At 40.9% G+C, this 144,179-nt stretch overlaps 1 protein-coding gene across 1 annotated transcript; it reads left to right on the top strand.

Annotated features, from left to right (window-relative positions):
• The first annotated feature begins 36,809 nt into the window (after nt 1–36,809).
• mfsd2b (MFSD2 lysolipid transporter B, sphingolipid) lies at nt 36,810–120,243 on the top strand. Its single transcript, XM_069888100.1, is given in 14 exon segments — nt 36,810–36,911; nt 42,008–42,133; nt 49,133–49,257; nt 64,098–64,221; nt 67,065–67,143; nt 77,250–77,443; nt 86,945–87,035; nt 103,554–103,675; nt 105,283–105,366; nt 106,281–106,364; nt 109,072–109,184; nt 113,036–113,179; nt 113,806–113,982; nt 120,189–120,243. Coding segments are annotated over 14 exon segments (1,620 nt in total).
• Nucleotides 120,244–144,179: the final 23,936 nt, after the last annotated feature.

Raw genomic sequence — 144,179 nt, 5'->3', positions numbered from 1 at the left:
TTATGTACTGTGAATGTGTGCGCCCTGCTGTCCAGAGAAATGCTGTTTTGGCAGCGTTTTACACAGCCAAGTCATAATAAACTTGAACTTGAAAGGCCTCCTCTGATAAATACTGAAATGGATGCTAACTTAAGTGGATTGATGAGAAGATGTAACTCATTCAAAGAAGGGATCGATAAAGGATGCAATGAAGAAAGCAATGTCTGCTGAAATTGTTCACAACTCCATTTGAATTTTCAAGAAAAAGGAAAAGCAAGGCAGGGAGAGTGAGATGGAGACTGATATGTTCCTACACAAACTCCAATTGGAGTGATAGAAATGAAAAGAACATATTCACTTTGAGGCTTTGGAACAGTTAACCCTTCAGAGATTTTAAAACTTGCTATAGACAGTCCCAATAAATACTCAACCAAACATCTTGAGCATAGGAGTGCTGTGTGCATGGTGGTCCGGAGAAACACTTTATGGTAAACCACTGTTGCATGTAATTGGTCAGGCACACCTATTGGCCGATTGTACCTGTGGTCCCTCCCCACAAGCTTCTGTATAAAGGTGGATGTTCCACAGCCCCCTCCTCAGTGCAGGTCAATTGGACGTATGGATGTGCCTTTGTTCTTTAGTGAATAAAAACCAATTGGTTTCTCAACAACAGTCTTTCGAGTAATTGATGGTGCATCAATTTCACCCCTTGTTTTTAAAAAGAATCCAGCAGGGTGAAGTGGAACTTACTATAAATTCAGTCTTTCAGGTCTGGTTGTTCTCTTGCACCATCGTAGTACTGGTTACGGTGCAGCGGTGGGGTCCTGGACAGTCTCTGATGTCTGTACATACTCATCAGTGTTGTGCTAGTGATTAGATGCCAATGAGTCCAGTGTATCCTCCCTCGGGGCAGAAGCAGGGTACCAGGGGTCAGGTGCATCGTGTGCGTTTAACAGTGAGAGGAGTGTGGAGTGATCAGCAGTGGTCTCCAGGGCTGCTGAGGGAGCCAAGTCCCTGAGAGAGAAAGTGTCTTCGTGTCCGTCAGGGTACGCCATATAGGCATATTGGGGGTTGGCATGAAGGAGGTGAACCCTTTCAACCAAGGGGTCAGACTTATGGTTCCTCACATGCTTCCAGAGTAGGATGGGCCCTGGGGACATCAGCCACGCCAGTAGTGTGGCCCCTGTCGCAGACTTCCTAGGGAAGAAAAATGTCCATTCATGCGGTGTGGCATTTATGGCAGTATATAGCAGGGACCTGATAGAGTGAAGCACCTCCGGGAGACCCTTCGACCGCGTTTAGGATTGCCTTCCAAACCGTAGAATTCTCCCTCTCCATTTGCTTGTTACCCCAAGGGTTGTAACTAGTGGTCCTGCTGTGGCCATGCCCCTGGCCGACGGGTACTGGCGCAGCTCATCACTCATAAAGGAGGGCTTCCAGTCACTGGATATAACTGGGCATTGATGACTGTGGCAGCAGTCATAACTGAACAGGACATGGCAAATGGGAAACCGGAGTATTCATCAATGATGTTAATAAAATACACATTGCAGTCTGAGGAGGGCAGGGGTCCTCTAAAATCGACACTGAGTCGCTCAAAGAGGCGAGTGGCTTTAATTAATTGTGCCCTGCCTGGCTGGTAGAAGTGTGACTTGCACTCAGCGCAGACCTGGCAGTTCTTTGTTATGGCCCGATCTCGTCAATGGAGTACGGCAGGTTACGTGCTTTGACAAAATGAAAAAAACCTGGTAACTGGGATGACAGAGATTGATGTGGAGATTTTGCAGCTGATTGATCTGCGCTGGCACAGGTCCTGTGGAATAGGGCGTCTGGCAGCTCATTAAGTTTCCGTGGCCAGTACAAGATATCGTAATTGTAGGTGGACAGTTTAATCCTCCACCTCCAGTATATTGTCATTTTTGATTTTACCCCACTGCTGATTGTTAAATATGAATGCAACTGCACATTGATCAGTCAGCAGTGTGAATCTTTTACTGACCAGGTAATGGTGCCAGTGCTGCTCAACTGAGGAATATATAGAATCTCGAGGCCTTGTAGGGTAAGTGAAAAAAATACAGCTGACCTGCCTGGTTAAGGGTGGCTACCAGGGTGAAGTTTGATGCATCGCTTTCCAAGTGAAGTGGGGTGGATTCGTCCACAGCATGCATTGTGGCCTTGGCGATATCTGTCTTAATGTGATTGAAGGCTGCACAAGCCTCCAATACCAGGGGGAAGGATGTTGATTTGATGAGGGGGAGGGACTTCCCCACATAATTTGGGAAAGAACCTAAGACACCTCTTCAAGACCTTGAGGCTGTGTGGAAAGGGAAGCTCCAGGAGCGGCCGCAAGCGGTCAGGTTCTGGGCCGATGACTCCATTCTCCATGACACAGCCAAGGATGGCCAGACAGTTATGTGAAAAACATGCACTTGGCCTTGTATGTAACATTAAGGAGCTCGGCTGTTTCGAGAAATTTCTGGAGATTGGCCTCAGGTGGTGGTCATTGAGGTGCGGGAAAATGGCCCACAATTGATCCAATTGTATTGATTCACAATGCAGTCCATCTCCTGCTGGAAGACTGAAATGCCATTTGTGAAATCAAAGGGAACCCACAGGAAGTGGTAGATACGGCCATCCGTCTTGAGCACCGTATACTGGCGGTCCTCTGGGTGGATAGGGAGTTGGTGTTATGCTGACCTGATACTGGGCAATTTGGTTGACCATGTTGGTGATGCGTGGAAGGGGGTATGCATCCAATTGTGTGAATCTGTTGATGGATTGACTGTAGTCCATGACCATCCTATTCTTTTTCCCCATTCCGTACTAACATTACCTGCGCTCTCCAGGAACTGGTGCTGGCTTCAATAATCCCCTTCTTGAGTAAGTGTTGTGCCTTGCCTGGATGAAGGCTCTGTACTGCCTACTTTTAGCAACAGTTGGGAGTGAGGTTGGCAAATAGTGATGGGGGGGGGGTGATTTTTAACTGTGGAGAGCCTGCAGGTCATGCATAATGAGTGGTTTGGTTTCTGGCCATGTACGATGGGGATTGCAGAGGTCCATTCAAAAATTATCAGTTATACACAGTGAGGGATGTATTGGGCCCATCAAACTCCATCGTCGTGGTTTTAAGGTGACACTGAAAATCCAGTCCCAATAGCACAGAGCTGCAGCATTACCATCTGTCTGAAATCTTTATATTCAGTACCCTCGCACTGTTAAAGTCACTATGCAGAAACCTCAGACGTCTGCTATGTGCACCTTGGATGCCAAAAAAACCTTCTGGTTCACCTGCAATACTGTAAGGGAAAGGTGCCATACTGTTCCTGGGTGTATAAAACTCTCTGTGCTTCCATTACTGAATAAGCAATTTGTCTCATGGCCATTTACCTGAATGTCCATCATCAACCTGGCAAGTTGATGTGGGCTGTCCTGGTTGAGTATTATGAAGGCCAGTGTCAGGTCACTGCCCTTTCTTGCTGTGGAAGACGGTGTCCAAGATAGCGGCCCACACACAATGCTGCTGGATCCAGAAGATGGTGCCCAAGATGACATCCTTCCCGGCCCATACGAGGCTCTGCTGGGTCCCCAAGATGGCGGCCCCCATGAATCGCACCTGCTGCTGCTGGGCCCTGGTGATGGCGGTGTCCAGGATGGCAGACCTCAAGATCTACACGTGGTGCTGCTAGGAAGAGGTTTTGACTTGCATACTTTGCATAATCGCCCTTCTTCCCGCAGCTGGAGCAGATTGAATCCTTTGCTGGGCAGCGTTTCCTCAGATGGTTTCCCAGGCCGCAGAGGTAGCACTATGCTTCATGGGTGTGGTCGGGTCACCATTGGAGCCGGACAAAAATGATAGGAGGAGATCACTGAGCACTACTGCCATGGTTAAGTCATTAGCGGACCGAAAAAATGGCTCCATGTCCCAAGATGACAGCACACAAGTAACCACAATGTAACTGCATTGCCGATCAAGTAGTCCTCTGTGTTCTGAAGAGCCATCTCCAGCATACCTACCACTTCGACTGCTGTCCACCCACTGAGGTCCCCTTGCTCCAAGAGTCTCTGTTGGATGTAGTTCAACATGATCCCTGTGATGTAGGGTGACCCAGGAGTGCAGCACTTGTAGTTTATCGGTCTCTGATTGCACAATGGTAGAGAAGGCCTACAGGAATGCTTCAAAACAGCGCAGTCAGAGCTCAGAGTTGGTGGATGCCTCAGGCGATTGAAGGTTGATTTCCAGCTTTTCTGGCTTCAGGATCTGCTCCATTGCTTAAAAAAATTAAATGAATAAAATTGGTGCACCATCAATTACTCAAAAGACTGTTGTTGAGAAACCAATAGGCTTTTATTTAGTTAAGAACAAAGGCACATCCATACTGTTCTATTGTCCTGCACTGAGGAGGGGGCTGTGAGGAGGGATCACGGGTACAATCGGCCAATAAGTGTGCCTGATCAGACAATTATATGCAACAGTGGTTTCCCACACACTTTTCATCTGATTTTATATGTATAATCAGATGATAATAAACCTCCAACTTCCTCCTTGTTTAATCTGTATCAGATATAAAAGATTACAGGGCATTACCATTTCCATTATTTTGTTACCTTTTTAAGGTAAATGATTATCAAATCATTAGATTTCTCTTTTTTTTCTTTTTAACTTGCCATGATTCTTTTTGTTCCTTTCAGAATTTCTCAGAATGTAACTGCCTTTTCCTTTTGATTTATCTTTTTGAGAAAGATTAGCATCAAGGTTATGAAATAATAATTTAAACAGTTAATTCTGCAGATGCTGTGATTGTGGAGCACAACACATGCATGCTGGAGAAACTCAGCAGTCATGCAACATGTCAAGTTTATTGTCATCTGACTGTACAAGTACAACCCAATGAAACAGCATTCTCCGGTCCTTGGTGCAAAACAAGCAGACGTACAACCAGACATGACATATGCATAAAGACAAACAATACATATACAGGACAAGTATTTTATCTATAAAAATAAATATTGTATCATGAATATGACAGTCTTGGATGGTTAGTATGAGCACTTTAGTCAATCAGGATTCTCACTGACCGTGGGAAGAAGTGTTCCTCTGCTTAGTGGCACTGATTCTGATACTGCTGTATCTTTTCCCCGAATGGAGCAGCTGAAAGATGCTGTGTGCAGGTGGAAGGGGTCTTTGTTGACTTTGCGTCCTCATCAGGGAATGATCCCGGTAGGTCACGTCGATGGGGAGAGGGAAACTCTAATGATCTTCTCTGTTACTCTTATGGTCTTGTCGATTGTCCTACAATCCATTTCTCTGCAGCAACCATGCCACACTGTGATGCAGCCAGCCAAGATGCTCTCGATAGAGCTCCTATCGAAGATTGACATAATGGTGGCCGGTAGACTTGACCGCTTGTCTTTTCGGAATTGAAGTCACTGTTGCGCCTTCCTGACAAGTGAGGAGATATTGAGTGACCAATATAGTTCAATTGTTAAGTGAACTCCAAGGTACTTGGTGCCCTCTGCACTCTACTACTGAGTTGTCAATGTGTAGTGGTTGTTCATGGCCCTCCTGAAGTCCACAATTATCTCCTTTTTGTCCATATTGAGGCAGGTTGATACACTCACCATTTCATGAGATCTTCCACCTCTTCTCTGTAGTGCGGCTCATCATTGCTGCTAATAAGGCCAACTACTGTTATATCAGCTGCAAACTTGGATCACACTGTTGGAGCTGGATCTGGCGATGCAGTCGTGGGTCAATAGTGTGAACAAGAGCAGGCTGAACACACAGCCCTGAGGTGCATAACGGTGCTTGATAGGAAGTCCAAGATCCAGTTATGCAGAAGGGTGTTGAATCCATTGAGCACAGCTTCTCCACAAGCCTCTAGGGAATGATCATATTAAACACTGAGCTGAAGTCAATGAACAGCAACCTGGTGTATGAGGCATCATTCTCTAAGTGGATCAGGATGGAGTGAAGGGACAAAGCTATAGCATCATCTGTGGAATGATTTTTTTCTCTATTGGCAAATTGAAATGGGTCCAGTATCTCTGGGAGGTGTACTTTGATGCATTCTATCACCAGACTCTCAAAGGATTTCATAATGGTGGAGGTCAGTGCTGCAGGGCAATAGTCATTGAGATCTATTATTGTTGCCCACTTGGGTACCGGGATGATGGTAGCTGTCTTGAACCTTGCAGGAATGATGGACTGCTGCAGTGTGGTGTTGTTGTCCATGAATATGTCAGTCAATTGGATTGTGCAGTACTTCAGTACCTGACCAGGTATGTGGTCTGTTCCCACAACCTTGTGTAAATTCACCTGGGATAGGGTTCTCCTCACCTCAGTTGTGGCTATGCAGGGTCCCGTTCATGAGGGGGACAGGGAGCTTTCTTTGGTGTCATCCTGTTCTCATCAAACTGTGCATAGAATATGTTCGGTCTGTCCAGAATAGAGGCCTCATTGTCCTTAACTTGCAAGGTTGACTTGTAATCTGTTATAGTCTTGATCCACATGCACCACAGGGTCGCACAGTTGTCTGTTGGTCTTCTGTGCATAACCTTGCTTTGTCTTCCATCTATAGGAAGTAAAGGGTAACCAACATTTTAAGCCTGAGCCCTTCATCAAAATATGACCAAAAAGCAGACAGGCCCTTGAATAAAAAGGTGGGAGGGCTGAAGAGAAAGAGATGGGGAGGAGTACAAGCTAAGAAGTCATTGGTTGATAAGGGTGAGAAGGTAGAAGAGAAAAAATCTTGTGATGGAGGAGGGGTAGCTTTCTGAATGTGTCCTGTTTCTCCAATTAGATGATGTAAAAGTTAAAACCTTTTTTTGATTCATAGATAATTTTGTACCTTTCTCTTTAAGGGAACCTTTGTGGTAGTGTTACCATAGTGAGTGACTATGATGTAATATGTCATAATATCCACCCAGCCTAAGGGCTTGCTCTTTTTATACAAGATGTGAAAGAAGCATGAATACGAGAAATTTCTCTTAAAAATTTTGTATCTTTATATACATTTTGCATCTCTATATATCTTTGTATCTTTATACAGTAAATGCTGTTATGAAAGTTGTAGCGAAGCAATGCAAAAAGTTTATCTGTTCTATCAACAAATTAAAACTACATAAAGAAACAGCCACAGAATTTGATTTATTGGATCAACGATATCTAAATTTGGGATATCACAGCTCATGTTTTGGAAGATGATACTTTGAAATTAGAATATATTAGAATAAGGAAGGTGTTGTCTATAGATGAGGCTACAACCAAAGCATCAGATGCAGTAGATAAACTGATTTGGGTTAGTCAACATGGTAGGTCATGTTTAACCAATCTTGTAGAATTTTTCAAGAAGGTACCAGAAAAGTTGACAAAGGAAAGGCTGTGGATGTTGTCTACATTGACTTTAGTAAGGCCTTTGACAAGGTCCCACATGTGTAGTTAGTCAGGAAGGTTCAGACACTAGGTATTCGTGGTGAAGTAGTAAACTGCATATGAATATGGCTGGACGGAAGAAATCAGAGAGTAGAAGAGGATGATTGGTTCTCAGCCTGTGCCTCAGGGATCAGTGATGGGACCATTATTGTTTGTCATTTATATCAATGATCTGCATGATAATGTGATAAATTGGATCAACAGGTTTGCAGATGACACTAAGATTGGAGGTGTTGTGGACTGGGAAGAATGTTTTCAAAGCTTGCAGAGGAATCTGAACCAGTTGGAAAAATAGGCTGAATAATGGCAGATAGAATTTAATGCAGAAAAGTGTGAGGTCTTGCATTTTGGAAGGACAAACCAAGAAAGGACATACACGGTAAATGGTCAGTAGAACAGAAGGATTTGGAATACAGAGTGACAAGTAGATAGGGTTGTAAAGAGCTTTTGGCATGTTGGCCTTCATAAATCAAAGTACTGAGTAAAAGAGTTGAGATGTTAAAGTTGTACAAGATATTGTTGAGGCCAAATTTGGCGTATTGTGTGCAGTTTTGGTCACCTAAGCACAGGAAATATATCAATAGTAAAGAGTGCAGAGAAGATTTACTAGGATGTTGCCTGGACTTCAGGAACTAAATTTTAACATTTAAGAAGAATTTGGATATGTTCATGGATGGGAGAGATATGAAGGCCAAGAACAGGGTGTAGGTCAGTGAGACTAGGCAAAAAAAAAATGGTTTGGCACAGACTAGAAAGGCTGAAGGGTCCTGTTTCTGTTCTGCAATGTTTTATGGTTCTATAACCCCTGAAGATTCACATGAGAAGTGTTGCTTCACTTGGAAAGTTTGTTTGGGGCCCAGAAAGGTGCTCCAAATGTGCCACATGTCAATTTGTAGGGGTCATCTTCATTTGATGCTCCCTTTGTGGTCTCCTCTACATTGGAGAGACTGGATGCAGACTGGGAGATCATTTTCTTGAGCATCTTCACTTTGCTGCAATAACTGGAACCCCCTCGTGGCTGACCATTTTCATTCCACACACCATTGCCAAACCGACATGTCTATCCATGGACTCATCCACTGCGTAACCAAGGATATCTGCAATTTTGTGGAGGTACAATTTATATTCCATCTGGGCACTCTTTATCCAAATGGCATTAGCATGGACTTCCTCCTGTTTCCATCAAACCTCTCCCTATCTTCTATCCCTTTTCCTCCAGCTCCCCAAGCTATTCCCTCTCCATTCAGAGAGTTACCCACTACCCCATCACCTCAGCATTTTTCTCTTCTTCTCCCCCACCCATATCCACCTATTAGCCTCTACTCCTCCCCCTGGCCATTGCTACCACCTCTCCATATGCCTTGACGAGAGGCTCAGACCCAAAAATTTGGATATCCTTTACTTCCCGTAGATGCTCCATGACCTGCTGAGATTCTCCAGTACTTTGGTGTAAAATGATAACAATTTTGCATTTATTTACAACAAATTGTTCAATACTCTTTGAAAAATCAAATTAATCAAAAATTAGAAGCAAGTTATGGGAAAAAAGCAAGATATTCAATCTACCTTGCCTCCAGCAATTATTAAAAAAAAACAATGACAGTATCTCACTTAATTGCTCTTTCATCATAGCCCTGCTGTTTTTTTTTCCCCCATTCTGGTTTTTATCCAATTCCCTATGAATGTTATAATGGAAGCAGGATCTCATCATTTCAGGCACAGCATTCTAGTGCAGGTTAAATGTCTATAAATATTTTTTCTGTAATTTGAAGTTTGGGGACACCAATACCCGTGAGTGTAAAGCCCCCCCACCTCCCAAAGTTTGTGGATGCAGCCCAGGACATCACAGAAAAAACACTTCCCACCATCAAGAAAATCTATGGGGAACACTGCCATTGGAGAGCAGCAGCAATCATCAAGGATCTGCACCACCCAGCACATACTCTATTCTCACTCTACCATGAGGAAAGAGGTATCAGTGCCACAAGACTCTTACCACCAGGTTCAGGAACAGCTGCTACCCATCCACTATCAGATACCTGAACAACAAACTTAATTAGGGACTCATTTAAGGGCTCTTACTTTTTTTCCCCCTCTCTGTATTGCACAGTCAGTTTGTTTACAATTCTTTATTTGTCCACATATGTGCATTGAGTACATTTTTTGCATTGCCAATAAGTGGTAAGTCTGCCATGCCTGCAGGAAAAAAGGAATCTCAAGGTTGAATGTGATGTCATGTAAGTAATCTGACAATAAATCTAAAATTGAAATCGAATCAGTCTCTCAGATCTGATTTCTCATATTACCAATTCTATATTCTGGACCTGTCAAAAATCACCATAAATTTGAGACCTTAACAATCTCTGCTCCACAGAGTGCCACCACAGTGGTTTATCTTTCATTGAGCTAAAATTCTATTAAATCTTCTCTGCAAGTTCTAAACCTTTGATTTGAAGGATAACAAGTATGTTGTCTCTTTGTACCTTCATCTCCAATGAGAGCATTGGAATTACCAAACCTGTAGATGGAACTGGAAAGGTTTTTCACTGTCTTTTAATTGTCTTGGAGAGACTTTATGATCATTGTTAGATGTATGGTGAAGTTACATCCACAATAGCAAAAATCAAGGGGGGTGCAGGGGCATGGACTTGGAAATAAAGAATGCTTATTCACATGGGCAAGCATAAAGGAAATTCAGGCATGTAATAGCAACACAATTACTAGTAACAGATCAGGAGATTTGGAGAAAATAATAAAAGCAAATAAGGAGAGGTATGTGGAAAAAACACGAGGTTTTGAGTTGCATTGATAAAATTACTGGCTAACAAACAAAATACATCATATTTAAACTATTAAAGTTTGGCATGCTCACTTCTTTAAAGGTATTAAAGATTTGGGGAAGATACAAGAAAGAGTGTCCTATTAAGTCTGCTTGATCTTCATTTTCAATTATGTCAAGTTTAGGGATCATTATTTTGTTGCCATTGACTGAATTCTACATTTCGAAGGTTTTGAATATTTAATGGCTTTGAATATTTCCTTTGGGGGTAGTCATCCCTTGTGCTTTTTCAGAGGTTAGTGATGTGTGTGGTTTCATTATTGATGGGTTGGGGTCATCTTGACTCATCTACTTATCTTTCCAGTTGAATTTCTGCATGTGATAAAAGACGATGGATAGAAATGGATCAAATATAAATGCTGACTGCATTTTGTTCACAAATATGACCCCTTATTCTGCTCATATTTTACTTTTAGTTTTAATGGAGCAATCCTTTGGATCACTCAGCATTGTTGGGAAAGAGAAAATGAAACTTAATGGATCATACCACATGGAAGTTGATCTGTTAGAATGGTTTTCTCTATAATTCACAATAATTCACTTCAATTTTAATGGGAAATTTAAGACGGTGCAAGTTTAGAATGAAATGCATGCAGATGTAGGGAGAGGAGGTGGGGAAGGGGTCCTAAATTAATACTTTGTTTCAGTATTTATAAGAGAAAATGACCTGGACCGGGGTGAGGTCGGAAAATAACAGGCTTGTTTTTTGGACAGTGTTGAGATTAAGAAAGAGGAAGTGTTTGATCTTCTCAAAAACACTAAGATTGATGTCCATGGGGGCTGAACGCAATATACCCCAGATTGCTGTGGGAGGTGAGGGAAAAGATAGTTGAGGCATTGCTATGATCTTTGAGTCTTATTTGGCCACAGGGGAGGTGTCGGAGGATTGGAGAATGGCAAATGTGGTTGCCTTGTTTCAAAAAGGTAATTGGAAGAATCCTGGGAATTATAGACCGCTGAGTCTTCCATCCATGGTTAAGCAGATTTTTAAGGATATGATCCATGAGCAATTAGAGAAGTATAGTCTACTTACTCAAGGATAGTCAGCATGGCTTTGTGAAGGGAAGGTCATGCTTCACGAGCCTAATTTAGTTTTTTGAGGAGGTAGCAATGGAAATTGATGAGGGTAGGGGATAGATATGGTCTACATGGATTTTAGTAAGGCAAGGTCCCCCTTGAGAGACTGGTTCAGAAAGTCATGAAGCAAGGGATCCATAGAACCTTGGCAGTGTGAATTTTTTAAAAAAAGTAGATTGCAGAGAGTAGTAGTGCAAGACCTGGAGATCAGTGACTAGTGGAGTTCCAAAGACCCCTGCTCTTTGTGATCTTTATGAATGAGCTGAATGAAGAAGTGGAAGGATGGATCAGTAAGTTTGCAGATGATACGAAAGTTGGAGGAGTTGTGGATGGTGCTGAAGGTTGTTGTAAGTTACGAAAGGATATAGACAGGATATAGAGTTGGGTGGAAAAGTGGCAGATGAAGATCAATCCAGATGAGTACGAGGTGATGCATTTTGGATAGACAAACAAGACTGAGTACAGAGTTAATGGCCGGTTACTTGGGAGTGCAGATGAACAAAGGGAGCTTGGTGTCCAAATCCACACATCCTTCAAGTTTGCCATACAGGTTGATAGGATAGTTAAGAAGGCTTATAGGATGTTGGCTTTCATTTAATAGAGGGATTGAGTTCAAAGGTCATGTTGCAGCTCTACAAATCTCTGGTGAGGCAACACTTAAGAGTGTTGTGTGCAGTTCTAGGCAGCTCATTATAAGAAGGATATGGAAGCTAAGGAGAGGGTGCAGAGAAGATTTACCAGGATGTTGCCTGGATTGGAAAATCAGTCTTATGAGGCAAGGTTAGCAGAGCTGAGATTTTTCCATTTGGAGTATAGAAGAATGAGAGGAGACTTCATTGAGGTCTACAAGATTATGAGAGGTATAGATAGGACAGCCAGTGTCTTTTTCCCAGAGCAGGAATAGCAAAAACCAGAGGATATATGTAAAAAATAAGGGGAAAGAAGTTTTGGGGAGACATCAGGGGTAAGTTTTTTTGCACAGAGTTGTGGGTGCTTAGATTGCCTTGCTAGGGATGGTGCTGAAGGCTAAAACATTAGGGGCATTTTAGAGACTTGTAGACAGGCACGTGGATGGAAGGAATTTAAAGGGTTAAGGGATAGGGAGGGTTTAGTAATTTTTAAGGAATATATGAGTTGGCACAACATCAAGGTCTGAAGGACCTGTACTGAGCTTAGAGTTCTATGTTATTGTCCAGAATACTTTTTGTTAAAGCCTATTGTTTTTATGTTTTTAAATTTTTTACCCAATCAAAAAATAAAACCTGTTTTGGGGAAAAAAAGTCATGTTTTTTTCTCAAATCCCACAGGCAGCTCTCATAACACAAACAGGGCCTAATTTTAATTTTTCCCATTTAAAATTATTAAGATCAATTTTAGATCTATTTTGCAAGTACTAAATATTTGGGAGGATTTTACCTCAGTTCTTTTAGTCTCTCTGAATGACAAAGAGAAATTGGTATACCAAGTTTATGCAAATTGCCTTTAATAATTGAAGCCAGTTACATGAATATATCTGAGTGAAAAATGGATGCATGAAAAAAAAGATTTTAGCAGCAAAAATGCCTGAGTGTAGATTCTTCTTAGGCCACCAGTACAATATAAATCTATTGGCAGTATGACAGATATTGATTAGGCTGTATAATTTTCCTGTTGAATTTGTTTAACTCTCTGTCACCACCTGGTGTGCCATCAGATAATTAGGAATTGGAAGAAGGAGCTCCAATGATGCTACTGAGGAATGTCTGAAACTCTTGCTATTCCCATAGACAGCTGTATGTTGGTTGATCCAGAGTTGGAGATAAAAATAATCTATGCATTTTTTCACCATATTCAAAAGCAAGAAATATAATGTAGCCTGAAGCATTTCAAGAATGAAATTAAATCATTTTTGTATATATTTTTATTTTAAATGTATATTTTTATTGGTAATGAGTTCTTCTTTGGCTTGGCTTCGCGGACGAATATTTATGGAGGAGGTAAATGTCCACGTCAGCTGCAGGCTCGTTTGTGGCTGACAAGTCCGATGCGGGACAGGCAGACACGGTTGCAGCGGTTGCAGGGGAAAATTGGTTGGTTGGGGTTGGGTGTTGGGTTTTTCCTCCTTTGCCATGAGTAAACTGCATAATACTAGCCCCTTTATCATTCATGGAATAATTATATATTTAAGTTGCATTTAATTTCGTGTACAAGGAGCATTATATAAGCAGGCCTTCAGTTCATTTTGTGGGTTGTGTGTTCTACTATGATTGCTCCCAGCTGTGTTTTATTTTTACTTCACCTCTGTCTCTGACTCATCCTGAGGGAGCTAGGATGGTTCCTGAAGAAGATAATTCAAAAAGGAAGCATCGGTGTTCAGTAGTAATTAACTTTACAGGTACTCCGTAGCTTGTGACCTATGTGACTTGCATTCATCCGCACAACTGGTTAAAAAAAATATAAACTTTACAGTTTATGTTGTATTTGACAAACTATAACAGGGGTACAGGTCACATCAGAACCGAAATGTGCGTACTTACCTTGTTAGCCGACATCCCAGGGCTAGGCGTGGCCATTTTGATTTCTGTGTGCAAGTCTTCAGTTGGTGCATGCACATTTCATGTACTGGAGTTTGGTTTGCATGTGCACATGAGCTAAGGACACAAATTCAATATTGGTTAGGGTGCTTAATTTATGAATACTCCAACCGAACTCCGATATACGAACCCACCGTGCATGCTCACAGGAAACAAGATGGCCACGCCCAGACTAACAAGGTAAGTACACAATTCTGACATAGGTCCATTCCGAGATACGACTGATCCTTCAGTCCAAATTTTGGTTGTAAGTCGGGGAGTACATGTACTTCAGAGGTTGACTTTTTTGCTGAATTTCTCAATGTTTTCAATATGCAATGTTATGTTTGGGGCCTCCATAGTAATAAATGACATCCACAGGCTGAAAGCAGGTTGATTCATTACTTTACTAAACTACATACTAAAAATGGAGTACTACAAACTTGCATATATATTTATCAGTTCCCTACATCATCACGTGTATGTGATGGTGTCATATCCAACAATCCAGTTGTGAGCTCAAGAGGAAAGAAAAGATTGTGAAATGTTGGGATGAGAGAAATTTGTTATTAGATCAGCAATAATTATAGTAAAATGATTAATATATGTAATGTTTTGGTTTATTAACCAAACTGAAATCTCACACACACACACACACACACACACACACACACACACACACACACACACACACACACACACACACACACACACAGAGATTTTCTTCAAAATTATATGGATACATTTTGGTTTTACTATGTAGAAATTACAGAACTTTTTACGCATAGTTCCCCCATTTCAGGGCACCATAATATTTGGGTCATAGCAATGGTATGTATATTAAAGTAGTCATGTTTAGTACTTTGTTACATATCCCTTGTTTTTCCAGACTCTGGAAAAACAACCAACTGAAAAACCTCACAAAGATAAGCGTATACAGAGCCGTTGTCATACCCACACTCCTGTTCGGCTCCGAATCATGGGTCCTCTACCGGCACCACCTACGGCTCCTAGAACGCTTCCACCAGCGTTGTCTCCGCTCCATCCTCAACATCCATTGGAGCGCTCACACCCCTAATGTCGAGGTACTCGAGATGGCAGAGGTCGACAGCATCGAGTCCACGCTGCTGAAGATCCAGCTGCGCTGGATGGGTCACGTCTCCAGAATGGAGGACCATCGCCTTCCCAAGATCGTATTATATGGCGAGCTCTCCACTGGCCACCGTGACAGAGGTGCACCAAAGAAAAGGTACAAGGACTGCCTAAAGAAATCTCTTGGTGCCTGCCACATTGACCACCGCCAGTGGGCTGATAACGCCTCAAACCGTGCATCTTGGCGCCTCACAGTTTGGCGGGCAGCAGCCTCCTTTGAAGAAGACCGCAGAGCCCACCTCACTGACAAAAGGCAAAGGAGGAAAAACCCAACACCCAACCCCAACCAACCAATTTTCCCTTGCAACCGCTGCAATCGTGTCTGCCTGTCCCGCATCGGACTGGTCAGCCACAAACGAGCCTGCAGCTTACGTGGACTTTTTACCCCCTCCATAAATCTTCGTCCGCGAAGCCAAGCCAAAGACATATCCCTTGCATCTATTAACTGCCTGAAGTCTGATTCACCAGGTGCTGGGTATCTTCTCTGGTGATGCTTTGCCAGGCCTCTATTCCAGCAATCTTCAGCTCCTGCTTGTTTGGGGGGTGTCCCCTTTAATTTTCTCTCTAGCATATGGAAGGAATGCTCAATTGGATTTAGATTGGGTGACTGTGAGTGCTGCTGTGCGAATGATTCTGTCGCAAAGTCCATGAACTGTACAACAGGCTTTAATTAGCTTTAACTTGTACACCAGTTTTAGCATGTTTGCTGACTCCACGTGTCTGACTGTCCCCCAAAGGGGCTTATTTGAATCTTTATATGTTTGACAGCCGGCAGGTGGGGCCAGCCTCCAAGGTTGCCTACCTGCAGGTACAGAGGATGCTCCCTGTAGTAGGCTGGTAGGTGTGCAGCCAGTGTAGTGGTTGTATCACCACATTCACCCCCTTAAAATGTGGGGAGGGGGGGGGTTTGCAGTGTCCTCTGGACCGGGTAGTATCTACAAGTTCAGGTGGTCCGGCGTACACCTGTGCCTCTGGGAGCATAGCAGGACAGGCTCCTGGTCAATGGTCAGTAGGTGCAGGGCTGCCTCAGAGTCTGCTGGGCCTGGGGTGGCTGGGGCAGCCAGTGGTGCGGGCTGATGTCTGGCAGAGAAAGGGTGTAGGTATGGGGCGGGTCCATGGGGAGCAAGGGCCTCTGGAGAAGCGGAGAGGTGTCAGCTCCCGGGGGATCCTGGATGGACCAGGGGTGCCTGGAGTGAGAGGGCTGGACCCCTGCTGGTGCCAGGTCCCTGGTCGAGACGGTGTCCTCTGATGTAGGTGTAATTGGGTTTGAATGGAGGAGGTGCGCCTGCTCGACCAGGGGTTAGATTTGTGGGTCCTTTTGTGTTTGAGGAGGAGTACTGGTCCCGGAAATGTCAGCCACACTGACAGGGAGACACCAGTCGCCAATTTCCTAGGAAAGGAGAAAAGGTGTTCGTGAGGGGTCTAATTGGTAGTCTTGCACAAGAGCGACCATATGGCAGGGAGGACCTCTTGCCAATAGTTGATAGACCAGCCTTTCAACCTCAGGGCCAGGAGGACTGCCTTCCAGATTACCCCATTTTCACGGTCCACTTCCCCATTGCCCCTGGGGTTGTAGCTAGTTGTACAACTAGCCGCGATGCCTCACACTGTCAGGTACTGGTGCAGATGTTCACTCATGAACCTAGACCCCTGTCACTGTGAATAAATGCCGGGTATTCGAATATGGTAAAGATCTGCACCAGTGTCTTGATAACGGAGGCGGTGGAGGTATCAGGGCAAGGGATTGTGAAAGGAAAACGGGGCTATTTGTCTATGACCAAGAGGAAATAGATATTCTTATTTGTGGAAGGCAGTTGTTTCTTGAAGTCGACACTGAGTTGCTCAAAGGACCGAGTGGCCTTCACTACATGGGCCTGTGGTGGGTGTAAGAAGTGCGGTCTGTACTCTGCACAGACCCTGCAGGACTCAGTCATGGACCAGACTTCTTAGATTGTGAAGGGAAGGTTTCAAGACTTAATGATGTGGTACAGGCGCATGATGCTCGGATGGCTAAGGGTGTCATGTAGTGCCTGAATTGTTCGGACTGCGCACTGGCACAGGTCTGGGACAGGGCATTTGAGGAGTCATTGAGCTTCCCCGGCCTATACTGGATGTCATAGCTGAATGTGGGCAGCTCGATTCTCCACTGCAAGATCTTGTCATTTTTATCTTGCCTCTGTGGGTGGCGCTGAATATGAATGCCACTGCATGTTGGTCAGTGAGAAGGGTGAACCTCTTGCCTGCCAGGTAGTGGCACCAGTGGTGGACTGCTTCCACGATCGCCTTGGCCTCCTTTTCGATGGTGGAGTGTCCAAGTTCTGATCCGTGAGGGTCCTGGAGAAAAAAGCCACGTGTCTGCCCCCTTGATTGAAGGTGGCAGCGAGGGCAACATCCGAGGCCTCGCACTCCACCTGGAGTGGGGCGGTCTTGTCCACGGCATGCATCATGGCATCAGTATTGTCCTGTATAATGTAGGTGAAGGCTGCATGTGCTTCGGCAGAGAGGGGGAAAGTGTTGGCTTGGGCCAGTGAGGCCGAGAAGTGGGGGACCCACTAGGAATAGTGAGAGAAGAGCCCGAGGCACCTGCAGAGGACCTTGAGCATGTGGGGGAGGGGCAGTTCCATTAGGGGGCGCATGTGTTTGTGGTCGGGACTGATGACACCACGTTCCATGATGCACCCCAGGATGGCGTGGCAGGTGATGCTGAACACTCACTTCTCCCTGTTGTAAGTGAGGTTCAGTGCCTCAGCTGTCTGGAGAAATCTCCAGGTTGGCTTCGTGGCCCTGCTGGTTGTGACCATAGATGATGATATTGTCCTGGTATGGGAAGGTTGTTCTTAGATCGTGTCGGTCTACCCTGCGGTCCATCTCCCACTGAAACATGGAGATTCCATTTATGACCCCAAATGGGTCCCAACAGAACTGGTAGAGGTGGCCGTCTGCCTCAAAGGACATGGATGGGAAGCTGATGGTAGGCTGACTTCAGGCCTATTGTGGAGAAAACCCTGTACTGGGCTATCTTGTTGACCATGTCAGTGATGTGGGGCAGTGGGTAGATGTTCAGCTGGGTGTACCGGTTGATGGTCTGGCTCTGGTCAATGACCATCCTCAGTTTGCTGCCCCCTTTTACGACAAGGACCTTGGCTCTATAGGGGCTGGTGCTGGACTTTATAACTCCTTCCGCCAGAAGCCGTCTCACCTCTATCTTGATAAGGTCTTGTCTGCCGCACAGTAATGCCTGCTGTTGGCAGCTATGGGCTTACAGTCTGGAATCAGGTAGTTGAAGAGGGATCAAGGGGGCACCCGTAGGGTGGAGAATCCACAGGTGGTGTAATGGAAGATTTAGACCATTATTGCTTATTTTTGTGATTATTTTAGTTTTGGGTTCTATTTTTCGCTCCTTCTGTACTCGAATGCTTGTAAGGTCTTGTAAGTGACAGACTGGATTCCCATGTCTACTCCATTGAGATACGGCGGATACACGGGGACCCGCGGCCCAACATACAGTTAACAATCCATTGGGGTGGGGGTAATGACCGCCAATATTTGGCCTTGGTCGATACCGGTGTGGAACACTAGGTGATTCCTGGTAACCCCGACCTCTGGACTGAACCGACATTTCGAATAGAGGGGATGGGAGGAGCGATCACCCTGGTGAAGGAAATAAAAGTTTGCGCCATGGTGGTGATGGCCCTTCCCCTGTATGGTTACATGCCCAGGTGGCTGCCACTGACGAGTGTATCCTGGGTATCAATATGTTGTCCGGTACGGCCCTTAATACTAGCCAAGGGGATTTGCATTTGGAATTTGGACTGTTACAAAAAGACTAGTGGATCCTGTGATGGTGCCTCCCCCCACCCCCCCCCCCCCCCCCCCCGAAACCAGTATGCATTCCACAATATCGCCTCCCTGGAGGGCAGGAAGAGATTACTGCCACCATCGATGCTTTGCAAGAAGAAGGGGTAGTGAGGCCCGCAACATTGCCCTTTAATAGCGCTGTTTGGCTGGTCCAGAAGCCAGATGGCTCCTGGAGAATGACAGTTGATTATCATTTTTTGAACAAACATGCCCCACCACTTGCTTCGGCAGTTCCGGACATTGTTACCCTTATTGAAAACATTGCTACTGGGAACTCAGGAACATGGTATGGTGTCATTGATCTCGCTAACGCCTTCTTCAGTATTCTTATAGCTGAGGTCTCACAGGATCAGTTCGCCTTTACCTGGAAGGGGCGCAAGTATACCTTCACCCGCCTCCCTCAGGGCTATGTACACTCTCCCACTATTTGCCACAGCCTAATTGCCCGTGATTTGGAGGCGGTGCCAGTATCGCCTTCTCTCTCAATTCACCATTATATTGATGATGTGATGATCCAAGGGGCCACGGAAGAGATGGTACAGAAAGATATGGAGAGTGTCCAAGATACCCTTAATCAAAGAGGGTGGGCCATTAACCCTGCCAAGGTGCAGGGCCCGTCCCAGACAGTTATTTTCCTTGGGATTCAGTGGCATGCTGGAGAACAGGTGGTTCCCGATAAAGTTCGCAATAAGATCATAGTCTTGGCCACTCCTACTAGTAATAAGGAGACCCAGCATTTCCTAGGGTTATTGGGATACTGGCGATGCCATATTCCACACTTGGCATTGCTTTTACGTCCTCTATATAAGGTTACCCAAAAGAAGACAGACTTTTTATGGGGTAACGATCAGGAAAGGGCATTCCAGTCCACCAAGTAGGCTATTCTTCAGGCCCTGCCCATTTCTCCCCGCATCCCAAATACCCCCTACGAACTACAGGTCTCTGTTACTGATTATGTGGCCTCCTGGAGCCTCTGGCAGAACAAGAGGGCCGCCGAGTCCCGGTGGGATTCTAGTCACAAACCATGCCTGAGGCTGCCACTCGTTATTCTGCTTTTCAACAACAGTTACTGGCTTGTTACTGGGCCCTGCTGGAGACAGAAAGAATGACAGGCAATGCAGATGTTCAGTTTCGACCTGCACTTCCAATAATGAACTGGGTCCTGGCTAATGACGATAATCTAAAGATCAGGCGGGCTCAGCAGTCTTCTATTGTTAAATGGAAGTGGTATATTTAGAATCGCGCGACCAGAGGGCCTGAATGGGTGGGCCACATACACGAACAGGTGGCTGATCTTCTGACTCGTCATGAGGACATTGAACCCGCCTTGCCCCCTCCCCTACCCCCTTCACCAGTTCAGTGGGGTAAACCATATGATTCGCTCACTCCAGCACAAGAGGATGCCTGGTTTACTGATGGTAGCAGCCAGTGGGTGCAAGGAAAACAGAAGTGGAAGGCGGTGGCTTACTATCCCAGGTCGGGAACTCACATATCAGAGGAGGGGGATGGTGGCTCCAGGCAGTATGTTGAGTTGAAGGCGGTCACTTTACCACAAGACCCCCATGATCACCCTCTTCATCTGTTTACCGATTCCTGGGCTGTGGCTAATGGATTAGTGGTATAGATGCCTGATTGGCAAAAGATCGACTGGCTGAGACATGACCGCCCAGTATGGGGCAAACAGTTGTGGCAGCTGTTGTGGGATGCTTCCCACCATCGTGAGAATGGTGTAATGGAGGATTTAGACCATGCTTTTGCTTATGCAAGGCTGAGTATCAGTAACCGTATATCACGTTGACGCCCATACTAATGTAACGACGAACATGGCACAACATAACGCAGTATCAGATCAGCTTGTTTCTATCAGCCGCACCGATACCGTCCCCCTGGCTCAATGGGCACATTAACTGAGTGGCCATTTGGGGGAGAAGGAATCAGCAATGTGGACCCATACAGATGCCTTACCCGTCCATCAGGATGATGTCTGCATGGTGGTGCGTACATGCACAGCATGCCAGCATGTGAAGTCTTGCACTGTTCCTCCTGGTCCGCATGGCCGAATAAGACGGGGACCTCGCTCGGCTGCAGTCTGGCAAATTGATTACATGGACCCCATGCCAGACTTTATGGGTAAACGTTACATCCTAGTAATGGTTGACACCTTTTTGGGCCTGGTTTTTGCTTTTCCCACCAAGATAACTGACCAAGCTATCCAAGGACTAAACCATTTAATTTCTCGTTATGATGTACCAGAGGAAATTCAGTCTGATAATGGCTCGCACTTCTCCGGGAAGGCAATCTATGATTGGGCAATTGACAACAGTATCTTATGGGTCCACCATATTCCATATTACCCGCAGGCTGCCGGGTTAGTTGAACGAATGAACAGCTTACTGAAGGAACAAATTAGTTTATTAATACCACTGGGGACCCTGAAGTGGTGGTGCCATGTGCTGCAGCAGGCAGTTGACAATTTGAATCATTGCCCTTTAAAGGGAGGTACACCTTTCCACCGACTTCACGCTTCTGAACTACAGCCTATTCCAGAGGAAAATCAGTCATTGACTCCCATTTCTGAGCTAGAGAATGCCGGACAAAAGGTATGGGTGGCACTATCAGGTAGTGGCCCTCCTGTAAAAGGGGAAATAGTGACACGTGCCCAGGGTAACACTCGGTGGGTCGCTATTGAGGGATAGGATGGTTTAATTTGTTTAAATACTGAACACTTACGGCATCGTGAGTGACATATGTCAGGCTTCTTTGTTCCAGGTCCTCAGTCTTGCGCTCCTGCTGATCTGGCTTAACAGCTGCTTTGATGCCAGCAATTGGATTTGTAATATCAAGGATGTTCCGAGGGAGGTGCCCATAGGGGACACGGCCCGATGTATCTACTAATATATCTGATATTGTTCAGCATGTTTCAAAATCTGTTTGTGAGCTTCAGCGTCTGAGTATTGTGGCCCAGAAGGATAGTTTGAGCCTTGGTTGGAATCCTTTTTCATGGTTAACTGGTACATTTGGGGGATTGGGCCACAATATTCTCCATTGGTCGCTCACATTATTGCTTATTTTTGTGATTATTGTAGTTTTGGTTTCTCTTTTTCGCTCCTTCTGTACTCGAATGCTTGTAAGGTCTTGTAAGTGACAGACTGCGACCAAGGGGTGGAATGTAATGGAGGATTTAGACCATGCTTTTGCTTATGCAAGGCTGAGTATCAGTAATCTACTTTGAGAATAACGTAAGAATCAGTAGACATAAGCTAAATTCCACCATGGGGCCCAGAGATGCAGTTATGTGACAAAAAGACATCTGGTAGCAAGAGCATTTAATCTTCCTGCTTGTTAGCCAGTTGATGATTTTTGAGATTGATGGGATTGTTGGTCACAGACTGTCAGGCGAGACCTTGACGCAAAGTAAATCATTGTATTCAAAGTGATAAGCTAGAAAGTTGTGGTATTTGATAGAAGCCTAGGCGTTCTCGGTTATCTTTTTTTTGCACAGGGAGTAGGTGCTTGAGTAAGCAATTTTTGGGTAATATAAGCCATGGTCCCGCTGCTGAAGTTTCTGACTCTCTGAGGGTTGGCAACATCTCTTGGCAAGAAGAAGAACTTCTAGAGTCCAACCAACGTCCCGGTCAGGGGAGGTGGAGAAGCTGCTACCGGCGCCCCGACAACCTACTACAAGTGTGCGGTCGTTGCCTCGCTTCGGCAGTTGGGACCAGTCCAGGCATTGATAAGTATAATTGGGAAGGGCTTGCATATTGTAGTTTGAAATCAGCTTTTGAATTTGTAATAAAGATTTGTATAAACTGAAGTGCTCTCGGCATGTGTTTCTGTTTTCTTTCAGTAGCCAAACACTGTAACCAATCTAAAACGAACAAAGTGAGAGGTACAAGTTTACCCAGGACAGGTGGACTGGGGGTGGTCGCTGGACTTTGAACTGTGGATGGTGAGTGCGGGGAGTGGATCACTGAAGGGAAGGGTGAGGCTGTGGAGGTGACACTGGGAGTCTAGTCTCAGCATAACTAGAGCACAGAGCTTGGCATGACCAGGAGCCTGAACCCTTGATGTGTTCCACCCCCCACTCTCAAGTTCACTGAGCAGCAACCTAGTACCTTGATGGAGTGGTCCTGGGCCATGAAGACGATATTGAAGTTCACTGGGTAAACTTTAAGTTTTAGCGTACGGACCACATTCGGGTGCACAAAGCTACCGTTATCAAACAGGCATTTTATTACCTTTCAGTTGAAAGTGATATCCATAATCGAGTGCTCTATTCCATGGGGAATGTCCTCCGTTAGCTTGGTGGATGCTAGAATGGCCTTAGGGTCTGAGTCGCTGTTCTCTGATGGTTGTGGCGAGTAGCAACTAGTGGGTGCCTTTCTGAGCATGGGGTGCAACGAGGGCACGGTTTTGCATGCACGTGTGTTCTGTTGACCATGTCGTCTGGTCGGCGAGCTGGGGTGGACAGGGGTTGGCTGGCCCATGATGGTGGCGCCCAGGCGACAATCATGGCCTTGGCATGGTCGGGCGACCCGACTGGAAGTGACGCTAGAAGTGACATCGTTGGTGTGGGCGGAAGTAGCATCAGTAGTGCAGGCGGAAGTTAGACAATGAAAGATGGTGGCACCTGTGCTGAGCACATGGTGGGAGCGTGGTTGGACTGTCAGGCCAAAAGTGACATCATCGATGCGAGAGGAATGGCACTGCCCAGCATCCACACATGGAGGCATCCAGAGAGTCAGAAAGGGCTCCCGGTTGGTCGTGGAGAGCTGCAGGGCTCCTTGTGGGTTTGGAGAGGCAAATTTTAGTGCAGTGGCCTTTCTTGCCACATTGGCAATCATGTGAGTTCCTCGCAGGGCAGTTTTTTCAGGAGCACCTGTAAGACCCACACCGGGACCTGCAGTACTTACAGCAGCAGCGATCGTCTCTTCCACTTGGGGCCCCTCAGCAACTGCAGTCATCGATGTCGGCCAGGCCAGAGGTTGGGGGAGGCAAGAATCAAAGGCCTCTACATGGTGAGCTGTGGCTTCTAGGAAGCGGACCACCTCCATGATCTTGGTAAGGGAGGCATTATTCTCCTCCAACTGTCTCTGTTGAGTCGCCCTCAACAGCAACTCACGGATGCACGTATCTCAGACGAGTCACGCCACCTCCCCAGCAGTCACCCCAAGGTGTACTAGTTCTCACGGTGTCCCCAGGTCAGCATCTGCCATCTCACCTGGCTGCTGTACCCTGATGCTGAGCAGGTACCAAGCGTAGAGCACGTCCGTCGAACGCTGGTACTTGCCTTCCAGGACAACCATCGCTGGTTCGAAATCTGTGCACTCGGATTGCCTGGAAAATGTGTGGGCCCAGCTTGGTGTGAAGTACCATGAGTCTCTTCTGGTTAGCATTGATGGCCTCAGCCTGTGTATGGATCTCGAAGTATGCTGGAATGTCAGGGTGTTGAGGGTCAATATCCAGCCTCTCGATGACGAAGAACTTCTCCATGGTCCTTGTAATTTTAAGCTAATTAAATTGTGAGCACTGATGTGCAAATGATTCTGACACAAAGTCCACAGACAGTACAACAGACTTTAATTAGCTTAAACTTTGTATGCCAGTCTTAGTATCTTTGCTGGCTCCACATCTGACTGTCCCCCGAAAGGGCTGGCTTGAGTCTTTATACGGGCAGGTGATTGACAGCAGCAGGTGGGGCCAGCCTCCCAGGTTGCCTCCTGGTAGGAGAGTGGCCACTGTAGTGATAGTAGTTGTATCACCACAGTGTCTAGGCCATTCAGGAATTTTCCAGTTTTTACCTTGTCCCAAACAGAGCGAGTGTGTGTGTGTTATATAATCAAAATTATTTGAAATCAATTAGAAATTAAAACTTTTTCTTTACGCACATGATATTCATGCTAGGGTGCATGATGATGAAATAATTACTCACTCGTTTCTATTTCCTGTCTGTAATACTCCAGGTAAACAGTTGGAGGAGCTAGCTCCTAAACTTTTGATCTATAGTTACATAATCAGAAACCGAAATGTCTTGATGCTTCAGAATACTAAAATTATAATGTTCAAATTAAAGTACTTTTTTCACTCCAAAGTCCAAAAGGGCTTCTACCCAACTGTTTAAAATCAAAGAATGTTCAGAAGAAATGTGGACAACAGTGATCAAATTTGCTTGATTACTTAGGTGAATAAATTTTAATAACAGTTTAGTTTAACCATTCCATGCATATGTATTTGCAAACTTTTGTTGTCCCTTTTCTTCATATGTTATATTTTGGATTAGCGTATACAGAGCTGTTTTCATACCCACACTCTTGTTCGGCTCTGAATCATCGGTCCTCTACCGGCATCACCTACGGCTCCTAGGACGCTTCCACCAGCGTTGTCTCCGCTCCATCCTCAACATTCATTGGAGCGACTTCATCCCTAACATCGAAGTACTCGAGATGGCAGAGGCCGACAGCATCATCTAATCCATGCTGCTGATGATCCAAACGTCTCCAGAATGGAGGACCATTGCCTTCCCAAGATCCTGTTATATGGCAAGCTCTCCACTGGCCACCGTGACAGAGGTGCACCAAAGAAGAGATACAAGGACTGCCTAAAGAAATCTCTTGGTGCCTGCCACATTGACCACCGCCAGTGGGCTGATATCGCCTCAAACCGTGCATCTTGGCGCCTCACAGTTTGGCAGGCAGCAACCTCCTTTGAAGAAGACCGCAGAGCCCACCTCACTGACAAAAGACAAAGGAGGAAAAACTCAACCCCAACCAACCAATTTTCCCCTGCAACCGCAGCAACCGTGTCTGCCTGTCCCGCGTCGGACTTGTCAGCCACAAACGAGCCTGCAGATGACGTGGACATTTACCCCTCCATAAATCTTCGTCTGCGAAGCCAAGCCAAAGAAGAGATATTTTGGATTTTAAAAAATTTGTTGTACACTTTAATTTTTAAATACATGGTTATTTTACTGCATAATGTTTGAATTGTATTAATAGTCTGATTGTTTTGCAAATTTTAAGAAATCCTCAAACTAAAGGAACAAAGTAAGCTGTCAGAAGAGATGTTACAGGCACTCCAATTACAATGTTGAAAAGACCTTTGGACAGGTCCATGGATAGAAATGGTTTTGAGGGCTATGGCCCAAATGCAAATAAATGAGACCATTTCAGATAGGCGACTTGGTCAGTATGGGCGAATTGGGCTGAATGATTGTTTCTATTTTGTATAATTCTACAACTCCATGAGGATAGCAAATGGGTCAAATTATATTTGGCTCTAGTAAACAGTTCTGTAAAGACCCGCTGACAGCATTCTCATGGGCCAGCTCAGATCTGACTGATCCCTTTGGATTGAAATAGGCAAGGCCTGGCCCCAGAGGCAGAACAGTGAAATGCTGAGGGTGAGGAATAAATTGTCCTCGGATCCAGCTCCTCAATTTGAGAACCACACAAAATGCTTAATGAACTCAGCAGGTCGATCAGGAGCTGGTGATACACCAACTTCAGGTCAGTCATGGAGAATATCAGATATGGTGCTATCTGGTTAAGCATAATCAGACATGTGGGGAAGGGGGTACGTGTAGAGCTGTGTGCAATTCATTAGACAAAGGAGATGTGGTAGATGTTGTACACTTGGACTTTCAAAATGCCTTTGATAAATTACTGCATATGAGGCAGTTTAACAAGATGAGAACCCATGGAATTACAGAAAAGGTACTAGCATAGCTGGAACTTCGGCTGATTGGCAGGAAACAGAGAGTGAGAATAAAGGGATCCTATTCTAGGTGGCTTCCAGTTACCAGTGGTGTTCTGCAGGAATTAGTGTTGGGGGCCACTTCTTTTTATGTTTTATGCCTAATGATTTTGATTATGGAAAAAATAGGGTTGTGGCTAAGTTTATAGGTAATACATAGATAGGTGGAGGGGCAGGTAGTGAGGAGGAAATGCAAAGGCTGTTGAGAGACTTTAATTGGATAAGAATGGGCAAAGAAGTGACAAATTAAATTCTACAATGTTAGAATCAGAAGCAGGTTAATTGTCATGAACATACGTCATGAAATTTGATGTTTTGCTGTGGCAGGATTGTGCAGAACAATGTGCAAAATTACTATAAATTACAATTCCATAAATACAAGATTTTAAAAAATAAATAACTTATGCAAAAAGACAAAAAGTGAAGTAGACTCCAGATTTATTGTCCATTCACAAATCTGATGGCGGAGGGGGAAGAAGCTGTTTTTGTAACATTGAGTGGGTGTCTTCAGGCCATTCCTGTTGATAGGAGTGAGAAAAGGGCATGACCTGAGTGACCAGGTTCCTTGATGATAGAAGTTGCTTTCTTGAGGCACTGCCTCTTAAAGATGTCCTTAATGGAGTGAAGACCAATACCCATGATGGTGCTGTGTAAGTTTCCAAACCTCTATAGACTCTTCCAGTCTTGTGCATTAGCACCTCCATATCAGTGATGCAATGTCAGAATGCTCTTCACAGTACACCTGTAGAAATTTGCAAGTCTTTTGTGACATACCAAGTCTCTTAAAGTTCCTAACAAAATACAGCCACTGCCTTGCTTTCCTCATAATTGCATCAACATGATGGCCACAGGATAGTTCTTCAGAGATATTGACACCCAGGAATTTGACATTTCTACCCTCTCCTGCTGACCCCTCAATGAGAACTGGTTTGTGTTCTTTTGCTTTCCTCTTTCCAAAGTCCACAATCAATCCCTTACACTAGTATCTTATTGGCGGAGACGTCGCCGCAACTGATCAGTCACGGCAACTCAGAAGACCAAAAAATGGCTTGCGCTCTCACCAAGTCTACGTCCAAGACGTTTCCAGACAATGTGACAACCAATTCTCCCGGAAGTCACACGGACGTCGTGGAGACTAATTTTGTCCACGACTGGGAGACGTCTCAGCGACGCTGCCGCAACGTCTTCTCAGTCTCCTTGGTCTCCAGCAGATCTCAGAGATGTCGTGGAGACTAATTTTGTCCGCGACTGTGAGATGTCGCCGCAACGTCTCCTCAGTCTTCTTGGTCTCCAGCAGGTCTTGTAGACATCATAGAGACGTCTCCCCAGCCGTGGACAAAAATAGTCTCCACGACGTCGTCGAGACCTGCTGGAGACTGTAAAAAGTCTCCAAATAAATCGAGCATGTTTGAATTTCCCATGACTCCCTGGACACCCGGCTAGTCTCTAGGAGACGTTGCGGAGACTTGAGTTGCCACCAGGTCGCCACCTAGTCTCCAGACCAATGAGATAGGCCCTTTAGTTTTGCTGATGTTGAGTGCAAGGTTGTTGTTGTGGCACCAGCTGATCTATCTCAGTCCTGTACGTATCCTCTTTGCCATCTGTGATTCTGCTGACAACTGTGGTGTCATTGGCAGATTTGTTGATGGCAATTGAATTGTGCCTGGCCACACAGTCATGGATGTAGAGAGAGTAGAGAAGTGGTTAAATACTCATCTTTAAGGTGTGCCTGTGTTGATTGTCAGTGAGGAGGAGATGTTGTTACTGATCCGTGCTGACTGTAGTCTTCCAATGAGGAAGTTAGGGATCCACTTGCAGAGAGAGGTAAAGAGACCCAGGTTTTAAAGCTTGCTGATCAATGCTGAGGGGATGATGGTGTTGAAAGCTGAGCGATAATCAATGTAAACCAGCCTGATGTAAACATTGCTGTTGTCTAGGTGATCCAGGGCTGAGTGAAGAGCCTGTGAGATTGCATCTGCTGTGGAGCAATTGTGGCAGTAGGCAAATTGCAATGAGTCCATATCTTTACTGAGGTATGAATTAATTCTGACACTGACCAACCTCTCAAAGCATTTCATCACAGTAGATGTGAGGGCTACTGTGCGATAGTCATCGAGGTATCTCTCTGCTCTTCAATATTCAAGATTCCTTTATCGTTATGTAATAAAATTAGTACAATATTACATGGAATTTGGAATTTGCTTTCATCTGTCATAAGGCAGACAGATTTGCCATCAGCCAAAATTGCTTGAAGCACTTCTCACAGTCAGAGAAAGAGAAGCAAAAAAGAATCTTGGGCACCGGTATGATTTATGCCCCTTTGAAGTAGGTCTGAACCTCTGACTGCAGCAGTGAGAGATTGAAAATGTCCATGAATCAGAATCAGAATTTATTGTCATGAACAAGTCATGAAATTCATTGTTTTGTGGCAACATCACAGTGAAAACATTCCTATAAACCACCTTACAACAATAAATAAAAATAGTGCACGGAAAATCAAAGTAAGGCATTGATCATTCAGGCATCTGATAGCTGCAGGGAAGAAGCTGACTTTAAGTGCTCATCTTTAGGCTCCTGTATCTTTTTCCTGATGGAAGCAGAGTAAAGAGGGCATGGCCTGGGTCATTGGGGTCCTTGAGGATAGAGGCTGTTTTCTTATGACAGCGCTTCTTGTGGGTATCCTTGATGGAGTGGTCTGTGCCTGTGATGCCTCAACTTTTTCTGGTCCTGAGCATTGGCACCTCTGTACCAGACAATGATGTAACCAGCCAGGATTCTCTCCTTGGTACACCTGGAGTTGTTTTTGAGAGTCTTCTATGACATACCGAATCTCCTCAAACTCCTCACAAAATATAGTCACTGGCGAACCTTCTTCGTGATTGCTTAAACAAGGAGGCCCCAGGACAGATCGTAGTAGATGTTGACACCCAGGGAATTTGAAGTTCTTGACCCTCTCCACTACTGACCCCTTGATGTGGGCTGGATTGTGTTCTCCTGACTTCCTCCTGAAGTGTACAATCATCTTGGTAATGCTGAGTGTAAGGTTGTTGACATGACACCACTTAATGAGCTGATCTATCTCCCTCCTGTATGATTCCTCATTGCCATTTGTGATTCTGCTGACAACTGTGGCAAATTTGTAGATAACATTGGAATTGTGTCTGGTCACACAGTCACACAGAGCAATGTGCTAAGCACACATCCTTGATGTACGCCTGTGCTAATAGTCAGTAAGGAGGAGAAGTTTACTGACTGTGGTCTTCCGATGAGGAAGTATAGGATCCATTTGCGGGGGTGAGGGGGGGAGGGCGGGTGGGTGCAGAGACCCAGGGTTTTGATCTTCTTGACCAACACTGAGTGAATAATGGTATTGAAAGCCGACCTGTAGTCGATGAAGAGCAGTCGTATGAGTTGCTGTTTTCGAGGTGATCCAGAGCTGAGAGGAGAGCCAGCGATATTGTATCTGCTGTGGAGCGATTGTGATGATAGGCAAATTGCAGTGGATCTTGTCCTTTGCTTAGGTACATGTTAATTCTGGCCATGACCAACCTCTCAAAACATTTCATTGCAGTAAGTGTTAGTGCTACGGGGCGATAGTTGTTGAGGCAGCTCACACTGCTCTTCTTGGGCACTGGGATGATTGATGCCCTTTTGATGCAGGTGTAAACCTCTGACTGTAGCAATGAGAGGTCAAAAATGTCCATGAACACTCTGGCTAGTTGGTTAGTACAGAATTTCAGTATCCTTCCAGGTACATCGTCAGGGCCTAATGCCTTGCGAGGGTTCACTCTCTGACGTCAGCCTCAGAGACAGGTATCACAACCTTTTCAGGGATTCTAGTAGGCACTGTTGGGTTCTTCTTCTCAAAGCAGGCATAGAAGGTATTCAGCTCATCAGATAATGGAGCATCATAGCCATCTATGGTGTTCACCCTTGCTTTGAGGCTATAATGACCTACATCCCCTGCCATAGCTGGTGTGTATCTGTCTACTATGAACAACTCTATTCGGTTAGCACAGGCTTTCAGTACCCCACCAGTTATGCCATCAGGGCATGATGCCTTGTGAGGGTTCACCCTCTTGAAAGAAGTTCTGATGTTGGCCTCTGAAATAGATATCACAGGGTCACCAGCTTCTGCAGGGATTCTCACTAGTATAGTTGAATTCTCCTTTGAGCATACTGTGAGCATAAAAGGTGTTCAGTTCATCAGGGAGTGAATCATCACAGCGATTTATAATGATAGGTTTTGCCTTGTGAGATGTAATGGCCTGCAAGATTAGGTGATTTACTGGAATCATTGTTTGAAGTGAGCTCGTTGATGACCCCTACCATCCCACATACACATCTTCCAACTACTCTCATCCCACATACAGCATCATCCAACTACTCTCATCCCACATACAGCATCTTCCAACTACTCTCATCCCACATACAGCATCTTCCAACTACTCTCATCCCACATACAACATCTTCCAACTGAGATAGCATATTTGTTTGTGGGTTCAGTAACGTGCTGTTGAAGAAAGCTAACACAAATGCATTCTATGAAGTTTTACAAAGATGAATTAAATATTCTGTTCCTTAGATCTTACATCATTGTTCGCTATCACCCTGATCTCAACCTTAATTGAGAGCACTACCCCACCTCCATTACCTTCCTGTCTAACCTTTTGAATTACTGATACACTTGATATTCAGACCAATCATTCTCAACCTTATTTCGGCAATGAACCCCTCCTCCCCCCTCACTAAGAACTCTGCTCAAAGTTTATGGGCACTCTTTCCTGTGAAGCAGTCATATTTGGGTTTCTTCCGTATTTCTCTCCTATTGACTACATAAACTGAAAATAAATATTTATGTTTTGCAAGATAAAAAGAAAACAAGGCTTTTAAGTTCAAGTTTAGTTATCATCTGATTGTACAAGTACAACCTGATGAAACAGTATTCTCCATTCTTGGTGCAAAACACTGCAAACACACAAGCAATACATATGTACATTATGTACATACAAATATTAAAATAAATATTATTGTTAATAAACAGTAGAGTCACGGATGAGCAGTTCATCAGTTGCACTGCCCGTGGGAAGAACCTGCTTCTCAGCCTGGTGGTTTCTGGTCTTATACTTCTGAATCCCTTTCCTAATGAGAGTAGTTGGAAGATGCTGTATGTGGGATGAGAGTAGTTGGAAGATGCTGTATGTGGGATGAGAGTAGTGCAATGAGGCAGGTAAAATTAATTGTCTTGTTGTAAGGGATCCTTTCGGAAAGAGTGGTCATCGTGTAATAGAATTTCTCATACAAATTGAAGGTGCAGTAGTCAAATCTAAAACCAGGACACTACATCAGGAGTTGGCTTGAATAGATGGGGAAAAGAGGATATGGTGAGACAGTTGAGGAACAGTGGAAGATTTCCAAATAAATTTTTTACAGTGATCAACAAAATTATATTCCAGTTCAAAGCAAGGATGAAAGAGCAAACCTGGGATAACAAAGGAAATAAAGTAAGGCATCAGACTAAAATCTCATGCATGCAATGTCACCAAGACTAGTAGGAAACTGGAAAATTGGGAAAACTTCGAAAAGCAATAAAGAAAGGGAAGGAAGATGATGAAAGTAAACCAGCACTAGGAATGTAAGTGTTATCATATGAGGATCATTTGACATCTCAAGACCTGTTCTTGTTGGAATTTAGAAGAATGAGGGGGGATCTCATTTAAACATTTCAAACGTTGAAAGGCATGGACAGAGTAGATTTAGAAAGGTTGTTTCCTATGGTGGGAGAGTCTAGGACTAGAAGGCACAATTTCAAAATTGAAGGAGGTCCACTTAGAACAAAGATGCGGAAGAACTTCTTCAGCCAGAGGTTGATAAATCTGTGGAATTTGTTGCCACAGGCAATTGTGGAGGCCAGGTCATTGGGTGTATTTAAGGCAGAGATTAATAAGTTCTTGATTGGGGGAGAAGGCCAGGCAGTGGGATGAATGGGAAAAGTGATCAGCTCATGATTAAATGGGGGGGGGGGGGCAGATTTCATGAGTTGAATAGCCTATTTCTCCTCTTATGTCTTATGGACTTGAAATGTAAATGTTTTTGGAATTAGATAAAGTGGAAATTGTTGGCTAAATAATACGTCAGCTCCTTAGAAGATGGAAGGGGGAATGAGTATTGGGTAATGTGGAAATGATTGGGGGTTTAACAACTATCTTCAGAGTGGAAGTAATGTCTAATGTGCCAAAGAGGATGTAATGGGAGTTGAGGACATTAATACAATTGCTATCAGTAAGGAGGTAGTGGGCCTCAAAGTGGAAAAGTCATCTGGTCCTGATAGAATGCATGCTGGGGTACTGAAAGAAATAGTAGAAGTTATAGTCATGGAATTTATGATAATTTATTAAAATTGTCTGACTCTGGACAAGACCTGGCAGATTGGAAGATGTAAATGTCACACAACTGTTTAAAAACAGATGTAGGCCTGTTAGCTTCACACCTGGAGTCGAGAAAATGCTTAAGGTTCTTCTTAAGGAAGAAATAGTGAGACTTCTAGATAGAAGTTGTTCTATCAGGCAGACACAGCATGGATGTTTGACAAATTTACTAGAATTCTTTGAGGATATAATGAGCACAGTGGATAATGGGAAAGAGTGGATGTTGTAAACTTGGATTTCAAAGGCATTAGATAAGGTGACATTTAAAGACTAATATACAAAATAAGGATGCAGGGAGTTGGGGTTAATGCCACATGGATAGAGGACTGGAAGTCAGAGTTAGAATAAATGGGTGTTTCTCTGGTTGGTAATCAGTAAAAATGGAGTGTCACAGGGTTTAGGGTTAGACACAATGTACATTCCCTATTTGGAAGAAGGGATCAAGCGTATCTAAGTTTGCTGATGACAAATTATACAGAGGATGCAGAGAGTCTGTAGAGAGTTATAGGTAGGTTAAGTGAATGGGCAAGGATCTGACAGAGGACTACAATGTTGGCGAATGCAAGGTATCCACTTTGGAAGGTTATTATTTAACTGGTGAAAGACTGCACCATGCTGTTGTGCAGAAGGACTTGGGAGCAGTTATGCATGAATGCAAAAGGTTGGTTTGCAGGTGCAAAGGATAATCAAGAAAGCAAATAGAATATTTGCCTTCATTGTTGGAAAAATTTAATTTAAGACCAGGAATGTGCTGCTAAAGTCTACTGGTGAAGCTACATCTGGAGTACTGCTTACAGTTCTGGTTTCCTTATTTTAGAAAAAAATATACGGTAAACCACCTGGTATCTCGCTCCTTTGGAGATTGGTAGATACCGGATGAGTGAATTTCTGGTTGCTTGTGATTGCGTGTTATCTGATTGGCAAACTAACTATTAGGGGTGCCCATTTTTAATTTTTGTACTTTTTACCTATTTATTTTTCACAATTTTTTTTTAACCAATTGCTTGAGGCTGCTGATTGCTTGAATACTGGATAACAGGGATTTTACTGCACCGACTTTAGAGGCAATGCAGAGGAGATTCACCCAGGTGATTCCAGAGGTGAGGGGCTTGGTCAATGAGGAAAGATCAAGTCATCTAGGACTATACTTGCAGGCATTCAGAAGAATGAGAGAAGATCTTAAACATATAAAATTTGAAAGGAAGAGATGAGATAGGCAGGAAAGTTGTTTCCACTGGTAGGTGAGTCTAGAACTAGGGGAAAAAGTCTAAAGCTTCAGAAGAATAGATTTAAGATGGTGATGAGGAGGAACTGCTTCAAACAGAATTGTAAATCTGTGCAGCAGTTATATATTTATGATGCAGCTAGCTAGATGTTTGTGGAGTCAGGGAATTCTCTCTCTCTTTGGCTGGGCTTCGCGGACGAAGATTTATGGAGGGGTATGTCCACGTCTGCTGCAGGCTCGTTGGTGACTGACAAGTCCAATGCAGGACAGGCAGGCACGGTTGCAGCGGCTGCAAGGGAAAATTGGTTGGTTGGGGTTGGGTGTTGGGTTTTTCCTCCTTTGTCTTTTGTCAGTGAGGTGGGCTCTGTGGTCTTCTTCAAAGGAGGTTGCTGCCTGCCGAACTGTGAGGTGCCAAGATGCACAGTTGGAGGCGAGATCAGCCCACTGGCGGTGGCCAATGTGGCAGGCACCAAGAGATTTCTTTAAGCAGTCCTTATACCTCTTCTTTGGTGCACCTCTGTCTCAATGGCTAGTGGAGAGCTCGCCATAGAACACGATCTTGGGAAGGCGATGGTCCTCCATTCTGCAGACGTGACCCACCCAGCGCAGTTGGGTCTTCAGCAGCATGGATTCGATGCTTGCGGACTCTGCCAGCTTGAGTCCTTCAATGTTGGTGATGAAGTCATTCCAATGAATGTTGAGGATGGAGCGGAGACAGCGCTGATGGAAGAGTTCTAGGAGCCGTAGGTGATGCCGGTAGAGGACCCATGATTCGGAGCCGAACAGGAGCGTGGGTATGACAACGGCTCTGTACATGCTGATCTTTGTGAGTCAGGGAATTAAGAGTTATGGAAAAGGGAGGTAAATGTAGTTAAGACGATGGCTAGATCAGCCTGATGATTTCATCAGATGCAAGGATCGACAACGAGATAGACAACAGACTCGCCAAGGCAAATAACGCCTTTGGAAGACTACACAAAAGAGTCTGGAAAAACAACTAACTGAAAAACCTCACAAAGATAAGTGTATACAGAACCGTTGTCATACCCACACTCCTGTTCGGCTCCGAATCATGGGTCCTCTACCGGCATCACCTACGGCTCCTAGAACGCTTCTACCAGCGTTGTCTCCGCTCCATCCTCAACATTCATTGGAGCGCTTTCATCCCTAACGTCGAAGTACTCGAGATGGCAGAGGTCGACAGCATCGAGTCCACGCTGCTGAAGATCCAGCTGCGCTGGGTGGGTCACGTCTCCAGAATGGAGGACCATCGCCTTCCCAAGATCGTGTTATATGGCGAGCTCTCCACTGGCCACCGTGACAGAGGTGCACCAAAGAAGAGGTACAAGGACTGCCTAAAGAAATCTCTTGGTGCCTGCCACATTAACCACCGCCAGTGAGCTGATCTCGCCTCCAACCGTGCATCTTGGCGCCTCACAGTTTGGCGGGCAGCAACCTCCTTTGAAGAAGACCGCAGAGCCCACCTCACTGACAAAAGGCAAAGGAGGAAAAACCCAACACCCAACCCCAACCAACCAATTTTCCCCTGCAACCGCTGCAACCTTGTCTGCCTGTCCCGCATCGGACTTGTCAGCCACAAACGAGCCTGCAGCTGATGTGAACATTTACCCCCTCCATAAATCTTCGTCCGCGAAGCCAAGCCAAAGAAGAAGAGATCAGCCTGATCTTATTGAATGGTGGAGTAGGCTTAACAGGCCAGATGGTCAACTCCAGCTTCCTTTTCTTCTGTTCCCTTCCCAGATATTGGAATGAGTGCCTGAATTTACTCCCACCAGCTTTTACATTTTCAGCTGGTGTTATTCTGTGGGATTATAGACTTTTTAACTTGTCATTCTGAAATGGCAGTGAGGCTGGGCAGGATAACTTGCAATGGGGTGGAGTCATGAAGAATTATTTGAAGTAGGCATTGATCAACTCTCCATTCTTGCCTATTTTTTTATTCTAATTGTTATGGATTCTTGAGTGTTTGGGCCATAGATAGTCTGGAGACTGCAAAACTATTGCCACATGTTGTGGGCCTCACACTATGTTCTTTAAGATAATACTGCATACCATGCTGCGTCTCTAAAAAAGACGGGCGCAGATGAACTTGGCGGTAGAACATGGTATAGGATGGCCAGACAATCGTCGTGCAATTGAATAACACTACCGGTTTGTATTATAAACTGAAATATGTATTAAAGGTAGACATTTGTCGATGGAGAATTGAAATTATGGCCCGAAAGGCTGCTGTAGGTAGTATGCATTCGAGACGGATATTTTGGGTTCAAAAAGAGAGATTATGTCTAGTGATCGGACAATGTGCGTCGTGCAACAGCGTCGGACCGTCTCTGTCCGATCATTGTGCACTAAAGGCGTGTAATAGGGCAGCGTTTATTAAAAGTGGACAGTTGCCGTGATTTGCAAGTTGCCGGATGCCTGCAGAGTGAGTGGACCAGGTTTGGTGAAGGGGAGCAGTGGTGGGTGTCCACTGCTGGTTGTAGCCTCCGAATTGATGGCCAGCGAAATGATTTGCGGGGAGGAAGAAGCTTCCGACCGTGCAAAACGCGCATTAGTAAAATACATCAGTTGCGAGGGCAGTCCACGATTGGATAAGGTAAGTACTTCTCTCGTTCTGAAAGATCAGCCCCGCGGAGTTGTCTGTAAAATGCCCAGTCAGAATCTCTCCAGGGACTAACATGAAACATTTCAGGAATTGATTGGGCTATCTGCTCATTCCCTGGTTGTTCTGCTTTCGGTCCTTTAATCTTGGCGGCGATTTTAAAGCTTCATATTGCCAAATCAGTTTTTATTCCTTCGATATGCTGGAGGAAGCAGCCAACCCTAGACAAATAAAAGGTTCCTTTCGTGAACGTCAAACACTGGGGGAAATCCGAAAGAGGATAGTTTTGTTAACGCATCAAAGGAGGAGATGTGTTAAGATGTATGTCTCCCCTGAAGAAAGGGGTGAGTGTCCTGTCCACTCTAACTTTAAGCGGGTTCGTAAGGATGGGGTGGGGTTCTCGAAACACTCAGCAGATCGGGAAGAATCCGTGGGAAGAGAAACATTGACCTTCAGGAATTGAGAAAAGAACAGACTGTTTCTGCGGTATTCTAGCAGGCCCCTGCTTTCGTCATGTAAGGTGTGACTTGGTGCGATGGGGTTCCCCCACCTGTGAATATTTAAATAGACAGGGTTACCCCAAACAAGAGTGCAGGCTAAACCTATTGTAACCAGGCACTAGGGTGGGAGAATCAAGTGGAGAGAAAAAGGCACAGATTTGAGGAAGTTCAACAAATTACTTCCATTGGAGAGCTATTGGTAAAATTATTCCCTCCACTTTCCATCTCATCCAACTTTTCTATTGGACCACCTCTGAGTGTGCTTCATCTCATTCCTGACTCTTGCTTCAACCAAGTCTCTTCATCTTAAGGAAATGTTGACCATTCATTTTCACTCGCCGATGCTGCTTAACTTGCTCAATTTCTCCAGCAGATTGCTTGTTGCTCCTTACCCCAGCTTCTGTACCCTCCTTCTGGTTTCCATTCTGACAGCTTCTTTGTTGTAAATTATTAGTTTTGTTTTCAAGTCCCTCCATGTCCCTCTCCTTCTGTGAAAAACCCACAAGCCTAAACACGGTCTATGGTCTCTCCACTCCTCCAGTTGTGGACTCTTACTCACCATAGGTAGCCACAGATGCAGCCAGACTTGCCTCTTTGAAGCTCTACTTTCCTCTCTTTCTTTATGATAAAACTAGATAAAACTGATCACGCCCAAGGTGCATCTTGCAGCAAATTGGCAAAGGTAGCAGAAATTGGCCCTGCTTGTTCAATTTACAACAATATGGTGAATCTTGCTCCCTGGAGTCTGCCAGGTGTCAGTGAAACTTAAGTAAGCCCAGCCTTCAAGCTGTGAGCTACAGAACATGACATCTGCTGCTTGCTTAATGACATACGGCACTAAATCATTCACTGAATACCCACTGAATTGGATGTTATTTTGGGGATTCCTCAGTGTTGCTCTGGAGAACTGAAACTCAGCTCTTGAATTAGGGCAGATGGTGTAGGGTCCGATCATCAGCCATTTAGAGGAGAAGGTTAGAAGGTAAAAAAGGAAGGTCATTTTTGAACAGAGAATCAAAAATGAGTGGGTTGTCTTGGGGCCTCAACTATCTATTCACTGTCTTGGTTAAAGTGACCAAATGTCTTGCATCCAACTTTGCTGATGTTACAGAGAAAGATGGGTTAGCATGTTGTGAGGACAATTTTTTTAAAAAGCTTGCAAAGGCTTATAGGTGGATTAAACAAGTGGACAAAAAAATTGGCAGATGAGTAAAATGAGAATGATGAAAAACATAGGATTACAATCCCCTTTTACACTGTCAACCATCCTAGGAAGTGTGAAAACTTACTGGGCATGCTACACTTGGGACCCTTTCCATGATTTACCTGGTTAATCAGCTACATGGCATTTTAAAGGGGGTCCTGCCTCCAGCAGTGACAATGGGAGAGCAGGTTGTGCTTTCACACCACCAAAAGGTGATTATTGAGTTAACTTGGCTGGGCTCTGACACTTGCCCCCACCAAGTGTCAAAGCCCAGTTGAATTTAACTCTCCCTGCCAGGTTGGGGAGTTTCACACCACATGATTACCGGGATTGGACTTGCTAAATTAGCCGGTTAACCTACATGGAATTGGCTGTGTGAAAGGAGCTAATGTTTTACACTGCCAAGTGATCTGAGGATCCTAGTGCATAAATTACAAATTAATCTGGAAGACCAATGGATATGAAGCATAAAACAGTGAAGTTTTGATTCAACTTTACAGGGAGGCAATGGGAGGACTCCTGAATATACGTGCATCAGAGGCAGTGCAGAGAAGGTCAGTAGATTGAAGGAAAGCCAGACGTATACAATCTAGTGATCATTGAGGGATCAGAGGTGGAGAGTGGGAGCAAATTTAAGTTCTTGTGAGTCACTATTTGAAAAGATCTTTCCTGGACCCAACACACCAAAGGCATTGTAAAGAAAGCATGTGAGCACCTCAACTTCATCAGAAGTTTGATGAGGTTTGGTATCACAACAGAAACCCTGGAAAATTTCTACAGAGGTATGGTGGAAAGTGTGCTGATCAGCTGCATCACAGTCTAGTATGGAAACACCAATATCCCTGAGCATAAAGCCCTCCAAAAGGTAGTGGATACAGCCCAGAACATCACTATTGTGTACATCTACAGGGAGTGCTGCTGTTGGAGAGCAGCAGCAATGATCAGACCCTCACCACTCGACACACACTCTGTTCTCACTGCTGCCATCAGGAAAGAGGTATCGATGCCACAAGACTCGCTCCACCAGGTTCAGAAATAACTGCTACCCTTCCACCATCAGACTCCTCAATGACAAACTCAGAGACTCACTTAAGGACTTGTGCATTTTATTAATTTTCTTTTTGGTCTCTCTCTATTGCACAGTCAGTTTGTTTACATTCATTATCTATTTACAGTTCTTTGTTTACATGTTTTATGCTATGTACCTTTTTTTGCACTACTAGTGGTAATTCTGCAGCGTCCGCAGGATAAAGAAATCTCAGGGCTGTATGTGATGTCATGTCATGTATGTACTCTAACAATAAATCCGAATCAGCAGAAAAGGGAGGATAAGCAAGCTGGGGCATATACTCATTGTTTTGAAGAATGAGGTGATCTTTTTGAAATCTTTAACATTCTGAGAGGTATTGACAGGATCAATAATATCTTCCCATGCCCCATTTGTCTAAATTATGCTCCCTAGTTATCTAGAATTAGGGAGAATAATTTCAGAATAAAATGTCACCAATTTTAGAAAGGTAGATGGAATTCACTACCAGAGAGCTATGGAGTCACATATATATTGAACAGAAATTTCTGCAAAACAGAAACAGTAATACAAAATAACACAACACTTAAAAAAAATGTACCATATGAAATAGTGCAGATACTGGGGACTGGAAAAAATACACTGAAAAATAAAGATTAACAAAACAATTTGTGTATGTCACAAATATGAATTTTGGAAACAAAATTGCAAAATCAATCTATAAGTCTTCTGTAATTTCATTACAGAAAAGAGGGTTGGTGTACATATGTTAAATAATGATTTTACACCAGTACCTGTCATAGAGAAAAAGGATGGCATACAGGATAACCTAAGGAACGTAATTATGAATCAGGGATGTGGACATCAAAATAAATGTAAACAACATTAATGACAATTAAGAAAATAATGGCAATTGTAATGGAATATATATATTTGGGAGATAATTGGTAAAATTAGAGTAGGTTACATACACACATTTTAAAACATCTTATTTGAAATACTGAAGAATTCATATTCAGTGGACTTTACAGAAACTATGGAGAATGCTATGCACATTTCACAAATAGGTGCTAATTGAAATGATGTCATAAAATGAGTAGACCATTGTTTTGGACTGGAGGCACTCTTGCTGTTTGCAAGTATCTACAAAATGCTCACAGAAAGGTCACTCCTGGATTTTGTTTACCTAAAGCAACAGATGGGAGCAGAAGGATAACTCCTGTGGTTTGCTGAAGAAGGTGGGGTTTTTTTGTAGGTGAGAGAGTCATATGGGCTTTCTAGCAGTTGGAAGAAGGAGAGAGGGAGAGACTGAAGAGTCACAGCTGAAGCAAACAGGAAAAGCATGTTGGAACTGAAATAGAAAGCTCCAGAGCAGCAGTTGACTGGAAATGCTATCTGTCTGATGTTTCTCTTGGAATAAGAACAGAAAGGAACTCTGTGTAGCCTGAAAGAAAGAGGTTATCATCTGGAGAACCCTGATGGGGAAAATTTCATCAGCAGGACATTGAGGTGACTAATGGTGGTACCTCAGTTGTGGAAATCCTGGAACAACAAATCCCTCTGTAAACCCTACGAGAACCTTCCTGAGCGGTAAACCTTTCGAGCACCAAAGCCTGGTGAACTTTATACATGTTAAATTCTGTGAACAGTACAAGAATTGCCTGCAACCAGCGAACTTGGAAGAATAGAAATGAAATTGAACTGTGAACCAAAGAACTTTTCTTAAATTTACACACACATTACATAAATGTGCACTAAGCATTAGAAGGGGGTTAAGGTTAGTTAAGTTAATAGAGATCAGTTAAAGTTTGATTCTGGTTTCATGTTTAAAGATAATTAAAAACAATTTTTGTTTAAGTAACTACTTGTCTTGGTGAATGTCTATTGCTGCTGGGTTTTGGGGTCCTTTGGGCTTGTAACACAATAAAGAGTGACAAAACTGCAGGACCACATGATTTCCATTCAAATATTTTGTAGGAAATCGGGGACACCTCTGATGACGACACCTAATTTTACAAGATTCTATCATGAATCTCCGTTTATTTTGGTTAAAAATGCTTCTCTCTTCTTTGAAGAAGATGAGAGATAAAACATAAAACAATAAGCAAATTTTCCATTGAACTAATCACAAGTCCTGAAACCTTTTTGAATGGGGAGAAATGGTTGTGGACAGAAGAGAACTTTAATATCATTTCCTTCTTTATTTAAATGTATTTAATTGTTATTGTGTCTTTAATCATTTTTATCTCCACACAAAATCTTTTTTGAATTGTTTATATTTTATAATAACATGTTTGATCACAATCCAAAATGTGGTTCCAGTGATAATGATAATAAAGAAATTTGTGTGCTGCTTTAGGCCAAAACTTCAAGAAAATTGTCTGTATGTTGCAAATTATGTTTTGCAATTGGAGGCGCTCCATATGAGGTGGTTGGAACTGCCATAGGATTCTTCCTGCAAATTTATCTACTTGATGTAGCACAGGTGCGTATATTTAGAAAATAATTATTAGACATAAATACATTTTATCCTTTTGAGAACTAGTAACTGAAGTCACTGTTGAAAGTTGCCAGCAGTCAGAGTGGGGTTATATTTAGTTCAACAGTTGCACTAGAGAGTTCACCCACTGTCTCTAAATCAGCAGTGTGACCTAAATTGACAATGGTTCACATTGTGACTGAAACCATGGTCACAAAACCTTAGTTTGAATGTACAAATTGATTGGATTTACATGCTTCACAGAGTCAGCGATATACTATTCAATCCAATAACTGTTTCCCATCCTTTTGGAAAGAAAGAAGTCAAACAAATAGCAATATGACTGAGTGATTCCAATTCTGTTGAAACACATGCAGCTGATTTAATGCAAATAAAATGAAACCCCCGGGGAAAATCCACGCAGACGCAGAGTGAAAGTACAAACTCCTTACAGCGTGGGATTTGAACCTCAGTCCCGATTGCTGATGCTGTTGCAATGTTGCATTAACTGTTTCGCCAACTGTGCTGCCCAAAATTCCAGTCATCTGGACTACCAATTTGATTTTAAAAAGTTTTATTACATTCTTTCCACTCCAGTAGATAAGTGGCTCTTAAATTTGTGTTTGTGATTTCTCTTCAACAGTCTTCTTACAACTTCCTGTACTGTTACAACAAATAGATTACTCAATCTATCAACTTGTGTGACCACCAGAGAGTTCCATGGCAATGAAGAGAGAGAGTGAATAGAAAGATGAATGTTTCCCCCTTCTCCTTGCAGTGCCAGACTTCAGGAATAGAGTTGTTTGTTTACTGACCATGCAAATGAATTTCCCGTAATGCCCTCAGGTGATGGAAACTGTACTTCAGATGGCAAAATTAATTAAATTAAGCTTTTGATCTCCACATAAAACTTAGCTATTTTGAAAAATGCAGGTGTGAAACCAACTTTCATCATTAGGGATCAGGAGCATGCAAATAAGGATCTAAAGCTCAGGAGCAGAAGTAGGCTTGGCCCCACATGGCCACCTCCACCAATCTAAATGTCGTTGATTACATTTTGGACTCAACACAAGTTCCCCAAACTCTCCCCACACCTATTGATTCCCTTATAGTTTAATGATCTTCTTTGAATGTATTCAGTGACCATATCTTGCTGGGGTAGAGAATTCCAGAGATTCACGACCCTCAGAAAGGAGAAATTCCTCCTAATTTCCATCTGAAATGGGTCTCCCCCACATTTTAAAACTATGCTTCTTAATACCCCACAAAGAGAAATATTCTCTCACCATCCATCCTGCAACTCCCATTCAGAATCTTTCATATTTCAATAAGGTCACCTTTTATTCTCTAATCTTCTAGGGCCAATCTGTTCAACCTCTTACTAAGTCATTCCTGCCAGCCCATGTCTCAACCCAGTGAATCTTCTTTACATCTGTCCCCAGATCAATGTATACTTCCATAAATATAACAACTAAATCTACACAGTATTTCAAGTGCAAATTATCATTAAGTTATATTAACATTTCTAAACTTTTATACTCCAGGCCTTTTGGAATAAAACAGTGTAATCTTCTCCAACTTGGTTAATGTAAAGTGTTAACTTATTGTGAATGTTGTATGCTTTTAGTAAGCCTAATCCTGGATTGTGAACATAATTGAACTGTTTGCAATTATCAACAGAAATCCTATGATAGAGAGGGAATCATTTAATGTTTGATGAAACATACCACCTGATAATTTCATCACTGTTATTCTAAATTGACCTGCCTTTCACAATAATCCTATTCCTTCTGTTTCAGTGTGGGGGGGGGGGGGGTTTCTGTGCTTTTATAACAATTAATTGACTAGATGTCTACATTTGTCTGCACAATTCCAGTTGTTTAGATGAAGGGCTCAAGCTCAAGACATCGGTTATGTATTTTTACCTTTGCTACATAAAGGACACTATTCGACCTGCTGAGTTTCTCCAACATTTTGTGTTTTTACAGATTTTTGCTATCTTTAATTTTTATCTTAAAAACCTTGGAAACATGCAGTTCTGCTGCAGTGTTTATTGTGTCATCCAGGATCAGTTTGCAGCACTTTAACCTAAAACAGAATGCTGTGAGTTCAAATTCATGTTCCATGAACATGACATATGTGCACCCCAGTGTAATTCAGAAGGATGGCTGCAGAATCAGAAATGTCAACTTTCACGTGAGATGCATCCACTTTAGGTGGATGTAAAAGATTTTGTGATAAAACTTCAAAACTGAGCAGAGAAAATATTCGCAGCATCCTGGCAAATACTTATTCCTCAATTAATCCACAAAAACAGATTTTCTGGGTATTATCACATTGCTATTGTGAACATTACTCTGCATGTTGGCTATATCACACAACAGTCGTTGGCCTCATTAGCAACAACAATGAGTCACACTACAGAGAAGAGGTGGAAAATGTCATGATATGGTACAAGAGTAACAACTTGAGTCTCAAAGTGGACAAGGTGAAGGAGATGATTGTGCACTTCAGGAGGTCCAGGAACTACCATCCTACACTACACATCAACAACTCTGTATTAGAGAGAGTGGAGAGCACCAGGTACCTTGGAGTTCATTTAACGAGTGACTTATTATGGACACTCAACATCTCCTCACTTTTCAGGAAGGCGCAACAGCAACTGTACTTCCTGAGAAGACTGAAGCGGGCAAGGCAACCGGCCACCATTATGTCAACCTTCTAGAGGAGCTCTATTGAGAGCTCTGTGGCCGGTTGCATCATAGTGTGATATGGTTGCTGCAGAGAAATGGATTGGAGATTAATCCACAGGACCATAAGGGTGGCAGAGAGGATCACTGGAGTCTCCCTCTCCCACCCCTTCATCGATGTGATCTACCAAGATTGTTGTCTGAAAAGGGCATGCAAAATCACTGAGGAACCCTTCACACAGCATCTTTCAGCTGCTCCCATCGGGGAAGAGATGCAGGAGTAACAGACGTAGCACAACCAGGCTGAGGAACAGCCTCTTCCCATGAGCAGTGAGAATGATGAACAACGAGGGGAGAGTAGGCAGAAGTGAGCCCCCGGAGCTCCCAGATCTATATGAAGATAAACTATAACAAAAGAATTTAAAGCTAGCCAAAATATTCACGTGGTATGGGAAAATACCAGGATCAGCAATAATGTAGAAAAAGATGAAAACAGAAATGGTAAAGAGCAGGCCTCAAGATCCCAGAGCAACTCAAGTTGCCTTGTGGTGATGAAAATGGCAAGACCACCCCGAAGCCTGCTAGTGAAGGGCTGGAGCAGCCCACCTGACTGGAGAGCCATGGCCAAAGAAGCAGCGCTGCCTTGAAGCATTCTCGGGTCGATGGGAGCCCAGTGAGAGATTCTGGAGAGAGGGAGCGCCCCCCCCCCCCCCCCCCCCACAGCAGGACCTCCTGGTCTGGAGAGTCCATGCTGTGTGCAACTCTTGGGCCACCGATGATACGAGCGACGAGTGTGTGGCGGAGGAGTAGGATCGCCAGGCTGGGAGTGTTGGCACTGTGGGGAGAACAGCGGTTGCGGAGCGGAGGAGTGAGATTTTCAGACCAGGAGAGTTCAAACTATATGCGACTCCCAAGCTATGGACAACGAGAGCAGTAATCGGGAAAAGGAAGAATGGGATAATCGGGCTGGGAGAGTTTGTGCCCATTCTCAAGCCGAGGATGGCAGGTGTGGTGGTCGTGAGGCAAAGGGGCTGGAGCACATTGCTAAAGAGTGAAGTCAGGGCTTGGCGAGAGCAGAGGACCATGGCATTAGGTTAGACGGCGTGTCGAGCTCAAGTGACGAGGTTGAGAAGAGCGATGATGTTGATGGGGGTAGTAGTAACGGTAGCCAAGGAAAACTCCATGAGGCCAGGAGGCCTGAAAGTGACTCACCTGGAGCACAAAGCAGAACGGGGGCTTGGAACTCTCTCTGCAGGATGTAATGGAGGCATTGGGCCTCATGGAAGATGGGTTATTTAAGGCAATGACAATAGAGCCCAGGCAATGGGAAAAAAGATAGGTAAAGTACAAAATTCCCGCTAATGGGGAGAATGAATGAAGCTGAGGACAGAGTGGGTGCTAATGAAGACAAAATAAATAGAATAAAGGAGAAATTGAAAGTCCTGATGAAAGAGGGGGAGCTTATCTGGACCAAGTTTGACAGACACCCTGGAAAACTTTAGCTGTAGAAACAACCTAAAGATAGTGGGGTTAAAAAAGGATATTGAAGGAAGAAATCCAGTTAACTTTTTCCATACCTGGATCCCTGAAATTCTGGGCAGGGATGTGCTGGGTGAAAAAGTAGAGGTAGAGAGGGCCCACCGATTTATTTTTTTTATTCCCCCCTTCCAAAACCAAATCCTGGACAGAGATCCCGCTCAATTTGGTAAAGTTGCTGCGTTATCAAGACAGAGAGATTTTAAAAGTGGTGGCAACTAGAGTGAAAGAAGGAGGGAACCCTCCATTTGGACATAGATGGCTAAATATACTTTCCCATATCCAAAGCATATGATGCAATTCCAAAACAAACAGAACTATCAAAATTCACATTTCATTTATTTTAGCCAACAATCTTGCAGTGAATGTCAATAAGATTTCAATATTACCTTGAAACTCTTTGGCTTGGCTTCGCGGACGAAGATTTATGGAGGGGGTAAAAAGTCCACGTCAGCTGCAGGCTCGTTTGTGGCTGACCAGTCCGATGCGGGACAGGCAGACACGATTGCAGCGGTTGCAAGGGAAAATTGGTTGGTTGGGGTTGGGTGTTGGGTTTTTCCTCCTTTGCCTTTTGTCAGTGAGGTAGGCTCTGCGGTCTTCTTCAAAGGAGGTTGCTGCCCGCCAAACCGTGAGGCGCCAAGATGCACGGTTTGAGGCGTTATCAGCCCACTGGCGGTGGTCAATGTGGCAGGCACCAAGAGATTTCTTTAGGCAGTCCTTGTACCTTTTCTTTGGTGCACCTCTGTCACGGTGGCCAGTGGAGAGCTCGCCATATAATACGATCTTGGGAAGGCGATGGTCCTCCATTCTGGAGACGTGACCCATCCAGCGCAGCTGGATCTTCAGCAGCGTGGACTCGATGCTGTCGACCTCTGCCATCTCGAGTACCTCGACGTTAGGGGTGTGAGCGCTCCAATGGATGTTGAGGATGGAGCGGAGACAACGCTGGTGGAAGCGTTCTAGGAGCCGTAGGTGGTGCCGGTAGAGGACCCATGATTCGGAGCCGAACAGGAGTGTGGGTATGACAACGGCTCTGTATACGCTTATCTTTGTGAGGTTTTTCAGTTGGTTGTTTTTCCAGACTCTTTTGTGTAGTCTTCCAAAGGCGCTATTTGCCTTGGCGAGTCTGTTGTCTATCTCATTGTCGATCCTTGCATCTGATGAAATGGTGCAGCCGAGATAGGTAAACTGGTTGACCGTTTTGAGTTTTGTGTGCCCGATGGAGATGTGGGGGGGCTGGTAGTCATGGTGGGGAGCTGGCTGATGGAGGACCTCAGTTTTCTTCAGGCTGACTTCCAGGCCAAACATTTTGGCAGTTTCCGCAAAGCAGGACGTCAAGCGCTGAAGAGCTGGCTCTGAATGGGCAACTAAAGCGGCATCATCTGCAAAGAGTAGTTCACGGACAAGTTTCTCTTGTGTCTTGGTGTGAGCTTGCAGGCGCCTCAGATTGAAGAGACTGCCATCCGTGCGGTACCGGATGTAAACAGCGTCTTCATTGTTGGGGTCTTTCATGGCTTGGTTCAGCATCATGCTGAAGAAGATTGAAAAGAGGGTTGGTGCGAGAACACAGCCTTGCTTCACGCCATTGTTAATGGAGAAGGGTTCAGAGAGCTCATTGCTGTATCTGACCCGACCTTGTTGGTTTTCGTGCAGTTGGATAATCATGTTGAGGAACTTTGGGGGACATCCGATGCGCTCTAGTATTTGCCAAAGCCCTTTCCTGCTCACGGTGTCGAAGGCTTTGGTGAGGTCAACAAAGGTGATGTAGAGTCCTTTGTTTTGTTCTCTGCACTTTTCTTGGAGCTGTCTGAGGGCAAAGACCATGTCAGTGGTTCCTCTGTTTGCGCGAAAGCCGCACTGTGATTCTGGGAGAATATTCTCAGCGACACTAGGTATTGTTCTATTTAGTAGAATCCTAGCGAAGATTTTGCCTGCAATGGAGAGCAACGTGATTCCCCTGTAGTTTGAGCAGTCTGATTTCTCGCCTTTGTTTTTGTACAGGGTGATGATGGTGGCATCACGAAGATCCTGAGGCAGTTTACCTTGGTCCCAACAAAGCTTGAAAAACTCATGCAGTTTGGCATGCAGAGTTTTGCAAATAAATGAGACAGACTTTTACACATCACATGCATACATAACATGACAAAATATGCATTTATTGTGCTTGTAATTTTCAAATTTGGACCATTAAACATGCTGTTAATGCAAGCAACTAGAATATGCTCATTGCAGTGATGACGTCTAAAAATGACAATGCTTCCATCAAATTAACAGTGCATACTTAAGGTTATGATTTTCTCACTGATTTGGTGATGGTCAACCTAAATCAGCGCAAAGGATATCAATAAACTTGACTGTCTTCACAAATGTCATCATGAAAAATTAGTGCTGCTCTAATGGAACATGGCATTGAAAAACATTGTCAGGCCATAGTTTCCCCACATTTTGGGTCATCTTATTATGAAAAATTTGGGTTCATTTTGTTTAAGCATTGTCTTAGAGAAGCATTATTTTTCAGTTTTCTCACAAATCCCATTCTTGTGGCCTCAGTGACTGCTGAACTACCATGTACAGATTTGTTACATACCAACAACCACTGTTGCCATGGATTCATGTAGGGACATCAGAATAGGAAAGTATGGTCTTTTCAATTATTTAATTTCAAAGCACAGAAGTGAAGACCAAGGACTCACCCTTAACTAGATTCTTTGTTTAGACAGTATTAGATTAAATACTGCATTCTGCTTGTTCTTAAAAGTTTTGATCTTTTTTTTCCCAGATAACTCCATTTTATGCTTCTTTAGTATTATTCATTGGGAGAGCTTGGGATGCTATTACTGATCCAGCTGTTGGATATTTAATCAGTAAAAGCAAATGGACAAAGATTGGAAGATTGATGCCCTGGTGAGTAAGGTGTATAGATATTTTAAACTGGTGTGTACCTAGGATTGTGGTGTTTTTGGATCAAATCCTTGACATTGTGATGTCAAAGATGCAACACGTCTTTTGGGAACTCCAAGAACGAGGACTGCTCACTGTGCTCTACCAGCAACTACCCCTCAGCCTCACCGTCCCCTGTCCCCCCCCCCCCCCCCCGCCTCCAGCCATCAACCTAACCAGTCAGTACATATGACCTATGGGCTCTCCAGCCTCAAAATCACCCCTCCACCACTTTGCCAACCTCACCCCTGACTGTAAACCCATCGCCACAAAAACTAGATGGTACAGTGCTGGGGACGGTGCCTTTATTAGGGCAGAGTGGCAGCGACTATGAATGCTGAGCACAAGTGGTGGTGAGGAATGGGGTGAAAAGTAGAATGGTTATCTGGTGCCTCAGAGGCTCTGGAAACCATTACTGATCATCTGGCACCCCTTTCACCTCTCACCATCCATGATGCACCAGGGCCATAGCAGATTACCCACTCCAATGGATGGCATGCCAGACACGACACCGTGCACCCTCCAAGCCAATGCTGACGACTGCATACAGGTACCCTAGACTGTCGAGGACTCTATCATTGCACCATAGTCATGGCCAGTACTACGACAGTTGCAGTGGCAAATCAGACTGCCTGAGTGACTTAACTTGTGATTGTATCTAATGCACTTCACCCTGATGGACTCTTTATAAAGACAAGACGTGAATGTGATAAACCACTGTCTGTATATTTATCTGTCGGGACCATGCATTGGCTGACTGTACCTGTGGCTCCATCCACAGACTCTGGAATAAAGATGACTGTTCCACAGCCCCCTCCCCAGTTCAGGATGGTCGACCAGCATGGGCAAGCCTCCTTTCTATTGTGAATAAAAGCCTGTCAGTTTTGCATAACTTTTGGAGTTATTATGGTGCATCATATGTAATAAGGGAAATGGAACTAAAGCATGTCTATTTAGGATAGGTAAATAAATATTCACAGTTGCAGTTAGTACAAAAAATACATAGGTGTAATGAACAATCCAAGTAAATTTAATGGCGGGATGGAAGTTGGCAGTGAAATTGATGAAATTTTCAAGTTCTGCATGGGAACAAGAGGCAGAACCAATGCAATTATCTATAGAGTGGAGAAAACATTGTGGAGTAATGCTGAGAAAGGTTGGAGGAGCTGACTGTGTATTCAAACTAAAATCCTGCAACCATGCATCTCTGCACAAGATGGTGGTGTCTGTGCTTGGCAGAGGCTATGAGCAGTGCAGACACCAGAGCAGTGGACCACCGCAGGGCACCAAAAACCCCGCCCCCGTTGAGAAGGAGAACCCTACAGGATGTTAACTATGGCAGTGGACCAGTGAGGTTCTCAGCGGCTGAGGGACCCACATAGGCTCTGGGCGACTTGTGGTTGGGGAACCTGTAGAGCCTGTGGGCTGCTTGAGACTGGCTCTTAAGAACCAGGATTCAGAGCAGGGCAAGAAGAGCTCCCCAAGGGCCTCAGGTGCTGAAGACTTCCTGATCGTATCGGAGGTTTGAACCTGCAGCTTGAGTTGCCAATGGGTCGAACAAGAGTCTGTGAGGCTGCAGGAGCTCTGGAGGTGAATCCACAGACATTCATTGACTCTGAAGGGATTCTCTTTTGCTTCTCTTTCTCTTGCTGTAAGGAGCGCCTGCAACATTGATGACAGCTCTTTGCCTCTCTTACGGCAGGCAGAAGGCAATTTCATGTCATCTTGCATGTTCTATACGATTACATGATAATAAAGGAATCGTGAATCTTCCAGTGATTTCAGATGAAGAATAAAATTAACATTTGACTAGATCTTATAAATTATGATTAACTGAAAGAACTTCAAGCTTTAAATGACAGTGATACAGAAAACTACAATACTTGCTAAGCAACATATTTGTACAGTTGTTTTTGTCGGAACTGAATGATTACTTTAGTTAGAAAAAGATTAAATTCTCTCATAGGAAGTCACATAGTGTGCACATTTTAATGAGCTAAAATATAATTGCCTTGTTCCAAAAGAAATAATTCTGTAATACTTCAATTATTGTCAAAGTTGTAAAAAGCACTGGAACAACACAGTAAAATACCATGATAATTCAAGTAATAAGAGTCAAGAAGGAATGATGAAGTTAGATTTAGATTCTGGCCCAGAATATTCTGATGGGAATAAGCTGCCTTCTATGGCTGATAGATTGCAAGATTTGTGATATCCTGGAGCAAATTTTCTAATAGCAGCTTTTTGGAGGAAGTTTGTTCTCTCCCAGACAACTGCAAAGGTGTAGACACATAGTGTGTCCTGGATAAGTAGTGACCACGGAAATCTTTTGATAGTTTGCTAAGCTAACCCACATTTGAATGTTGGTGAATCTCAGTGATATTGTACATAGTACATAACACTTTACAGCACAGTACAGGCCTTTTAGCCTACAATGTTGTGCCAAATGATATAAACCTACTCAAAAAACTAAGCCTTCCCTACCTCGCAACCATAACCCTCTATTTTTCTTGCATTCATGTTCCTGTCTAAGAATCTTTGAATGTCTCTATTGTACGAACCACCACCACGACCCATGGCAAGGCATTCCAGGCACACACTATTATCTGGCCAAAAAAAACTTACCTTTGACATCTCCCCTAAACATTCCTCCCCTCAATTTGTACAGATGTCCTCTGGTGATTGCTATTCTCACCCCAGGAAGAAGGTGTTGGCTGTTCTCTCTCTCTCTCTCTCTCTCTCTCTCTCTCTCTCTCTCTCTCTCTCTCTATGTCTCTCATAATCTTATAAATCTCTAATCAGTCACCTCTCATACTTCCTCACTACAAAGTGAAAAGCCCCAGGTTTGTTAACCTTGCCTCATAAGACAAGTTCTCCAATCCAGGCAATATCCTGGTAAATCTCCTCTGCACCTTCTCCACAGCTTCCAAATCCTTCCTATAATGAGGCTACCATAACTAAACACAATAATCTAAGTGTAGTCTAACCATAGTTTTATGGAACATTACCTCACGACTCTTGAACTCAACCCCCCTTCTTAACTACCCTATCAACCTACATCGCAACCTTGAGAGATGTATGGATTTGGACCCCAAGGTCCCTCTGTTCCATGCTATTAAGAATCTTGTCATTAATCATGAACTCAGCCTTCAAGTTTGACCTTCCTAAATGCATCACTTCACAGTTACGTGGAATGAACTCTCATCTGTCACTTTTCCACCTGTTTTGCATCCTGTCTCTATCCTGTTGTAATCTACAACACCTCCAGCCTTCAAATCATCTGCAAATTTACTGGCCCATCCTTCTACTACTTTGTTCTTGGTAAACTGTTCAAAAAGAAAGACATTATTAACATTTCTTAAAACAATTCAAATACTGGAGACAATGATGGCAGTTATGAAATTGATTTTAAAAAAAGCAAGTTCCATGAAGATTATTTCTCTTCCTCACAGCCATTTCTCTCCATTGAAATTAATGGAGTCATTGATTTCTCTCAGAATGCTTGGGACTTCACAGATATAGAAAATCCCATACTTTCTGACTATAAGGAGAGAAGTGACCTAGTTCATAATAGAACAACTGGTATTAATCAGGAAAAATTGAATGAATGAAACACATGTAAGAATTTTACATTTTCAGTAAATATCAATCTTCAAAATTATTAGATTGAAGAAATTTCTGAGAAGTTAAGAAAAAAATTGAAAAAAGAAAAAGAAAATTAATTGCAGTCAAGTTTCATTATCCATTGTTAGTGAAATTACCCAATTTTTAATGTAGAGAGATTGGCAGCTGGGGCCAAGGGGTGGGGGTAGTGGGGCCATTTCCAAAATTCACAAAGGAGGACATGGACATGGTTTCCATACATACACACATATACATAGATACACACACACAAAATTATTTTTATAAAATTTAAACTGTATTGCAAAAAAATACAAACACTGTGTGTATATGGTAACTTATGACCATGACCTCCTTTTGAAATGGCCACCCGAGGTGAAGGGGGGTGTTCATATTAATTGCAATCACAAGGGTTAATGGAAGCTATATTCAACAGCTTTCCAGCTTTCCAGCTTTCTTTTTTCAATTTTTTTCTTAACTTCTCAGAAATTTCTTCAATCTAATAATTTTGAAGATTGATATTTACTGAAAATGTAAAATTCTTACATGTGTTTCATTCATTCAATTTTTCCTGATTAATACCAGTTGTTCTATTATGAACTAGGGCACTTCTCTCCTTATAGTCAGAAAGTATGGGATTTTCTATATCTGTGAAGTCACTTCACTGCATTTTAGTTATGAATGATTGACAGATCAAACTACAGAAATTCTTGGCTGAACTGATTTCTGGTCGGAGTTCTAAGGGTGGAATATGCTTGTACCATGTTTCATAATTAGTTACACAATAACAATGGATGCTCCTACCAAGACTGGCTCAAAATTAACTATCTTTTAGGCATAGATTGGCACATTTATAATTCCTCCTCCTCCTCCTTTCTCTATAGTAACGATCCTTGAACTTAAAATAAAACTATACTTAGAAATTTGATTTCTTGGGACAAACTCTTAATATGAAAGTTCCAAATCTATTTATGAATTGGATACTTTGTATTCCATGCACCCAATTGTCAGCTATTTTTTCATGCTTATGATATGCTGGTATGAGATCTTTAGGTAAAATGTGATGGGCCCAACCACCTTCAGCTGCTTCCTCAATAACTTGCTCTCCATTGTGAGATCAAATGCAATAATAATAACTGATTAGTTTTGTGTTCAATTCTACTGTCTGCTTCTCATATTATGAAACCACCTATACTTGCAAGCAGTAAGGATCTTATAACATTCAGGAAAAAGGATGATAAGTGACATTCGTGCCATACAACTGCCAAACAAAGCTATCCACAGCAGGATAAAAATTAACAGCCACCCATGGTATTCAAATGTATCTTCATGATGAAGTCCCATACAATTAACATCATGGGGTGACCATTAACCAATAACAATTGGGCCAGACACATTAATACTGTGTCTATCAAAGTAGATAGAGGCTGAGTAGCACATACTCAATCCCCAAAATATACACTATCAACACATCATTCATCAGGAGATGAATGGAATACTCTCCAGCCCCCACCACTGGTACAAGATGGTGACACATATAATTCCATGTCAATTGAACATGTTCACCTTATTTATATTTCTCAGAATTTCTAGAGTGTTAAAAGAGAAATTAGAAAAGCGTGCAATAAGGGAACAGCTGTCATCATAGGAGACTTTAATTTGCATATAGATTGGACTAGCCAAATTAGTAAAAATACTGAGGAGGAGGAATTCCTTGAATGTTTACGGGACGGTTATCTAGACCAATATGTTGAGGAACCAACTCGGGAGCAGGCCATTTTAGATTGGGTATTATGCAATGATAAGGGGCTAATCAACAATCTTGTTGTATGAGGCCCTTTGGGTAGGAGCGATCACAATATGATCGAATTCTCACTCGACATGGAGAGTGATTAAATTAAAACCGAGACTAAGGTCCTGAATTTAAATAAAGGGAATTATGATGGTATGAGACGGGAGTTAAGTAAGATTGATTGGGTGGTGTTTATGGGGGCGTTGACTGTGGATAGACAATGGAAAGCATTCACAGATCTAATGGAGAAATTGCAAAAATCGTTTATACCGGTTTGGCATAAAAATAAACCAAAAAAGGTGACTCAACCGTGGATAACAAGGGAAATTAGAGACAGCATTAGGTCCAAAGAGAGAGCATATCAATTGGCCAAAAAAAGTACCACAACTGAAGACTGGGAGCAGTTCAAGATGCACCAAAGGAGGACAAAGGGATTAATCAAGAGAGCAAAAATAAATTACGAAAGTAAGCTTGCGGCAAATATAAAAACCGACTGCAAAAGCTTTTATAAATATGTCAAGAGGAAAAGATTGGTGAAATCCAGAGTAGGTCCTTTGCAGTCGGAATCAGGGGAATATATAATGGGGAATAAGGAAATGGCAGACCAATTAAATTCTTACTTTAGTTCTGTTTTTACAAGAGAGGATACAAATAACCTCCCAAGGATGTTGGGAAACATAGAGACTAATGCAAGGGAGGAACTGAAAGAAATCAGTATCTTTAAGGACATGGTCTTGGGGAAATTGATGGGATTGAAGGCAGATAAAACCCAAGGGCCTGATAATCTACATCCTAGGGTATTCAAGGAAGTGGCCATTCAGACAGCAGATGCTTTAAGAATTATTTTCCAGAACTCGATAGACTCAGGATCAGTACCCATGGATTGGAGGGTAGCTAATGTTACCCCACTATTTAAAAAGGGGGGTAGAGAAAAAGTGGGGAATTATCGGCCGGTGAGCCTTACATCAGTAGTGGGCAAAATGATGGAATCCATTATTAAGGATGTAATAGCGGAGCATATGACTAGCAGAGAAGGGATTGGACAGAGTCAACATGGATTTACAAAAGGTAAATCGTGCTTGACAAATCTATTGGAATTCTTTGAGATGGTGACAGGTAAAATAGATGGGGGAGAGCCAGTGGATGTGGTGTACCTGGACTTCCAAAAGGCCTTCGATAAGGTCCCGCATAAACGACTGGCTTACAAGATCAAGGCTCATGGGATTGGGGGCAAAGTATTGATGTGGATTGAGAACTGGCTGGCAGGTAGAAGACAGAGAGTTGGGATAAATGGCTCATTTTCTGAGTGGCCAGCTGTTCACAATTTACATTAATGATCTGGATGAGGGGATTGGATGTAATATCTCCAAATTTGCAGATGACACTAAGCTAGGAGGGGTTGTGTGCACGGAAGAGGGGGTCAGGAAGCTCCAGTGTGATTTGGACAAATTGAGGGACTGGGCAGATACATGGCAAATGCACTACAATGTGGATAAATGTGAGGTTATCCACTTTGGTAATACAAACCGAGGGAAGATTACTATTTGAATGGCAATAGATTAAGAGATGGGGAAGTGCAGAGAGACCTAGGGGTACTTGTACACCAGTCTCTGAAGGCAAGGATGCAGATACAGCAGGTGGTTAAAAAGGCAAATGGTATGTTGGCCTTCATATCAAGAGGGTTTGAGTATAGGAACAAGGATACCTTACTGCAGCTGTACAGGGCCTTGGTGAGACCCCACCTGGAGTATTGTGTGCAGTTTTGGTCACCTTATCTAAGGAAGAATGTTCTTGCAATGGAGGGAGTGCAGAGGCGATTCACCAGGCTGATACCTGGAATGGCAGGAATAGACAATAGACAATAGACAATAGGAAAGATTGTGCAAATTGGGATTGTACTCGCTGGAGTTTAGAAGATTGAGAGGGGATCTCATAGAGACATATAAAATTCTGGCAGGACTGGACAGAATGGATGCAGATGGGATGTTTCCAATGATGGGAAAATCCAGAACCCGGGGCCATGGTTTGAGGAGAATAGGCAAACCATTTAGGACCGAGATGAGGAGGAATTTCTTTACCCAGAGGGTGGTGAATCTGTGGAATTCATTGCCACAGAGGGCAGTAGAGGCAGGTTCATTAAATATATTTAAGAGGGAATTAGGTATATTTCTTCAGTATAAGGGTATTAAAGGTTACGGAGAGAAGGCGGGGACGGGGTACTGAACTTTAAGAACAGCCATGATCTCGTTGAATGGTGGAGCAGGCTCGAAGGGTCGAATGACCTACCTACTCCTGCTCCTATCTTCTATGTTTCTATGTTTCTATGTTGATATCACAGTTTCAACTGGGAAGCACCACAACAAATCATTCCCCAAAAATTTCATTTTAATATCTTTTAGCTGTGATATTTTTCAAGACACAAACATAATGTTCAGACTTATTTTCTCGTGTGCCTCCCCTGATTCACTACTCACATCTTCGTCACTAACACATACATTCACACTTCCACTTGATCCCTCATTTCTAAAATGATAGAAATGGTTGCAGTTGCTATTTTAAAAGGACATATAAGAAAAAGTCAAGAAAATTGGACCCTCAAGTTGCCCCACCATCCAAGACAATCATTGCTAATCTGCCCCAGCTCCAAACTCCCTTCATGGGTCTTTCATTCTTTGATCTTTCAAAAACATATTTATCACTCCCTAAACATATACAGTCATCTAGCCTTTGCCATTCTGGGATTTTATTTAAACTTCCAGAGATTTAGAATTCTTTTCCAGAAGAATTTCCTGAACACCTTAATTTTAAGTGTCAACCTCTTTTATCATGTAGTCTTTTTTTTACTTAAGACTCTCCCTCTCATAGAAACATCTCAAAATCCACCCTATCATGCTCCCTTAGGATCCGATATATTTCAATAAGATCATCCATCGTTCTTCTAAATTCCAAAAGAATCTAAGTGTTGGGGGTGTAAATTAGTATCAAAACAATTCAATACTGACAAAGTGACAGAAGAATCAAATTGACTATCAAATTAATCACTAAGAGCCAAAAAATCGACAACACCTTCTTGTCAGAATGTTTTTGTTTGCCATTACAGGATTTATTTCACTATAAGAGCATGTTATCCTTGATTAAAGATTACATGTCTCATACAAAATGGTTTAGATTTAAATAAGGTAATGGAGGTTAGAGAGAATTTTTAAACTCAAGAGCAGAATTAACCAGTTAGAGTTCAGGCCCCAATGATACAGTTAAAAATTGGGATTTGAGAACTCCATTAGTTGCTGAACTCTTTTACTGATAACATAAGGATATTTTTTATCCTAGTCCCATTCATCCTGAGACAATGTTATTGCAATCATTGGGCTGTAGCTGCAGGGAATCACTTTGATGATCAACCAGCAACCTGGTTAGTTGGCTGCAAGCCAGAAGTTCTGAGCTAGTGGTCTGTCGCACAAAGGGAGTATTGTGGCAGCTTTATTTGTAACTGGCATTGATTTGAAGGATTCAAGAATTAGCATTGCACATTAGTTGAATATTACCTGAATGAAGTCTGTCCTATTTAAAATAGAAATGGTTCAATGCCATTTGACAATTTGACAACTATTGACAATCATTGAAATAGGATAGTTTTTGATCTTTTTGCTTGTCTGGGAAAACAAGAAATTGTTCAACCTTTCTAAACAGAGTGCAGGTAACCAGCTTAATTCAGCTAGCTGACTAATTTGGCACAAAGAACTGATGCTGCCAGAAAACATCAGAGCAGAAAGAAATTCAAGGCAGTGGTAACCCTAATTGGTACTGACATAAGAAGTGGTACAGTGGGTTATGAAATCTTCTGTAATACTGGCTGCTCAGGGAAAGTTTTGAATAAAGTTTTCTTAGTTCTGGAGTTTGCACTAATGAGCATATAAGGCAAGATGATTTTTATTCATACATAACATCCTTCATTTCCTCAGTCCCTTTCTCTTCAAAGTATAAGAATGGGCACATTCCCTTTGAAAAATTCATAGACCCTTACATTTTAGAACTTTAAGAAAGGGCAAATGAAAATTGTAAGCAGCAATTTTAACTGAATGTTCAAGGATTTAAATCACTTTTCATGAAATAGAAATATCAGGAACTCAAGGCAAGTTCATGTAATGTTACATTTCTGTTTTATTACGACAATAAATAGTATCTAATCTGATCTATTAAAACATAGAAGAGTACAGCACTGGAACAGGCTCTTCGACCCATGTGTCTGTGCTGAATATGTTGTTCAAATTAAAATGAAACTCTGCTTCTTACATGATATATATCGGTCTATTCCTTGCATTCTATCTCGAAGATTTTTAAACACTAGCGTTGTATCTGCTTCCGTCACAACCTCTGGTCATCTGTTCGAGGCACTCTCTATGTCTAAAACAAAATTTGTCCTGCTCATCTCCTTTAATCTTTCCCTCCTTTACCTTAACCCTTTGGACTCCGGCCATTTTTAATCTTTTATAATCTATACTCCCAACTGGGTCCATGGGTAAACTACAGTATGAACACCAGTATAAACCAGCAGGTGGTTGGGTATAAAACCAGTCCCGGAAAACAAACACAGACTACTGTATATGCACTTGTTGGTAGTCCCTGAAAACAGAGACATAGAGTTCAAAGGGTTAAACACAAATATGTGACATATTTACCTTAGGAAAAATATTCTGACCATCAAAGCCTCTCATAAATTTAGAGAGAACAAAACAGGTTTGTACAACCTCTTCCCATAGCTCATACCTTATAATCCAGACAACATCCTGGTAAAGCCCCCTGGTCCTCCATTAACTTGAGCAATCAGAACTGCACACAATACTTCAAGTGTGACCAATCCCAACATTTTATATATAACTGCAACAAGACATTTTTATTTTTGTACTGAAATGCTCCTGACATCGATCCCTGGAGAACACCACTGGTTATGGATCAGCTGCAGAATAATACCCTTCCACCAAACCCTCTGTCTTCTGTGGGCTAGACAATCCTGAATCCAATTTCAGTCAAAATAAACATAATGTTCATCTCCAAAGTGGCCTCCTCAATGTAGTATATTCCTCAGGGATGTGCTCCATTGGTCTTACAAAGGAATAAGCATTTTGGTAAACTGGGCTGGAGTTTGGGATAAAAGGTGTTAAAAGGTTATTCGTGCCTCCTCCACTCCCTGCAGATAATTTGGTTTCCCAGTGAATCCTGGAAATGGCCACCATTTCTTTAGCTCTATCGAGACACAAACTTTCTCCAATCATTTTGAGGCAGTGGCTGCTATTTAAAAAAAATCTCGTTTAACCCAACAAATCCATCTGCCAAGCTGGCAGCAATTTAAAGGAAGAATCAAATGGAAACCTCCTAACTCATGCAGAGCATAGCTCCCTGTTTCAATCAAAAATTTTGGCTCATATACATAGAAGTGCATTTAAAGATTTTGTTCACCCATTGTCTGGTCTTTCTAAGCAGGCTTTCCAACCAATGCCAAATGACAGACAGTTTTAAACAAAATCTTCTTGCTCCAGTCTATTTTTAACAAATCATTGACGTACTGTAGGTGGACTCCTTCCTTTCTTGCCAGAAATATGTTTGAGTTTCTCATTTACTGATCTTATCTGAGTGCCTATAGCCTGTTCAATAAAGGAGGATTATTTCAATTTTCACCAACTTTTCACTTCAAAATTCATTAAAGTCAAGTTGAGCCAAGTTTATTTTTATCTGATTGGACAAGAACAATCGAACAAAACTACATTCACTAGTCATAACACACATACAGACAAACTACATATATGCAGAACAAGTATTCATTTATACAAATAAATAAATAGGTAAACAATATTTCCAAAGTTACTTTGATTATCTAGTGTTGAATTCGAATTACTGACTACAAAATGTTTATAACAAGGAAAACACATTGCAAAATTGCTAAGCAGTTGATTAAATTGCAATGAAAAAGCAAGCATTTTGCACTCGTGCTTTCAAAGAATAGTTTGTTGGCATATTCAGCCATTAATAACATAGGAAATAGGAGCAGCTTAGCCTTTTGGGTCCTTGAGCCTGCAAAGCAATACATCAAACTCACCTCAGTGTCATCTTGAGCATTTTCCAATATTTCTTGATTCCCTTAGTATCTAATATCCCTTGATTCCCCATTGGCATTAGAGAGGGTCCAGGGGAGATTCACTAAAATGATAGGAATATCATAAAAGGTGCTTTTAATGGCTCTGGGGCTATACTTGCTGGAGTTTAGATGGTGAGTTTAGAATAGTGAAAGGACTGGATAGAGTGGACATGAAATGGTTGTTTCCTCTGATGAGGGAGTCTGGGGCAGAGGGCATAGCCTCAGAATAGAAAAATCCCACTTGTAGTCTTGGAAAACATTGGGAAAATGTTTGGGTATTGTATACAGTTATGGTTGCTGCACGACAGGAGGAATGTGCTACCAATAGAGTCAACATATTATACTACTCATCTCTTCTCAGTGACACTGTCTTCACCCCCTTCTATAAGGTAGAAGATTGACAAGCATGATTTCACACACTATCAGATTCAAGGACAGTTTCCTTCCTGCCATCATCGGACTCCTGAATAAATGTACTGTAGTTTGCTCATGACATGAAATTGAGTGGAAAAGCAAATTGTGCAGAGGATTATAAAAGCCTATAGATAGGTTGACTGAGTGGACAAGGGTCTGGCAGATGGAGTACAATGTTGGTAAATCCAAGGTCATCCACTTTGGAAGAATCACAAAAGATTAACTTGCGGGTGCAATGGGTAATCAGAACACAAATGGAATATTGGCCTTCGTTGCCAAAGTGATTAAATTTAAGAGCAGGGAGGATCTGCTGCACCTGGGGTACTGTTTGCATTTCTGGTCTCCTTACTTGTAAAAGGATAAACTGGCTTTGGGGGAAGTGCACAGAAGGTTCACTGGGTTAGTTCCAGAGATGAGGGGATTAGCCTATAAAGAGAGATTGAGTTGTTTGGGACAATATTCGCTGGAATTCAGAAGAATGAGAGAAAGTTTTATAGAAATATAAAATAATGAAAGGGAGAAATAAGACAGAGGCAGGAAAGTTGTTCCTACTAGTAGGTAAGACTAAAACTAAGGGCCATAGCCTCATGGTTCAGGGGAGCAGTGTTAGGATGGAGATAAGGAGGAACTGTTTTACTCTGTGAGTTGTGAATGTAGAATTCTTTGCCTGAGGATGCTGTTGAAGCTGCCTCATTAAATATATTGAAGGGACAGTTTGATGGACCAGATGGGGTACTCTTGCACCTATATATTATGTACTTATGATCTAACCCCAAAATAGTCAACATATTTTGCCTTTGCTCCCAAGTAACTGATCTCCCTCTGTAACTCTACTTTTGTACTACGTTCTACTTGTTGTACTTGTATGAGATGACTGTCACTTTGCTTGCAAAATGACCTATTATTTAAGGAACCTACATTGTTTTTATCCTTAAATAAATGTTAGCAAAGGTAACATCTCTGTCTCTGAATGCAAAAAGGCATAATTTATCAGTTACCAACAAAAAGGAATATCAGACATGTTAGATGTTCAAATGTAAATGATAACATTTATAGCATTATTTTAGCAGTTGAATTTAATTAAGGTTCACTCAAAATGACCTTGCACAATGGCTGTTGATTATTCTGGTTTCTTTCTGTCAGAATCTAGATATTACTGGCAAGTACTGCATTTATTGTCATTTCTTTGCATAGATGGTGGTGTTATTTATTTGAACTGTTGGGAAGGAGTTCCAAGATTTCGACCTAGAAATGATGAAGGAATGACGTTATACTTCTGGGTATTGATCGTTGTGTCTCGGAGGAGAATTGGGAAGTGGTTTTATTGCCAAATACCAGCTGCCCTTGTACTTCGTGATGGTAGAGGTTGTGGGCCTGTGAGGTGCTGCCATAGTAGTCCAGGCAGATAACTGCAGTAGTTTTTCTCCATCGGGCACACAAAACTCAAAACGGTCAACCAGTTTACCTATCTCGGCTGCACCATTTCATCAGATGCAAGGATCGACAATGAGATAGACAACAGACTCGCCAAGGCAAATAGCGCCTTTGGAAGACTACACAAAAGAGTCTGGAAAAACAACCAACTGAAAAACCTCACAAAGATAAGCGTATACAGAGCCGTTGTCATACCCACACTCCTGTTCGGCTCCGAATCATGGGTCCTCTACCGGCACCACCTACGGCTCCTAGAACGCTTCCACCAGCGTTGTCTCCGCTCCATCCTCAACATCCATTGGAGCGCTCACACCCCTAACGTCGAGGTACTCGAGATGGCAGAGGTCGACAGCATCGAGTCCACGCTGCTGAAGATCCAGCTGCGCTGGATGGGTCACGTCTCCAGAATGGAGGACCATCGCCTTCCCAAGATCGTATTATATGGCGAGCTCTCCACTGGCCACCGTGACAGAGGTGCACCAAAGAAAAGGTACAAGGACTGCCTAAAGAAATCTCTTGGTGCCTGCCACATTGACCACCGCCAGTGGGCTGATAACGCCTCAAACCGTGCATCTTGGCGCCTCACAGTTTGGCGGGCAGCAGCCTCCTTTGAAGAAGACCGCAGAGCCCATCTCACTGACAAAAGGCAAAGGAGGAAAAACCCAACACCCAACCCCAACCAACCAATTTTCCCTTGCAACCGCTGCAATCGTGTCTGCCTGTCCCGCATCGGACTGGTCAGCCACAAACGAGCCTGCAGCTGACGTGGACTTTTTACCCCCTCCATAAATCTTCGTCCGCGAAGCCAAGCCAAAGAAAAAAAAAAAGAACAGATTTATGCTGCACAATTGAGGTCTGCGAAAAGTAACAAACAGTGGAGGTTAAGACTTACATTAGCATTTTTCACAGTGGAATGAGCATTATTAGGTCAGTGAGTCCGTGGTATCCTCTTCCAGGCGACCTTTTCATGTTGCTCACTTCCATATCCTCTTCACTCACAATTTCCTCATGTGCACTGATTCTATTCCACGAGTCATCTTTCCAACTAACAACTCCCTATCTCTCATTGAACAAACTATGTTCCATTTAACTAAACCCCTTAAACATCTTCCCACCTCCAGGCCTCGCCCCTCATTTCAACCCCTGATGCAAACTCCCTTCCTCTGAAGCTTTTACTATTGATAGTGATGGGTTCTCACAGCAGGAAGATTTTTTTGCTGAAAGGCTCTTCCTAGCATCTGTGATGTCCTGAGCATTAAGTTGTTGATGGACTTCATTGAAAATTGGTAACAATCCCCTACCCAAAAGAGATTTATCATGCCTTTTCAAGTGAGTTATGTTAACGCATAACTTTAGTTTCTTTCCTTGGTACATTTTAATTAAAATACCATGCTTTCCGCATTCTTTCAGGATTATCAGCTCGGCACCTTTTGCAGTTGTGTCCTACATTCTTCTTTGGTATGTGCCACCACTGAAAGCAGGGAAGTTCCTTTGGTACCTGGTCTTCTATTGCCTGTTCCAGACTCTGCTAACAGTAAGTACCTAAAATAATGATTTAACACAGTCTGTTATTAAATATTGTGCAAGGATTGTAACTGGTCTGCACAAGGTATAAAATTGATGGATCGAAAAAAAGTTATTTTAAAGTAAACATAAGGGAAGGTAGTCCTACATACAATCATACATGGAGCATGTCTGGAGTATTTCTGAAGCAAGTGTTTTGAGCTAATTTACTAATAAGGCCTTTGTATCGGATAGAATGAACAGAGGGGCACATAGATATAATTCAAAGCATCCTCAATAAATCAAATGGCTCACTAAAAGAGTTTTTGAATTTAATGTAGATAAATGTAACATAATAAACTAAATAGCAGAAAATGTAACAATGTGCACTTTATCAATTGATAACTTCAGTTATCCTGTACATAGCTGTACTGTACTTGTGTTTTTTATGAATTCCTGTAGCTACAGCACAGTCCCAAAACTAGTGAAAAATAACTGATAGTCAATTTTGGGAGACTAGTGGTTATTCATTTATCTTAAAATGCATTGAAGCAAACTGGACTGAACCATGCAGCCCCCTTTTCCAGGTTACATGACAGACAAACAAATGAAAAAAAGGTACAATGTGCTGGATTGATCTCATGATCTCATGATCATTGCCAAGTTCCAAATAACCAGCATCTTATTTCTTCCAATCAGTTTTGTGTGCCTTATATGAATGCGATCTAAAGCAATGGGGCCAGAATTGGATATGAATTTTTCTGTTTGTTGCTCTGGCACAGTGGCCAAACTTATTATGGCTTGTTATAAAGGCTTGGTGGTGTGAATGAAAGATAAATAAATTGCTCCCCTGATGCCAATTCTTTTAGCTTCAGGTCATCTCTTTTGAGGCTCAATCAATGTTTGAAGTTAACTGTTCATCTGGCAATTCAATGCCATCAACAGCATTAAACTTCAGGCCCCACTTGGAGGCTTGGTGTACAAATGCTAAATTTGGCTATTTATTTAATTGAAGGAAGGTAAATAGTTTAATAAAAACCTCTGAATGAATTTTTAGTTCAACTCAAGAACAGAATAACAAAATATTCTGTTTGGTAAACTTAAAAATAAATACTAGTATGTGTACTGGAATTCCATCCAGCTAATTTGATCCACAAACATGGTACACAGTGTAACTTTAATGGAACCTTTTATGTGGCAAAATGTCAACTGTCTTTTTTCTGTATCAACTGAAAATGTATTGATTTGCAATGAATCTTTGAAGCTGTCATTGATGTCATTTAGTATCAAGAGTTGGACTTCGGAAACTGGACCAGTAAATTTATCACTGAAATCCTACTCTCAGTACATCCTCAACTCTAACATTGTTCCATAACTATGCATTCAGTGTATTCTAACCTTCAATTAAATCCTTCATTCCAAAATTAAATTATACATTGATTATCCAAAAATCCCCACATTTTGAATTTAACTTGTATGTTTAGTATTTCTATTTGTCTTGTATTGCAGCACTCTTAAACAACCTACTCCAAACAATTTAGTGGTTGGCCTACATTTCTATGAAATTAAACATTAAAATTAAGTACCTCTTTCTTGATTCACTCCATATCTGATATTTTGGATAATGTCTAACATCATAATTCTGTGATGGTTCTCCAACAAAAATCTCAGGACTCTCATTTTGCATATCTTGCTAGTATGTCTTACTACCACCAAGTCAGGGTGAACATTGACTCTTTTAAGTTCCTTAACATACCAGGTCATAAATAAGTAGTGGGTTTGATTATCAGTGCAGAATCTGACTGCCTTTGATTTTTTGAGTGAATTGATGAGACTCATGAAAATACACACAAATGCCTGAGAAGCTCAACAGGTCAAACAGTGCCTTTATGTAGCAAAGGTGAAGATACATCACCAATAATCCTTATACCTTTTCATGCAGCAAACTGTCTTCTGATTTATGAGTAAATTAATATACTTATACATATAGTTTACTTATTCTGTATCGGAGGTATCTTCATCCTCACAGAATCAACATAAATCACCTCTCAGATATTTGTGATTTTAAAATAAAATATTTGTTTTCTGTTTTAAAATTTCTACTTGAGGCAGCCGTAGAAACATGCAGTAATAAAATCATATCCTTCAGATGTTCATATATCCTGTAGTAAATTTGTCTCTTCTAATAGGAGTAACCAAAAGTATTATAATTTTTTGCATATCATATTGGTGCTTACTGAATCCTTAATTTACTTGATAAATTCTTCTAAACGGGCTCAAGTAGAATTGTAATGTGCATCATCAAAAGAAATAGAGCAATGGAGGAAGCCACTCTATTATAAAACTTATTAAAAGAAAATTGTATGAAGTGCAATACTAATGCAAATAATATTTTGAATTCATTACATTTATGTAGCATTTTCCTTGCTAATAAATGTCATGTTAACACATTTACAAATGAATAAGGCAACTGTAGCCAAACATTTTACAGATCAATACTTGTCTTATCCTTTATTGCTCCACTAAAGAGCAAATATATTATTTTATTTTCTGAAAAAGAGTTGAAAATTCAAAAAATGCACAAAAAATTCAAAAACGCACAAGTGAAAATGTAACAACGATCAGAAGCTTAAAGTCAAAGCTTTTCCAAATGACCTTAATTCTGCATTTCAATAGAAATATTAAATAATAATAATCTCTGGAAGCATTTGATTCCAAATAGCTATTTGTAGATGAAAACTAGAAAATGGTTAATCCATGATCTGGAACATCTCTGACAAGTAATAGTCTAGACTGTATGCTAGTCTTCATTGAATGCTGAGGATAATCTAAAGGAGTCCAGCTATACATCATCAATTATATCTCCTTTTCCAGTGTTTCCATGTACCATACTCAGCCCTCACCATGTTTCTGAGCAGCGACCAGAAGGAGAGAGACACAGCAACTGCTTACCGTAAGTATAATATCTTGCAAAAGAAGTTCCAGTATAATAAGTGACATTTTCTGGGAATAGTAAATAGATGTATTTAGTCAATTAATAACTACTTCATAAAAAGGAACATAAGAACAGGAATTAGCCATTCAACCCCTTGGGGCTACTTTGCTATTTCATCAAATTAAATTTCATCTTTTAATTTTATGTCATGTTCACACTCTGATCATAAATACCTTGATTCCAATATGACTCCATAGTGGAAATAACAAAAATTCACTGCCTTCTGGATGGAGAAAACATTTCCCACCTTTGTATGTATTTTGAGACTGTGACCAATGTTGTAAATATTATCTCTGTATCTATCCTGTTCAGGCCCATTGGACCATTTTAATGAGATCATTTCTAATTCCTAGTGTAGACCTACCATACATTTCATCACATACGACAAATTGTCCCACCCTAAGAATGATCTCTCTCTAATTTAACAGTATCCTTTCTTAGAAACTGTAATGGGAACTTTGCAATATATTCCAGATACAATCTCACCAATGCCTTGTATAACTGGTAAAAAACACTGAAATGCTACCCATTTTGCTTATTCTGTTTATTCCTTGAAGAAGGGCTCAGGACAGAAACATCAGCAATAAATCTTTGTCTTCAATGGATACTGAAAAGACCGGCTGAGTTCCTCCAGCATTTCGTGTTTCCCTTGTATAACTGGAGCAACACATTTCTTTCCTTAAACTCAATAAATGTGGCATCACTTGCTTTCCTAATTGCTTGCTGGACCTGTATGTTAACTTTCTGTGTTTCCCATGCAAGGATACACAGGCCCCTCCAAACAGCAATAAATTTTAATCTCTCCTTTTGAAACCATGATGATTTTCTATTTTTTCCATCAAAGTGAATGACCTCTCATTTTACTGCAAATGCATTCCATCTACCTACCATGTCCTCGCCTATCCTTATACGCCTTAAGTCTGTCTGCCCAGACTGCCACTCAGGTTGGTATAATAAGCAAACATGTTTATGTCACTTGCTGCTCTCACTTTGACTAAGATTTAGAATAGATGAAGCCCAGTACCAATCTTTGTAGCACCCCATATCAATTCTCCCAAAATGAAAATGGCATTTTTATTCCAATCCCATTAAAAATTCTCCAATTTGTTGTCAATATAAGGTGCTTAGATTTGTTTAATATTTTCTTGTTTAGCATCTTATTAAGAAGGCCTGGATACCTTAACTAGTTCACATTATCTATTCTGATTGACATAACTTCATAATATTCAAACAGATTTGTCAAACATTATTTTCTTTCACAAATCCACGTTCATCGGCAATTCTGTTATTTTTGAAGTGCTCCTTTTCCATTTTCTTAATAATAGATTCCAGATCTATAGTTCCTGATTTTCTCTGTCCCTCCTTTAATAAGTAGACAATAGAAATTTTGGGAGGTGGTATCTAGAACATGCACTTCTTCGTGGCCATTGCTTCGAAATCCTTTGGCTATGGGTAATTATTGCCTTTCAGTCCCAGTATATTTCCACAGGAATACCTTTTACATGAATGCTGATTTCTTTGGGCATCACATTTACTCGAATTTTAATCCTCCATTATAGCCCAAAGATTTTCTGTAGCCTTTTCCAGACCGACATGAAATATTTGTTTAATGTATATGCTACTTTCCTCTAATATAATTTCACTTGCCTCATTCTGTAACTTAAGCTGATCTTTTCCTTTTTACACATCTCTGTACAACTTCTACAGTTTATTTTCCTGCTGCTCAGTGGGCTATTCCTGTACACATTGCCCCTTTCCTCATCAATGCCTTAGTCCTTTATGGCTGAATCCTCAGGCATTGGTTTAATTGCATAAATTCTAAGTCTGATAATGTCTTCTCTCAATAGCCACAGGTGGATCACCTTTTCTGTTGTTTAGCCTTAAAGATATGCATTAATTTTGTAATTAGCTTTTGCTTATTCACTACCATACTCTTAATGAAGTTTTCCTATTTACCATAGCCAACTCACTAATTATGCCTTTGCAGATTTAAAACCTTCAGCATTTTGTTTCTGACCTCATGAATGGTGTCTTAGATATGACTTCAGGTTAAAGTCAGAGATTCATCTTTGCTTTGATATAATGGATGGTTTACTGGGGAAAGGTGCTTCAATTAATCGTGATGAAAACCTAACAATATTGTGATATTCTAAACAAATAATTAACATTTAAATTTTATTCAGCTAAAATTAGAAACCACGATTCAGATTCAATTTCATTGTAATATCATCTTGATGCTTACAGATCATATCCTATTCATATAATATCAAGTAATATTGCAGAAGAAAAAAGGTCAAAGCATCTTTTAAAAAATAATGCTGATTGGTTGGTTGCACTTTGCAGCTATGATCGTGCAACAAAAGATCAAAGAGTTTATGGGCTATAAATTTCTTCACATGAGAATACTCATTAAAGCATATACTGACATTCACAGATGATAGGTGAACTTTGATCAACCTCCAGCATGGCAAGTGGATTTAAAGTAATGGGGTTCATCACTTCAACTAGTTGTATGACTTGGAGGCCAATTGCCCCTCAGTGGCAATGCAAGCCCTAAATCACTCTGATGGTTAATGAGGCAACAATGCAGTGGGAGGAGGGTTACCAGATCAGGATTGCACTAATCAGGATCTTCCAGCAAAAGTGATCATTGTACTGAGAGTGATCATGGTTGTAATGCAGCTAGCAATGCCTTACTATTTGATTCGACTTGGCTGCCAGTAGGGGGCTGACACACAGTATGCAGATCTGTAATGGAGGTTTGCAGCCTCGTGGCATGCCTCATGTGCTGTTTACAACAACGTTAAAGAACAGTTTCCTTCATCCATGTGTTGTCTAAGAACTCACACATATGAATACAAGATGAAACATGGTGTTAGAAGTGGGATGAAGGAAACTAGAAGGGAATACTTTAAAAGGAAAATCTAAAATCAGCAACTGATCAGTGAAGAGAAGCCAACACAGTGAAAAATGCAAGGATTACATCCACCAGCAAAACTTCAGTTGACGGGTTATGTGGCTTAAAATTGGAACAGACTTAAACAGCATTTTGGATTGTATTTAGTGGCAGTTGGAGTAGTCGAGAAAAGTGATAAAGTGAAAGCATCAGTTTTCTTACATATCATGGGTAATGAAGGTGTATAATAACTTTACATTTGCTGCTGAAGGAGACAAAATGAAAGTGGAAAAACTAATGGAACAGTTTGAGGTACATTGCATACCTAAACATAGCATAATGTTTGAGAGGCATAGATTTTTCAAATGTGTACGAAAAACAGAAGAAAGTATTGATAAGTATGTGACTGAATTGAGAAACAGAAGCAAAATGTGTGAATGTGGTGGACTGACCGACTCAATGATAAAAGACAGACTTGTGTGCAGTATTCCAGATAAAAGTCTAAGGGAAAGACTGCTGAGAGCAAAATCTAGACCTGGAAAAGGCCATAGCACTCTTCTTTGGCTTGGCTTCGCGGACGAAGATTTATGGAGGGGGTAAAAAGTCCACGTCAGCTGCAGGCTCGTTTGTGGCTGACAAGTCTGATGCGGGACAGGCAGACACAGTTGCAGCGGTTGCAGGGGAAAATTGGTTGGTTGGGGTTGGGTGTTGGGTTTTTCCTCCTTTGCCTTTTGTCAGTGAGGTGGGGCGTGCGGTCTTCTTCAAAGGAGGTTGCTGCCCGCCAAACTGTGAGGCACCAAGATGCACGGTTTGAGGCGTTATCAGCCCACTGGCGGTGGTCAATGTGGCAGGCACCAAGAGATTTCTTTAGGCAGTCCTTGTACCTTTTCTTTGGTGCACCTCTGTCACAGTGGCCAGTGGAGAGCTCGCCATATAACACGATCTTGGGAAGGCGATGGTCCTCCATTATAGGGCTACAAAAACTGTAAAAACACATGCAAAAAAAGCTGTTCAGTGAAACTAGCTGCAAGAGCAAGAACAGACATAAAGCCATGTCGTCAATGCGGTACACAACACCTACCAAAACAATGTCCAGCATATGGTAAAATATGGTATATGTGCAACAAAAGCCACCATTATGCCCATTGCTATAGAAACCAAGTGCAACAAAGCAAGGTTCATGCAGTAGATGAAAGGGAGATAGAGGAATTCTATGTAGATGTTGTGACTAAAAACAAGAAAGAAAACAGAGACTGGATGTTGAGATTAAAAGTGAATGGCATATGCATTTGTTAAATTGGATACTGGAGCACAATTAATGTAATATCAGAGACTGATTTTAAGAAGATTAGGCCCAGATCAAAGATGTATGGAACAAAAGTGAAGGTGACAGGATATTCAGGTACCGATATACCAGTGCAAGGAGAATGCATAGTCAAAGTGAAACACAAGGACAAAGAGCACATGCAAGCATTCAGCGTGGTACAAAAGGCCATACTAGGTTTAACAGCCTGTGAAAATTGAGCCTGGTAAAGAGTCCTTGTTGTGGAAAGCAAAGGAGAGACCATCTATGATGAACTCATGAAAGAGTACCATGACCTATTTCATGGTCTAGACTGCTGTCCAGGAGAACACATGATCAGAGTGGATAAATGTGTGCCACCGATAATACATCCATGCAGAAAAGTTCCATTTGCGCATCAAAAGCAACTAAAAGCAGAGTTGGACAGGATGGAAAGGCTGAATGTGATTCAGAAGATAGATGATCCAACAGCGTGGGTGAATTCACTTGTTGTTGTGGACAAAAAGAATGGAAAGCTTAGAATTTGCTTGGATCCAGGAGATCAAAACAGAGCAATAAAGAGAGAACACTTTAAGATTCGATGCATGAAGAAATCATGTCACAGTTTGCAAATGCAAAGTTTTTCAGCGTTAGATGCATCATCAGGATATTGGCAGTTAAAATTGGATGAAGCAAGTTCAAGACTATGCATGTTCAAAAGTCCATTTGGCAGATACATATTCCTAAGGTTACCATTCAGAATCACCTCAGCTCCTGAAGTGTATCACAAAACTATCCATATGGTCTTTGAGCACCTGGATGTTGATAGCTCAATGGATGACATCATAGTATGGGGAACTGCAAGAATGGAGCATGATGAGAGACTAAGGAAAGAGCTTGAAGCAACATGGAAAGCAAACCTGAAGCTGAATAGAGAGAAATGCCAGCTCAGGGTGACAGAACAAACATTTGTAGAAGATATTATTGGCAATGAGGACATCAGACAAGATCCCAGAAAGTTGTCCACTCTTGGGAACATGGCAAGGCCACAATACAAAAAGGACATACAGACATATAATGGAATGGTCAACAATATGGGTAAATCCATATCCAACCTCTCAGAAAAGATGGCTCCATTGAGAAGACCAACAGAAAAGAACATTGAATGGGAGTGGAATCATGAGCAAGAAAAGTTATGGACTGAGCTAAAGAAACCACTCACAGAGAAACCATTTCTGAGGTTTCACACCCAGCGAGACCCAACAAGGTATCATCAGACACATCACATAGTGGGCTCAGTCCAATTCTTCTGCAAAAATATGATGACTGGCAACCTATTGCATATGCATCATGCTCAATGACAGTCATGGAGATGCGATACACTCAGATTGAAAAGGAGCTGCTCAGCATCATGCACGCCTGTGAAAGATTGTGTTAGGACAAGCAATCAGTATAGAGACTGACCATCAGCCCTTGATTGCATTGTTCCAAAAGCCATTAAATGAATGTCCGCTTAGAATACAAAGAATTGATGATTATGTTGCAATGCTATACACTGAATTTAACGTACACTCTGGGTAAGCTAATGTACACAGTAGACACGTTGTCTAGAACTATTGAGATGAGAGAGCCCACAAACACCAAAATAGATGAAGACGCGAATGCCTTTGTGAACATGCTCACAAGTGCACTGCTCATATCAGATGCAAAAATGGAGCTCATAAAGTCAGAGACAAACAAAGATGAAACACTGAGATAACTGAGAAAAAAACATCTTGGATGGATGGGCCAACATGAAGCAGGATTGATCACCTGACGTTTCAAAGTACTGGAACTGCAGGGCGGAACTATCAGTGGTTGAAGACATCATCTACAAAGGAAGTAAAATCCTTATCCCATAGAGTCTGAGAAAAAAGATGCTAAAAAGGATTTATGGAGGACATCTCAGAATTGAAAAGTGCAAGAAAAGAGCACGAGAGGTGATGCACTAGCCAAGAATCAACAATGTTATAACAAATGAAGTGTCAAACTGTACAATTTGCAGGAAATATCAAGCAAGCAATCCTGCAGAACCACTAAAGCCACACCTAGCCCCACACAGACCTTACCAAAAGGTAGGCGCTGACCTATTCGAATGTCAAGGGAAGGACTATCTTCTAGTCACAGACTATTACTCCCTCTATCCAGAGGTGAGTAGACTGAACACCACCACTGCAGATGCTGTAATAACAGGTATGAAAGCCATATTCTCCAGACATGGCATAGCAAGTGAGGTCTTCACAGACAGTGGACCCCAGTTTTGCAATTTAAAGTTCCAACAGCTTGCCAAAGAGTAGGACTTTGTATACACCATGTTAATTCCTAATTTTCCACAGTCCAATGGTCTAATGGAAAAATCAGTGGAGACAATGAAAAGACCAATGAACAAGGCAAAAGACAGTGAAACAGACTTCTATCAGAACATGCTAGTCTACTGTACAACGCTTGAGTGTGGTATGTCACCAGCTCAACTCCTTATGGGATGTAGGCTAAGATCAAACCTACCCTTTCAGGAGAATCTCCTAAAAACAAAAGAGAGGTAGAAAATGAGGAAATTCAAAGAACAACAGAAAGAAAAGCAAAAGTATTAATTTGACAGAGGAACAAAAAGCCTACCAGAACTCTACACTGGTGACCAAGTAAGGCTAAAAGACAAAACAAACATGGACTCAGAAAAAACTGTCCTTAGTGAAGTCCAACCAAGATCATATACCAGTCAGACAGATGAAGGTGTTGTTCTGTGAAGAAATCATTGAGATCTTCAAATGGGACCAGCCACAGTAGATGGAAAGACAGATACTTTTGAACAACCTGAATGCACATCTGAGAAGACATTGTCTGAGGCAACAACTCAGATTCAAGCACAATTAATCAGGAGATCATCAAGACACGTGTATCCTCCTAAGAGACTCATTGAGAAAATTTAAAGACTCCTGGTATAGAATGAAGTAGTGCTATCTTATTTGCTCATCATTTTAGTGCATGTAAATGTGAACACACAAAACAAATTTTAAAAATGTTAACAATATTGATAATAATGAAAATGTAAGTTCTTGATGTTAAAGTTAAAATTGCAGAGTTATACAAAGAAAACATGTTAGTTAAAAGTAAGCTACTTTTAAGAAAGGGAGATGTAATGATAGTGATTGTGGTTGCAATGCAACTAGCAATGCCTTACCATTTGATTAGACTTGGCTGCCAGCAGGGAGATAACACACAGTATGCAGATCTGTAATGGAGGCTTACAGCCTCATACATGCCTCATGTGCTGTTTACAACAACTTTAAAGAACTTTTTCCTTCATCCATGTGTTGTCTAAGAACTCACACATATGAGAACAAGATGAAACACACTTAGACAATCTCAGGAACCACTTTTCCACCCAAATCTACAACCTCAGTTAAGGTTGTTTTCCTTCAGTGAGGATCCTGTTTCAAGGCCCATTTGATCGTAAACTGCACCATTCAATTCATGCCACTTGACAAGTCTTCTCACTGTGTGCTTATGCTATTCAAGGAGACACGCCATGATTTCCAGAAACATTCCTTGGCATAAAAGCGCTGATGGCAATTTGCTTTTAGGTAGTCATCTTTTGCTAAGTGTATGAAAGAAAAGCTCTAGTTTTATTCTGAGTGTGAAGAAATATTAAGGAAGCTCTGTTGTATTTGCAAGTTCAGATGACCTACTCATTGATTTCAAGAGAAAGGAACTAAGTTTATTATAGCAATGGACTAAAAAATCAGGAGTCAAAAATTAATTAGGATGTCCAGAACAAGAAGGCGATAAACAGGAAAGTCTGCAGATGCTGCTATTATAGTGCAATACACAAATGTGCTGGAGAAACTCAGCAAGTCACACAGCATCAATAGCCCCTTTCATACTGGCCCTTGAACCCAATAATTAACAGTCAATTTACCAGTTTACCTGCCAGTGTGAATGCTCCCGAACTGGGGTGGGGGGGGGGGGGGGGGTGGTGGGTCAAATAGCCCGGGAATAAACAGCCTAAGGAGATAGTATCATGAAGTAAAGGGTAGCCAACGTTTTGTGCTCTTTTGTACCAGAACAAGAAGGGATGTCTGGCACAGTTTAATTCAGACAAAGAACCTTAGAATTGCACAATAATTAGCCCCTTTCACATTTGTGTCCCACTAAATCGGCCATTCATTGTCCCGTTTAGGGATGAGGGTTTGGCTTTTCACACTTCATTACTCCTAACTAGGACACTGAATGCTTTCACACTACTACCGGTGATGTCATTGAGTGATGGTGGACCTATCCTAAATCCTAATCAATATATTATGATTTATATTTGAACAAAATTAATCATGCATAATTATAACATAAATAAACTTTATGTACGGCATAGTATGAGCCCTTCAGCCCCTGTTGTTGTTGTGCCGACCTATATAAACCTTTATGAAGGACCGTGGGAAAGTATTAGCAATAAATAGCAATAGCGGACAATTTTTAAACATTTGTTGGTAGCACTATCGTGTACAATTTATACAGCATGGGAAAGTTTGTAGTGCTATCGTGTACAATTTACAAAGACCGTGGGGGGAAAAGTGATGGTGGACCTGGCCTCTCAGAATGCCAGACAGCAGAGAAAGGGCTGTGTGTACAGCTGCATGCATGGAGTACTCATGGAGGGGTTTCTCTACTGCATGGCATTCTGGGAAGTCAGATCTGCCATCGCTTTTTCCCACGGTCTTTATAAATTGTGCTCTATGGCCCTACCATGCTGTTTAAAAATTGGTAATTTCAATCCCACAATGCAATTTCCCATACCACAGTTGCCTGATTGCAATGCCGGCATCTGCTGATACTGGGGATTGTACTAGGGGTCGAGGCAGTCTATCCCCGGAATGAGGTGACATCATCTGATGCAGGCATTGAGATAATTTTCCTTTCACACTGGAGACTTTAAAGGCCAATTGGCTGTTAATTCCTGGGACCACTTGCAAATATGAAAAGGGGCTATTGAAGCAGAGATGAAAAAAGGGTTCAAAGAACATTTTAAAGGAAATACATAATTAATAGATATGGAGAGAATGTGATTTCTGCAAGAAAGGATGGACTCATTGCAACTATGAAGTCAGCACATGGGTAGCATGTGAAGCTTTGTCTCATTATTCTTAATCACGCTCATTTAAATCACTATTATTTTACCTCTTTGATCCCTGAATTTTTAATTTCAGGGTCACATGTACTGATTCTGAGATATGTTTATAATTCAAACTGCAAAAATTCAATTCCACTTAATTCCTATATATTTATATTTTCACTTAAAATGCAAACAAAAATGCAATGGTGTAGCTTATCTTTCCATGTTAAAGATTTTGATTTTAAATATTGAACAAAAGGAAGATGGAAGAGAGATATTAAGTTTACCTTCTGCATCAAGTATTATGGTAAAACTATAGGTGCTTGCTACTGAAATGTTCCATTTCTTAGCATCAACATCCCATGCCTTTGTAAATCAGCAAGTGTACAAACAGGTGATGAAAGAAGCATTACTGTATGTTGCAATGTTCCTTCATCAAGGACAGTAAGGTGTGACATCTATAGTTGCTAACAAACCTATGGGAGAAAAGTTGATAAAGAAATAAAGAGAAGCAGTGGATTTTTTTCTGCAATTGCTTGGATTAAATGCACAATGTGGTAAGTTGCAGATTGTATTCCACTCCCAAAATTTGGTTTCATGGAAACATTTAAAGCAAATGACTGAGGGTGAATTTCTACCTCATCATAATACACTGTTGAATTTTCTTGCTATAACGAAGCACCATGACAAGTCATTAGGTAGGTTATTGAAAGGAATCCAGCATTTTTCTTTTTCTGCTACAGGTATGACAATGGAAGCATTTGGAACAATGATTGGAGCTGCCATCCAGGGGCAGATTGTTGCACAGGGACATGCCTTCAATCACTGCTTTCAACAGAACATGTCAAAAGTTGCCAATATCAACTCCACGAAGATAATTAGTCAGCTTGATGGCAACATCAGCACCTTCAAGCTTAAAGACTTGCTCTCTCATTCAGTAAGTAATTTAGCCGGAGGTTCCAGAATTGGATAGGTAGAGGAGAAATTTGGAAATGAATGCTTTCTTAGGTATTAGTTCTTCATCCCTACAAAAAATCCTGATGAAGAGCTGGGATGTGGAAGTTATATATTGGTTTGGGGATATCAGTGGTCTTGAGGTTCTTCTGCTGTTCCACCATATCCTCTATCCAACCTCATTTAGAGTAAGATTGCTGAGATGCCATGGTTCAGGAAACACTGCCTATCCCACCCACTCTACAGTGAGTAAAAATTATTGTTCCAAGAGGAAAGTATTCTTGTCTTACAGTGACATTGATTGGGGTATTAATATTATACCCCAAAGGCAATTAGTGTACAAAGAAAAAATTGCTACCAGGAAACAATTCAACAATAGGAAGCTCTACATTCAAATCAATGACAGATCACTGTCTGGCATTCCAAAATAGAATAGGAACATGGAACTTGTTCCATGTTCTTTTCAATTAATGATCAAAGCTCCTACCCCTATTATGCATAGTTTTCTCTCTATCTCTTTGTATATTTCACCCCCTCAATATTCTTACTTGAACTGTTTAGTGAATCATTATTTTGCTATCTTTCCAGCGATGCTATTTTTGCTTATTCTGGGAAACTTTCTTTAAACTCAGAAGGCAGGTGGCTTTTAAAACCCCTGAAATCAGTTCACATTTGGTTTTAAACAACAAATAAATATTTTTTTTAAAAACAAAAAAGTAACCCGTAGGTACTAGAAATCTTAAATGTAAATAGAAAATTCTGGATTCACTCAGCATCTGTTCTACCAAATTGATAAACATTTGGCTCTTTATGGTAGAAATGGACTTTTGGTAGAAATGTCACTGGCATATTAATTCTCCTTAGAAAACAGAATTTTAAAATATACTTTTTGCTCTTTGAAGCATAAGATATTGGTTAAGGAAAGTTAATTCCTCTATCCGAGATTCTCCAACAAGAAATATCAAATATCTTATGTCAGTATTAAATGTCCTCCAGTCAAAAATCACAACCACCAATAAACTTCCAAAGAAATATTACTAATTCTTTCATTCAACATAAATGTCACTTCATAAAACAAAGCTTATTAAATAAATGCTTCATGTAAGATTATAATGTTTTTAATGCAGTTAGAACAGCTAATAATTGTATTTAATAATTATTATTTGATAATAATTGTTAATATTCTCACAATTATATAACTTGCAATTTATGCTTACTTTCCCTCTCTAAAGACTCCCTTCTGTTAGGTGAGCTGTGCTTAAAGGAACTCTTTGGCTTGACTTCGCGGACGAAGATTTATGGAGGGGTAATGTCCACGTCAGCTGCAGGCTCGTTTGTGGCTGACAAGTCCGATGCGGGACAGGCAGACACGATTGCAGCGGTTGCAAGAGAAAATTGGTTGGTTGGGGTTGGGTGTTGGGTTTTTCCTCCTTTGTCTTTTGTCAGTGAGGTGGGCTCTGTGGTCTTCTTCAAAGGAGGTTGCTGCCTGCCAAACTGTGAGGCGCCAAGATACACGGTTTGAGGCAATATCAGCCCACTGGCGGTGGTCAATGTGGCAGGCACCAAGAGATTTCTTTAGGCAGTCCTTGTACCTCTTCTTTGGTGCACCTCTGTCATGGTGGCCAGTGGAGAGCTCGCCAAATAACACAATCTTGGGAAGGCGATGGTCCTCCATTCTGGAGACATGACCTACCCAGCACAGTTAGATCTTCAGCAGCGTGGATTCGATGCTGTCGGCCTCTGCCATCTTGAGTACTTCAATGTTAGGGATGAAATCGCTCCAATGAATGTTGAGGATGGAGCTGAGAGAACGCTGGTGGCTGCACCATTAAAGGAACTGCATGTGGAGGACAAAGCTATAACCCTTTCCTGACTTGCATTCCCTCTTAATGTAAATTTCTCATAAGCAGCACAGAATTTACCCCAATATTTTTAAGGAGTAGGAACAAGGGAAGGCCATTCAGCCTCAAGAACAAGTTTACTGCTCTGTGAGATCATGAATAATCTGTATCCTACCTTAATTTTTTTAATTATTATTTCAGTACCAACCAGATTTGATTGATACTTTTTTCATTTGAATCCTTCTCATAAGGGTTTAATAGGTCCTTCCTTTGGTTTGGCTTCACGGACGAAGATTTATTGAGGGGTAATGTCCATGTCAGCTGCAGGCTCGTTTGTGGCTGACAAGTCCGATGCGGGACAGGCAGACACGGTTACAGTGGTTGCAAGGGAAAATTGGTTGGTTGGGGTTGGGTATTGGGCTTTTCCTCCTTTGTCTTTTGTCAGTGAGGTGGGCTCTGCGGTCTTCTTCAAAGGAGGTTGCTGCCCGCCAAGCTGTGAGGCGCCAAGATGCACGGTTTGAGGCGATATCAGACCACTGGCGGTGGTAATATATATAATATTTATTAGTTATTAAGATTACAATCAAATTCTAATGACAAAATAAAAAGGGCCTGGAAAGAAGAACTTCAGTTACATCTTCCAGAGGAATTATGGGAAAAGATTTTTGGATTGGTTACTACCTCTTCAATATGTTTGATTCGGTTTGAAGTGGTACATCGGGTTCATATGTTGAAAGACAATTTGTCCCATATTTTTTCTAATGTTAGTCCTATTTATGATAGACATAAATCAAAAGTGGCTTCTCTAACTCATATATTTTAGTCATGCCCTATATTGGAGAGGTATTGGATAGATATTTTTAAGACTTTGTCAGCTATACTAGAAATCAGTTTGCAACCTAACCCATTAAGTGCTATTTTTGGAATTATAGTTCCAGAAGTGGGACGAGTTCCAGAAGTGGGACGAGTTCCCACTTCCACACATCGGTTGTAGCCTTTTCCACATAGTTGGCTAGAAGAGCTATTTTATTTAAATGGAAAGATTCTAATCCACCTATTTTGACTCAGTGATTCTCTCAAATTATGTCATGTTTAAATTTAGAGAGAGTTAGGAGTCATATATTTGATACTTCTGTTAAATTTGAAGAGATTTGGTGACCTTTTGTAAATTAATTCCACATGATTTAGTTAGTATAATTGTTTTCCCTTCCGGAATATATTTAATTTTATATATTTTCTCTTTGTTGGTAAAGACCAGATGATTAATTTTTATTTATAAATTCTCAGGATAGGATGCCAGTCTTTTATTTCCTTAGATTAGGTGGGGTTTTATATAATAACATTTTTTTTTGAAGATTTCAGTTTGAGGAGATGAGAACATATTCATTAATTATGGTGTAATGCAATATGTTACATCATTTGATGTCATATAGTGATATTTTCCCCTTCTTGATTATGTACTCCTATTTTCCTCGTGTATTGTTTACCTATAATTTGATTAATAAAAAGATAGAAAAATAATTTTTTAAATTAGTATTTCAGATTTCCAGCATCTGATTTTTTTAAATTATTTTTATTTACCAGAATTGAAATCTTTTATTGGAAATTATATACATGTGCCAGAGATTTCCCCTGTTTAAATTTAAGCTTTCTTGGAATACCTTGTGCCATTAGTAAGCTGACATAGGGGATTCATATTCAACTATCTATGTCGTTAATAAATATGGTGAGCTTTTGAGGACTAACCTAAGCCCTTGTGCCACACCAGAATGAACCCCTTCCCAATCCCATTTTCCCTGCTTTCAGATTTTTATAATCTTGAATCCAGTTTAATAATTTGACTTCAATGCCATCCAATCTAATTTTGGCAAAAATTTTCCATGTGAAATGTTATCAAATGACTAAATAACGTGGATGTTCTCCTGTGTACTTCAGTTTTTCTTGAAAAGAAGTCAATTAAACCATCAAGCATGACCTATCAGTTTCAAATCAATATTGCTAGTCATTAATCAACTTAATTTTTTTTTAAGTGTGCCATCTCTGCATCCTTGTTTACATATTCTAATATTTCCAGTAACATGTTAAACTAATGAGCAACCATTTTTTTATTCAATTGCCTTCATTCCCTATCGGAAGTGAGCATTTCTTAAATGGGGGGGAGCTCCAAAAAGTCATGCTTTATGCACTTCCAATTTACACAGTCATCTCTTTTGAAACCCAGGAGGAAAAGCTTTTCATAACCTGAATAATTTTTTCATGTTATTTTTATAATTTTGGTCTCCTCATGGTCATACTCAATGTATGAGGATATGTCTTTTCACTCATAAGTCATGATTTCGTGGTAATGCAGTGAAGTTTAGGGGACCTTGGCTGGCATATGCTGAAGCACTGTCTAAGAAGCACCCTGAGCGTCTTTGATGAGACAAGGGCAGGACAAAGCCTTATTTTTTTTTCAATGTTTGTGAGGCAATTGGTGGGCCACTGACAGATTTTTATATCTGCTGGCCATACGTAAGTTTCCGGATGATTAAAGGAATGTGAAGACGCTGTTTACATCCGGTACCGCACGGATGGCAGTCTCTTCAATCTGAGGCGCCTGCAAGGTCACACCAAGACACAAGAGAAACTTGTCCGTGAACTTGTTGTTCTTTGCAGACGATGCCGCTTTAGTTGCCCATTCAGAGCCAGCTCTTCAGCGCTTGACGTCCTGCTTTGCGGAAACTGCCAAAATGTTTGGCCTGGAAGTCAGCCTGAAGAAAACTGAGGTCCTCCATCAGCCAGCTCCCCACCATGACTACCAGCCCCCCCCCCCCCCCCCCCCACATCTCCATCGGCCACACAAAACTCAAAACAGTCAACCAGTTTACCTATCTCGGCTGCACCATTTCATCAGATGCAAGGATCGACAATGAGATAGACAACAGACTCGCCAAGGCAAATAGCGCCTTTGGAAGACTACACAAAAGAGTCTGGAAAAACAACCAACTGAAAAACCTCACAAAGATAAGCGTATACAGAGCCGTTGTCATACCCACACTCCTGTTCGGCTCCGAATCATGGGTCCTCTACCGGCATCACCTACGGCTCCTAGAACGCTTCCACCAGCGTTGTCTCTGCTCCATCCTCAACATCCATTGGAGCGCTTTCATCCCTAACGTCGAAGTACTCGAGATGGCAGAGGCCGACAGCATCGAGTCCACGCTGCTGAAGATCCAGCTGCGCTGGGTGGGTCACGTCTCCAGAATGGAGGACCATCGCCTTCCCAAGATCGTGTTATATGGCGAGCTCTCCACTGGCCACCGTGACAGAGGTGCACCAAAGAAAAGGTACAAGGACTGCCTAAAGAAATTTCTTGGTGCCTGCCACATTGACCACCGCCAGTGGGCTGATATCGCCTCAAACCGTGCATCTTGGCGCCTCACAGTTTGGCGGGCAGCAACCTCCTTTGAAGAAGACCGCAGAGCCCACCACACTGACAAAAGGCAAAGGAGGAAAAACCCAACACCCAACCCCAACCAACCATTTTTCCCCTGCAGCCGCTGCAACCGTGTCTGCCTGTCCCGCATCGGACTTGTCAGCCACAAACGAGCCTGCAGCTGACGTGGACTTTTACCCCCTCCATAAATCTTCGTCCGCGAAGCCAAGCCAAAGAAAAAGAAAGGAATGAGGTACATTTATTCAAGAAGAGCAGCAGGGTTAAGCCAGGTAATTACAGGCCAGTTAATCTAATGTCAGTGGTAGGAAGAAAAAATTCTAAGGGACAGGATTAATCGCCACTTGAAAAGGCAGATGTTGATCAAGGTAATCTGCATGGCTTTGTGGGAGGGAGATCCTGCTTGACTAATTTGATTGAGCTCTTTGAAGAACCTTAGAACATTACAGCACAGAAATCAGCCCCTTCAGCCCTTCAAGTCTGTTCCAGATCTTTTTTTTTGTTGCTTAGTTCCACTGATCTGCACCCAGTCCATAGCCCTTCAAACCTCTCCCATCCATGTGCCTGTTCAAATTCTTCTTAAATGTTAAAATTGAAACCACATTCACCATTTCAGCTGACAGCTCAATCCACACATCCATCATTCTCTGTGTGAACAAGTTTCCCCTCATGTTCCCCGTAAACTTTTCCACTTTCATGCTTAACCCATGTTCTTTGGTTTGTATCTCACCTACCCTCAGTGGAAAAAGCCAATCTACATTTATTCTGTCTATCTCCCTAATAATTCTAACAAATTCCCCTCATTTTTCTATGCTTCAGGGAATAAAGTTTAACCTTTCCTGTAACTCAGTTTCTGAAGTCCAGGTACCATCCTAGTTAATCTCTCTGCTCTCTTTCTCTCTTATTTATATCTTTCCGTACTTAAGTGACCAAAACAGCGCACAGTACTCCAAATTTGGCCTCATCAATGTCTTATAGAACTTTACCAATCCAGTTCCTATACTCAATACTTTGATTTATGAAAGGCAATGTGCCAAACACTCTCTTTAAAGTAAAGGTTCCATTATTGCCATGATTATATTATATAATACTACATTTAGAATATAACATACATGAAATTCTTTAACTTTGTCTACTGTAAGGAAGACAGAGTCGCCACTTTGTCAACCGTCCCTCATAGAAATGAGGTGCCAGTGAGGAACAAACTCACAGCCCCTGATTTACAAGACCAGTGCTCTAACCACTGAGCTATCCACTTATGACACCACTTTCAGGGAATTATGTATCTGAATTCCCAGATCCCTCTGTTCTACTGCACTTCTCAGGGTCCTACCATTTACCCTGTATGTCCTTTCTTGGTTTGTCCTTCCAAAATGTAAGTCCTCACACTTGTCTGCATTAAATTCCATCTGTTATTTTTCCAATTTGTCCAGATCCCTCTACAAGCTTTGAAAACTTTCTTTGCTGTTCACAACACCTCCAGTCTTAGTGTCATCTGCAAACTTGCTGATCCAGTTTACCACATTATTGTCCAGATCATTGATATAGATAACAAACAACAATGGGTCCAGCACCAATCCCTTGGGCACACCACTAGTCATAAGCCTCCAGTCTGAGAAGCAATCATCTGCCACTACTCTTAGGCTTCTCCAGACATTGTTGAATCCAGTTCACTACTTCACCATGAATACCTAGCGTCTGAATCTTTCTGACTAACCTCCCATGTGGGCCTTGTCAAAGGCCTTACTAAAGTCCATGTAGACAACAACCACAGCCTTTGTCAATTTTCCTGGTGACCTACTCGAAAAACTCTATAAGATTGGTTAAACATGACCTACCACACACAAAGCCCTTCTGACTATCCCTAATCAGTTCCTGGATATCCAAATAATTGTATATCCAATCTATTAGAACACCTTCCAATAATTTACCTACTACTGACATCACACTCACTGGCCTATAATTTCCAGGGTTACTTTTGGACCATATTCATGGGGTTATATTATAAATTGCCCAATAATCAACGAGAATTGTAGAAGCATATCTGTAGAGATAGCAGAGAGCTGCAGGAAGCATAAGGTTGTGATAGTAGGAGATTTTAACTTCCCACATATTGACTGGGACTCTCATACTGTAAAAGGGCTGGATAGCTTGGAGTTTGCCATATGTGTTCAGGAAAGTTTTCTAAATCAATATATAAAGGTACCAACTAGAGTGAGTGAAATACTGGATCTCCTATTCAGGAACGAGACAAGACAGGTGACAGAACAATGTGTAGGGAAACATTTTGGATCGAATGATCATAATGCCATTAGTTTCAAGTTAATTATGGAGACGAATAGGTCTGGTCTTCTTTGAGTTGAGATTCTAAATGAGAGAAAAGCCAATTTTGAGGAAATGAGAAAAGATCCAGAATGAGTGGTTTGGGATAAGTTGCTTTTCAGCAAGGAGTTAACTTAACTAATGACCTATCATGGACACTTAACATCTCCTCACTTGTCAGGAAGGCACAACAGCAACTGCATTTCCTGAGAAGATAGAAGTAGGAAGGTCTACTGGCCACCATTATGTCAACTTTCTATAGGAGCTCTATCGAGAGCATCCTGGATGGCTGCATCACAGTCTGGTATGATTGCTGAAGAGAAATGGGTCAGAGGTCAAGCTACAGGACCATATGAGTGGCAGAGAGGATCACTGAAGTCTTTTTCCCCATCTTCGACGTGATCCACCAGGATCGTTGTCTGAAGAGTGTGCACAAACTCATTGAAGACCCCTTCCATGCCCTCAGCATCTTTCAGCTGCTCCTGTCGGGGAAGAGATACAGGAGTATTAGAGCCAGCACCACCAGGGTGAGAAATAGCTTATTTCCACTGGCAGTGAGAATGCTGAACGGCCAAAGGAACTTCTCACACTAAACATCCAAGACTCTCAATTGAACAAAACAATTTTTATTTATTTATTTAATGGCAAGAATACTTGTCCTGCATATGTAGTATTTGTCTGTATGTGTGTTATGTCTGGTTTTATGTCAGTATGTTGTGCGCTGAGAACTAGAGGACACTGATTTGTCAGGTTGTATTTGTACAATCAGATGACAATAAACTTGACTTGAAGTCAAAAGTAACAGAACAAAATTGATCAGCTGGTAAATTAAGCAGTGCAATGGCAACTTACCCGGGAAGATAACAGCAGCAAACACTCTCACAAGATTTAAAAAGTATCTGGATTCAGTTTTAATTGCCAAGCCATAGAGGCTATGAACCAAATGCATGCAAGTATAATTAGTATAAAAGGATACTTAATGGTTGGCATGGACAAGGTGGACTATGAGCTGTTTCTCTACTGTATAAATCTAAGTGACTGTTGAATAACCTAATTTATAATTCATATCTATTTTTAAAAGGCACAGTGATGATGGGAAGTTACATTCCTTTTTGGGAGAATCTAGAATTAGAGAGCATTGTTTCAGAATATGGGACTGCTCACACGATTAGCATAGCGGTTAGTGCTATTACAGCTCCAATAACCTGGGTTTGAATCCAGTGCTGTCTTTAGAGTTTGTACATTCTCCCTGTGTCTGCGTGGGTTTTCCCTGGGTGCTCCAGTTTCCTCCCACCCTCCAAAATATTTGGGGTTATAGATTAACTTGGGTGTAAATGGGTGGCATGGGTTTAAATGGCCAGAATCAATTTTTACTGTGCTATAAATGTTATTTTTTAATTTTTTAGAAAGACAGATCAGGTGAATTTCTTTTGTCATGAATCTTGGCGTTCGAGAAAGCTTTGGAAGTGGTATTATTGAATGTTTTCAAGGCTAAGATGGATAGTGGAGCAGCTCTCTTTGAATCCCTACTAACTCCATACACTTTGCAAGTTTGTAGACAAATAGAAAAGTATAGATACTCAACATGTGGTCACCTTATCCCTTTCAGTAACCTCATGATTTAACCATTAGATGTTTAATACTGAAGTGTGATTGTCTCAGTTTTATTCTACTTTGCTTATTTATTTAAAATTATGAAAGCAGTTTGAGATGATAGCAATAATTGTGGCATGGGAAACTGATGGTTGATTTGATTCTATTCCTGTACATTAACCCAAGTCAAATTCTCTCATTTTGTTTAGAAATCTGAATATGTAATGTATATCATCCTTGTTTTTGTTTCCTCAATTGTAGCATTTAAACTTTATTGTCCCTGCTCCTTTTGCAGAAAGATTCGTACATGATTGCTGCTGGTGTTGTCGGAGCCATTTACATTTTTTGTACAATTGTTCTGTTCTTTGGCGTGAAAGAAAGAGATGGTAAGTAACTCCTCTGATGGTGTGGAGCCACTGTCATGCTGAAATACTTTTGAAATGCACAAGTAATTTGTTGTTTTCAGAGAAAGGATTGTTATTAATTGTACATTATACTCAAAATATTCTTGATCCACAAAATCTGCAAATATACAAGATCTTCTTATGCCAACATTCACAATTCTTTGTATATTCATTTAAAATATGTACAAAATGTTAACATGGTATCAAATTTTCCATTTCCAAACATTTCATCATATTTGAGAGATTATTGCACAAGGTCCAGTCCCTTACGCTCTTCCAATGTGGCCTTTTCCCCCACAGAACATTTGCAATGGCTGCACCAAGCTTTAGTACCTTCATCAGCACATAGTACTGCATCTTGGAATGTTCCAGTCTGCAAATTTGCCAATGGACAACTCCTTGCTCTGGAAGAGCAGCAAGTTGTGAGCATTCCGAAGTGTCTAATTCACCAAGTTCATGATCTCCAAACAGCAGTCATTTTTTTGTTTCAATATGTATCCCTGGAAGTAACCTGTAAAGACCTATATTTTGTTACTGCTCAGGATGAACCTCGACAAAAAGATCCTGCAAATCCCTGCAAACATCTTGGCAAACGCTCATTCCAAAGGCAAGTGGATGAATGTCTCATCCCCAGAACACCTTCATGAAGTTCAGCAGGATTGAAACTCTGGTTGAGAATGAAGGATCTGGCATGTCAGGCCCTTTTTGTCCCCAGTGAAACAAGGTCTTGATGTTCATTTGAATGTTCTGGTGATGGATAATTCTACAAATAACTTTGGCTGTCTGCCAGGGAAACAATTCGGACAATATCTGCTTTCTCCACAAACCCTTACGGCTTGTTCTGTGCAATCTACTCCCAGATTGAATGATAGTAACATAAATATTTCCATGAGGGTAACATGATATGGCAGCAACATGGTCTGCTTTGCCATACTAGAAACAGGCGGAACTTCAGGCATGGTGAAATTGTACTTGCACCATTTGATGCAGCCATACACAAAGGTGGTGATCAGATAAGGGCATGAAAGACAAAAGTCTGCAGATGCTGTGATTGTAGTAAAAACACAGAAATGCTGCTGGAACTCAGCAGGTTTTACAGCGTTCATAGAAGGTCACAAGATATAACCGGTGTTTCGGGCCTGAGCCCTTCTTCAAGGTATGAATAAAAAGCAGGGAAGTGTCTGAATTATAAGAGAGGGCAGTGGTGGGGGTGGGAGGGGGTGGAGTACAAAACCACACATAAAAGGTGTTAATTGGAAATGGAGAGAACAGAAGAGAAGAAGGTGAGAATTGATTGGGGGAGAGGGGTTAGCTTTGTGAATGCAGAGCTGGGGTAAAGGAGACAGAAGGAAAAGGGAAGAGAGTGACAGGGCTGGAGGAAAAAAGACATAGGGAAAGATGTTGAAGTGGGGGGGGGTTGCTAATGGAATCCGGAGACAATGTCATCCAGTGGGAGGATGCCCATGCAGAATATGAGGTGTTGTTTCCCCAATTTGCAGATAGTCTCAGTCTGGCAGTGCATGAGATCAATGACAGACATGTCAGCATGAGAATGGGGCAGGGAATTGGAATGGGTGGCCACTGGGACCAGAATAATCAATGATTATACATTCCAAAGTGTAACAATAAAAAAACTGAATCATAATGTAAAATTCAAAAAACTGTGAAATCCAGGTCCTCTGTAGCTTGCATGAATTTTATTGAAGTAATTTCTTCCCATTGTGAGAGAATAATGGAAATAAACAACAGATACAAATAGAAAATGCTAATTACAAAGCTGCAAAGGAGAAAGACTAATATCTAAAGTGCTAATATGCTGTTTCAATTATTTATTTCTCTGTTTCCCTTCACATTTGTAGCAGTGTTTCTTTTTTTACTTGATCTGCAAGAGCATATCAGGAAGAAATATTGTGGAAAAAATTACCATGAAATGTTCATGTCTTGATTCTGCCTCAGTATTCAGAAGAAATAATGAACTTTTCAAGATTTTATTCTTCCAATGTTTAATAACAAAATAACTGACAGAAAAAAAACAAGTGTGGAGTGATAATGGTGTCTTGGAGGGCTTAGTGAACATTTGAATGATAAGTGTTTAAGACAAGAATTTACACTGTAAATAAAAACACAGTGATGGAGAAACTCAGTAGGTCAAACAGTGTCCTTAATGTAGTGAAGATAAAAATACATAACTGATGTTTCAGGCTTGAGCCCTTTATCAAGGTATGGAAAAATGTTGGCAGGCTTCTGAATAAAAGAGGTGGGGTCACAAAGGAGGAGGCAATAGGTGGAGAAGTGAGGGAAGGGACAGGAGAAAGCAAGGGGAGGAGGGATGATTAGGTGAGTAGAGAGGTAAGGGGGGAAGGAGAGCAGATTAGCAGAAACCGTAAAAATCTATGTTAATGCCAGCTGGCTGGAGAGTGCTCAGTCAGAAAATCAGGTGTTGTTCCTCTTATTTACGGGTGGTCTTGGTGGAATAGTACATAAAGCCATGGACAGACATGAGAATGGGAGTGTGACACAACTGAATAGTTGGCTACTGGGAGGTGACTGTCACGGGTACGAACAGTGCAAAGCGATGGGATTCGGAGAAGCAATCTCCCAGTCTGCACCCAGTCTCAGAGATGAAAAAGGCCATAAAGGGAGCATTGGATGCAGTAAATCAATCCTGTGGATACACAAGTGAAGTGTTGCTTCACTTGAAAGGCCTGTTTGTGGCCCCAGAGTGTGGTGAGGGAGGAGGTGTGGGTGCAAGTGTGGCTCCTCCTGCGTCCACAGGGAAATGTACCAGGGAGGGGGAGAGGGTGAAATTGGTGGGATGGGATGAGTGCACAAGGGAGTCATGGAGGGAGCAGTCGCTATGGAAGACAGAGAGGGGAAGATGTGTCTGGTAGTAGGATCCTGTTGTAAATGCCGTGAATTCCTAAGGATAATGTGTTGGATGCAGAGGCTGGTGGGTGGTGGATGAGGACAAGGGGGATTCTATGTTTGTTGCTTCTGGGGGCAGAGGGGACCTGGGCAGATGAGCAGAAAATGGAGGAAATGCAGGTTAGGGCTGAGTTGATAGTGGTGGAAGGGAATCACGTTTGTGGAAGAAGAGAGAGACATTTTGGAAGATCTGGACTGGATGACCACATCTTGCGAACAGATGTGGCGTAGACGGAGAAATTACACTTCACTTGTGTGTCTGCAGGTTTGATTTACTTCAACCATGGTGTCTACAGATTCTCATGTTTTACTTAATTCACATTTAAATTAATTCATAATTTATCCTGATAAAATTGCAAGAATGCTCTGAGAAACAGATTTTAATCCATCAAACAGAGTAATATTGGTTAACTTAGTTCTGTGAGTGACATAACCCTAACAAATTACTATAACTGCAGAAAGGTGCTGCGAGAAACCTTCCACAGAGGTCAATGTGAAGGAAGAAAAAGAAATGAAAGGCTGTTTGACTAGAAGAAATCAATGTTTAATGGTCTGTAAAGAAAGAAGAGATAAAAGTTAACTGGATCAGGGAAGTCCTTGAATAAGAATTGAATATAGAACAGAATATATACTCCAATAAGGTGAAAAGGATATACATTGAGGGATGAGGTTCAATGAATTAATAGAATGAATTGAAACTTGAATAAGTTATTTCCTTTGTGTTTTAGCACTCATGTCTCTGACTCAAAAGGTGATAGGTTCAAACTCTACGACTGTGGCATCAATCGAGGCTGATGCCCAGAACATATTCTAGTGTCTCTTTTACATGAGATTTTTAAGTAGATTAGCTTGTCTTACTGTTGTGCTCCTTTTCAGAAACTCCATAGAAACAACTGAGTTAGTTATCCATTCCATTGGTCTTTCTACAGTCATGCTTTTTTCCATTTGTGCAGTGTTTTCCACTGATCCATAGACTCCATGCACATGTATTGTGAAATGCCCAGAATGCTTAATAAAAGCAAGTTCCTTCTTTCAAGGAGGCAATGACGAATATTGGAAACAAGGTTGGCTTTAATAATGGAACTGGGACAGCCAACCCCCAGTTGCTAAATTCTCATAAATAAAGTCAAAATAGTGAAAATATTTTCTTTTTAAATTGATTGGTTCATAGAATACATCACTTATTACCTGTGCCAATGAAATACTTTTGTACGTTCTCCCAGGGTCTGTGTGGGTTTCCTCTGGGTGTTCCTGTTTCCTCCCACCTTTCAAAATGTATGGGGATTGTAGATTATTTGGGGTATTTGGGCAGCATGGGTTTGTGAGCCAGAAAGGCTTGTTGCCGTGCCATAGGTCTAAAAAAAATCCCTGATCTCATCCTTGATTGAGAGCACTAACCCACCACTCCATCTCCCTAACCTTCCTACCTATTCTTCCATATTACCTGATACCCTTGGATATTTAATTCCCAATTATTTCCCCTGCAACCACTTTTCTGTTATGACTACTAAATTGTACTCCTTTGTTCTGATTTGTGCTACAAATTTACTGACTTTGTTTTGAATTCTACAGACATTCAGGTTAAGCGCCTTTAAACCCATTCTCTTTGCAGAATCTAGTAATCAGTTTCATTTGCACTTGACTTTTCTGTACCCCACTCATGCTTTTCTCTTTTCTAACTTTTATGTTGGTCTCTGCATTGATTTGTTCTGTCTTTCTGCCTCGATTCCCATCTCCCTGCCATATCAGTTTAAACCATCCCCAACGGCATTCGTAATTTCCTATCCCTAATTGCTTTAAAGTCGTGTCAATCATATTGGTGCTCCTGGATTCACATATTGTTCAGACTGAGTAAGGATGCCTTTGAAGGACATTTGTGAACCAGGTGGAAAAGCTAGTGAGATGAGCACTTTTGCTGGTTAAGTTCCAATTTCAGTTCTTCCGATCTGCACCAATGTTTCCAGATTTAAATAAATAGGATTTGTCCCCACTAATAGCATGGGCACGTGGCATGTTCAGACATTAACTTGGCGATTACTCAGAAATGGCAGTCAACAGATTGGCCAAAAGAAATAGATAAAAGATTATGTGGATATGGATTTTCCACTGCATTTGTGTTGGAGGACATATAAATGGGCTACATGAATGAGTGAGGACATGGTACATATAATGGAAAAAATTACATTATTCACTTGAAATAGGAAAGAAAGTAGAAATAATTTTTTTTAATATTAAGGGAGTTGAGAGAGTGAGGATAGTACAGGAAAGGTATCTTCTTTGGCTTGGCTTCGCGGACAAAGATTTATGGAGGGGGTAAAAGTCCACGTCAGCTGCAGGCTCGTTTGTGGCTGACAAGTCCAATGCGGGACAGGCAGACACGGTTGCAGCGGCTGCAGGGGAAAATTGGTGGGTTGGGGTTGGGTGTTGGGTTTTTCCTCCTTTGCCTTTTGTCAATGAGGTGGGCTCTGCGGTCTTCTTCAAAGGAGGTTGCTGCCCGCCGAACTGAAGTGCCAAGATGCACGGTTTGAGGCGTTATCAGCCCACTGGTGGGGGTCAATGTGGCAGGCACCAAGAGATTTCTTTAGGCAGTCCTTGTACCTTTTCTTTGGTGCACCTCTGTCACGGTGGCCAGTGGAGAGCTCGCCATATAACACGATCTTGGGAAGGCGATGGTCCTCCATTCTGGAGACGTGACCCATCCAGCGCAGCTGGATCTTCAGCAGCGTGGACTCGATGCTGTCAACCTCTGCCATCTCGAGTACCTCGACGTTAGGGGTGTGAGCGCTCCAATGGATGTTGAGGATGGAGCGGAGACAACGCTGGTGGAAGCGTTCTAGGAGCCGTAGGTGGTGCCGGTAGAGGACCCATGATTCGGAGCCGAACAGGAGTGTGGGTATGACAACGGCTCTGTATACGCTTATCTTTGTGAGGTTTTTCAGTTGGTTGTTTTTCCAGACTCTTTTGTGTAGTCTTCCAAAGGCGCTATTTGCCTTGGCGAGTCTGTTGTCTATCTCATTGTCGATCCTTGCATCTGATGAAATGGTGCAGCCGAGATAGGTAAACTGGTTGACCGTTTTGAGTTTTGTGTGCCCGATGGAGATGTGGGGGGGCTGGTAGTCATGGTGGGGAGCTGGCTGATGGAGGACCTCAGTTTTCTTCAGGCTGACTTCCAGGCCAAACATTTTGGCAGTTTCCGCAAAGCAGGACGTCAAGCGCTGAAGAGCTGGCTCTGAATGGGCAACTAGTTATTGGCCAAATGGCCCACTCCTGATTTATTTCTCATGTTCTTTTCTGTGCTCCGATGGAAAAAAAATCTGACAGGATATATAATGAACTGCTGAAATATTGTCACTTTTTTACTTCCACCAACATTTAATCTCCATTTTCAACAGAAGCCCTGGGCAAAAAATAATGGCCACTTAATTAACATTGGGTCAGAAAATTACTACACTTAATGAACAATTAATTTGTCAAAACTGTAGAGCTCAAAATTAGTTTATAGTGTCCTAATTTTAATGTCAGATGAGACCGATATTTTCTCTTCCTCTGATCACTTCAGACAACCTTGGTTCATTTAAAGCTGTGTTTCTTGTAGACCATTTTTGTAGATTATAACTCTGCTCAGGATTGCTATAAACCTGGCCCTTTTTTATTACCTTAATGAAAAATAGAATGTGTTGGGAAGTTAAGGTCTTAATTGAAATATCATTCCAGAAGGTTACACGGATAGTATCTGGAATGAAATAAAGGATTCTGTGATCCTCAAATGCTTGAGTGAATATATTATTAAATATTGTTATTTTAATGTATTAATGCATATGAAATACCAGCATTAATTCCCATACATAATTCCCCTGAGGAGTCCGTTAAAGCCAACAATATCAATGATTTTGGAGTTATGCATAGAATAGACTGGATAAAAACAGCATATTTCCTCTGAGGGATATTAGTGAACCAGATTGGATTTGTTTTTTGATGTCAGCCCAATACAGTGGAACCTTTATTTAATGTGCCCCAATTTAACATGAATCCGGATATAACGGCATTCAACCTTTTTTTTTGCTCTTTCCAGAAGTGAATTTTTTTTCAAAATGGAACACATTGATAGAAAATGAAACACTTTTTCTGTGAAAGATAAAGCTTCACGCACTTGATGAGATCAAGAATAAAAGTCAAACCCAAGTTGCACGAGCTTTGCATACCTGAATCAACGTTTCATAGCTGGAAATCTCAGGAAGATAAGTTACGTGCATCACTTTGGAAAGTTGAGGAAGAGGCAGGACTAAAGGCCAAATGCATGAAGACACTCAAAGATGTGAGCCTCGACAACTTCCTGTACGAGCATTTTGTTCAAGCGTGTTCAGAAGGCCTTCCAATTTCAGGGCCTTTTCTCAAAGCTCAATCTGAGAAGCTTGACCAGCTGATCAATGGAGTAACCTCACAGTTCAAAGCTAGTAATGGATGGCTAGACCAGTTTAAATGCCGTCACAGGATTTCTCAAGTGTTAGTGTTTGGAGAAATTCGCTCAGCTGACAGTGTCACCACCATCGAATACCTGGCAGAACTAAACATCCCCTCCGAAGAAGGTGGCTGTGTCGAAGAACAAATGTACAACTGTGATGAAACAGGCCTCTGCTACAAGATGATCCCAAACTATACACTGTCTAGCATCGACATGAGGGGTTCAAACAATACAAAGATCATGTGACATTGTTATTTTGTGTTAACAAGGCTGGAACACATATGGTAAAACCACACATGATTGACAAATTTCACTCACCATGCTGTTTCTGCCATGTCAACGTGAAGTCATTACCTTTCGAATGCTTGGATGACCAGTGTCATCCTTGAGGATTGGTTTTACAAAACTTTTGTCCCTGCTGTCCATGCTCATTTGCACCCACAAAAGCTAGAACTCAAAGCTCTTCTTTTGCTTGACAACTGTCCTGCCCATCTGCCAGCTGCCAACCTAGTTGGCCGTGACACAAAGATCCAAGGTTCTTACCTCCCAAAGAACACTACATCTAAGACCCAGCCCCGAGATCAGGGGATCATCTCCGTGTTCAAGCAGAATTACAGGTGTGAATTAGTTTGTAGAATTGTAGATGAATCAGCAATGCTGGAAGACTATCTGAAAGCAAGAACATTAAGGAAGTCTGCCACTTAGGTGGGAAGGGCTGGGCAGCACTCAGCTCCTCGTGTGTGGAAAAATGCTGGGAGAAGGGTCTGGGTCCAGCCTTTTCAATCCACCAAGGAAGATGAAGATGATGATGAGCAAGAACTTGACAACTTTGCAGATGAACAGGTGCGTGAGGCAGAGAGGCTGTTTGAAATTAGCAAAGAGGATCTTCACCAGTGGTTCTCTGCCGATGATGATTGCCCAACATATGAGCACCTGACGAATTCCGAGATTGTCCATAACATTACTAGAGCACTGGATCCAAAACCACAGGAGGATGATAATGAGGAGACTCCACCCCCACCCTCAAAAGTGTCTGAAGACATTAAGTACCTCGAGGCCAGCCTGCATTGGCTGGAGACCCAGGATGTGGACCACATACAAGTCCTCCAGTTCAGAGGCATGTTGGGTTTCGCTCATCGCCAGTGACACATTGCGTTCAAGCAACGAACAGTCGATTTCTTTTTTAAGAAATAAAATGATGATTGTAAGAAATAAAAAAATGATTACAAATACAGGTATTGTACATGTATTCTCTTTTTATTGAAACCACTGTTTTTCATGAACCCTGATTTAGCATAACCCTGGTTTTTTTCACAATGCGATTTTTTTTTTGGACCTAAACCATCACATTATAATGCGGTTCCACTGTAGTTTCATCAAACCTGATCTGGTTTGAGGAGTTTTAGTGAGAATCTGATGACTTTGCAACAGGACATAGTTAAGCTGCATGAGTGGGGAAAACTTGGGGAATGGAGTAAATGTGGGAAATTGATATGTGTTTCAACAAAAGGAATCGAAATGCAGACTATTATCTAAATGGAGAACAAAAGCAGATGAGCAAAATAAATGAAGCACAAAAGTTGGCAAGTAGCTAGTGCAAGAGTTTACATGGAAATAGCTTCCTTTATTGCAGGAGTGTTACGGATTAGAAATAGGGAAGTCTCATTACAATTGGGCATGGTACTGGTGAAGCCATTCCTGGAGTACTGTAAACAGTTTTGGTACCCTTATTCAAGAAAGAATATCCTGTTAATTCAAAGAGGGAGTTCAAACAAGATTCATTAAGTTCATTCCTAGGTTGAGAAGATTGTCCTGTCACAGTAGGCTGAAGAAATTAGATCAATATTCTTTGGTGTGAAAGAATGAGGGATGGCATTTTTGAACCATGCAGAGATCCTTAGAGCCATAGGAAGGTGAATGTTGAGATGTTTCGAACTGGTAGAAGAATTTCAAATAAATAAAGTTGCACGTGGTGAAACAGGTGTGCAGAAATGTGATGGAGTTCTGGAATTCTCTCTTTCAGAGTGTTGTGTAAGCGAGATGATTTTGCCTATTTAATGAAGAAGTTTTTTTTAAAAATTGAGGGCTGTGGGGAACTCTCACAGTAGATGCCTGGAGCAAATCAGCCATGGTCATATTGGACAGGCTTGAGGGGACAAATTTCCTACTCCTGTATTCTTGTATTCTTCTGTCACTAGATTAATGGTTCAGAACTCTAGTTCCTCAGGCAGTAACTCAACCAAAATGCTACTGTACCTCTAAACAAGTCAAGACAAAATAGAACGTGATTAAAATTTCAGCAGCAAACATTGAAAAAGTGAAATTGATAATTTTAACTAAAAATAGCTAATGGGAAACTATCAGATTAGACAGATTTTCTGTTGACTCCTCACTTGTGGAACATTTGTAATTAATATGATAGCATCAATTTATGACCAGATGACTCAGATTTAAATAATCTAAGGACGTGCCTTTAATTTTTTTTCACAATCTTAAAAGGATTTTAAAATACATTTCTTAACTGAATTACATGGCCTGTTTGCATGCCGTAAACAATTATATGGTTATACAGTAAAACTCCTGGTATCTGGCACCCATGGAGATTGGTAGATATCGGATAAGTGTATTATCCGGTCACTTGAGTCTTACTCTTACAATGCCTAACTAATACACCTGCATTAAGAATAAGCAGTTTAGGGGAGGAGTCACGCGATGGAGTAGTGGCCGGACGGTGAACTCCAGCCCTCTCCAGAAAAGTCGGGAAAAACGAGAGAAAACACAAAGGCACAGAAATAAAAGTTACAGAAAAGTGAGTATAAAGGTGGAAAGAAGATGGCGACAAAAAAAGAAAAGTCGAAAGCAACGGTAAGAAGAGAGGAAGAGAAGACAAAGGAGGAAAAAGGTGAAGGCCTTACCTGTCCGAAGAGGCCCGCTGCGGAGAGAGAAACCCGCTCCCTCAGGTCGGTAAATAATGGACTACAAAAATGGCTCGCAGAGCCGAGTAAAAGTGCGCAACCGCGCATGCGCGAAGTTTCGCGCATGCGCGATGCGAATGAAAAAAAACACACCGACGGGAGGGGGGACCAGCTGGGGAGTCGATCTCCACAGCCGGCAACGACAGCTGCAGAACACCTGCAGCAAGAAGAGACCACAGAAGACAACAGAAACAAGATAGAAGAGGAGGAAAGGGCAACAAAGAAACAACAGATGGCCAACCCAGAGGAAGAAGAAGAGGAAGAGTATGGTGAAATAGAAGAAGAAAAGAGAGGCAAGGTAAAGGATATACTTGCTCTTATTAGAGGATACATGGAATCATTTAAAGAATGGCAAACACAGGAATTTAAGGATTTAAGAAAAAGAATAAACAACACAGAAGAGAAAATAAATAAAATGGAGATGACCTTAACAGAAATGGGAAAGAAAATGGACAAGATGGAAGAGCGGGCAGTAGCAGCAGAAATGGAGGTAGAAGACTTAAAAAAGAAATTGGAGAAATCTAATAAAAAAACTAAAGAGACACAAGAACTACTAGCTCAAAAAATAGATACAATGGAAAACCATAACAGAAGAAATAACATAAAGATAGTGGGCCTTAAGGAAGATGAAGAAGGCAAGAATATGAGGGAGTTTATAAAAGAGTGGATCCCTAAGACCCTAGGATGTCCAGAACTACAGCAAGAATTGGAAATAGAAAGGGCACATAGAGTATTGGCCTCTAAACCACAACCACAACAAAAACCAAGATCGATTGTAGTAAAATTCCTAAGATATACTACAAGAGAAAAGGTACTGGAGAAGACAATGGAAAAAGTAAGAGAGGGCAACAAACCACTGGAGTATAAAGGGCAAAAAATCTTCATTTATCCAGATATAAGTTTTGAACTCCTAAAGAAGAGAAAAGAGTTCAATACAGCAAAGGCGATTTTATGGAAGAAAGGGTATAAATTCATACTAAAGCATCCAGCGGTATTGAAAATATTTATTCCAGGACAACAAAACAGACTATTCTCGGATCCAGAAGAAGCACGAAAATTTGCAGAACAATTACAAAAATAGACTGAGGGAGGAAGACGGGTAATGAGAGTTAAGATGATCACAATTGATATGTATGTGGGTAAAGACAAAAATAGACTGAGGGATGAAGACGGGTAATGAGAGTAAAAATGATCACGATTGATATGTATGCGGGTGAAGAGGTATAAGAGTGAATAGAGACAAGGAGCATACGTGAATGTATCTGTACTTAGAGGAAAATATAGATAGTATAGACAAGAATTAATAAGGGAAGGTAATGGAATAGAGAGAATAAGGAGGGAATTAAAAGAGTGACCTTTGTGACATATGAAAAGTGAAATCTTTTCTGGGGGAGGCGGGGAGGGGGGAAATAGCGGTCACTGCAAAATCAGTTGACGCTTGCGAGTGGATTCGCAAATCCAAATGGAGAGGGGAGATGTGGTTGTCCGACAAGGGATAAAGGACAACTCAGGAGGTGAATGGGAGATTGGGAATAAATAAGATAGAAATAGGAGAATAAGGAAAATGTTGGATGTTGTAGGAATGTTGTCTTATAAAGAGTTGAAAATAAGAAAACAGAAATGGAAAAGGAGGAAAGGTAATGATGGAAAAACGGAAAGAGAAGATAAACAAAATATAAAAGGGCTACGCTGAACTATATGTCTTTAAATATTAATGGAATACATAACCAAATTAAAAGGAATAAACTACCAAATTTAAATGAATAAATGTATTCCATTAGAAAAAATAACATATTGGTTAAGAAATAATATTGAAATATTCGAACAAGTATAGGAGCCTTACATTAAATACAATAGCGAAAACCTACCGGGGACAAACATTACCTAAGTTGATGGAAGGAGAAGGAAAGAAAAGAATGGACTCAGTAGAATTTCTGGTGTAATTTTGTTGAATGACAACATTGTCTGACTGGATTAATGCAACCTAGATTGTATACCTAAAATGGATGAGAGGGGGGGTGGGGGGGTGGTTTGGGAGGAAAGGGGGGGGGGAGAAAAAGTCACTGTATATGTGTGAAAAAGAAATTGTGTATATCATGGCTAATGTGATTTATGGTGTGAAAAAAAAAAAAAATTAAAAAAAAAAAAAAAAAGAATAAGCAGTTTAAAAGACAAAAATTCTATACTTGCACTGACTAATCTTCACTTGTGTGAATGTATAAACCTTAAAGCATTGTATTTTAATTTCACTCACATTCTTGGAAAACATTTAACTGTTGCTGCATCTGCAGGTTTCTCCCCCTCCACGGAGCTGCCTAGAAGATGAAAATTAAATTATAGATAATTAACCCCTCTCCCCCCAAGTTTACAGATAAAGCCTCTGACTGGGGTGACTCTTACTTACTAAGCAGGGATAAGGAGACATTTTAAGAGAGTCGCCCCAACAGCGAGCAGCATCAACCAAATCTTTATACACTAGGCGATGCCATTTTATTCAAACACAGCTTTATTCAAACAGCTGCTACAAACAAAGCACGACCAATGTATTCCATTTTATTTCTTAAAAAAGAAATCAACTGTTCATTGCTTGAATGCTCCCATTTTCACCAAAGGTTTATGTGTTAATTCACATAAATTGGAGCAGAGAGAGAGCAGGCAGCTGCAGGAAACATAAGGTTGTGATAATAGGAGATTTTAACTTTCCACATATTGACTTGGATTCCCATACTGTAAAAGGACTGGATGACTTGGAGTTTGTTAGATGTGTTGAGGAAAGTTTTCTAAATCAATATATAAAAGTATCAACTAGAGAGATTTAGGGAATGAGACAGGATAGGTAACAGAAGTATGTATAGGGGTCCAGTGATCATAACGCCATTAGTTTCAAGTTAATTATGGAGAAGGATAGGATTTGGCCTTAGGTTGAGATTCTAAATTGGAGGAAAGCTAATTCTGAGGAAAGGAGAAAGGATCCAGAATGCGTGGATTGAGTTGAGCTATTTTCTGGCAAGAATGTGCACGGTAAATGGAAACTCTTCAAAGGTGAAATTTTGAGAGTACAGAGTTTGTATGTTTTTTCAGGATTAAAGGTTAGCAGGCATAGGGGACCTTGGTTTTCAAGGGATATTGGGGATCTGGTTCAGAAGAAGAAAGAGGTATATAATAGGTATAGGCAACACAGAGCAAATGAGGTACTTGAGGAAAATTTTTAAAATGCAAGAGAAACCTCCAGAAAGAAATCAGGAGGGAAAAAAGACGACATGAGGTTACTTTGGCAGATAATGTGAAGGGAAAATCCTAAGGGTTTATACAGGTATATTAGGAGCAAAAGGATAATAAGGGACAAAATTGGTCCCCTCGAAGATCAGAGTGGTTGGCTATGTTTGGAACCAAAAGAGATGGGGGAGATCTTAAAAGGATTTTTTTCATTAACTATTCATTCAGGAAACTGGAAACGAGTCGGGGAAAGTAAAGATAGCAAGCAGTGAGGTCATGGAACCTATACAGATTAAAGAGGAGGAAGGGTTTGCTGTCTTAAAACAAGTAAGTGTGGATAAAGCTACAGGGCCTGACAAGATATTCTCTTGGACTTTGAGGGAAACTAGTGTAGAAATAGCAGGGGTTCTGGCAGAAATATTTAAAATGTCCTTAGCCATGGGTGTGGTGCCAGAGGATTGGAGGGTAGCTCACATTGTTCCATTGTTTAAAAAAGGCTTCAAAAGTAACCCTGGAAATTATAGGCTGGGGAGCCCAATGTCAGTAATAGGTAAATTATTGGAAGGTATTTAAAGAGATCAAATATGCAAGTACAATACAACTCTGATTATCCATGATGGTCATTTTTTTAAAAAAACAGCCCAGTAGCAATAGCAAATAATTGTAACAGTGTTTAAACAACAAAAAAAAAACAAGGGAAGGCTTTTAAGCATTAAAATAATGTTTAATTCTCACCAAAACAATGCTGGCTGCCTCTAATCACTGACACCTCCCCACCGAGGCCCCGCTCCTGCCTGGGAGCCTGAGGTCTCCGCTCCTGCCCAGGAGCCCGACATTCCTGCTGCTGCCAGGAGCCTGAGCTCCTCACTCCTGCTCGGAGCCCAAAGTACCCATTCCTACCAGGAGGCCACTCTCCGTGATGATGCCAGGACAAGGGATTCTTCCAACCGCTTGCGGCTGGGAGAGATTGGCATACAGTTTGAAAGGGAGAGTTGGAGAGAAAAGTCAATAGGGAAAGGTAAAGAAGAAATGGAAAGGGAGAGTTACCTGAAACAAGGACCATCATTGTTCTAATTTCTTATTGAGTGAATTTTTGTTTTTCAACCTATTTTTTTCAGATAAATGAAGATTTCTGATTCATTTCAGATATCCTCATTTATCCAAATTTTAAAAAATTTTCAGATAAATGAGAATTTCAGAGAAACTGATTTTGGATAATCAGAGTTATATTTTATTTGGATAGCCAGGGACTCATTAGGGATAGTCAACATGTTTTATGCTTGGTAGGTCATGTTTAACAACCTGATAGATTTTTTCAAGGAGGTTATCAGGAACTTGATGAAGGAAAGGAAGTGGATGTTGTTTATATGAACTTTAGTAAGGTCTTTCACAAGGTTTCACTTGGGAGGTTAGTCAGGAAGGTTCAGATGCTAGGTATTCGTAGTGAGGTAGTAAACCGGATTTGACAATGGGTGGGTGGAGCCACAGAGTAGTGGTGGATGTTTGCTTCTCAGAATGGAGGCCTGTGACTAATTTTATGACTTAAGGATTGATGCTGGGACCATTGTTGTTCATCAAAGAAGGTTTTCGAAGCTTACAGAGGGATCTGGACCAGTTGGGAAAATGGCAGATGGAATTTAGTGCAGACTTGTGTGAGATTTTGCATTTTGGAAGGACAGACCAAGAAAGGACATACATGGTAAATGGAAGGGCACTGAGTAGTGCAGTAGAACAGAGGGATCTGGGAATTCAGATACATAATTCCTTAAAAGTGGTGTCACAGGTAGATAGGGTCTTAAAGAAAGCTTTTGCATATTGGCTTTCATAAATCCAAGTATTGAATATAGGAGTTGAGATGTTATGGTAAAGTTTTATACGACATTGGTGAGGCCAGATTTGGAGTATTGTGTGCAGTTTTGGTCATCTAATTACAGGAAATATTTCAATAAAAAAGAGGGCAGAGAAGACTTACTAGGATGTTAAAAGTAAGTCACGAAAATCTGGAGATACTGTGGTTGAAGTAAAAACACAAAATGCTGGAGATGCTCAGCAGGTCAAACGGTGTCCTTTAAAGGTGTTGGCCGGACTTCAAGAACTGAGTTACAGGGAAAGGTTTAAACAGGTTAGGACTTTATTCCCTGGAGTGTAGAAAAATGAGGGGAGATTTGATAGAGGTATTTAAAATCATGGGGGGATAGCCAGAATAAATATAGGTCGACTTTTCTCCACTGAGGGTAGGTGAGATACAAACCAGAGGACATGGGTTAAGGGTGAAAGGGAAAAGTTTAGGGGGAACATAACTGGGAACATCTTCACAGAGAGTGGTGGGAGTGGTGCCAGATGAAGTGCTGAATGTCGGTTCAATTTGTAACATTTAAGAAGAATTTGGATAGGTACATGGATGGGAAAGGTACGACTGGGTGCAGGTCAGTGGGACAAGGCAGAAAAATGGTTCAGCACAGACTAAAAGGGCCGAAGGGGATGGTTTCTGTGCTATAATGTTCTATGGTTCAGGGAACATTTAATTTTACAATTTTAAACTTATATATTTTTACCTGTTATTTTATTCTTATTTATTTTCATTTTTTTATTTTCCTAGATTTTTTTTTTGACAGTTGCTTGAAACTGCTGCTTGCTTGAATTCCAGATAACAAGGGTTTTACTGTACTTTGAACTCTAAAGAATCTTGCCTGCACAAATATGGAGGTGAAGAGAAGACATAAAAACGAGCTTATTTTTCAAGATTGTATGTTTAATTAACCTTAACTCTGTTCTTGTAAGTCATTCTGAAAGCCCTTCAGCGGATTCTGACATCCAGTCAATGCAGTCTTTTGAAGAAATTCATTTTATTTATTCATATTGCATGACTTGTTTAATGAAATGTGAAGGGCAAGTAGTTTGATGTTCCATTTTCTTGGTTAGACCCCTACACTGTGAAGTCAGGCAAACCAATTCCTTTCCTAAAAGGAATGAAACTTGTGCTGAGACATGGTCCCTACGTGAAGCTGACTACATCTTTTCTCTTCATATCTTTGGCCCTTCAGGTAATCTTCCTGAACATTTAAATCTGCATCGTAAAAAGGACCATTATATTGCACTGCATTCAAAATGTGCCTGAATGTTACATGTTACAGTGGATTAAGCATGAAAATAAGAATCTTGGTATCCATTGAAATTTGTCCAAATCATGAAAGATATATATTTTCAGTTCTTAATCATTTCTGAGCATTGGTGTCAATATTGTTATAGGGTGGTTTTACCATGTTAAAGATGCAGGTACTATAAAAATGCAAGTTCTTCTTGTCATGACATGTGTGTCTGGCAAGAAATATAAAATATTGCATCATTAAACAAATGTTATATTTTCTTTGTTTAAATAAAGGTCATTTATTAATGGAAAATCATTTTAGTAGATCCACTGATCCGATGTTGGAGTTTGTGACTCTTTGAATCTATTTTTTTTTGAACATCGTAAAATGTCTGATGTTTGTGTTCAAACGTGAGGTCATTATAATGTAGAAATTCTGGTTCTTGCAGATGAAATTGCGCAAACTGGCTGCAATTTCTGGAGTCCAGACAGTTAAACTTGGAGGTTGTGAAGTTGCTAGCATATTCCTACTTGGGGTATGCTACTGAAGCCTTCACTGGTGCAATCAACATTGAAATCAGTCATGAACTTAAACTATTATGCATTAAAACAAATTTAGTTTTGATTCACAAAAGCTTGTGTTTTTAAAGATAGTCTCATCATTATTGCATAATACTCCTGGTTCACACTTGTAAGAAGCCAGTCAAACAGAAACAAGTGGCTTTACATGCAGGTAAATGCAGAAGTGGGCAAGTTGCAACAGAAACAAAAACTGAATGCTCGAAACAGAGTAGGTCAGGGAAACATTTGTGGAACAAAGAAAACCGCCATCAACATTTCAGGCTTATGACCCATGATTTCCATTTATTGTTTTTGTTCCAGATTCCAGCATCTGCAATTTTTCTTGCCTCAGGTTTCTACTCCAGTTGCCCTGCTCTTCCAGAAGCTGGACTAAAACAAAACTGTGAAATACCTGAGCACACAGTTTTCCATTACTCATACAAAATTCCCCAAAAAAGTTAACTTGTGACAGATACTCAGCAATCAGATAAGTCACAGTTATTGTCTAAAAGCTTCATTAGCAGTTAAAACTAATTTTTACAGTTATAGAATTATATCCCTTTAGCTAATTATTGCTGGGTTATAAAAGCAAAAGGAACTATTTGCTCTGTTCATCTTTATTTCTCTGTTTCATCTTTCTCTTTATTTGCTCTCTATACTTGATTTGTCACTGATGAACTATTTTAACTTGCACTTCCTGTTTCAGAATGCAAGAGTCATCAACTATTTTCTTACCAATTAGTTATAGTCACAAAATGCCCTTTACAGAATGCAGTCAAATTTAGACTTCTAAACATTACTGCAAAAGCCTACATGAAAGCTGTGGGCAAGTCCATAAGATGCTATATTTGGGCTGCTCTTTTTAAATCAATTTAAGGTTCTCACTTCAAACAGTTAAAAATTAGTGTTTTGAAGTATGTCAAAATGATAGCTTGTGAAAAGTGTGAACCACTGTGCTTGAGGATATACTATGTACATCATGAAATATTTTCTCACTTGCAGCTAATTGAGGGGAATTTTGCTCTCTTTTGCAACTATGCTGTGGATCTTCGTCATCATTTTCAAAACATCGTCCTTACAATACTGGTATGTTTAATTATAAAGTTGTGTTTTTGTCAGCATACACGCCTACATAAAGAGCTGTTGTGGAGGAGGTGCTCCTTCATGAAGTAGGAACATAAAAAATATTAACTCAAATCCAAAAATTTCCGGGAGCTATATTTGGGTGCTGAAGTTGGAATTGAAAATCCTGCTCACTTCTCCCTTCAACGCCCTGCTGAAAATGATCATTGATATTAATGTCAATGCTACTTATCATGTCAAAATATTCTGTATAACACCAGGTTTACAAAAGGACCTTAATGAATTAGAGACTACATGACAGAACATACCCATCACCCAATTAAATAGATTGTTTATTACTTGGCAACATTTTTAGGAAGGAAACTGCACACCAATATAGCTTGCAAAAGGCAAAGATTGGAAGTTAATACCTGAACTCCAGAATTATAAAAGTAAACGAACTAGACTTACTTTGGGATAGATTTGTGTGTATCAGATCAGAAGGCGAGAGAGTATGAATTTTGTGGAGGATCCAGTAGTGATCATCCTGGAATTTGACAGAACTGGGGGGAGGTTTTGATAGAGCTATCAGAAGACCACAGGAGTTTGTCAGACTTGGAGAAGGGCCATGGATTTAAGAGACCTGGAGCAAGGACTGTGGAATTTGATAGGAATGTAAGGTGATCCTGGAGTTTGAGAGAGCTGTAGATTTTGATAGAAGTGGTTTGGGAATTGTTTGAACCCACCACTATTTAAAATAAGTTAAATATTGAAAAATGCAGAAAATGTTTAATTGGTGGTAAATTTACAACTTGACAATTTCTCAAAAAAATATTTTTGTTACAGTTTCTAAATTTTACAGGAGTAACTTACTCATAATTATCAATTGTGCACCTTCCCAATAACCAACCATGACTGATCAAATGACCAAATTACAGGTATCTGCTGTGGCAGCCATTCCATTCTGGCAGTGGTTCTTGCAGAGATTTGGGAAGAAAACTGCAGTTTACTGTGGCATTACTGTATGTATCAAGTGTTTTTGTTTCCATTTTGCATTTTGAAATAAATTACAGATCAGCCTTACAGGTAGACCCCTACTTATGATGCAGTTCCATTCCGGGACTTGTATCGTAAGTTGAAAAGATAATGCCCTCTACCTTTTTATTTAAATGATGAGAACCTTTTATACAACACAACTTAAACTGAAAAAAAAAACATTACAGCAATGCACACTCCCTTTTTTAATTTAAATTTTCTCCAATCGCTGAAAACTCAAATGTGCAGGCAGCTGGGAGAGGACCTGCGGTCGGTAGCTCGGATGCACAGGCAGCCTCTGCAAGGATCCATGGTCGGGAGCTTGTTGTCAGGGAGTGGACCCATCATGGTTGGGAGCTCGGATGTGCAGGCGGCCACTGCTGGGATCCGCTGCTGGGAGTTTGTTGTCAGGGAGAGGACCTGCAATTGGGAGCTCAGATGCTTAGGCGGCCTGGGTGTCAGGAACTTGGATGCACGGGAGGCCGGAGGAGGACCTGTGCTCAGGAGTTCAGATGCGCAGGTGGCTGGAGAAAGCGTCGCGTCACTGCCTTGCGTATTGCAAGTGCGGGGAAACATCGGAACTCAAAATTGAAGGTACATATCTGGCCATCATAAATTTGAAATATTGTAAGTTAGAACATCATAAGTCAGGGTCTATCTGTATTACTACTATAATCCCTTGCAAAAGACATTTATATACTAGTGGGATGAAATTTCTGTTTTTCATTCTACAGTGGCAGATTTTAAATAGAAAGGTTGTCAAGTTTAACTGGGATATGCTGCAGCTACATATCCCAGCACGTAAATGCAGTTGGAGAGGAAGGACCTGCTCTGTCAACCATTCTCTGGCCCCTGCTATTCATCCTGCCATGGTCTTAATTAGCAGCAGTTGACGCTGGGTGACCTACTGCTGTGCTATTTGTGGGAGAGTCTGGTGATTCCCATTCCATCCTGCCCTCAAAAATCTCAAACAAAACTTGCTTCTCAAATTCCTGGGTTGTTATGCCATCTTTAACTGATTACCACCTCTGCAGGTGTTGAAGGATAACCAATATAATTTAATTTTTTATCTAATTTTTAATGTTTTAATTTAGACATACATACAGCACAGTAACATCATTTCGGCCCACGCGTCCGTGCCGCCCAATTTACACCCAATTAATCTACGGCTCTGGTACGTCTTGAATGGTGGGAAGAAGCCGGAGCCCCCAGTGAAAACCTGCGCAGACACGGGGAGAACGTACAAACTCCTTACAGACAGCACAGCATTCGAACCCCTGTCCCAATTGCTAGCATTGTAATGGTGTTGCACTAACCACTATGCCACTTGTGCTGTCCAATTGATCATTGGGAGAGATGTATAACATAGATGTTGGTGAAATTCGGCTCATCAATATTGTCTCACCTACATCATTGACCCCCAGTCAAAATTGTTATCCTTGTATCAAAGCAGCTAAAAATTAGTTTACATTGTTTCATACTTACTGTTATAAAGCACATCCGGACCAAAACAACATTTCTTACCCAAGTGATCCTTTGTACTGAGACAGATTTTGTTTTTTCTGCTCTTATGCCATGTAGGTGAAGTTTGCAGATAGAAGGGAAGGAATAGTGTGGTGTCCAGGTAAACAGAGAACAGTACAATGCATAACAACGGATACTGCTATCTCTAAGGGACCTCCGATACTGTCTGTGTGGTTTGCATGTATTCTCTATTGCTGCCTGAATTGTTGAGGATGGTCAGGTTTGTTCCCACCTGCTGAAATATGTGCTAATAACTTACAATAGTTAATTAAGGTCAATGTAGGGAAGTGGCTAAAGAACCAAAATAAGTTATAAAAGAATAAATTACAGGGGGACAGAAATGTAATGGGTGAGAATGGATCTGATAGATTTGTTATCTTGAAAACCAACATAGACCTACTGGATTGAATGGCCTAATTCTGCATCAAAAGGAGTAATTAAATGAATACAGTGAGGTTCATGACCCTGTGTAGTGAACAGGGAATTCACTACTGGTATGACTGGCTCCTACCCTGACTCTGTCCCCTGCATATCTCGATATAAACCCTGGACCCCTGGCAAAACCCCAGTTCACTCCATAGACCATGTGTACCATTCTTATTGAATAGAAGTGTGTTGTACTCTCTCTGGTCTTGAGTGCTCTCAATCACGCTACAACTTGTCCTCACCCACTATTCCAGCAGAGGGCAGCAGTAACAGCAGCAGCAATATCCCTGGCTAACGTATTTCCATCTTTGGCCCAAAATTCCTGTAATCTAATTGTAACTTCGGTTAAGCCTTCAAGGGCTAAAGTTCTAGTAGTTGCGGATGACTTTACCCATAGGGCTGTAATTTAGATATACTGAATTTCTATTCAAAGAAAGATCAGGCTCAAAGTCCCACTGAGAAGGACAATAAATATGTTACCAAGGTAACATAGCTCCTGAATTCAAAGCCTTATGGCTCAGAGACAAAATAATTTATCATTCATTTATGAAAGTTTTCATTGAAGCTGGATAATTATGCACTGTGGCAATCTTTCTATTTGTTCATGTTTCATGTACTTATCAGAGAAAACCACTGATAGATTGAAAATTAACACTGAATGGCACAGAAAAATGTGAATATAAACTTATTGCCTGGGATAAATTACAGGTGTGTGGATTTTGTTGTACTCTTTTCTGTTTACAGTGGATTATACCATTCCTGATCATGATGGTTTCCATTCCAAACAATCTGATTGTATCCTACATGGTTGCAGTCTCCTCAGGTCTGAGTGTAGCTTCATATTTCCTTCTGCTATGGTAAGTACCTCAAATTTATTTATTTGATCTGTGATTCATACATCCAGTGGTTGACTTGGTAATTATTCCTTTGCATGCAAGTACTCTCATTTATCCAAAGCATCTTTGTGTAAAATACATTTACTGATTCTCTCTGCAAGGCATGCTTTTCAACAGAATAGCCTCTCTTACCTTATTTTTTACGTCCATCCCAAATTCAGAATGGTTGAGAATATTTTTTTCAGTTTTCCAACATATATTCTGAATCTAATTCTTTCCTCATGTGTTAAAGCTGAAAATGTTAATGATCAAGATCACAAATGCATGATCAAGGCAGTGGTGAAGTCCAAGGTGATTCTGCTTCCAGCATTACTTTCCATCATTCTTGTAGGGTTTATGGGCAGAGCTCACTCTTACACCACAGTAAACAGCTGTGTTTGGGGCAGTTGCCAGGATATGGCTAAATTAAATCCTTTAGACCCTCTGTCCTCCTCTGTGGTAACTGGGAGTCTCTGGTAGCTGTAAAGAATGTTCTATCAAAACCCCTCATAATTTTACTCATCATTTCATATTCCTCAGACAAAACTCTGTGGGGAAATCTTTAATGCCAATCCCACTTCTCCGTTCTGTCCACCCAATCATTGCCCCCTGTTCATTACGCCTCTCAGTATTCTCTCCAAAGCTTTGATATATTTCCATTCTTGTCTGAGGCAGAATTATAGCCCTTAATCTAGCTGAAGTCTAACCAATACATTGCAAAGGTTTATCATTAGATGCTTGCTTTGGTTTCTGAGGACCTTACTTCTAAAACCTGGTATTCCATAGCCTCGTCAACTTGCCCTGTCATCTGAGAATTTGTGAACATTACTTTCTCAGCTTTTACAGTTTCAGCACTCCCAGTCTCAAAACAATTTTAACTATGTGTGCAAAGTATCTGGGATAATATTTTCACACGGAAGATAATCCACTAACCTACTCATAAAGTGTGCATGAGAATTTTTCCATATTTTATGTTTTGACAAGCCTCAAGTCTGTTACAGTTCTCAGGGCTTCAAGAAGCAAGAATATAAGAAAATATTTGCTCAAATCTAAAATCATTTTAGAAGCTAGGTATTTAATGGGTGTTGAAGATGGAACTGAAATTCCTCTTCATTTGCTTCTTTGGTATCCGTTGCAAATGGCTGTTGCTCTTGAGAACAGACAGTGCTACTTATAAGAGAAGCAGATGCTGGAATCTTAAACAGACAATGAATTGCTGGAGGAACTCAGCAGGTCAGACAGCATTCATGGTAGAAATGGTCAGTCAGTGTCAATGTAGGAATGGTTGAGCTAAAATTGTTGGATACAGGAAGCTAAAGTTTAGACCCATAAACAGAATGTAAGTGTTCAGCCAAGCAGTCATCCAATCTGTGTTTGGTACTTATGTCAAAATGCTCTTTCTAATAGTTGTGATAGTACAGATTCTATCACCAATGTGTATATGTATAGATGGTAGTGTAGGATGACTGTGATTGGCTGAGAGCGTAACCACACCTACTGGCAGGTCTTAAAGGATTGCTCCTAGCCAGACCAGGTCATTCTGGACTGGTCGACCTACATGTGATATGCTCCAGTCTTTTAGTTAATTGTTTGGATCAACAAGTCTTTGGTTCTTTCGACGCTCTCTACAATAGTACAGATGCTGATATCAAATAAACACAGGGCTACTCATCAATAATGATTAAACGTGAGGCCACATTTGGACCTGAGTGATTTGGAGGTTGAATTACAGAGTGAGTGAGTGTTTTGCTTTCCACCAATTGGTAACTAATTTTCCCTTGCAACATTTTTAAAATGGAGAATTCACACAAATGTAGTTTGGAAAGGGCAAAGATTAGAAGCTCTGTTCATTGAGTCCATCTAGCTCTTGGAATATTCCCATCAATTCCATTCCTGCAATTATTCCCCTGTAACCTATTCCATCATACATACTATAAACTTTTTTTAGTTTTCTACCTACATAACCCACCCACATTAAGTGTCAATTAGCTGACCAGCAAGTCTTTGGGATGGGGGAGGAAATCAGAGTAATTGGAGATTGCCATATGCCTTACTTGCAGGTAGGTACTTGTTAAAAAAACAATGAGTTATCTTAATCAAATTAAAAAATACACAAGATAAATCAATAATAAAAATTCACAGTAATCCTAATGCAAAAAAGTGACTTGCAATAGTGCAGACAGTCCATGATTAGTGTAATAAGGGGAGGTTCTAGAATCTGACAGCTGTTGGAAAGAAACTGTTCTTGAACCTAGAGGTGTTGGTTTTCAGGCTTCTGTACCTTTTGCCCAAAGGTACCAATGAAAAAGGTCATGACCAGGGTGATGGGAATCCTTTATGATGTTGACTGCCTTCTTGAGGCACCATCTTAAATAAATGTCATCAGTGGATGGAGGTTGGAGCCTGTGGTGGACCTGGCTATGTTTGTCATCTGCAGCTTTCTGCATTCTTGGCATTTGAATTGCCAAACCAGGCTGTGATGTAACCAATCAGTAGACTTCCCACAGTGCACCCATAAAAGTCTGATAGAATCAAACATGCCAAATCTCATCAAATTCCTTACAAAGGAGTAGTTTTGATGTACCTTCTTCATGGTTGCCTTGATGTCTCCAGGAAAGATCTTCTGAAACATGGATTCCCAGAGACTTGAAGGTTCTAACCCTCTTCATCTCTGTTCCATCAATCCGAACAGCCAGTTGGTCCCTCAGTGCTCCCCCAACCTTTCTAAAATTTGACAATATGCTTCTTTGTCTTGATGGATTAGTTGAGAGTAAGATGGTTGTTCTGGCACCACAAAACCAGATTTTCAATCTCTATTCTATATTTTGACTCATAATCTCCAGTTATTCACTCAACAATGGTGGCCTTGTCAGTGAATTTTCAGATTAAGTTGGAGCAGTCATGGGTATACAAGGAATAGAGTAGGGGACTAAGTGCACAGCCTTGGGATGCTCATGTGTGGATGGTCAGCATGGAGTAGTGCAATTGTGAGACAGATCCTCTAAAGCATGATCCAGCGCATTCTCTTTTCAAAAAAAGTAACATTAAAGAGAAGCAAGAATATATCAGGACACTTAAAAATGCAGTCATAAATATAAAATTTTACATTAAATCTGTTTTTTCATGCATTAAGGTAATGCAGAAACAGATTTTTGTTGCATAAATTTTGTTAAATTTTGCTTCTGGTTATAAGCAGCTTTGAAACAACCTATTTACTTCAAAGGAAGCATTGATTCTTATTTGAAGAATGCTTGGCAATCTTACAGATAATATATTCAGAATCTCTTTGGAAAAAAATATTCTACATGTATTTGGAGATTGGAACAATGATAAAACAATAACATTTTTACTCACTGCAGTAACCTTGCTTCTGTCACAATCCTGATGAACCTTACAAACCAGTCTGGAGTGATGATGGATTGGTTGCAGATAAAAGTGTGAAGAAAACAGGCAGAATGACAGACTATCTCCTCATCTCATTCTCACACTTTAATGATTTATGTGTACAGTCCTTCATGATGATAGCAGAAATCCTTGTCAGAAAGAAGCGAACAAAGCTGTTTTTAAATTGTTCCACTGGTAGGCACAGTGGGAGATACTTATGATCTAAAACTGGACAGATCTTTAGGCTTGTCAGACACAATGGAATGCCATTTGTTTATTCCAGTCAGCATCACCAATCTGTGCAGTCAAAGTAAATGAAAAGTTCTGCACTATGGATGACAAGTGCACTATCATATAAAGAATTAATTGGCCATTCTGCCTTTTGAACACTTTTGGGATATTATTGTTTACATGTACTCTATCAAGATCAATTTTATTTTTCATTGCAGGTCTTTGCTGCCTGATGTTGTTGATAATTTTAGACTTCAAAATCCATTCATAAGAGGACTAGAACCTATATTTTGCTCATTTTATGTTTTCTTCAGTAAGTTTGCTGCTGGAATTTCTCTTGGATTCTCTACACTTAGTCTTGAGTAAGTGTTTCAGACACATATTTAATGTACTTATTACTTCTCCCCTTACAACATATATTCACAATAATTCTTTAGCTCACTAAATTGAATGAGAACAATTTCCGAACTGACACTCATGAAGGTTTCGCCGATACAGAGTGAAGATCTCTGTACTCTGTCCCATCATTATAACTCAGCCCCATCCTAGTCCTCCCCTGCATCAATGCCATAACAAGGTAACTGAGACGTCTTTAGATATGAGCATCTTCATTGATGTACCAAGTAGCAAAATTCAGAGGAAAGGCAAAAGGATGATACCTGAAGGAGCATTCTGAAATTAACTGTAGCACTGGACATTCTGCTTCAGACTTTCAATCATACATATCAATTTGGATAAGTTCATACAGCATTATACAGTATTATGATCCTGATGACTCTAGAGTTGATTCAATACCTGCAATTTATTCTGAATTGATATCTAATGGTGATTTCTACTTCAACATCATTTACCTATATCCTGTGAGAGCATAGATATTATTCCAATACCAATTTTCTCCAGTCACAATTAAGTCATAATTGTGGAAGCATATACTGTAGACAGGAATAGATGTCCAGAATCTTTATGGTGAGACTTGTTTGTGTCCTAGTTTTGCAGGCTATGAAACTGGAGCATGCTCTCAGCCCCCTCCTGTGGCTTTCACCCTAAAACTATTAGTTGGAGCAGCACCTACAGGACTGATTATCACTGGGCTATTGATATTCCAATTTTACCCAATAACAGAAGAAGTCCGAATGAGAAACAAATTGGCACTGCAAGAGCTAAGGTACATATTTATTGACTGTGAAATTGTTTGTTCAAAGCAAGGAGCCGGCAATGAAAAAGGACTGAAAGCCCTGTTCTGTTCTAGGGGTAAAAGTTCCTCTCAAGTGGTAGCATCAAGCAAGTAGTACTGTATCCACCATACTTCTAATTAAACATTCAGTCTAAACGAAAGGATAGGAAGGTAATGGGGATGCAGGTGGCTGCTGAGATTCTGCTTATTTTTCTTGTTCATCCTTGACAGTAAATTACTGCCTCCTAGACCCATGATAATTTGCAATGGCGAGGAGATCATTATATTGTTATTTCTTATATGCCCTATAGGTAGGACATCTTCAAAAAATTATTTAATTTTTAATTTTGTTTAAAAAGTTAGAGATACAGCACAGTAGCAGACCCTTCAGCCCATGAGCCCGTGCTGCCCAAGTAGACCAATTAACCTACAAACCCCATACATTTTTGAAGAATGGGAAGAAACCATAGAAAGCCCATACAAACACGAGGAGAACGTCCACACTCCTTACAGACAGTGCCAGATTCGAACTCACGTCGTTTGTGCTGTTATAGCATTATGGTAACCACTATGGTAACAGTGTCACCCAATACATTGATTTTAACTATATATAACAGATCTATTGTTCTAAACAAGGGACCTTCTTTCAACAACAATGCAATTACAAAGCTTTTATTCTGCAATAAGTGTAATCTGGTTTCATCAATGGAAGACTCATCACAGCACATTATAGGAATCAAATTAAGAGAAAATGGGTCTCCAATGTAAATCTGAAATATAAAAATGACCAGGATTTAGGGTTGCCTGGTAACAGATGGCAGCCAAAATTGTAATAGTGATCTTTCTGATTGGTGCCCTACTGCTGGTTAAAATAATTGCTGCACAAGGATTTTTTTTGTAATTATAGTTATTACTTCTGAAGAACATTGTGAATTCTTATCATTAAGGAGAAACTGAAGCATTTGTCACCTGCTTAAGAACTCTCAAGCCAGAGGATGTGAGTTTAATGGGTTTAATATTTGGTGATAATTTATTTCCTTTTTCACTTTCTGAACATGATGCAAGAAAGGGAGTGATCCATGTTCAACAGAAGAAACTTCTGCCTTTGGTGCTGTAAAGTTTATTCCTTATCTTGATTTCTGTAATCTCTGGTGCAAGATTCGCAGCCCAGAAGATCATCAAAAAAGTGTTGTGATTTGGATCTGGTGCTGTCTATAGGGAATTTGTACTTTCTCCTCAACATCATATGGGTTTCCTCCAGGTGCTTGGGTTTCCTCCCACCCTCCAAAAATGTACGGGGTTTGTAGGTTAATCAGTGTATCTTGCTCGTGAGGCCAGAATGACCTGTTGCTGTATCTTTAAAAAACACTCTACCTCTGCCTGTCAAGCCTCGTAAGAATTTCAATGAGCTCTTAGCTCATTCTACTAAAATCAAGAGGTTATCGTCCAAGTCTGCTTAATTACTCATCATATGAGCTACCATCCCAGGAATTAGTCTAGTGAATCTTTGCTGCACTTCCTCTATTACAAAGGTTTACACTGAGAATATTTCTCAAATCCTCGATAAACATTTGAGATTGAGACATTTACTTACTGAATTGAATTCTTCTATTGTCATGTGGACAAAAATACACTAAAAAATACCTTTTAGCATACATTAATGACAAATAAACAAATTAGATAAGTAAGTGTGGAGAGTAGTGCGACAACAGCCAAATAATGCAGAATATGGTAAAGTACAAACACATAGTGAAGTAAATAAAGAAAAGTGTATTTACAAAAGATGCCATCTTTTGCCAATGTGAGATCCATTCAAAAGTATGATATCATTAAAATGGAAACTGTTTTTGAATCTGAAGGTACAAGTACATTTACTGTATCTTCTTGAAATGGAAGGAGAGAGTATGACTGGGGTTGGATGAATCCTTTAATATTTTAGCAGCTCTTCTGAGACAACCAGCATTATAGATTGGGTCAATGGAGGGGAGGTTAGTTTTCATACTGGTCTGAGCTGCATTTGCCACTCCCTACAGTTTCTTGTGGTCTTGAGCAGAATAGATCTGTACTGACCTGTGATGCATCCAGATAGGATACTCTCAAGGGTGCACCTTTAAATGTTGGTACAAGCACTGAGCATGCAAAATTTCCCTACACTTCTAGGAAAATAGAATGTATGGTCCGCTGACTTGGTTGAACACCATCGAGATTTAGACCAAAACAGGTTTTTGGTAATATGTATTTCTAAGAATTTTACATACAGACTTCTAGATGTATCATTGGAATCAATGAATAATTAATGTGAGAACATGCAAGTTATTTGGTGCAAATCTGAAAACAGGTATGAAATGGTTGCTATGCTATTAAGTTTAGTTTGAGTTTATTTGTTACGTTACACCTACTATAGTGAGAAGGGTTCTCTGCAAGCAATCTAGCATTTTTCTCTGCAAGCAGTCTAGCATCTTCTTCTGAAGAGCACAATTTACAGAGTATAGACACATTTTTTTAAAAAAGATCAATTTGCACGTGTATTCAGGAGCCCAATAGCAGCAGAGAAGAACCTGTGTTGATGTGTGTTTTCAAACTCTTGAGCATTCTTCCTGATGGGATGAGGGATCATAGAGTGTATCGAGGATGTGATGGGCCCTTCAAAATGTTGGTTGCCTTTTCTAGGCAGTGGGAGATGCAGAAGTCCATGGAGGGAAGAAAAGTTTGCATTATCTTCTGAGCTGTACTCACTACCTTCTGTAGCTTCTTCTGAACATGAGCAGAGCAGTTCCCATACCGTGCTGTGTTGCATTCAGCAAGTATCTTTTTGATGGTGTAGAAGTTGTTGAAGAACAAGAGGCACAAGCCAAACTTCTTTAGTCTTCTGAGAAAATAGACATTACGGCACTTTCTTGACCATCAAGTCTACACTTTCAACTTCATTGATGTGGGCAGGGATGTGGTCTCTTCCTCCTCCCCTGAAGTCAATGATCATCTCCTGTTGATGTTGAGAGAAAGGCTATTATCTTGGCACCATGCCACTAGACTTTCAATCTCTTTCCTGCATTCTGTCTCTGCTGTAGTGTCAGCAGCAGATTTGAATTGGAACATAGATCAAAGAAATGGACAGTACAGTAGGGGCCCTTCAGCCAACAGTGTTGTGCCAACCAAATAATATATTCTAACAACTGCCTAGAATTTCCCTGCTCCATAACATTCTATTTTTCTCAGTTCCATTTACCCATCTAATAAATTTCTTAAACGATCCTACTGTACCTGTTTCTACAACTTACATTCCCCTCTGTACTTACTCCCAAGCACCTTAAAGCTATGCCTCCTCATGTTAGCCATTTCAGCTCTGGGAAAATAGCCTACACAATCAATGCCTCTCATTACCTTATACATGTCTATCAGGTCAACCTTCATCCTTCGTTACTCCAAGATGAAATGGCCAAGTACACTCAACCTATCTTCATAAGGCCCACTCTCCAATGCGGGCAGCATCCTTGTAAATTTCTGCATCCAAAAGAGCATCCACATCCTTCCTGTAGTGAGGTGACTAGAACTGAACATAATATTCCAAGTGGAGTCTAACTAAAGTCTTGTATAGCTGCAACATTACCTCATCACTCTTGTACTTGATCCCATGATTAATGAAGGAATGGTACTTAGCTGTACAATTGTGGGTGTAGAGAGAGTAGGAGACTGAGTGTACATCCTTGACAAGCCCTGGTATTGAGTGTGATCATGGAAGAGATGTTATTCACCTTCACTGATTATGATATGTTAGAGAAGAGGGCTAGGATCCAGTTGCAAGGGTGGGGGCTGATTGTGAGTTATTGATCCTTAAGTTTGGGAATATGTTTGCTGTAGAGCACGTCGAAAGAACCAAAGACTTGTTGATCCAAACTAAGGCTGTTATTAACTAAAAGACTGGAGCATATCACATGTTGGTCGACCAGTCCAGAATGACCTGGTCTGGCTAGGAGCAATCCTTTAAGACCTGCCAGTAGGTGTGGCTACACTCCCTGCCAATCACAGTCATCCTACACGACCATATGTGCATATCCACATTGGGGATAGAATCTGTACTATCACATTTCCTCAGGACTATTGTATTTGAAGCAGAACTGAAGTCTTGGCATCCAGATGATTCAGGGCCAAATGATGATCCAAGGAAATGGCATCTGCTGTAGACCTCACAAGACTGTTTGAAAATCTGGTGTCAGCATGCAATTTTTTGGTTTAATTGCTAAATATCATCATTTAAATTTGCCCAAAGTTGTGAAAACAGTTGTGTTTGTGTATTAAATTCTGACAAAGTTATATTTTTATTGGGCAGTACCAGGACCATGCACCCGCTTCCATTGGGTGACAGATAGCAAATACTTTCAGGTGGATCAAAGATCAAGTGGAAGATCCTGAGTAAAATGTATGCCATGAACCAGCAAAGAGGATGAGAGTATAAGGGCTCACCTTCTCTCTCTCTCCCCCCCCACCCCCCCCCCACCAAATGTCTCCCTCTCCTCCAGCTGCTGATCACGTTTGTGTGTTTGCCTCATATTCCTTGGGTTGTCCAAGAGAGACTCCATCACAGTGCCCATGAGCAAGCACTGATTTTCCACTGTTAATTCTTGATATACAGAATAGCACAGGACACACTCATGTTAGATGGGCTTCAGATAATTTCCAGAAGAATTGTAGAGTTGTAGTACATGTGAAAATTCTTCCCAGGATTTCTCAAAAGACCTTTTTCAAAAATGCTCCTTAAGCACCCAACAGGATGTGAAAAATAAAGCATATCTCTCTTTAAATAGCATGCAAAATCTTCACTAGTGACTTATTTACTTCTTCACTCTCATTGCAGTTAGCAGAGAACATCAGGTTAAGCACTAAATCCAAAGTGCTGTGCAATCTGGTTAATGAATGGACTCTGATGGAATCAGTCCTGCATATTTCTCCAGACAGTAGACTGGGTGCAAGGTTCAACTCCAGTACAAATTTGGCATTAGATGGGTTAAAGCAGTTTTTCATCTTAGGGCTTACCTTGGTTACCTTGATGGCATTTTAATCCTTAAAAGGATCCAGGGAAAACTGTCCTGGTGATTTTAAATCCTAAGGACACACAACAGGGTGGACATCAAGGTATTTTCATTAGTATCAAGATAAGGATTTGGTCATTTCAAACTGAGGAACATAGAAATTTCTTCTCACAGAAGGTAGTGAATCACAGCCATTCTCAGCACCTAAGGGTTGTGGAAGCTAGCTCAATAGAAGTTTAAGAAGCGGAGGTAAATAATCAATTTAAAGTTTGTGAATCAAGAGTGATGGAGATGATACCTGAAGTAGATCTGTAATGATCATATTGTTTGAAGGGATCTGTTGAAGAAAGTGTACAAATTATATAAAAATCCATAAAACCCTGCAACTCCAAAATAGAACAAAAAAATGCTGGAAACATTTGCCTCCATCTCCATAGATACTGCCCAACCTACAAAGCAGGTCCAAGAATATTTTACTTGTTGTTTCATGTTATTAGTTTGATAAATGCAAGAAATTTCTATGCTTCAATTAAAAATAACCTGCTTCTGCATGTGACTAAAGGTTGGAATTTCTGCACCTGTCTCCAATCCTATCCGGACAGCACTCAAAAAATGTGAGATTGCCAGAAATCCCACCTATCCTTTTTTTTTGCAGCTAAATCTGAAATATCCTGGCAGGAACTATTTTAAGTTTAGTTAAAGTAGAGGCAAAATAGTGGCACCCATTGATAACAATGATTATTGTCACAGAAGAGGAAAACAGAATTTAAAGCAAATTTCATTTTACCCTTACCCATATTAGCTCCTTTCCAACAGAACTGAAATATTCCATATCAGCAACCACCTAAGTTCACATCTGTTCTTTCCTCTGACATACCCTATAAAGTACTCATACTGGCATTGATGGCCAGCAGAAGGAGGCTACTAAAATTACCTAGCCTAATAATGAATGCTTCATTAGTGTCAGTCAAACCTGTTCTCCTCTGCTTCTAGTTGTGGAGTAGCGAGATGATTTTCAGGGTGGACTCCTTAAAATCACTTTGTTAAATGGAATCTTTGGTAAAATAATTATATTTTAGAGCCTACAAAAGCCCTAATCCATGGAAAAGCAGAGGTTTTGTTTAGAGGTGAAATGCATTCTATTTCATACTTAAGGTGCTCTTCTTACAGGAACAACAGCCGGAACTGAGATCATCCACTGAATGATATGCGGAGAATATTATGATACATCAGAACAGAACAAGACAATCATTTACAAGCCATAGATTCCAAAGTGCAGGAATCACTGCTGCTGCAATTCCTGTGTTACATTTCATGAATTGCAAAAGGATCCAATGGCTATTGCAAGTATTTATATTTTAATAACTTCATGCAGATACTTTGTAAACATAAATTACTGAATTTATTTCATATAAAGAAAAAAGATGGTGATGTGTAGAAGTTTAATTTAATATTGACTGAAGGGAAGCTCTGTATCTTTGGCTTTTCAAATTTTAATGTATTACACCACTAATAGTATTTCAGCAAATATTTATTTGCATTTGAGAAGTATTTTTTTCAATAATTGCAATAGCTAGTACTTTTGATAAATTATTCTTGCTTTGAGAAAAATGTAACTACTGTATTTGACGGTATATAGAACACCCTTTTCCCAAAAATTCACCTAAAAGCTAGCCCAGGTCCTATACGTGAAGGAGACATTTTGGTGCCACTATTTTGGTGAGCAAAATACAAACGTAGTGGAGGCTTACCTTTGCAAGATGGCGATAGGGTGAAAATGCTCAAACTACTCACCCAGCTTCAAGAAGCCCGCAGAGATGCTGTGGCTGTCCAGGAAGAAGGCCCACAACTTCAAGGACCACCTTCCCTCAAGTGGCCTGTGTTTTCTGGTATCGCCGCCACCACTCACTTGCCCTGGTGAGAAAGCCCATTCGGTCAATCCCACCCATTCGCTCTCTTCCTCCCTCCTGCTCAGTTGCTCGCGCTCTCCCACAGTGCTTTGAGGGTAATACTGGGCCTTGATGATCAGGCATTGTTCATCAAGCATGGCTCCAAAGCAAATTGAATGAGATGTGGGGCCAGGTGACAGTGAGCAAGGGGCCTGCCAAGCTCAGATCAACAGGCTGCTTGCTCACTGCCACCCGCCCCCAAGCCTCATTCAATCTATCTGGGGAACCGTGCTCGTCGAACAAAGGCTCAGTGTGAATCCTGATCATCGAGCCCCAGCACTCCTCTCAAAGCAAGCAATCTATCATTTGCTCCCTGTGACAGTGGGTCTGGCCTCTGTTCATTGCCCTGGCTTCTCTCCCTCCCACCCTTGTGTGCCCACAGGTTCTGGTGCACTTGTCAATCTATCAGTGTTTGTGCAGTGGCAGGGAAGGGGCCTAAGCCTCGCTATGCAGTGGGCAGGAGGATGTGTTGCTGCTATTGCTCATGTGTTAGGGCCATACAAAGATGGAGGGTTTCTATCAAGGTGAATGAAATACACCAAAACAAATTTTTTCCTGAAATCTCATACTAAAAATGGGGAGATCCTATATGCCCTCAAATACGGTACTTGGACAAAAAAAATAGAGCATTCGTATTCTTGTCATGAAATGCCACAAGGAGCATTTATTTGAAAACCTGAATTATTGGTAAGTTAGGTACTTGAATATTATCTCAAAACAAAGTACATTTATAAAAGCCAAAATATTGGAAGAATAGGGCACTAAAATATTCATGTAAATGACATAAGGTGCTATTAAGTTGCCAAAATATGATCATTTGGTTTGAGAGTTTTGAAATTTGTGTACATATATTTACATACTGCAGTCAATAACTAATGTTCCTAACTGCAGCAAGTAAAGAAGAATATTGGGAAGAATTATTGTGAATGTTGAAGATTCCCAGAATTTGAGTAGATTACAGTACAAGTGGTTAAGTGGTGGTGTGAACCAGTTAAAATTATTTCACTTTAACACAGAGTCATACAAGTTTATTGAATTTGTTTGATATTGTGAAATTGGACAATCTCAGAATAGTATATGAGGACAAGTACGCGAAGCACCCAATCAGCACAAAGATTGGAGTTAGACTTAAGGTTAGAGAACTTGGATGCAAGGCAAAGAAACTGAGTCACAGGCATATTGGATGGTACTTATCTGAAATCAAAGGTAGGTCATGATATTCTGTCTAAGTGGAAGGATCTTTCATCATTTTCTGCTGTCTTGCAGTACTTTATTCTGGTACTGTGTCCAAAGTTTTCAAACAGTTCCATATTACAACATTAACATTCATCATCCATAATATTCACTGTGAAACAACCAGAAGCAAAAAGAAAAAGAAAATTTCAGCTGGATGAAGCAACTAGAACCATTTTCTTTCTTTCACAGAGAAATTACTGATGGTCCAATTTAAAATTTTGCACTTTTTCCTTTAAATTTGAAAAATGGTTCTAGTGACATTTGTCATTAACTGTTGAGAATTGAAGTAGTTAGAAAAGTTAATGAGTCAAGTATTATAGATAGGTAATTCATCACTGCCTGTTACAACCACCACTTAGGCTTTAAAAGTCAGCCTTTATACATCTTAAGGGAATAGTGGATCAACAAGATACCTGCCATCATATAAACATGCCAAATTTCTTGAAACAATGAATGCAGACCCATTGATATTGGACTTGCCCTCTTGACCATCCCATTAAGAGAAATGTCCACAATCTACCTCCTGAACAAGGAGTGCATAAGTGATAAACAATTTTAGAGACAAATTTTAATTTTGCCAGTGTACATTTGCAGAGTTCTTCTTTGGCTTGGCTTCGCGGACGAAGATTTATGGAGGGGGTAAAAAGTCCACGTCAGCTGCAGGCTCGTTTGTGGCTGACAAGTCCGATGCGGGACAGGCAGACACGGTTGCAGCGGTTGCAGGGGAAAATTGGTTGGTTGGGGTTGGGTGTTGGGTTTTTCCTCCTTTGCCTTTTGTCAGTGAGGTGCAGAGTAAAACTCTTTTAAACCCCATTTTAGTGGATTTGCCAAATGAACACAGTTACTACCAATTCCAATATTTTCTACTCCAGTGCTTTTGGATTGGGACAATATAATTACTTTATCCTCATGCTGAAAAAAAACCCACCAACATCTCAATAAAGGAAAATACAGTATATGAAAATCTAACGGCTCGAGTCCCAGGAATTTCTCTTGAGAAATGCCAATGGATTGTATGCTTTACGTTCCAAGAATAATCAAGATGATGGCTTAAGAGTTATGCAGTCAAAGTTACTTAATTCCTGTTTGTTTATAATTCCCAAGTCAAATGCTGGACTGATATTCATCAGGAGTTAGAATAAACTCTAAAATAAAACTACCAAATTGGTATGAAACAGTTATTATAATGTCTGGGATTATTTTACAGCCCATGGGAAATAGCGTTGAGTGTGTGTGTTAACAGGCTGAAAGTACAGAGAGTCAGCTGTTTCTGACTGACATTTTTATAATGCAGGTCAGTGGGTGGAGCCAGAAAATGTGAGGAATGAAAATGCTTGTGGGATGGAATGAAATGGGTGAACAGAACTGATACAATTTTTACAGAGGTGACAGACATGTAAAATGGGATTGAGGCTAGGGAGATACCTCCACATCTGAGTCAGTGTCTGCTCTGAGATCAGAATGAAGGGGCATGCTTCAGAATCCCACAAAATATATAAATTAAATAGAAAAATTGTGACCTATATTTTAGTTTCCTATGTTATCCCCTCCTGATCAGTTGGTGTGATGGGAAGTCAGCAAATGGGTTTCTTTCTGACCAGAATAATTAAAATCAAGGTGATACTTCGAGAGCTTAATTTACACATTTAAAGATCCCTGATTATCCCCGAATGGGAAATAAAGAATGCAACTGAAGAATAAACATTATGTGCAAGTTTGCAAAAAAAAAACTCTATTGAAAGGGGACATAGAAATATTTTTCAGTAGATTCAGTTGTTCAAGTTAAACTGTATGGAAACAAAAATTGCAGATCAGATGCAATAATGTCCATGTCTGTGTAGTTTTATCATTTAAACAGCCTCAATAATGTAGGAACGTTCCTCAAGGTTTTTAATCAAACCAAATATGACATCAGATCATATAAAGAGATGATGAAAGTTTGGTCAAAGATGCAAGTTTTAAGGAGTGTTTTGAATTTGGAAAGAGAGGTGGTGAGGTACAAATCTTTAGGGAGGGCATTTCAGAAATTAGGGACATGACACTTAGGACCAGTCTAAATTCAGAGTTGATTAAAAAGTTGGAGTGGGCACAGAATTAAGGAGTAAGCAATGTTGTTAGTATGCATGTGGATTGAGTAGCTCCACAATGGCTGATCCATTTTTTCACAATACAGTGAAATAAAAAGTTATCCCATCATCATTTTTTTTTCACTTTCCAAGCGAATAAGCTTATTGACTTTACAATTTTTAAAAAAGTGTATAAACTTCCATTTTCAGAACAACAGAATGTTAATATTAATCATAACTCAGGCATACCTGGATGGTAAGATTTGCTTCTTAAAGACTTTTTCCAAATTTCTGACAGTTTTGTATTAGTTACCCAAAGTCAGCTGGCCAGGAACAGCAAAGCAAATGGGAAAAAAACACATATCAACTCTAAGAAATCAATCAACGTTTTCCTTTTTTTTGAAAATGTTATTTAAGAATTTTATAGAATACTTAGAATTTACATTAAAAAAACCACTATACCCCTACTACCCCCCTCCCCTCATCTTCCTCCTGCCCCACCCCTGACATCCCTCTAATCAACCTTTTCCATTGAACTTGGCAATGATACATCTTTAATCCCCTTGCAAGATGTGATGGTTACTTGTGCAGATATGTTTAAAAACTTTGATTATTAATGAGGTTCATGTGACTGATTGGCCAAATGCCATCCCTTTTAAAAAAAATTGTGATGAATTTAAATTACCAACTTGGATGTATAAAGATAAGTTGGCATATTATAAATATAAAAATTACAGTATAATTAATGCAACCTATTTTATTGGAAACTTAGTAAATATTGCTTTTATAATGCTGGTAAATTATTTTAAATCTTTTTGCCTTTTCTAATTTTACAGCCCATGCTGAACGAACTAACTATCACATTAAACAAATGTAATTTAGCCCAAAGTTTCCAAGGTGCATTAATTGTGTTGAATGAAATATATTTGGTAAAAGCACCTGCTTCAGATATTGTACTTTCAAGTGTCAAAGGTAAAACCTATTTTATTGCTGTTTTACTTGGAAAGAAAATGTCCAAACATCTTTTTATTTACAATCTTCGCTTATTAAACTGATATAAACTTAAACCATACATACAGGAATGGATTGACCATTTTAATAGATCTCTGTCATAATTATGGAAAATTTGTCAGAATTTCTGTCTTTATAAACTAAGATAACACAATCAAAATGATTGGAGAAAGTTCAAATCACTATATGGCCTATTCTGCACCTGATGTTCTCACATAATTCTATGATTATTCACTTCAAGCAATTGCTTTGATAAAGTGTCTATAATGCTTTAAGGATCACCCCTTAGATGCACCAATAGAGCAAGTAAGCTTCATCAATACTAACAATAACAATGTCAATATTGAAAAATATTGCTATAATTAGTGAAGAGTAATTTCAGCCAAAGCAGGTGACATTAATGAGGTAAGGTGTAACTTCTTCAAAGAAGATAAAAAGAAATGGTTTCAGTTGGTTATTCCAAAACATAGGCTCAGATAGTTAAAGGTACTGATGTCCAAATAGTGGAAAAGGGAAAGGAGAAGGAGAGAGATGAATACATGATTCAAAAATAGTCATGAAGGATAGCTAGTAAGGGAGGTAACTTTAAATTGGCCTTATTTCCATCTAGTCCACAGCAAAAACCTAAATACTTGAGGCCTTTGGTAGGCTTTCACAAATTTAAGATCCTTTGACTTCTTGTTTACATTATCTCCATTTTGATGGTCAGAGTTTGCCTGGTGGCCCTGACATTTATGTGCAGTGAAGAAATTGAGTTAGGATTGACACAGTGGGATGTATGGAGCCTGCTGGGACTTTGGACTAGAGAACTAAACCCCCCATTGGGTTAAAGAATGTTAATCATAGTGGATATGGAGATTTTGTAGCTGTTAGTGGGTGGGTTGCTGTGAATCATAATGCTTAAGGCATCACAAATGTTAATGGAGCAGCTGGAGGGGTAATGAAGCATCTAGCTGAATGACTCAGAGCAGAAGGATTATGCAATAATTGAAATAAAGTGATGATGTGACATTTATATGTTCTTGTAAACTTCAGAAATTCTTCTAGCCTGCATTAAGTTCTAGTCACACATACTCTCTTTGTATTTTTGTGTTTATATCTTCATTGATTATTAAGCTTGAGGTTTTGGGAAATTTTGTCTGGTGTATCATCGGACAGTGCAACACAGGAGCAGAATCTTTGGCCCAGAATGTCCATGTCTGTGTAGTTTTATCATTGACAATATAATGGAACCTTACAAACTTACAGCACAACTGATAGTTACTTTGTTCATCACATCTCTGCCAGTATTTTAATAACCCAGTACTCTCTCCATTGCCCTCTGATGTTCCTTTATTTTGATTATTTATTCTCTTTCCCCTTAAAAGTTGCCACAGTCTTTGTTTGACCAATTAAACAAAGCAACATTTTTCTACAGTAGCTCTTTCTCTCAAATGGCAGATTTGTGTCGTGGGCACATGACCAACAGAAAAATAATTTCACATTCAATGTGATAACAACAAGCAGACAAGGGGTGGGGACTGCATCTTTTCAGGCTAATAAGTATTCAATCAATACACAACACCACTCCAAAATCTCCAATATTAAAACATAACCAGTGGCCAGAGTAAGGCTAAGTATTGGACTGTAAATATAGGTATATAGAAAATGCACAACTGTGTGGGAAATATTTACTCAGGTAAAAAAAATCTATCATAAGAAATGTTGATTATTAAACCTGAAAATGCAACTGCGTTGCAAATTTTGATGTGAAAATTAAATGACTATACATTTCAATCATCAAACTAACAGCCAACCTCTTCCAGGGAAAGTGGGACATGTACCAGCAGGACAGTTTGCATCTGAACTAGAAGGGGTGAATAATCCTTGCTCGAAGGTTTGCTCGTGCTGCTCTGGGTGGGTGGGGGGAGGGGGGGTGGTGTTTAAACTACTTTGGTAGGGGATGGAAGAGAAGGCAGGGAAAAGAGCAGATGGTGCAAAGGTCGATACAATGTGGAATGAGTTTGTGCGGAAGTTCAGGCAGTGGAAGGAGCATAAATAGTTGGAAGGTTTGAAATGTGTTTATTTCAATGCAAGAAGTATTAGGAACAAGGAAAATGAATTTAGAGCAAGAATCAGTACGTAGAATTAATGATGTGGCTGTTACAGAGATTTGGCTGATGCAAGGGCAGGATTGGCTGATGTAGGTACTGGGGTTTAGATGTTTTAAAAGGGATAGGATGAGAGGTAATAAGGGGGCAGAATAGCATTGTTAATCAGGGATAGTATCATAGCTGCAGAAAGCGGGGATGTTGTGGAGGGATTGACTATGAATCTGTGTGTGCAAGTCAGAAACAGAAAGAGAGCGAACACTTCCTATTTTGGGAGTGATCTTTAGGCCCCAAAATAGCCCTGGAAACACTGAGGAACAGATAAGTAAGCAGATTTTGGAATGGTGCTGAAATACCTGAGTTGTTGTTATGGGAGACTTCAATTTCCCAAATATTGACTGGCACCAACTGACTGCAAGAGGGATAGGTGGGACAGAATTTGTCATATGTATCCAAGAAGGATTCTTGACATAGTATGTAGATCATTTGTCTAGAGGTGAGGCAATACTGGATCTTGTACTCGGTAATTAATCTGTTCAGGTGGGGAATCATTTCATTGATAATGACCACAACTCCCTGAGGTTTAGCATAGCTATGGGCAAGGATAAAAACAGACAAAATGGTAAAGTGTTTGATTGGGGAAGGGCTAATTACGTTGGGGCAAGGCAGGAACTAGGGAGAGTAAATTGAGGACAGATGTTTTTGGGAGAAAGCACAGAAATAATGTGGAGGATGTTTAGGGACCATTTGCACAGGGTCAGGATAGGTTTGTCTCAGTGAGACAAGGAAAATGTTAGGAAAAAGGAACTATGGTTGAAAAAAACAGGTGAGACAGCTGGTTAAGAGGAAGAAGGAAGCATACATTAGATTTAGGAAGCAAAAAAGCAGGAAGAGGTCAAGTGAATTATATGGTAGCCAGGAAGGAACAAGTAAGGACTTAGGAGAGCTAGAAGGGGGCATAGGAAGACCTTGGCAAGTAGGACCCCCTCCATAAATCTTCGTCCGCGAAGCCAAGCCAAAGAAGAATGTGAAGAATAGAATGATGATGTGATTGAAAGTAGGTATTTAAGAAGAAAGGAGGCAACATGTGCCTGGAAACAGAGGAGATTAGGGAAGTTAGAATGAATACTTTGCTTCAATATTCACTAATGAAAAGGACATTAGTCAAGGTGAAGTCAGAATAGAACAAGCTTATGTGCTGGACCATGTTGAGATTAGTAAAGAGGAAGTGCTGGAGCTTCTTCAAAACATTAGGATTGACAAGTCTCTGGGACCAGGTGAGATATATCCCAGGTTGTTATGGGAAAGGAGGGAAGAGATTGTTGGGGCTCAGGCAATGATCTTTGCATCTTCCTTGGCCACAGGGAGGTGCCAGAGAATTGGAAAATGCCAAATATGGTCCCCTTGTTTAAAAAGGTAGTAGGGGAAATCCTGGCACTTAAAGACCAGAGAATCTTACATCAGTGGTGGGCAAACTATTGACGAGGATTTTTAAGGACAGGATTTATGAGCGTTTAGAGAAGTTCTGTCTTCTTAGGGATAGTCAGTATGGCTTTGTGAGGGGAAGATCGTGCCTCACAAGCCTAATTGAATTTTTTGAAGAGATAACAAAAGAAATTAATTAAGGTAGAGCAGTAGTTATGCTATATGGTTTAGTAAGGCATTTGATAAGGTCTCACACAGGTTGATAGGATAGTTAAGAAGGCCTATGGTCTGCTGGGTTTCATTAGTTGGAGGATTGAGTCAGGAATCATGAGGTAATGTTGCAGCTCTAGAAATCTCTGGTGAGACCAAACTTAGAATATTGTATTCAGTCCTGGTAACCTCATTACAGGAAGTATGTGGAAGATCTGGAGATGGTGCACAGGAGATTTACAAGAATGTTGCTTGGATTGGAAAATAAGTCAAGGTTAGTAGAGCTGGGGTTTTTCTCTTTGGAATGAAGAAGGATGAGAGGTAACTTAATAGAGGTCTACAAGATTATGAGAGGCATAGATAAGGTAGTCAGACAGCACTTTTTTCTCAGGGTGCAAACACTAGATGATATCACAACAAAGCGAAAGGAGGAAAGTTTGGGGAGACATCAGAGGAACGTTGTTTACACAAAGTGCTGTGGGTGCCTAGAATGCATTGCCATGGGTGCTGGTGAAGGCTTGTATAATAGTGACATTTAAAAGACTGAGACAGATATATGGATACAGGAAAAATAGAGAGTTACGTGTGCAAGATAGGAAGGTTTAGCTTGTTGAGTAGGTCAGCACCACATCATGGTCTGAATGGCCTGTACTGCGCAGTAATTTTCTATGTTTTTAATGGCTCCTCCCTCCATATTCTCCAATTATTGTGGCATCTTGACTATTTTCGTGCAATGTCTTTGCATTTGTTACAAATCCCTATCCTTCATTCAGTCTCCTGATGGGCAGTGATACTTTCACAACCTCTGACATTGGTCAAACCACCTTCCTCAAACATCCCTTCTCTATCTATCAGTGTCATGAGTCTAACTTCACATGGTTTCATTCTCGAAATGCTATCAGTAATATCATCTCCTGGGAAGTCACAGAAGATTCGCTGAAGGTCTATCCAATGACCACATATTTTTTATGTTATCAAAGTGATTCATCTGCAAAATCAGAGCTGGATGAAGATAAATGCGTAAGACTTCCCCTTGGAAACTCTGAGTATCATTACTTTAATGACCTAATTGATAAAAGCTTATTTTGGTTTAATGGATAATTGCAATGGAAAACCATTTTTTTTGTTTTGTGTTATGTGAATGCACCGATACATTTTCCATATTCATTTCTTTTAAATGATTGTAAAACCTTTCTAAAAAAACAAAAATCAATTTAATGAACATATTTAAGGCTGAACAGCAAAAGAGAACAAATATTTTAGTTATAGCCTAACTATAACTGACTTAAATTACTTTAAAAAAAAATTTCTTCAATCTAGTTTACAAGAAATCTGTATTTTAGTACAAAACTAACAGGAGAAACCATCAAAAATATCTGATCATTTCTAGATTTTGCATGGTGCAGATGTTCAGAATTCAAGTTTTATTGTCACAACTTATGAAAACGAGAGCTCGTAGAATTGTCTGCCAGCTCATGAGATGAGAAAAATACCAGATGCATGTGTCACTTTGATCTTTTTTTTCAAGCAATGAAAGCAAATTATAGTATTCACAGTATCACCCACTGCCACCCATCTCTGCCACACACATCCTGAAATGACTGAAATGGAAAACAGTTACTTTAATAGTCTGTCAAACTGTTAGTTTGACAGCTGGGAGATGTAGATGTTGAAGATTTTAGGGCAGCGTCTGTAACTTACTTTGTTGGACATGTTGACAGTGAATTTGCAAAAGCTGAAAAAATAATGCCCAGCCTGAAATTTAGCTGTGGTGTGAGATACTGCTGTAGTAGCATGAGGAAACTGCACATATCACTGAAGTAAAAATAAATTGCTTTGAAATTCACATATCAATTATTAGTCTCCTAATTGTCCAGCATGATATATTGATAATTCATTTTAGTCTTGGTTATAATATCTTAAAGGAATATGTCAAAAGTAAATTATTTTATTAAAATATACTTATTTTAATATTATGTATTCAAACTAAGAGTTCTTATGGATTCCATAACCTCATAAACATAATTAACTTCTCAGCTGATTAAGTTAACATTTCTCCGTGGTCGCTGTTAATTAGAGCATAGTTGTAGATAATTGAATTAGATCAAAGATTGATCATTCTGCAGTGAAAGGCCCACTTACTGCCTAAACCTCTTTACCAATAACAATGTACAAATTAGAAATATGAGAAAATAGTTCCCATTCACCTGAATGTATTCAAGAACCATGAAATTGGCTAGAACAAAACACATCTCTTGCTCTTTATCAGTTTAAATTTCTGTGCATACCAGGACTGCAGTGTGGACTATCTTTTGAAACCACTTAATCAATTCATAAAGGCCCATTTGGCAGCACTTGTCAAAGCTATCAATTTCACCATGTTGCGACTTTATAAAGCATATATGAGACCTCATGTGGAGTACAGTGAGCAGTTTTGGGCTCCACATTTAAGAAAAGATGTGCTGACATTGGAGGCGGCTCAAAGGAGGTTCACGAGGATGATTCCTGGAATGTAAGGTTTATCATATAAGGAGCTTTTGACAGCTCTTGGCCGGTACTCATTGGAATTTAGGAGAATGAGGGGAATCTAACTGAAACATGTCAAATGTTGAAAGGCATGGATAGAGTGGATGTAGAAAGGTTGTTTCCTGTGGTGAGAGAATATAGGACAAGATGGCACAACTTCAGGATTGAAGGGCATCCGCTTAGAACAGAAATGTGTAGGAATTTCTTCACCAGAGGGTGGTAAATCTGTGAACTTTGTTGCCACAGGCAGTTGTGGAGGCAAGGTCATTGGGTGTATTTAAGTCTGAGACTGGCAGGTTCTTGATTAACCAGGCCATCAAAGGTTACAGGGAGAAGGTTGGGGTGTGTGGCTGAGTGGGAAAATGGATCAGCTCATGATTGAATGGTGGGGCAGACTTGATGGGCTGAATAGCCTATTTCTTCTGCTATGTCTTATGGTTGTACATTGGTACAGCTACTCCCCACTGTTCCAACATCCAGATTCAATCCTGATCTCTAGGGCTGCAGAAAAATAATCAAAAAAAGAAGAAACAGAAGTAGAATTCTCCATGTGAATGTGTGGGTTTCCTACAGGTGTTTTAATTATCTCCCACGTACCAAAGGGTTGGTGGATTAAGCAACCACTGTAAATTATCCCAAGTGTGTATGTAGGTAATGGATAGAATGTAGGAGTTGATAGAAAAGGGTTGAGAACAAAATAGGATTAATGAAGAATCAGCCTAAAGCAATGCTTGATCAGTATGGACTCAGTAGACAGAAAAGCCTATTTCCATGCTATATCATTCTGAGACAAAGGCAGCAGATGCCTTGTTATATTATCTCTTCAAACTAATTCTAATTTGGACATGTTTCATTGTTGTTTCATCATCTCTGTGACAATTTCCTGCAATGCATAACCTACCAGCTATGGATTACCATCACGGCATGGACTGTGGTGAGTGAAGAAGCTCATCCCACCTTTGTAGTGATGCTCACAACCACGATTGTCATTGAAAGCCTAGATCAAGGATATTACATATTTGCTTTTGAGTTAACCTTTTCATAGATCAAGACCTACAATTTGACATTGTTCATTGTAATTTATTTGACTTTGCAGTAACAAAGCCTTGTCTGTTTTGATTCATCCTGCTATTTTTACTTTGGCTGCAGGGCCAATTAAATATACCCATGGATTATTCATAAACTTTCTACAGTAAAGCCCCTGTTATCTGGAATTCAAGCGTTTGGCAATCTCAAGCAACTGGCAAAGAAATTGGGAAAATAATTTTAAAATATAAATAAATATTTAAAATAGTAAAAATAAATGTTCTCTGAAGAAACACAAACTTTTAGTGAAGATGGGTGCAAATATTCAGCCAGTTGAGTGCCTTGGTTGACTTTGCTTGTAGCTGCTGTTTGAATAAAATGGCATCACCCAGGTTGATGCCACCCGCCACTGTGGTGACTCTCTTAAAATGCCTCCTTATCCCTGCTTAGTAAGAGTCTTTATCTTTATTTGTATATTATTAAGTATATTAGTAAGGCTTTATCTGTAAACTTTGGGGATGGCGGCACGGTTAATGCAGCGGTTAGCACAATGCTGTTACAGTGCCAGGGCTTTAAATTTAAAATTTGTAAGTTACTGGAATTATCTGATTATAGTGAACTTTATATAATTAAGGACTACTACTTTTTTTCAAATTACTTTATATTTTGCACTGTCTTTTGCCTTTTAAATTGCTTATTCTTAGTACTAGTGTATTAGTCATTAATAAAGTGAGTCATTTATTGTAAGAGAAAACTCACTTATCCAGCATCTGCCAATCCCTTTAGGTGCCATATGCTAGGGGTTTTACTGCATTTAAGTATTCTCTAATTTTGAAGTTACTTTTCTGGAGGTGTATGTATCATCTTGAGCATTGAAGGCTTCATTTTCTTTTGAAACATCTTAAAATGTATTCAAGATGGTAGTCTTGAAGTCCTTTACCATTGAGCTTTGAGCTTGGAAGTGCTTTTTAAGTTCAAATTCAAGTTTAATATCATCTGATTATACACAGACAACCCACAATACACAGTACAGTTCATAATGATCATATAAATAATCAAAATAAATTCTGTACATATATAAATATTTGGGATGATTTATGGTTACAAGATACCGTTCATCAATCTCACAGTCTGTGGGAAGAAGCTATTACCCAGCCTGGCAGTCATGATTTAGATACTCATGTATCTTGATGGTAGTGGATCAAAAATTCTCTTGTGCTGGATGGAAATGGTCTTCTATAATTCCTTGAGCCTGATTTAGGCAACACTCACAGTAAATGGGGTCAATAGAGGAAAAGGGTTTTCTCAGCTGTTTTAATAATCCTCTGTATAGACTTCTGGTCTGATGCTTTGCAACTACCACACCACACAACGATGTCGCCAAACAGCACTCTCTTAATTGTGTTCTTGTACAAGGTTGTCAAGATGGAAGACAGTAGCTTTGTTTCCTTCAGAAGTTGAAGTGCTGCTATGCCTTCCTAACTAATGAGGAGTTGCTGTGAGTCCAGGATTAAGTCATCCTTTATATGCACGCCAAGAAACTTTGTGCTCTCCACTCTCACCATGACAGAACCATTGATGTATAATGAAGAATGGTCAAACTTCATCCTCCTGAAGTCCACAGTCATCTCCTTTATCTTATCCCTGTTGAGACTCTATTGTTGTTCTTGCACCATTTTACTTTCTACCTCCACTCTGTAATGTGACTCATCATTGTTGCTAATGAGGCCCAACTACTGTTACATCATTCACATTTTTGATGATTCTGTTAGATTTGAATTTGGCAGAGCAGTCATGAGTCAGCAGGGTGAACTAATCACTAAAAGTCTCTACACAAGGAATTCAAACCAAGATCATGGTGTTTTTGGATCCCACACACTGCAGCCTACTTGGTCTTATCCAAAATCAATAATGAATACGTTTTATCTTGAACAAAATCATCAATGAGGAATCCATCAAAACAATGGGGCAGCCAGTAAACAGTGCCAGTGACCCAGATTTGAGTTGGGCGCTGTCTGTAAGGAGCTTGTGCGTTCTCCGCGTGAGTTTCCTCTGGTTGCTCTCATTCTCTCCACACTCCAACAATATACGGGTTTTGCAGGTTAATAGGTGTATTTGGGTTCATGGGCCAGAAAGGTCTGTTACCCTGCTGAATCTCTGAAAAATAAACTTTAAAAAATAAATAATTCCAGTCACATTTAGTCCAACCATTAGAATTTCTCCTCTTGCAAAGGGCTGATTATGTCTGGTATTTCCACTTTGCTTTTTTTCCCATTCTCGATCTCTAACTGCTCTTTAGTTCAGTGCTTTGGAAGTGGTGCAAACCACACATTCCTGGCAGAAACATTATAGCAAAAAGACTTGTACGTAACTATTGTGTTTGCAGGATAAAAAGCCTGTGTCCTCCGAAACAACATTTCCTCTCAGCAAGTTGTGTGTATTTAATCCTTTTTGCAATGACTTATGTGCAACTACCCAGCTGAGAAAAATTAAATTGTTAGAAGAACTCAATGGGTCAAGCTTTACTTTTAGAGGCAAGAGGATAGATAATGTTTTGAAGAGAGACCCTGCATCCGGACAGAGTTTGGAGAGGATGATAGCTGAAAAAAAAGAGGTGAGGGAGAGAAGTGAGATGAGGGATGGTGAGTGATAAATAGAACCAGATGATGAGCAGTTGAAGCCATATGGGGGAAGGGGAGGAAGTGTTGAGACAGAAAATCATGGATAATATAGGAAATTAAAAAAGAAAAAGGTTTGGAAAAAGTGAGTAAAGGGAGAGAGATACTGGATACACTGGTAGGAGTGGGAAAGGAACAAAGGAACACAGAAATTGGAACATTCAGTGTCATACCATTGGGATTATGAGGTAGGAAAGGTTTAATTTTTTGATTGGTAGGACTATAGAAGTTAGTGCGACATCATGAGCTGAAGGACCTGTACTGTGCTGTAACGTTCTATTAAGAAAAATATCTGAGTCATTCTTCCCAGTGGTTACAAGATGTGAAACTGAAAATTAGGCAGATGCAAGAGATTGCAGATGCTTGAATCTAGAGCAAAAAAACAAACAGATGGAGAGAAGTTCATGGGTTGAGCAACATATATGGGGGAAAAGGAATTGTTGATGTTTCAGTCAAGACCATGCATGAGATATGAGAGTGGAGAAGGAAGATAGCTGGTATAATGAGGGAGGAGGGAAGGATGGAACATGGCCTGTAGGTGATTAGAGATGAGGGTTGGTGACGCTCAATTGGAGTCTTGTGGGCAGGAGGGGAGGATGTAGTTGGAGACACCTCCTAAAGTGTGATAAGCAGGAACACAAAGTCTACCAGTGGTCGAATCTGATAACTAAGTAAGGAGATAATGGGAACCGATAGTCATGTGAAGCTGGGAGGACATGCCCTAAAGAGCTCCCATTAAAAAGCTTCAAAACAAGGAAAAATCAGCCCAAATAAAAAGATTCAACTTATCCATGCCGAGGCATTGTGGACAAGAAGAGCAGGAGGCAGGCAACTGAGGAGTGGGACCAGCCAGAAACGCTGGAAACATCATGAAAATTCACCCGACACTGGCGACCTTCAGGCTCCCGCACTAATGGCAGGGCCTAGCGCAGAAGGCATGAAGGTTCACCCGACAAAGATATCCTGGCAGCAATGTGGTCGCTGGAAACATGATCAACGGTCTGGAACAACGATAAGACAACAGGCTGAAAGAAGTCTCCGAAAGCCTGCTCAACCTGCGAGCTTCAGTCGGGACCCTAGAAGACAAGATGGAGGACGTCCAGGACAGGTAAGAAAAACTGGAGAACACAGCTGATGTGTGTGTCACTGAGAGAAAGCAACTATAAACATATAATCATTTACAGCACAGAAATAGGCCAGTTTGGCCCTACTAGTCCGTGCCGTACATCATCTCCCACCTAGTCCCTCTGACCCACATTTGGCCCATAATCCTCCACACCTCTCCCGTCCATATACCTATCCAACCTATCCTTGAATATTAACATCGATCTCGCTTCTACCACCACTGCCAGAAGTTCATTTCATATCCCCATCACTTACCCCTTTACGTTTCCCTTAAACATTTCCCCTTTTACTCTCAATCTATGCCATCTTGTTTGAATCTCCCCCAATCTCAGAGGAAAAAGTCTATCCACATTGACTCTATCTGTCCCCCTTATAACTTTGAATACCTCTATCAAATAACCCCTCAATCGACTACGCTCCAGGGAATAAAATTCCAGCCAGCTCAACCATTCCCTGTAACTCAAACCCTGAAACCCTGGCAACATTCTCATAAATCTCTACACTCTCTCTATTCTGTTTATATCCTTCCTGTAATTCGGCGACCAAAAATGCACACAATATTCCAAATTTGGCCTCACCAATGCCTTATACAATTTCAACATAACATCCAAACTCCTGTATTCTATACACTTATTTATGAAAGCCAGCATACTAAATGCCTTCTTCACCACCATATCTACATGAATCAACTTTTAGAGAGTTATACACCATGACTCCTAAATCCCTTTGTTCCACTGCACTCCTCAATTGTCTACTATTTAACATGCATGACCTATTTTGATTAGTCCTACCAAAATGTTGCACCTCACATTTATCAGTATTAAACTCCATTTTTCAGCTCACTCTTCTTACTGTCCTATATCACCCTGTAAGCTTTGATAATCTTCATCACGTTCCACAACACCGCCAACCTTTGTATCATCTACAAATTTACTAATCCATTTTGCCACCCTATCATCAAGATCGTTGATATATACGACGAACAGCAGTAGACCCAGTACCGATCCCTGAGACATTCCACTCGCCACCAGCCTCCAATTCAACAAACAATTTTCCACCACTACTCTCTGGCATCTCCCATCCAACTATTGTTGAATCCATTTTACTACTTTATCATTAATACCTTCCTTACTAGCCTCTTATGGGGAACCTTATCAAAAGCCTTAATAAAATACATAACATCCACTGCCTTCCCTTCATCAATCTTATTAGTAACCTCCTTGAAAAATCTCTAAGTTTGTTAGACATGATCTACCAGGTACAGAACCATGCTGACTACTCCGAATAAATCCCTGTTTTTCCAAATAGTTGTATATACTATCTCTAAGGACATTTTCCATTAATTTACCCACCGCCGACATCAGACTTACAGGCCTATAATTACCAGGTCTACTTTTGGATCCTTTTTGAACAGTGGAACATGAGCCACCCTCCAGTCCTCCGGCACTTCCCCCGTGGCCAGTGACATTTTAAATATTTCTGTCAATTCCCCCACTATTTGTTCACTAACCTCCCTAAGGGACCTAGGTAATATTTTGTCAGGACCTGGAGATTTATCCACCTTGATTTTTTTCAATATAGCCAACACTACCTCCTCATTAATTCTTATATTATCCATGACCTCCCAACCATATTTCTTCACTTCATCCGGCTCAATATTCTTTTCCTTAATGAATACTGAAGAAAAAATATTGTTTTAAATTTCACCCATCTCCTCTGGCTTCTCATGGAGCCTACCCCCATCGTCTTCAAGGGGTCCAATTTTATCTCTCACTATTCTTTTACTTTTAATGTACCTATAGAAACCCTTTGGGTTTATTTTTACTTTGCTTGCCAAAGCAGCTTCATATCTCCTTTTAGTCTTTCTAATTTCCTTTTTAAGATTTTTTTTTACACTCCTTATATTCCTCAACCAGTTCATCCCTTCCCTGTTGTTTATACCTGTTGTAGACATCCTTCTTCCTCTGAACCAAGTTCCCAATATCTTTTAAAAACCAAGGATCCCTACAGTTTCTAATCTTTCCTTTAATCCTCATGGGGACATACCAACTCTGCACTCTCAGAACTTCTCCTTTGAATATCCTCCATTTATCAGCTACATTCTTCCCTGAAAATATTTTATCCCAATCCACACCTTCCAAATCTTTTCTTATCCCCTCAAAATTTGCTTTCTTCCAATCAAGAATCTCAACCTTTGGCCCACCTCTATTCTTTTCCATTACTTGCCTAAAACTAATAGTTTTGTGATCACTAGACTCAAAGTGTTCCCCAACACAAACCTCTGTCACCTGACCTAACTCGTTCCCTAATACGAGATCCAATACTGCCCCCTCGAGTTGTATTGATTAGGAAAACTTTCCTGCACACATTTTTCAAACTCTACCCCATCCAGCTTTCTTACTGTATGGGTGTCCCAGTTAATGTTTGGAAAATTGATACCTCCCACAACTACCACCTTGTGTTTACTACATATATACGCAATCTCCTTACAAATTTTCTCCTCTAATTCCCTCAGCCTATTTGGTGGGTTACGATACTGATAGATAAGTTGGAATACTTAGAAAATTATAATCGGAGTAACAATATTATACTATTGGGCCTGAAAGAGGGGGAGGAGGGGAAGGACCCAGTGGAGTTCATTGGATCCCCCAGGTGTTGGGTAAGGAAAGATTCAGAGGTTCCCTAGCCATAGAAAGGGGGCCCATCGGACATTCGGACTCCACCCCACCCCAAATCAATGACTGAGACCGGTTCTGATACAGTCCATCAGTAGCCGAAAATGGGAAACAGTGCTAAGGGCACCAATGACCAGGTCAAGGCGACAGGAGAGCTGGTGGAATTCCAGGGTGGGGTGGGATGGCAAAAACTTATGTTCTTTCCTGACCTAAGCTCTGCGCCGCTGAAACAAAGAAGAGTTTGACCAGGCCAAGGAAATATTGAGAGACAAAAAAGTCAAATATGCAATGCTGTTCCCGGCTACTTTAAAAGTCATGTGCCTGGAGGGGAAAGGAAATATTTTAAGGAGCCACAGGAAGCTATGTAATATGCATGGGAGCTACCAGAAAATATGTAGACCCACAAAACACAGGCTAAATTGAGCCCTTTGAATGAACTATGGACAAAAGGCTGAGTTCCCACAAGACAATGGGGGCTCACTACAGTTTTACAATTATTGACTTACAAAGGCAATTAAAATAATTATGAACATGAATGGACAAATTAACCGGGATTTGACAGAGTTCTGTAACTGGTTGGGGGGAATGGGGAAATGAATATTTTTATCTTTCTTTGTTTCCAAAAATTTCTTAGTAGAAAAAATAATGGGAGCTCGAGGCGGAAGAGACTGTACAAGTGTAGATCGATAAAAAAGAAGATGGCACACGATAAGACTTGCAATAAGAGGGGAAATGGTGCCGGAGTAAGGAGGAACAGTGCCAAAGCAGAAGATGGGATTATTTTGAATGTTTTCTTTGCTAACTTACAGGGGGTATACAGGGGGTTTTAATGTTTATTTCATTCTATTTAGTTCAGTTTGTTGGGGGGGGGTTATTTACTCTATCTTCACTCTTTTCTCTTTTTTTTTCTGTCTGATGTGGACATTGGCACAGAGAACCAAATTTCACCAAAGGACCACAAGAAGATGACTGCTGAAATATCACTAAGGAACAAAAGGAGTGGGTGATCTTTACTGCCAGTTCAGCACTCAGCAGGGGAAGATGAAAATTTCCCTGAAACATTCCCTAGTCTATCACAACTATACTTACATTCCAACAGTGAAGTGATATCCTTCATGAAATCTGCCATATCACATCCTTTTTCTCTCACAAATATTCTTCTTTTAAAAGGAAAATCAATTTCCTGATTATGTCAAAATGGTAGGCCCTAATCTCTGGCCATTTTGAAATTAATACTCTTCCTTCCTATGCATCCTTGCCTAATCTAAATGACCAATATATAAAGCATTGTCTTTTTGCAGGAACCCTCAGTGCAGTGTCAGTACAAGAATATAAACACATGCTGTTTCACACTTCCTCTGAGTCAGGAGGCTGTGGGAGTAAGCTGCACTCCAGGATGTGAATTCAAAAGGGTGGAAGCAGATAAGGAATGTTGGAATGTTCTAAGATTGGAAAAATACATGAGTATGTTTTGTGGAGCCATAGTTTGCTATACATTTACTTTTAAGCTCAATTTTGAAAATAAACCTTGGTATTTATTCCAGTTGTGTAACAGATTGAAGGAAATTATTGATGACATGCATGCTTTCTTCATTGTGGAGAAAGACTGACTGGCTTTACCATCTGCTTCTGTCTGACCATCATCCATCATTATCAGGTTCCACCTATCACCTACCAGCCTCTGTTTCTACCCCCCCCCCCCCACCCGACCTCCCATCTGCTGAAAATGTTCATTTTCAATTGATACCGCCTATCACCGAACGGCTTCTGTCAGAACCACCCTCTCTTCAACTCCCACCCCCCAACTTCTTCCCTCTGTCCTATGCAGGACCATCCTTTTGCCTGCACAGATGCTGCTTGACATACAAAATATGACCAGAAATGTAATTTTTGCTCCAGATTCCAACATTTCCAGTCTCTTGTATCTTTTCTCTGGCTTTACTGTGGCAAATATTCTAAGCATATTGACATTTTGCCATATGTACTTTAGTCCATATATGCTGGACGCAGCCCTCGCTGAGCTCATCTCTATACAGAGGATAAACTCTCATTTACTATGGTTTCAGGGAAATTAACCTCCAATTCAACATTTGCATCGGGAGATAATTTGCAAATTTATACAAATGTCTTAATGTTCTTTATTAATGCTTCCCAGTTAGCTAATTCTTATATTCGCTGGCAAGATATATATATTAAAGTCTGCAGTGAGCCTTTAAGAATCACAGCTGCAAATAAAACATGCCTCTGCTATTTCAGTCCTGGCTGTTTATCAACAATAAGGCTGACATTGGGAGTGGTTCAAAATCAGTAAATCAACTATGTCATTTTGTAACAAAAGCAGCCATGAACTCTGCTTCAGCAACCAGAAAATATGTTTCCCCCTCTGGAAACAACTCAATTTAGATTTGAAATAAACTTTCCTTTTGTGTCAATAGAAACATATTTTTGACTGTACAGGCTTACTGCCCTCACGGAACATAGATTCCTATTACGTTTACAGTTATATCAAAACCAGAAAAGGTTGTGGAAACTTGAGATAAAACTAGGATATGACAGCACATGTGTAGCACGAATAAAAGCTCTCACGACTAGAAGGAGAACATAAACTTTTATTCGCTTATAACTGAGGGTAGGGTCTTCAGAAGGGCTCAGGGTTTAGGTGGGAAACCAGGGTAATATATGAGTAGATGGGGATAGAGCCAACCATCAGTATAAAACACCACCAGTGAATCTCAGTTCACTGTATTCACCCCTTCCTGCAGAATTTAGGGTCTATGGGTGAAGACAGAACATTGATTCAGAAAAAAAATTCAAAAAATACACAATTTACAAATTTAAGCTATCTGGGGGTCTGAAGATCCTGGTGGAGTGCCTAAGCATGGGAGGGCCTGGGGTTCCTTGTCCTCTTGTAAGGGAGAAGAGTGGGGTCTCCGGCTCTACGGAGGGGGATGCACTTACCTCCTGAACCAGATTCCCTGAGGCTCTGACTGGGGGATGGCGAGAATGAGCTCCACGGCTCACAGGGCACTTGAGGCACGGACCCTCTGTTCCATTGGATGCCAGGTCCCTGATGGAAACAGTGTCCTCCCTGACACCCAGGTACTCCACAGACGTATGTGGGATTGGTGTGGAGCAGTTTCACTCTTTCCACCAGGGCATTTGTCTTGCTTCTCCACATTTGCTTCCTGAGAAGGCATGGCCCAGGAGTGATGAGCCAGGTTGTGAGTGTAGCTCCTGATGCTGACCTTCTCTCGAAATTAAATAGGAGCTCATGAGGAGTAGCATTGGTCACTGTACATAGTAGCAACTGTATAGAATGGAGTGCCATAGGAAGAGTTTCCTGCCAATTTGACAGCCTTCTAGTCTTTGGCAATTTTCCTTTTCAATCTGCCCATTCCCCCAAGGGTTGTAGCTAGTAGTCCCGCTGGATGCAATGACCCTTGCCAGCAGGTACTGACGTAGCTCTTCGTTCATAAAAGATGAGCCCAGGTCACTATGTATATAGCCAGGATACCTGAACAGGGCGAAATTGGAATCTAGGGCCTTTATGACTGATGAAGTGGACGTGTCTGGACATGGAATGGCAAATGGGAAACAGGAGAGGAAGAAAGTGTTCCCATTCATGAAGGGAAGAGGACCTTACAATTGACACTTAGCCAATCAAAGGGCCTGGATGACTTAATCAGGTGTGCCTTTGCGGGGCAGTAGAAGTGTGGCTTGCACTCCACGCACACCTGATAAGATCTGGTCATTTCCCTGACATCTTCCATGGAGTAGGGAAGATTGCGTGCCTTGACAAAATGAGCCATGCGGGTAACCCCTGGATGGCAGAGTTCATTATGCAGAGACTTCAGTTGGCCGGTGTGTGCAGAGGCACAGCTTCCTTTGGATAGGGCATCTGGAGAGACATCCTGGCCAATAGGCGATGTCAAAATTGTAAGTGGAGAGCTCAATCCTCCACCTAGCAATCTTATCACTTTTGATTTTTCCCCTCTTGATGTTATTAAACATGAATGCAACCGAGCGCTGGTCAGTGAGGAGTGTAAATTACCTACCAGTCAGGTAGTGTCTCCAGTGCCTCATGGCTTCTACAATGGTTTGAGCCTCCTTTTCTAAAGATGGGTTCCGGAGCTCGTGGCCTTGCAATGTCCAAGAAAAAAATGCAACCAGCCTGCCCATCTGGTTGAGGGTAGTAGCCAGGGTCACATCCGAAGCGTTACTCTCCTGCTGTAAAGGTACATTCTCATCCACCGTGTACATGGAGCCTTTCACATTCTGGTTTCAGAGGTAGTTAAAAGCCGTTTGGGCTTCAGCCAAAGAGGGGAAAAGAAGTGGCTTTTAAGAGAGGTTGAACCTTATCACCATATTGAGGGATCCACTGGGTGGAATATGAGAAAAACCCAATGCATCTCCTCAAAGCCTTTGTGGTCCTGGGGATGGGAAGCTCTAACAGGGGGAACATCTCGGGATCAGGGCCAATGATGCCATTCTCCACCACGTAGCCAAGGTTAGCCAGACGTCTAGTCCTGAACACACAATTGCTAGAGCTATAAGTGAGTTTTAGGGCTTTTGCTGTGTGGAGAAAACTCTGAAGGTTGCCCTCCAGGGTATGGCCACAGTTGGTGACATTATCAAGGTAGGGGAAGGTAGCCTTCAACCCATAATCATTGACCATTCTGTCCAGGTGCCTCTGCAAGATAGAAACCCCATTAGTAATTACGAAAGGGACCCTCTGGAATTGATAGAGATGACTGTTAGCCTCAAATGCTGGATATGTATAGTCCTCAGAACGGATTGGCAGCTGGTGATAAGCAGCTTTCATGTCTATGGTCAAATAGACCCGATATTGCACAATATCATTCACCCTGCCCGCAATTCGAGGGAGGGGGTAAGCATCCAGGAGTGTGTACCGATTAATAGTTTGGCTATAGTCAGTTACTAGCTGGACTTGTTTTCCCCTTTACCACCACCACTTGTGCTTTCCATTGGTTAATGCTAAGTTTGATGACACCTTCATTGAGTTGACATTGTGTCTCAGACTTTATGAAGTCTCGGTCAGGTGTGCTGTACCTCCTGCACTTGGTAGCAATAGGTTTGCAGTCTGAGGACAAATTCAAGAAGAGAGGGGGGGGGGGGGGTGGGGG

Source organism: Narcine bancroftii, chromosome 6 (assembly GCF_036971445.1).
Source record: "Narcine bancroftii isolate sNarBan1 chromosome 6, sNarBan1.hap1, whole genome shotgun sequence".
In the NCBI taxonomy this organism is placed as follows: Eukaryota; Metazoa; Chordata; class Chondrichthyes; order Torpediniformes; family Narcinidae; genus Narcine; species Narcine bancroftii.
Note: the sequence above shows the minus strand (reverse complement) of the source record. Positions and strands in the feature narration are given on the sequence as shown.